At 34.0% G+C, this 144,179-nt stretch overlaps 1 protein-coding gene across 1 annotated transcript; it reads right to left on the minus strand.

Moving 5' to 3' along the window:
- Nucleotides 1-8,561: 8,561 nt before the first annotated feature.
- On the minus strand, nt 8,562-46,019 carry LOC133332262 (uncharacterized). Its single transcript, XM_061540646.1, has 12 exons — nt 45,753-46,019; nt 39,541-40,695; nt 33,769-33,854; nt 32,435-32,609; nt 31,524-31,678; nt 31,137-31,234; nt 30,084-30,226; nt 29,510-29,619; nt 27,437-27,568; nt 10,306-10,400; nt 9,942-10,193; nt 8,562-9,303 (listed from the first exon to the last, which is right to left on the minus strand). Exons 1-12 carry the CDS (start codon nt 45,847-45,849, stop codon nt 8,643-8,645), a joined length of 3,159 nt encoding a protein of 1,052 aa, XP_061396630.1. The 5' UTR covers nt 45,850-46,019; the 3' UTR covers nt 8,562-8,642.
- Nucleotides 46,020-144,179: the final 98,160 nt, after the last annotated feature.

Raw genomic sequence — 144,179 nt, forward strand, 5'->3', positions numbered from 1 at the left:
TGCCACCAACAATCGGCATTAATAATTTGTAATGCAAACACGTAGAGACAGAATTTAAATTGTGATATCTCCAAATTTAACCTCCAGCAAAAAAATAATTAAACTATATGTGGAAAACCCCTGAACCACAATAATTAGCAGGAAAAGTGTGTGCGGGGTCATGTGAGCTATTACTGTTGTTGTTGTTATTGAGCTTCACAATTTATTGATGTTTATCGAACAATGCACAATCCTCTGCGAGTTTAATTGGGGATTAGCCCTATTCTAATGCCAAATTGTTCTAGACTAAAAATGCCACATTCAATGTCCTGAAAGCCAAAAACGTTGCAAAACAAAGTCAATGTTTGACCCTCGCGTCATTGCGGGGGTGTGTGTAAGTTCGTGTATGTGTACGTGTGTGCGTGGATGTTGAAATTAAACAAATGTAACAACGACAACCGAATGCAAAACATCGGCCCGCAATAATGTCGGAATGGACATTGTCGAAGCAAACATGCCTGTGTTTTTGTGGTTAAACAAAAGTTGGGGTTACGGGGATCCACTGTAACCGCAAATCGAACATGGATATTCCCGCATACCTGCTACGTTGTAATAAACTTTTGAGAATGCATGTGGGCATTGATTCGAAAAATGAACAGGACTCTGATGTAAAAAGTATTATAGCACAGTAGTCTAAATGAAAATAACAAGATAAAGTTATCTGATTTCCGAATAAAATATGAGTAATATACCGACCCAATGCAATAAATGCGGTGTCTGGCTCAGCTATTACAGTCGTGTTTTAGGTTAAAAATTCTCTAATAAACAACTATGCCTGAGCAGGTTCGTAATCATTTTCTTCTTTGTCGATTTTCTAATATGTTTTCAATAAACCTCATATATGAAAACATTGACAAGCGTTTCTTAATAAACAGTCGTATTTCCCATACTGATATTTTGTCCACATTTGTTGTTTTTTTACACGTTGAATGTGCTTTGACATACTCTCCACCATTTTTTATGATTTAGTCTGGAATTTTTTTGTTGGGTTTCTTTAATAAACTGCTAGTTTTCTCTTCATTAAGATTTTTTGCGCTTAAAACAACCAATTTCTAACAATTTTCGAGGTGAGCTTAGGAACTCCATCTTGTTGAAATTGTTGAAACTCCTACTCGGGATATGTATTTTCTCCACATTTTGTGGCTAAATGATTTGACGAATATTGCGATTATCATCCTTCTTCATTATACCTTCTATATTAGGAAGGGGCCCAACCTTTCATCAAGAAAAACACCAACGATTAAACATCTCCCGCTATGTTTTACAGTTTCCTTAATACTAGATAGCCGAAGGCAGTCATTTTGACCGTTTTTAAATTTCAAGTACAAAAACAATTGTGTATATTATGACCCAACTTTTTAAAATTTGGTGACTTTTTCTACCACATAGAACTATGTTTATTAATCATATTAGCTGCTTCCTCCCCTCTTTCATTCCCCGTATTCATATGTGCTATACCTATATTGCTTAAAAGCGGTCATTTTGACTTTTTGTGAAATATTAAATAATCAAACTACTATTATTATTGTATAAAGTAAATTTCTTATATGACAAGATCACTACAACAACATCGAAAACCGTTTGATACTCTAGAAACACAAACGAACACACAAATCGGGAAAAATAAATTTTATATTTCCAGTCGATTTCACTCTTAGAGTAAAGACTTCCTCGTTTTTTAACATTTTGTCAGCGTTCTTACTTTTCATAAAGGGAAACTCGAGAGCCCTCCCCCATAAAACAAATAATAACAACGTTTTGTATGATTGTAAATAATGTAAAAAATATTAATAAATAAGTTTAAAAAATTTTCTTTACAAAATAAAAATTCTTTCAGAATGAAGTCATTTTGACCGATTTTAGGCAATATAGATATATACAAAATTCCCGTCTTTCTAGTGTTAACTTGATGTCGCTGCTTATTTTCATGTGATCTGATTGGAAACGGCTAATTCTAGTTTTCTCAGACCAATATCGCATGTTTCGAATTTTTCGTATTTGAACAAGACGATTTTGTTTTATAGCGCTGTTTTATTTTTCTTACCTACTTCATCTTTAGTTCCATGTTTTGATAAAGCCCCCATATTACCGTTCCTCTCGATTTAAGGTATTTGTTAACTATTATCCACATTTTACAATCAAATTGGCACATAGAGTTCTCATTGTGTACAAAATATCCATGAAAGAAAATGTTCGGCGTATGTCCACGTTTTCTGGTAGCCCCCATATAAAGGTACCCCCATTTTGAATATATACCCACATATTTGGTATAAACTATTTAACCGCCGAAATTTGGCTCAAATGACTTTTATATCAAAACGACTTCTGTAATGGAAATTTGAGTCTCTGTGAACATGTTTTGATGAAGCCCTCCATATAACTAACTGTAAGCGTACTGTCACACATTTAAGAACAGTTGTAGCACTAATTCCAGAAGATATGTGTGATTTAAATATAAAGTATTTATACCACCATCGACATTTATTCTCTGTTAGCGAAACGATACAACATTTGCGTAAATATTCCCACGATGATGCAACATTTAAAAGTTATGGAATTTTAAATCACTGTTCTGCTCTGCTCTGTTCTATTCTGGAATTGCTGGAATAACCGAAAATGCAAATTCAAATCTAAAAATTGTTTATTGCGGAGATGTTCGTAGCTTTGAAAGCGAGCGCATTCTGCGGATTACCACCACTAAACGCAATGAAATTGTTTTGGCATTCCAAATGATGCAGAGTTTGGTTTTCAGTGGCGTTTGTTTTTCTTTTCCGAAATTCGCTCGGTTATGGATTCAATTGTTTTGCATTTCAGCCATGATTGCTCGAATTGTTGGATGTATTCGGCATTTATGAGTGGCGCTTCATTGTGGCGCCGTCGTATCATGTGCCGCCAATAATGCCACCAACCAACACTACAGCAAACATCCATTCCCAGTATCCAGCATTGGAATTTGTCCTGCGGTCATGTTTTGTTGGTCTTGTACAATGTTGAATAAATTTAACATTTGTTTTGTTGGATGTGTTTTTGTTGCTGTTGTTGGTTTGTTTATTTTTCAATGATTTCTTGCAATTTCACTTTGTGGCAGTTTGTATATAGTGATAAATGTAGTTAGTCTGGACAGGCATCATAGCAGCAGAAACAACAACTGCACCCGAAATACAACTGTTATTAGAGGACATTTAGCCACAAACACGTGCTGGAGAGGAAGAGCCAACTAGTCAAGCTGTGAGAGAGGCCAGCAGCGATGATTTAATGAGAGATTAAAAGGGATACCAGACAGGACATAAATTTAAGCCGACTGGCCTAGGCCAGTGAATTTAGTTGATAAATGAAACACAGTTCTTGTTGTTGGTGGTTTAAATTTTCTATTTTAGTTTTTATTTAAAAAATATACACATCCAGCACTGACAGTGTGGACTCTGACGACCTTGTAACAAATTATGGAACACAATAATAAATGGCTACAAATTAATGAAAAACCAAGAAGAAGAAGAACAAAAAATCAAAATAATTTTCTTACAATCTATAAACAATTTAACATAACAGTTTTCATTTTTGTTTTATTTAAAGGCAAACAATACTTTTTTTCTGAAAAACGTGATTATCATTTCTTACATAAGAAACAAAAAATTACAGATACATATATGTATATAGATGGTTTTTACTAAAACGTTTACTTATAACAAGTTTTATATAATTAAATTTATTTTAGTTTCATGATTTGCATTTTATACTAAAAATTTTATTAAATATTTGATTGGTTTGTTGGCCTCAATTAACTACATTACTAGAATTTACTTTTTACAATCTTATTCGATACAATACATTTACAATGCAATATTTACTTGTACAGTCGACTGTCGATAATTGCAATTCGTAAAATTCACCTTCAATGTAATGATCATTGAATTGATATTTTGTGTCGAAGGTGTCCTAAATAACTTAACTTGTTTGTCGATTTTAGTTTCGCAGAAAACTTATTGAAGTTTAGGGGACGTGACACTGAGTGAGAACTGTAGACACTGATTTTCCCTTAAAATGAACACCCACACTAACTCATAGACGTTTCAACAATATTTGAATGTTTTGTATATTTTTAAAATTTTTAAAAATTATGTAATGCCGTTTGAATTCAAACAGTTAAATGATAAGGTGGAAACCAATCATGCCAAATTTTCAACAAAATGTATTTTTTGTTATTGGCAAACTTGTTCTCCTAATAAAACAGAAACACATTTTTTAATGTCTGCGTGGAAACATCTATTGTGATAAGATTTCGTCAATATATACACATATGAATCGGTACAGCCGTATACTTTACATGCATATACCTCTCATCCGTAAGGTTGGCATAGATCTCAAAGAAATATACTCCCAGTTCAATATACTCGGAGATATTAACCCTTAGCCACATTTCCAAGCTCATTCTGAAATAATTTCCTTCATGTAATTGTGGAAAAAGTGTACCAGAATGGCTTAAATTCTTTAATTTTTTTCTTTAAAGCAAATCACATTTTCAATGAACTCACATTTGGTTCATACATACCATTACAGTAAGTTTCCCTTACCGCTCTCAGAATTGTTATATTTGTTAACAATATGTGTGCTGTACAAATATTTTGTTTTTTTTTTTGTTTTAAGGTAAATATTGATCTAATTGAGGGGGCGATTAGCAATATGCTGTGATTACAAGTTATTTACATAAACCGATTACAATTTGCTCATCGATTCGGAAAAATAATCTTTCTTTTATTGACAACATACATACATGTTGGATGACCAGTGTAACGTGCAACGCATGTATATCTTGTAAAAACATTTCATTTTGTCATTTGAAAAGACAAATAAATCGAGTTCTTTGCCGAAAAACAAACTAATTGTTAACAAGGCAACGCCAGAATTCACTGATTGGTAAGTAAGCGGGTTGTCACTTGCAATTTTACGTACAGTAGAAAGTTCCAGTTGATTTGCAATTTACATGACCTAAATGACCAGCCCAGTCAGTTCAAAGGTTCGTTCGTGTATAAATTGCTGTCGAATGGCGTGTCATTTGTCAATTGTTGTTGATTTTTATATGGCGATGACAGGCAATGGGGCAAATATTTGATTTAAATGACGCCCTATGTCATATTTCGCATTCGCAGTGTTTGTAGGTATGTATGCGAGTGCGTGTGTGTGTCTGTTATTACCAATAGTCTATGATTTGTTGAAGGGACTGGTTTTTTTCGTATAAGTTTTAGTTTAGTTTTATGAAATGAAATTTATTCATTTGTGAATAATGTTGTTTGGAATCACAAACCTGTTCGGAATTCATTAATTCATATTATATATACATAAGAATGCATATTATTAAATAAATATAATAAATTGTTTATTTACCACGTAGCGACAAAATTACTTCTATCTTTGCATACTTTTAGGCTGACAAAAGTATTTGTTCGAAGTGAACAACGATTTGCATGAAACTATTTGGGAATTTCACTTGGTTATTTTACCTTTGAAACGGCAGGGCGAATTTCATTAACCTATATGTGATAATATCATTGTTATAATTAAATGCTCGTGCTGCTGCATCTCGTGCATGTATGTCACAGCAGAATATATTTAATTAACACCAAATATGCCTTCAAGTACATTATTTGAGTAAATATGCATGTATATGTTTCATTTTCTTTTAATTCTCTCGCAGAAGGAATGACTGTATATATTACACACACACCAACATGTGTATTGTATTTCATTTTAATGTCAATATATAATTATTGTGGAAATGATGTCTTCTTATTTGTAATTGTTGAAGTTAAGTGGATTTCAGAGACCATATCAGAGTCCATATGAACTACATTTGATTCGGTGTAACGTTTTCTCTTAATAACACTGTTCTACAAAAGGTGATCACAAAAATATGACACGAGTTTACATCGTCGTATATAGACGACAAATATAGAATTACCGGAACGTTGAGGTTGTTAGTTTAAAAATATTAATTGCTAGCGGGCCCGGCAAACGTTGTCTTGCATAGCAATATTGTTGATGTATAATTCACATTACGATAGCCCAATATAAAGTTACCTTTTTCCCTCCACGATTTGAGATAGTGTTCTGAAATTGGCACATAATGTCTTCTGATTTTCCATCCTTGCATTACTCCCAAATGTACATGGATTCTATGGAAAACGTGCACATACCATGATCGTGTCTACATTCAATTATTGTTTGTATTGTCCCAAGAAGCCGGTCTCGAGATTTAGTGAGATTAACGAACAGCAATTAATTTGATTACAAAAAAAATTTAATTTTAATTCAATATTTTCGTTTCTTGCATGTTTGTTTTATCAAAAAAAGGTATTTTTCAAAACCAATATTTTGCAAATTATTTTACTGCTAAACCTTTCGGTTGACAATGCGAATACAACACAAAAGGAATTATTAAAATCCGATGAACCGTTCTCTAGTTTTTAGCAGACAACGCACATCATTTCATTTTTATATATATAAGAGATTTATATATAATTCGGTATTTTGAACAAGATTAATCACCCAGAGCATTTCGTAGTCTATGTATTATTTAGAGAAATAAAGTATATTGCAATCTTATTGGAATAGATAGCTATTGTGAGCTTCAATCTATCAGACATGCTGACGTTATTTCGTTAATGGATAATTGTGTTCATCTTTGGTCAGAAAAACATTGTTCCCTAGCTTCTTCCATTTTCTGCAGTACTGTGTAATTCACGCTGCAATCGATTCCACTTTTTGTATATCGTATCCTTTATTTGGCTTTAAAGAAATTCCGTTCATTTTAATCCTTTTATGTAAAGTACTCAAAAGAATTTTCCAGCGATCAAAAATCTTCAATCTGTTCAGTAAACTTGCATATTTGTTCACGTTAAAGAATGACAATGTTTGGCTTTACTTTGGCGAGATATGGAAATGAATTTTTTTGCGCTTATTTGTCCATTTTTAACTGGATTGATGGTGAGTGTGTATGTGTGTATTCCTGCGTGCGTCTGTACATGCTACAAAAGGAAACATCTGCTGCTGTGTCTGTTATTGCACATCATTTTCATATAAATACACACACGCATACGTAAATAAACACATACATATAAAACATGGCTGAACGTACAAGGATGTCAGAAACGACAATGACATTGTCGCCATCGTTTCCTCTCCGGTTGTGTTGCGTCAATGTGTTCAGACTAACTGCGCTGGGCATTTGACTACAAAGGAATACTGTTGGCCACGTTGTCGTTTTTGTCATTGTAGTTGTGTTTATTTGCTTTTGTTTTTTCGAGCAAATGATGGAACACGCACAAACGGCCAAACATGATGTTGTAGTAACAATCAATGATTCCTTGTCCGGACCATTAGTTTAGCGGGTCATTTATAATGTAAACACACCCAAACGCATTCCGACAGTGTCCGTTCGAAATGTTGTGGCTGTTGTTGTCTAGATTGGAATACAATTTAACAAGTTTCACATACAAGTGGAATTATTGCACCATATCTCGGTAGCACTTCAAAATAGAATTGGAAGTCATTTTGATTTTCTCTCAAGTTCACATTGGCTCTTTAATATTCCCTTCCATAATATGTGGCCAACAAGACTGTATGACAAGATTGTCTCCCTACTGGCACATTTATAATGAATGACACTGTTTTCATCAACATGCACCAATGGTGGAAATTGATGAATGCTCTCGTCACTTGGCAAACACACACGCACACATCGACATTCACACATCGTAGGCTTCCATACAAACATTTCTTCTAAAACAAGGACATGCTTTCGTAGCCACATGGACAAATATATGAATGCACATTGGCATGGTCGTCAAGGATATGTTGTCGGGTGAAAGAGAAAGTAGCGTATGTATCTGTGTCCTATAGTGGCATCCAAATATGACATATGATGACGATCGAGGCGGTTTTGCTGTTGATGTTGTAAATCAGCACCACTGCCATCACCGTGCCGTCGTTGTCCGGCTATATATCATACGGTGAGGCATATTGTGTTTGTTGCATGTTTCGCTTTGGGTTTGGAATAACACAAAAAATCGAACCACGCACAAGGGGCGGACACTAAACAAGGGACCGGAAGAGTAACATGACCAAACAAACATGTTACAGTCGAACGGACGGTGTACACAACATGGATGCTGTTCACAGGTCATGTTACGTATAATTGCTGTGTAAATGTAGACCAGGCTGGCGGGAGGCATGACGAAATGGGTTAACGATAGCCTAAAATCTACTCCAAATGAGTTTGGTGTGGATATTCGTTAGTCAGTGTCGTTGCGTCACTCTTCTAACTCCTTTGGAACACTTCCCAATTCTGTCAATGATATTTTCGAAATTGTATTAACAAATAAATCGACGACTACGATTTACTAAATAAAGTTGCACGTCAAAAGGGCGATAAACGCACGCAACAGATCCGTTCTATGACTGACAAGTCTAGACTGTGCCAACTCATTTATCGTTCGATGCAGAAGAGTCGTTAAAGAATGAATGAGACTGGTCGGAGGTATAATGCAATATTCTGTACAAAGTTGCTGGGTATAGCGGGGGTTGTTGGGCTGGAATTTCCTTAATTGTCAATGGGATGTCATAATTATGACGTCCGGTGCTGAGTTTCTAATGTCGATGAAGAGCTTTGATTCATCGAGTTTGGTCTGTTTGTTCTTGGCACTGGCAGCTGGGCCGACAGCGGCGGATGGGTCTCGGCCTCGGGCAGCACTGGATCCTGTTGATATGGCTGTTACAATCGTTGTGCCAGATGCTGGCACATTGGTTATGTGCGGTCCCGTTGATGAAGGGGGATGGTGATGCTGGTGTTGGTCCTGTAAATGTTGATGCTGATGACGTGGCAATGTTTGCTTCTGTAGTTGTTGTTGATGTTGCTGTTGTTGCTGCTGATGTTGATGATGATGGTGACAAATTTCTTGCGATGGCCGATGATGTAAGTGACGATGTTGCTGCGGTTGCTGTTGCATTTGTGGCTGCATCATAGTCATATGCTCCTGATTTGGTGGATGGTCCGCTTCCATGGATCCCTGTGGCAGGTGAATATTGCGTCTGGATAGGGTGGAAGTAGTACCAAGCGCCGGCTGCTGGGTGGTTATTTGGGCGGCATCATAGCCAAACGTTGAGAATCGAGGTGGTGGTGGTACACCTTCTACGCTTCGATGACCACCGACAAGGGAGGGTGTCTTTGATTTTGAACGCAGCAATGAGGCGGTACCAAATAATGACTCTCTGCAAAAAAGGAAACGTTAAAACACATCATTTAGTTTAAGATTTATTTGAACAGTTAATGGAGGTGCTATTTTACACCAAAACATACTAAAAGTAATGACAATGACATTGTGCTATGGATCAGTAGGTTGTCGATATACCGAATTTTTTTATTTTATGGGAACAATCAAATATCGATAGGGACATGAAACTCTGCAAAATCCAAAAAAACGTTGCTTGGGTGAAACATTACAGCTGTGCACTTACATAAGTCACATTCCACAGCAAGGCAGCCTTAGTGGTTTGGTTATTGGTCTGAATTGCTCTACATTGGATATCACTATGTGGATATCACTTCGAAATGTAAGTCGGGGACTCTATAAATCACGTAAATGGTACATACGATGGCATAACATTATTACTACTAGTTGGGGTAACCCACCTGGTTGGGCATTCGAAGGGACTTGTACCTATATTCGTAATATTATTTAAATTTCCTTACATCATCTAAATATGTCCTTTATTATGATGGCCTACTGTACGCACAATGATGCAATTGTAAAATGAATACATCGATGCCAATTTATTCATTGAAACATGGCAAAACTCTTTTTCGGCTGGCCGTAAAATTTGATCTTGGCAGTGCACAGGGTACTTACCTCGTTTGACAACCCATGTCACATGCATTGGGTTGCTGGCCTGCTGCTGGTCCTGGTTGCTGTTCTGTCGCCGTCGTTGTGGAGGAATCATCGGTGCTGCATAGACTCGTTTGAACAATCATATCGTGGCGTCGTATTAGGTTGGGGGGCTCCTTCTCTTTGAAATTGCCCTTGGTCTGCAGTTCAATTTCCCGATAATAGCGATTGGAAACATCATCAAGTATCTGTAGCGAAGTTTGCGAATGTTTTTGTCTAAAAAGAAGAGAAAAACAGAACAACATTGAATGCATCATCAACATTAACCATTACAATGGAATGAAGATAAAAATGAAAAGGGGGCCAAGTGGTTGGCACAACTTCTTACCTGGGCGATACAATGGATATGTTGTCACGAGACCGGGCCTTTGAATTGCGTCCCATTTCATCGAGCTTGCTTTCCTTTGATTGCCGTATGTGTTCCTGGAAAATAACGAATACATTTCGTAATGAATCATCCGATATGGTTTGTGGGTCCAACAAATATGTAGGAAATATTGAATTCTTGGAATTTTGAAATGTATTGCCTGATCGTCTGATTGTTCCATTCCCTACATACTTGTTTGTGTGTATGCCACGGCATTACATTTCACATCATTCAAGATGACAACATATCTGAGAAAAGTCAAGTGGATATCTGTCCTTCTCGGTAGGCATGACAATTTTGTACTCAAAAATGTTCTTGATTTGATTGTTTTTCGCCAAAAGATGAGTGTTAAATCCGATTAAACATCCGATTAAAATGACATGAATGGTGTCTGCGGATGGTGGTAAAGCCGATGTCAAAAGGAAGCAGAACGCCATTAAAAGAGATAATTAAATTTTATTTTGTTTTTTTTTCTTTTCTTTTATTTCCGTTTTTCACTTTCTCTCTCTGTACGCACCAAACCCATGACACTGACTTGTAACAAAAGTGGAAAAGCGAATATCTAGCAACAGGGCTACGTGTGTGTGGTCAAACAAAAAAGAAAGATCCACTATGTAATGAGCAAAGGATGCCAATCGAAACTAGGGGGGTTGGCAATTTAAACAAATCGAGGAAACCAAAGAAGCCGAACGAAACCAATTTGCCAGCAAATCAACGTTCAAAGGAATCTACATAAAATGAGACTCACTTCGATTACAAGTATTTACACTCACAACGCAAATAAATCGAAAAAATGAAGAACAAAGGCAAATTTTCAAACGAACGGAAACCGGAAATGATGATGCCAATAACTAAAAACCGATGCCGCATAACCAAGGATAACATAAAAGACAACAAAAAAGATGCCTCTGCAAATGTAAACATAATTCTGTGTAGCTGGATGAGCAGAAATGAGACTGTGATTGTTCGGTTTTGTGCATCTGTCTCCGTCCATTGAGATTGAACCTTAAAGCCGCCGGCGTCTGGTACAGCATCTCGGGTGGATCATCGGCATCCGTAGTTCCTTGTCGTTAATAAATGCAGCATTTGTTTAAAATATAACAACAATCACAGTGATCGATTTGTTCGATGCTAAGCATCGTGTGCGAACGACAAACAATAGATTGTACCGAAATAAACATGTTTCCTACCACAAAAAACAAAAAAAAAAAAAAAAAAAAAAAAAAATGTAGCTCTTTTATAGTGTTTTTGCGACTTTAGTCGCACAATGGCCTCTGTCATAAGATACGTCCACGAATAAATTAATTAATATAAAATGGTCATGTTTGGACACTCAAGCCTCACTATTGCAACGAAGCAAAATCAAGTTTGCATTTCGGGTTTCTCAGAAGATAATAGGCCTTCTCGCTGAATGCTTTCGATATAGGGCCAACCAAAGGAACCTAAGACTATTTGAAGAATTTTGAAGTTTCTCACACTTTTTACAATACAAACCCCATTATAGATAATTTGAAGGACGTAATCGTGTTTTACAACTGAAGTCAGTGTAAGTTATGATTGGTTGTTGAAAATGTTCAATATTCTTCAATATTTTTATTAAAAGACAAAAAATGATTTTTAATCAACAGCATGAAATTCTTTGTACAAACTTTTCAAATATTATAGTAATCCGAATGAATGCATGATTTCAGATTTTTTGTGGAAGACCCTAAATCGTAACACTCATTTTTTCCAATTTACTGGATTTACTTATATTTTTTAGAAGGAATATTCATTACCTCCAGAATATATGTGATATTTCAAGGTGATCATTTTGTATACAGAACACCCACGGGGAGTCTCAACTTCCGAACGTCTGATAATTTTTACTCTGTTCTTTAATTATTATATGGCTCTCCTACTAATATATTAAAAATATAACATTTTTTATGATATGTCTTCTTGTTATTGTAAATATGAAACCTTAACATAGAATACTATTTTTGGCTTGACTTTCTTGCTTATTTCGGTACGACCTTATGTCTGCGTTATGGGTTATTTAGTATTTGTTTTTTATTCATTTGTATTTTCTTGTTCTTCTTGCGAATTGCATTATCATCTCTCTGAGCTATGCCTTCGCTTCGCTGTGCCCAACTTAAATGATACAGTTGTTTGTTGTTGCTTGTACGAAAGGACAATATGATGATAATATGAATTTAGTTTTTTTTTTTGCATTCTGCGGAACAATGAGGACACCACCGCCATCATCGGGCACATTTCTGTGTAAAACTTTGATTAGATACACGAGCGAACTGAGTCAGGGTAGATGGCCAGAGACAAGGCTGTAGCAGTTGGCCGATAGTTCATTTCATCCGATGTATGGTCCTGCGGTGACGGCGAACTGTTGTTGGTGCTGCCCCCAGGCGAAGGCGAAGATATTATCGTGTGGCCAGAATGTAGGTTGCAATGCGACGTAATTAGTTTCTGTGGCACTTGGGGCACAATGATAAATTCGTCGTTGTCGAAGTGGATAACGCCGTCATGACTACCGGTATGGGGGCCAGTTAAGGTGTCGTCACCCGGATAAGCAGTACAGCAATTAATTGAATTTGCATCCACTTGCGATGTCTCGGAATATGAATGACCTTCTAAGGCGCTCGAGATGGAACTGAGGTCATCATTCATCATATCAATGGCCATTATATTTTCAAGACCGCTGTGACGGTCAGGGCTGTATCTGAGATTGTAATCATCCTGCAAACCCACAAATATGGCGGATTTCGGAGCATCCAAGACAAACGAGTCAATATGATAAATGCCATCGCTTAGCACCGGAACATCCTGCGGATAGAATACATAAAGACAACAAGAAAAAGAAACAGGAACAACAAAGAACCGAAAAAGACAAACACAAATCAAACGGAAGATGAAACGAAAGGACAGCGGTACAACGTACCACACTTTCCGTCCTACGAACTAAACAGAAATTACACGCACACATACACAAAAAAGGCGATGGTATAAAAGAAAGTAACACTGAGTTCGTCCTATTTGCTAGGGTAGTGGGGTGAGGGGGCAAGTGGTTCGAGTGAAGGATATGTGTGTGAAGGTGCTGATGAGTTTCTGGTTCGAAAGCGTGCCTTATTACGCACCAACAACAAAATGCTTATGAATGTGAAACGATTAAAATTCTAGCAGAAATTACATTTTTTTTAAATAATTTTTTATGTTCAATGGAAATTTTTTACTATTCTACTGGCATACATGGATGTTTCTGAAGGATTGAATTTTTTGCAATTACTTATGTGATGTACAATTAAAAGATACAGTTCGATTTTTTAGTTGACTAAATAACTACACACCTAACTAGACACCTGTTAAATTATTTTGCTTAAAATGAAGTTTCGTTGTGTGATGAAATATTTGCATATAATTTTTTAGGCTATAATAGTAACTTAATAGTAACGTAATCAAATTCAGATACCCTCAGAATTTTTTAAAATATATATGTGACTTCTCTTTACAATTCGAATATTTTTAAGATTCAAATTTATGTAGACGCCGCAATTATTATAGACAATCTTTTGTTGTGGGAATAGAATATTATATAGTAAAATCACGCTGTACGAATGTACAGTAAAATCACGCTAATTCGTAAAACGGTCCGTCCCTTGACATTACGAATTATTACGATTTTACTGTAATAATGCTTTACATCTTTATTCTTCACACTATATCCTATGGGATCCTTATATGCAGATTGGTTATCTAAATCACTCAGTGGGATGGAATGAGTGTCGACAGTAGTAATCTGATGATATTTCGCGTACCGTTCGTATTTTGGTGAAGGATATCCCAAACACGTAAAGAAAATGCGATCAATCGTAAGTGAGAATACATGGCGTATAAACATTATTGTCATAAACTAGCTAGCACGTATACGTCCATAAGTTCCCACCAAAATATTTCTTTATAATCAAAATTGAATTGTTGAATGCAATAATAATCGATATGATGAAGTGTACTGAAAGTTCTTCTTTTGTCGGTATACAAACGAACATTGCTTGTTATTGTTGTTCAGTCTCTTGAATGAACTACAATTGCAAAGTTTTCTTGGGGCTACAAATTGCACACCCAGCCACAGAGACACCCATGGTCATGCTCAATGAACACCATTACAAGGAGTTGACTTGTTTACCAACATCAGGAAACAAAACACACACACATTCATTTATTGAAATCAGTCAGTGCCCATCAGATAAGCAGTGGAAATAATAATCGTAGCTCTGTGTCATTGTCTGGCCATCTGGGTTTATATTCGGTGTCTGGATGAGGAGATTGCCAACGTTGCGTAGATGCTCTGTGATAAGTTGAGCCCCACAGCTGTGTTGCAATCCAAATTAATGGTAATAGTGGCTGAGGTCTTTCTGGCTTCAATGTGTTGTCTTGACGTTTGAGTTGTTTCCAGCGGAAAGCATGTGGCAAAACTATAGCGGACCACACGAGTTGACAATGTTCGATGAACATAAAATCCATTTATTGATAAATAAATGTAATTTTGGATATTGATGGGATTTTGTTGCTTCGATTCGAGTCAGCTATTGTGTGTGTATGTACGCATATACGACAAACAATAACAATTCGCATGAATTGATTATCCGCTTTTTCAAAACTTTTACAATGCTTCGATATGGAGCACTGCGATAGCCCGTGGCGTCGGTCGTTAGTATTTCAAAATTTTCAAAATTATACTTTATAAACACGATTATCCAATCAATGTATTTGGATTTGTCAAATAACAATATGCGACAGGGCCGTTAAATATTAATGTCTTTAAAAAATAACAACTATATGAAATAATAACAATAGAGTTACTCAACTCAATACGATTCTCATGAATTTAATGTTTTTTTTTTTAACCATTGGCATTGTAACATCAGAGAGAATTGTTAATATTTGAAAATAATGACTTCAAGGCATGTTACATTAAATAATTTAAAGAGAGGCCAGAGTTGGCGCTGAGGAAAATGTTTAAGATCTAAATTCCGATTTAAAGATATTGTCATCATAAATTCGTAGATATTTTTTCAAGTAAACAAGAATGGTGTATACTAAATATGATTTTGGTTAAAGTCTATATCATGTCGTTTAACCCGAGCTGTGCTAGCGTGGCCATATGGTCCAACTCATAAGACGATCAATAAATCATCTAAAAAACCTGTACCCGAGCAGTGCTACTGTGAACATTTGATCACAGCCCAAAAATTGATCCTGTCGATTATCCTGATAAGAAAAAAGGATACAAATCAAATGTTTGAATTCAATGACCACCATTCTGGAGAAGCTGAAAGTTTCGTCCCAAAATTCGAAAAAAATAATTACAGCACTATTCGGGTTAAATGTGCACAATATTTGTGGGGTATCTCCGATTAAGTTTTTGGGATTGTAAAATTCTTTGCCGAATTTCCCAACCAAATTACATTATTTATAATGAAGAGAGAAGGAGAGTGTCACTCTGGGTCGCGGAAAATATGAATCTGAAAAATCTTAGAAATTAAAAATAAAATATCATTAATATTTATGATAAAAACCAAAATATAACATAAAATACAAACATTTAATAATTGAAACATGTGTCTAAATTTACAATTGATATCCACAATTGTCATAATGTCATACGAGTTTGTCAATGCTAAGCAATAGTATTGTACAATTTCAATGTTTTCATTTATTGAAAGTTGTATGTTTGATATGGGCCTGAAACTTTCAATTTATACTTATTTCCTGGAAAATTACAAATTTTAAACACAGTAAATTAGGTAGTTCCGATATATTGCTTCTAGATGTTATGACAAATTGTCTTACTCATTAATGATCCATTAATGATCCGTAGGAAAATTCTAAGTCTTCCTTTAAAATTGTGTTGGTCGATGTCTGTTATATATTATATATACAATATATATTTTACAGGACCATCTTTGAATATTATATTTAATATTTAATGTGGATATAAACAAAATAAAATTGTTTAATTAATCTCAAATTAATGGTAATGCAAATCAAAAACAAATTATATAAATACATCATAACGTGACATCAAACATATTTCATTTCGGAATTGAATACCCTCGTAATATCCTTCAAACAATTTATGACCTACTTAAATTCTCTTCAATCGTTAGATGACAAAATTCCAATTGTTTAGTGCGAAAGTTGCAGTTTTTTCTGTTTCGTTTCATTCGTTTTTCCATTAAACTTTTTAGAACTCAACTAAACTGTAGAGCACAAAAAAACAATATAGTAACAAAATTATTGATATAGTTTCAAATATTTTCCCATTCCTAGCATGTCCTTGACCATAACGGCAAGTATGCACTCAGAGTTATTCACCCACTACTTCAATTGTATTTCAACACAAAAAACTCTCCCTTCCAATGAAATGAACTTTCTGCTCCCGCTGTAGTTGCTGTTACAGAAAGTTATTTGATTGCACTACCCCCGGGTGATGGGAATATGATGTGCCTCCAGCGCACAATGAGTAATACCGAAACTAAAGCGCCAAGCATTCTCGCAACCAAAAATCATTCAGTAGCAATTAACAATGGGAAGGATAAATGTTTCATAATGTTGGGGAAGGCGCACAACGAAACCCAATAGATATTCAAACCAGAGAATGAAAAAATAGTGTACGGTCGTGTCGTACAATGGCCATGACCAAATGACGGCGATGACAATTCAACTGGTTACTGGACAGTCCTGCCAAACACATGCATACATACCATATGAATACCCTATAGTTTTTGTTGGTTACATACTCGTATTCTATAAATAACCGAGGTTCTCATATTTCATAATTCATTTTTATTATTTTCCTTATTTTTCGATAAAATTATGAAAATTTATTATTATTTCCATGGCACGAAAAAGACATAGAGTATGCCTTTGACGCCTACAGCGCCGCAGAATAACTCTTTCTGTTTGGCCGTTTTAATTTTCATTCAATTTTGTGTCGAGCTACTTTAGAGAATACCGAATGAATCTAAACAGGGCTATGGCGTTATGCTTAACACCCTCTGCAACAGCAGATTCCACAAAATAGTCAATAGTTTTGTTCCGAGTTTTTTTTTTTCATTTGTTGGGGCGATAAACTTTTAAGCGAATAATTTATGGGTATTTTTAAAAGCTTTGGTCACAACAGATGTAGTCAAGCGCTTAATGCATGGCATGTGAAAAAGTCGACACACATAATACAACAAGATGAACATTTCAATTCGCTGGCGTTTGAAGTGGTGGACAATAGTTCATGTCCTATGGTTCGGTATTTGTTTTATAATGCATTGTATAACTCCTTCAAATCCAATTCAAAGCATTTCAAAAATACGATAATGTGCTAATAGGCTTACTGAAACAAATTAACATTTGCTGATTGTTGGGAAGTGTCATTTTCTAACACACACAACGAATATATTTGTTATTTTTAAAATAAAATTAAAAAAATTATATATAAAACTAGCCGAACCCGTGGCGCTTCGCAGCCCCTGCTAAAGTGATTGAAATAGGATAGTTCACGTAGTAAACTTTGTTATTTAGTTTAAAATCTACTATTTCATGGTATTTGACCCTTCTTCCAAACTTACTGCAACATGGGTTTGAAAAGGTAGGTATTATAGTAGACCCATCTGTATCTGTATTCTCAGCTGTTTCCCATATGGTTGGCATGCCTCTCTCTGAATAATATAGCATAGATCCCTGCTGTTAATCCTAGTTAAGTTTGAATTTTGTATCTTTGTCTTATGGCTTTTAAAGAAATGGCTTTTAAAAGAATGCATTACCGAACCTAAATGGATTATTGGTCTTAGCTGTAGATGTATTAGTATTTTTAAGAAACCTAGATCAAAAAATTAGTCGTTTCATCTATACATCCTCGAAATAATAGTTTTAACCATATCCCTTTGGTCAGCTAAACTTAATTTCTAGAAATGGACACATTTTGTTTTCATGTCAAATTTAAATCCACAATCCGCATTTCGATTTTAGATTTATCTCGTATATAGCTGATGCATACTTTTATTGAATTCATAGTCATTTTCTCCAATAATGGTAGAATTATTTAAATTCAAAAAAGTTTCAAAATTTAAATGTTTTTTTTTCACAAAATGACAAAATGTAAAAATTATAATGTCAATTATTTTTTCATTTTACACAATTTTTGTTCCAATATGTGATGATAATGGAAAGATGAAAAACAGCATACGTTAGTGGAATTATTAAACTGATGGTTATTATCATTACTGATAATGTCATAATAGGACCAAAAATTATGAGTCGAAAGTTCTTGATTTGAACCAATTTTTTACTTCCTGGTCGTTTAAGCTTGGATCTGTAATTAACTGAGTATAAAACACATTTTTATGAGCCGATTTTTTCAAGATATTCATATATGCATAGAAAATGAGGTATGGAAACTGTTGATGCTATCGAAATCCCGGAATTTTGGATGTTTATCTTGCCTATGTTACTTCAATGCGATGGCATGACTGACTGCGAAATTTTCTGTGCAGTCTATTCAAGGTATGTATGTAGATAGTTTTTTTAAGGCAAAGACAATCCAATTAATTGTAGAAAATTAACATATTTTGAGAATTGTCCACAATTACATAAAGATATACGCTGCCCATTTTCGCCAAAATATGTCCAAAAAGAACTACGAACCATAAAGGTTCGATATAAAATGTGTGGAAATGATAATGTCTTTCAAAATATATTTTGCAACATTTTCGCGAATTTTTCTCAAAATTTTCTTTCAAAACCTTTCCACTTCAATTACAGACTACTAATAGAAACTTTAAGTCAAATCGGTCCAGCCGTTTCTTTAAAATAATTTTTGCAAGATTTTCGCGGAATTTTCTCAAAATTTTCTTTCATAAAAAACTTCCCACTGTAATTACCGACAACTGAAAGAAATTTTGAGTCAAATCGGTCCAGCCGTTCTCAATTGATGCGTTAGTATACATTTTGTTGCTCCATTTTTATATATATAGATAAAAACCATTCGAAGAATTAAAACACAGAAACTACAAATATGGGCATGTAAAAAATTAGTGTAACTTCGGGTACTGTGGACTATGCGTCTAATGTGGACCTCCCAATATTTAATTTTTTTAGATATTACTTAAACAATCTGAAAATTAGTTTGAAATATTCTGTTCCCAATATCGATTCAACAACAATTCTCGTACTATAAACGGGCGAACCTCGACCTCAGCTATATATATATATATATATATTTTTTTTTTTTGAAAGGGTGGAGAAAGATCACAAAAAAAAAATAATACAAGTTGTATTATTTTTAAGCTTAAGGGGACCCCCCATTCTCGGGGTCAAAATTTTTGTTGATATAATTCGAATCTACACTGATTAAAGAATGTCTCTACAAAATTTCAAGTGAAAATCTCAAGAACTCTTGAAGATATAGCCGATTTATTGTATCAGCATCAAGTGACGGCTGAAGGGCTTCTCAAACTTTAAACGCGTTTTTCTCTAAACATTTTTTTGCGAATGGCGGGCACGATAACTCAAAAACTAATAACCCAATCGGTTCCAAATTTTGCAACGTTTCTCTGGGAGTGTATAGCTCTCGTATGAATTAGGATAAAGCAAATCGGTGAAGATCTTCCTTATTTTTTAACTTGGTTTTTGGTAAAAAATCGGCGATTTTTCAAAAATATTTTTTCAAAGGTCCACCATTTTGTTAATTTTAGAGCGAAGTCAATAATCCTAGTTCATACGAGAGCCAGACATGTACTCTTTCTAACACCGTTGGAATTTTCGGATTCCGATGTTCCAGTGAGGAGTTATCATGCCCGCCATCAAAAATAAGGACTTTTCTTTAATTACAAAAAACAATAACAAATTTTTTTGTAAATATATCGAGAATGGGGGGGGGGGTTCCCTTAAAGTAATAATTCAATATATATCAGAAAATTGTGTACCAAAAAAGTCACAACTTAATTATTAGTCAAAATACAAAATTAATCTTTGAATATAATTACATTTTTATTACGCAAATCAAATTGTGTGTTGTAAGCGAATATGTGTGTGTGTGTTTTTTTTTTAATTTTCGTTCGCTCATAAATCTGTTTATAGACATGACTACATTTCGATTTTGTTTAAAATTTGTGAGTAATTATAGTTCCAAGCACAAAAATAAAAAAATTCAATGATATTCTCAAAAAAGTAGTGTTTGGCGGGTTATTTGTGATACCATTTGTATTTTGTTTTTGCAAAATAGTCAGGCTTAATCCCAGTTTGTTGTTTTTATAAAAACAACTATTTATTAGTGGGGAATGTCTGGCATTGTCCGCCGAGGGGTAAGGCAGGGAAGACTATAGTTTCGGATCTCGCCACTGATCCTCGTCAGTTCCCTTAGTTTTTTGTTGGGATATTCTCGCAATGCCAACAACAACGTTATGTGCATTCGTCACAAAGTAACGGCACATAGCAGTGGGAAATGTATTGTAGTTGTCTGTAAATGCCTTGTTGACCACGAAGTCAGGCGCCAACGAAACGAACTTCTCATTGGGGTCGTATCGCTGGTAACGTATGAACTTCGAATTGTCACAAGAGACATTTGGGTTTGAAAGGTTTTTTGTAAAGAAGCTATTAATAGATTCTGGGGAGAATATCCCAACAAAAAACTAAGGGAACTGATGAGGATCAGTGGCGAGATCCGAAACTATAGTCTTCCCTGCCTTACCCCTCGGAGGACAATGTCATACATTCCCCACTAATAAATAGTTGTTTTTTATAAAAACAACAAACTGGGATTAAGCCGGACTATTTTGCAAAAACAAAATATTCTCAAAAAATATAAAATATCAACATGTTGTATGGGGATATTATATTATATACAATATATAAAATAAAAAAATATATATAATAATATCCTATGAATATAAAATACCACAAAAAATATATGTAGTAAAAAAAAAAAGTTTTAAAACCCACTGTTTCCACCAAAAATATCTATGACGTTATTCAGATAACAACTATTCACAAGAATAATAACTATTTGACCGCAATGTATCTTTACTTATGAATACACACACATACATTTGAATTACAACGACGATACATACCACAATATCTCGTTATCTCTGTATTTCTTGTTGAATGCGACAACCCACCATACTTCACCCCAAGGATGTTTACAACAATTACAAATACACAAACACACACACACAATTACTAGCAATTCCATCAAGCAAGTGGTATTCTCAATGTAAACACACGAGCCCGAAGAGGGAGGAGAATTCTCTTGTCGATGTGACAGAATACGACAAGACAGCTATAAACTCAATTTCTATTTTGCAATTGAATGCGTTCAAATGTCATGCTCTATATCAGTTCTTATGATGATTAATTGAATTTGCATAACGCACTTCCCGCTCACAGTTGCCTAAGATTGTCACACTGCTAACTTGCCTCAATGTTTGCTTTCATCCGGATGTATGTGCATACATACGTACGACACTGCGTGTGTCTTTCCCGATGAATGACTTGACTTTATCGAATGTTGTGAAGATAAATTTCAGTCAGCCTTCAAATATTCCCATATGCTGTCTGATACGGTTTGCAAAAAAAAAAAAAAAAAACTGAAGTACTGATGATATTTTGTAAACTGATTACAGTCAAGCCTGCAAAAACGTGAAATTATTTATTTAGGCAAAATGACGCTTCCTTTTTTAAAACATCCCTGTGGAAATGAATAAATGAATATGCAAGATCCCAGAACCACAACGTATTGATAAGATTAGTGATCGTGAGTCATATTATCAGGCCAAAATAGTTATTATACTATATGGATACTTTCCCATTTTAGGAACTCAGTTCTTACTGTCTGCTAATTACATGAAAATACGTACACATTTCAACAACATTTATTCTGTATAGCATTATATGTTAATCATATAAATTATCGAGTAATGATAAGGGTTTTGTAGTTGAGGGTCATTCGTATTTTCGTAACGAGAAGAAAACATATCATTTGCGAAAGCAAAAAAAAAAACAAAAAGACCAAAAAGACCAAAATATCACAATGTACTGTGGCAAATGTCGAATTCCGAATGCAAAGAAAGCACAATGCAGATACCAAAAATAATAATAAAAAATAATAATACACAGACGATGTAACCATGTATTTTGCGTAAAGAACATGCCCACACATACATACGTACATGTGTTTGTCTGTAGATATGCCGTCAGGCAGAAATAGCTGACATACGGACGGATGAGTAGTAAGGACATGTTTGGCCCAGTTGTTAGTGTGACACATTCACATTCGTATGTCGTGTGTGGCGAGGACCTACAGACACACATTTACTACGACGAATATGTAATTCATACTTGTCGCGAGGGAGCTGTTGCAGGAATTTAATAGATGATGTTCATAAATGACATTTGAAAGGATGCGCCGTGACAGCGACTTCTTAAATTGCATATGACAGTCAGTGAAATTTAAGACGGAACTAACTAACGACCGGTTACATGAGGCAAAAATATTCGTTGATGTGATCATAAAAAGTACATAGTCATGCGAATGTTTTTTTTTTTTTTTTTTTTTGAAGGATGCACTCAACGAAATTTTAATAGGTTAATATCAAATTGCGGAAAAAGATATAGTTCACAAATTTTATAAATTCAAATTTTGCGCTTCAAATTTAAAATATACACTAGAATACATATAACTAGGAAAGTTTAAAAAGTCCACCTTTACAGTATGCAACATCTACTTTGTTTAAAATGGTTCCAAGTTTATTAACCCTTTGTACATTTTTAAAGTGTATAAAGTATGTAATTCAATCCTTACATACATATCCTGAAATGCATTAAAATTCCACCATTGTTTAGTGAGTATGCATGCAAGTGTTGTCGGCCACTCTTGAACAGTGTACGGTTGGTTTCTACATGCCCTACCCTCACCCTTAATGGATTACTTTAATTACGCCCCCATTCGTCGGATCAAGTTGCGGTTGTCTGAATTTGGGACGGGCGGTTTAAACCTACTAACGTTTATTGAGCGTTAAAACTTAATTTCAGAGATTTCCAGCTTTACTGAAAAATCCCCCTCAGTTATTTACTTGTTAACATTAATCAAACTTGTTGCTTTGCCAATTTGCCTGGGTTGTCTTCGTCGTCATGCTCGTTAGTGTTTCTGTGTGTTGTGGTATTTCGGTATTTGGGTAATCCCAAAATAAAATTGATTATTTGATGTTCGTTACAATGTAACAGTCATTGTGTGTTTGGAAACATCAAAAAGCCCTTCAATTTCAATTTAATTCCACACATGCATATCTACACAACAATAATAAACAAAATACCGGATGTAAGCATAGCTAACAGTTTGCACACATACTAACGCACACACACACTCACACACATATTCTTCCACACATTTTAACTGAATTGTAAACACTGCTATTTGTAATGAAATAAACACAACAAGTCAGTTAGTAGCTAGAAGATCCTTTTTTTCCGTTTGATGAATAATTTCATTTGACAACCTTTTTGAAACCACACAACACAAACATACATACACACACACACATTCAAACGCACAATACTGCGAAATACGAGAATTTTGACAATGAAATGTAATTTTGTAACAGTTATTGAAAACAAATCGAACCCGTACACAGAATTAAGAGCTTCTAAATTTTAAAATTAGTAGTGAATCACAGTAATGTGATGAAGAGGATGAGAATTTACAGAATAGAGTTAACCTTATCAAAATTGCTTCCACTGAGACATAAACATTTCATTTATTTGTTCACTTATATCGATATTATATCGATTAATAAATATGCAATAATTTAATAATTCTATACCAACAAAAGGATTTGTTACAAATAGATTTCTTGCATATATAAAATAAATCTGCAATACTAAATAAGGGATAGACAAGCAATATGCCATCAGCATCTCCATGAGGATCTTCACCAATTTTACAAATTTTTAGAGACTGAAACCCCAATTTTGTGACTTAGTTTAATTATATACAAAACCGATTCAGTTTTATCAATTAAATTTTTCAACACTAGAAAAATTCACTCGTTTATTAGTCATCTCTTCTAACTTGATGGTCTAACGTTTGCAACATTTCATTTTCAGTTTAAAGTTACAATTTGTACAGCTTTAACCACAAAACAAGTCCGACAACTATATTGACTTCAATTAAAAAGTTCGAAAGGAATATTTTGTGAAACTCACTCACCCCATCAACGTCCGCATCAACAACATGTTGTCTGGTTTTGGTATTTTGTTGACGTTAGCTTTAGCGTTTTCTTTGTGCCTTTTGGCCGAGTTTGTTTTAATTTTGAACAAATATACCCGGGGCATCATCAAAGCAAACTGGCGATGAGGAAACAAATTAAATCGATAGACCAATGGAGACAAGAATCCGCGGGATAGTAGGGGCAGTAAATTTAATTCGGTCATGGTTCTTTTGAAAAGCTCAAATTTACCCGTCGGTATTTGCAGAATACAAAAGTAATGATTGGTTTCATTTTAAATATGTTTCACAATATTTTAAAGTGAAATTGTTATTTTCACTGGAATTTAAATTTGTAGTTTTAATTAAATGCTAAAAGGGGATGTAGTGGGGAAATATTTTATAATTAGTTATTTATCTTTTGTATGTCGTCTGTATTGTAGGTCTTGAATGTTTGTCCTATACACATTTATAAAGAATTATTTTTTAAACTTTGACCAATCATAAATATATGAAAACTAATTAGAAGGTGTCAGTATTGCCGACAGATACCTATCCTCTGTTATACAATATGTCAAATGATCAAAAATTTACGTAATCGAAATATCAGTTTTAAATTCAAAATGCATTTCCATCTGTCTTCCTTGCTGATAACCTGCGAATGGAGTAACTGATTTTGAAGATTGAAAGCCAAGATTCTTCCCAAAAACTCCATCCAAAAATGTTCAACATTTTGAAGAATAGCAAATGAAGATTCCTATTTGATACACACATCGCTCTACGTAATATTTGTATTTAAGGGGTGTAAGGGGTCACAAGTTCGAATGTTTATACAATTGTTGAACTTTACACTATTTTTATAAAAAAAAAAATTAAGATGAGGCCAATCGATACACCGGTACGCACACATCAAGGTGTACATACTCGAATGAAGGCTTTGGCAAACAATATATAAAATTCGAGGCTTTTTCTATATATTCGCTTATGTTTAAAATAGAAAATTAATATTTTGTAATAAAATACAAATTAAATACTAAATTAATAACTAAAACTGGGATATTCAAAACAAATTAGCCAACATCGATGTTCTTAATAGTCGAAATTCGAATATATAGTTTGTATGTCCAAAGAAAAATGAAATGATTGTGTGAAGAAAATGCGATTTCCTTATGTTGTTTTTAATAATTTTTTGTTTTATTTTTTTATTATTTGATGTTAGCATTGTGTGGCTAATATATCATATTTAAGTTTATGAATATATTTGGATTGATTTTAAATTAAATCGTGTTCTCTCCAAAGTCATTGATGCAATAATATAATATCAATTCAATATTTTGCAATTTATTTGCAATTTGAATATGTATAATATTGAATTTGTATAATATCTAATACAATGCAATAAAAATAAAATGGAAAGCACACACACTCTGATGTGTGTGTGTGATGTTATGCATTTTCAAATATATCATTATCAAATTATGGCATACTAAGTAAAAACTGGAATATTTGTCGATAAATTAAAAATTAAACTTTCATAATTATGTGTATTGGCATAATTTTCTGTATGTTTATATATTTGACCAATATTATAAACATAAAATTTGACAATTAATTATATAGTTTGTTCTTTTGTGACTAATATTACAAGACGATATTTGTAAGCCTTAATTTATTAATAATATTAAAATTATTCGAGTGCGTTTATTTAGTTTTGAAAAGTGTCTTCATCATAAACGCCCAATTATCTTTTGATAAGAAAATTAAAATAAATATTAACTTTATTTACGGCAAATGTGAGCACAGTGGAGTGAAATTTAACGAAAGTTGATTTCAAAGTAAATGGTTAATTCGAGGACTACACACTACTGATCGACTATCTATGTCTATGTGTGGTGCAAAGGTTTTACCATTCTACATAGGAAGACAGTGCTTTTATTTCTAAACGTCGAATAATTTAAATACACATTTAGTATTGGGTGGTCTCGCATGAGAAACAAAAATAATGGATTGCATAGTTAAAAGAATTCGTTTAATATAAGCGATATTGTGGTAAAATATAGGTTTACAAACATAAACTTGTATATATATTCATTATTTTCAATTTGGGCACTTCCAACTATATTGAATTAATTATTATATTCAAATTTGTATAAATGTGAAAATAATGTGTTAATACCTTGGGGAGTATTTATCATTATTTGCACCATAATGGGCAAATACAAAAGAAAGTGGTTATGTGTGGACTAATAAATACACAGACATTGTCTGTAATATACAAAAATATCCCGAATCAAACATTTTAATATTAAAAATTGGAATTTTAGTCCAAAGAACTTAAGAGTTTTATTCAAGAAATCATAATATAAAAAGAATATTTGAACAATGTCGATTCGTCCAAGGACCATTGTTGGAGATGTGGTCAATTGTGTAGCCACATATGACCATATACACAATATTTTAATGACCATTAACTCCAACTATTTTATTTTATTATTTCTCTAGAATTCTATCTGGAAATGTGTAAAATGTAATAGTTTTGAAGACATCACTACAAAAGCACAATGATACATAAACATAATAATATGTTCAAATGATTTTATTCAATGCCAAGACAAGGCAAGGCAGGCCAATCCATATTCATATCTCATTGTGTTTATATATATATATATATTGATGTTAATATACGTGCGTCTGTTTGCTGTGATACCCTAATAGGTTGACAAATACAGATACAAATGCCGGATAACATACATCTACAAATATTGTAGGGGAAGTTCGTACAGACGACAGTCAGACAGACATACACACGGGGATATCTACAGACGATATGAAATGATAACTTACCCGTATAATCTTCTGGTCATGCATAATTTTGCGCACACAATTTACGAGGAATGTTATGACCATTCCGCCCAGGATCAAACCAAATACTGTGATGATAATAGTCATATGTTCCGATTGTCCTTTGGATTCGGGCTGGAAGCGAGAGGAAAGGGGAAGAAATAAAATGAAATCGTTTAGAAAAAGGATGTAACACGTAGTAGATATACAATTGAAATAAATTGTTGTCACTGGAATACGAATACGAATCCGAATACGAAAAGGAATTGAAATTGTATTTCGAAACGAAAGAAATAAAAGAGAACACAGCAGAACGAACGGCAATACATTTATAAATGTGGGTGACCGCATTTTATCACATTCTCACCCTATTCATTTGCGGCAAAGCAATTTCACATTGCTGACTTTTGTTTGTTTGTTTTTCCTGGGGTACGTGTTTTCCTTTGCCAGCATTCCATGTGGACGTGCCGGCATCCTTGTCTGATGTTGGAACAACTTGACGGCCTGTCAGCTTCTAAACGAACAGTTAGCATGAACTCGCCAAAATGATACAGTCTCATTTAGACGAATTCACCCAAACAGTTGTCAGGCTTATGTAATTTACACGAAGTTAATTCCGACAGGTGGTTACAAAAGTGCTGTAGCGTTAACACATTAGTTCGCGTTCTCGACTGGCAGCGAGAATGTAAGTATGACAAATGTGAAAAATAATTAGTCTTCGCAAATGAGTGAATGTTTGTTGTATTGGATGTATACCGAAATTACATTTTAAAATACCCATTACATATTTCTGGTTCTCGAAACAGACACTTTCAATATAGGTCTTTTTGCACATTAAAGGATATACCAAATGTCAATTGGACAGATATTAATTAACCTTTGTTAAGAAAACATTGTGTAGCTTATGTTGACTTACAAAGGCGCATTAGATTGGCATAACGTGAAAACCGAAAATCTAGGAAATTTATAATATTTTGTGATAATATACATATATACTATAGAGGTGCAAATTAATAAATCATAAAATGCCGATTATTAAGGTGGCTATATTTTGATAATCATCAGATTATATAGCCCAACTAATATGTAGATGAAAGATATGATGTTGCTGTTAAATTTACATTGTCTGTTGGACAACTTCAATGAATAAGAATTAAACAGAATTACATTTTGGGAATTTCGTTTGAAAATATATTAGTTTGGGATAGTTTATGGCGTTCGAATAGTGTTTAAACACTTTTTATAATTCTATGTAAAGAAATTCAAAGATTTCCTTTAATGTTCTGTTCATTTACTTTTATGTGGCTAAAATTGTATTTTTGTTTATTTCGATTTTAATTGCAGTTGTTCTGTAAATAAATTTGTTTGAATATTAATTTCATGGGCTATACAAATAAACAACTTTTACTGTTTACATCATTTGTGTTTTGTGTTTCTTAGAAGTCATAAATATATTACCTTGAAACTTTGTCGGCGTTCATCCTGAGGCAAGAAATTGTCTTTTAACAGGTGTTGCTAATATTAATCTAATAGCTTGTGCCACGTTTAGCGGTTGTAGGCGAAATAAGAAAAACACATTTAAAATTCGTACTAAATTGTGAGGCCGTTGGGAATAAAATGGCTATGAGTTTCAAGGTTTTACGAATTTAAAAACAAAATACAATATATTATTATCAAATTAAACTTGCAGTCCTGTCAATAGCTTTTAGCCATACTAGTTATGGAAATCTATTTTCGTTTAAATGTAAACATTATTGATTTATTGGAATGCTGCACACGTTAATTAAGTACGTTAACGGATTTGATCAATATTGTATTTATCAACACACATACACATACAAACCAGTGAAATTTGTTTAACTTTAGCCGTTTATTTCCTCATGTTATAGCCATTTTCAACAACAATTGTATGGCATTCATTGTATGATGATTAAAAGCTTTCAATTTGAGTACATTATTTCAATTTCAAAACCAATTCCAATTCGTATTTCGCAAAAGAGTTATTATTATCATGATGCTTAATATCGATAGAAATGAATTGTTGTAACATAAATGTGTAGCTACCTACATACATACCTCACAGCCTTCCTCGTCCCAGCGGAATTTGCAATTGTCTCGCTGATTGCACTTTAAATCGGCAGCAATACAGGTGGCATCTTCACAGTCGTATTCATTTTCTGCACACGCTGTAAACCAGAACGAAAATATGAATTGATATTATGCGGCACCACTTCAAAAACTTCGTATTATTTTTGCAGGCATTGTTTTAAAAAATGTTGTTCAATAAGCACAAATTAAATTCAAATTCGAAATTAAATTCAGTCTTGATTAATTGTAATGCGATATTCTTCAAAGAGCATGTTTGTGCAGATTAACTTTGTCCTCTTCAACGTATTTGCCACTTAAATGAGCAGCAGATGCAACGCAGTGTTTCAAAGTCGTCACTGAACCATATCAAAAAGTTCTCTTTAGCTATTCACTTCATTCATACGCACACACACACACACACACATATTAACGTTTTACAACACAATGGCAAATTGTGTCTTCTCCATTGATTTTTCCCCATAGTGATACAAACAGATATTCACTTGCACACACTCTTAAATAACGCCAACACAATGAGTACCCGAGGGGAAAGTACACTTACCTCCACTGCCTCGATCTCGGAAGGCGGTATACAAAATGGAAAATGTCGAGTTTACGGCCTGTTGCTCGGCATAAAACCGCATATGCAAAATATTGGACTCCGATGTAATACCCTCACCGGCAGAGCCACAAAAGTTTTTCACTCTGAAAGAAAAAACAACAAAACAAAAATATCAGAAAAAGGAAACAAACAAAACAAAGATGAAATAAATAGAACATTTTTCATAGTCAGTGAGTGAGAGAGTGGATTATTTCCAATCAGTTCAACATACAAATTCTTGTAGTTGAATGCAATCGTTTGTTAGTTAGTTAGTTCATGGTCTCCAGGGACAAAAGGTCAAATACATCCACAAGAGCCGACGACGACGGCGATGCCCTTTTGTGGAGCGACGGTTAACAGCATCGATTAAATGAAATTCAGATTCGCCTGTAAATACAATTACATTGGAAGCCAATTGCAGCAGTCGGAGCAACAGTTCGACGGCAAGGCTTGCTGTTTATTTGCTTACACATCAATCACAGCAACGATAAAGCTTCAATGCCTTTGGGCGCCAGAGTAAAAGTTGTCAGCGCTGTTTCAGCAATAGTTCCGAAATGAAGTGGCACTTGGCTGGCATGAATCCAAACGGTTTTTAGGTTTGAAGTGTAACTGTGCATTGAATTTGATTGAATGTTGATGTGAGTGCCTAATATATTACATTAGGCTGCATCGGGTAAACGAATTTGTTTTTAATATTTATTATTTTTATTGATAAAAAATCAGTTTTCTGGAAATCCAGAAAGATCATACTTGTGTTTAATATATCTCCGATGTTTTCATTTTTAGTACGATTTTTCTTAACATTGTTTCATATTTCTGGAGACATATTATAGGGTGCAGAGTTTGCGGATTCTATTTAATGATATCAATGCATGAAGCCATCGCATTTTATAAAATGCGAAATTTGACAAATCAAATACATTCAGTTTCACTTTTCATTTTTCGGCCTGGAGGGCCAGACAAGCGAACGCCTCTAAATTGGGTAAATATTATTTTTGTTGCTTCAATACTCACCTGAGGGGCATCACTGTCTGTTCTGGGAAAATGTCCAGGAAATTCACGTCACAGTCATTGGGTTTGGATAATTTGAAATCTATAAATTTCACTTGGATCTGTTGGAGACAACATCAGTCAAAAGAAGAAAAAGAGAGGAGAAAAAAGTAGTAAAAAATTAGCATACAAATCAATAAGGATTTTTGGGAATTTGTAGTTTCGCCAGCAAACGTGTGTATGTGGGTGTGTGTGTGTGCGAATATGCGAATGAGAGTGTAAATTGTCTATGCATGGTGTATGTGTGTATATGTGTGTGTGTGTGAATGGAAATATAAAATATGAAAAATAATAATTGAAATTTTATTCGTTTCAATTTGTTGATGATTGCTTCCAACTCTGAGGACTTACCTTCCACTTCTCTTGCACCTGAATACGCCACATACAATCTAAGGCAATTTTATTGGCAGCAACGGTATCTCTGATCTCCTGTGGTATATCGGTACTGTTAACAAAACCCTCGTCGCCGCCCTTTTCAATTGTGCAATTTAAATCCGTACTGGGAGCTACAACAACAATGTTAGCAAAGACAACAACAACAAACCAAATCATATGCGTTAAAATTTTAAAAAACATATATAAATATATATCTATGTATGTATGTGTGTGTAATATAAATTCAAAAAATGAAATGCAAATTTTTACGAATTCCTTTGCATTTGTCTATCTATCACTGAATGAATGGCATTTCCAATGAATTGAGGGAATTACTTTTGATCGTTTTGTTGATTTGCCATTATTTGTCAAGATTCTGTGAATGTAGACGATTGTTCTGGTCCCAAACATTCATAACAGAGAATCAAACATACACAATTGTGTGTGTGTGTGAAATATACACATACACTGATGCTGAGGAGTGTGAGTGTTGATATGTTGCTCGGAGAATTGAGTTGATAAAGTACCCAATAAAATATGTTCCACTCAGTGCTTATGGTTTTTTAAGTGACTGCCATTTGTAAATTGTCAACTGATATGGATATTTATATGGACCTGTATTTACTCTTTGAAAATTACACACACACACAAATCAAGTCGTATGAAGTTTAAAGATAATCTACACTACACAAAAGGCCTAAGTAAATCGAAGTAAATTAAAATAAGTGCTAGTTTAAATAAACGTATTGTAATCCTTAAGGACTATTCAAATTTTTGAATGAGCACAATAAAATGAACAGCTCGTCATAAACTTGTTACCAAGATTGATCATTTTGGAAATACAAATTTACAATAACCGACGAAAATGTTTACCCACGAAAACTTACCGTCTCTGGTTCTGTCAATAAATTCGTAAACAGCCGTAAAGCCAGAATATTCTATACTTTCATCTGAATGAAAATGCAGCCAAAGATATCGTTCTTTTGATGTAATCTCCGGTGGGAAATCTGTTCCACAAAATTTCCCTATTAGATTTGAGAAACCATATTGTCCATCACGAATCTGAAAGAAGAAATATCAAATGAAAATATTCTTTAGAAATAGTTGTTGACTTAAGTTTTTGAATGTTTCATATTCGATAAAAGCCGTGACAAACACAAAATACCTGACGTTTTGGCTGTTGAATATTAAGTTATACAGCCGAATTAATAGTAGAAAGCGGGCGTGTATCACATTATCCCTTAACAAATTACATGCATTTAAATATAGTAAAATATATTCCTGGTTGAAATATGTTTGAATGTAAAGAATCAACTAATTAAAACGATACAATGGTCTTTACGATAAAGTGATTCTCTTAGGCAAAGTTTAAATAGTGCGAATAACTGATTATAACTTGGATCCCATCGCAATTGGTAGTTTCCATAATCAAACTTTGCAAAGTAAGTTGAGCAAGAACTACGTTGTGATAGCAGCAATTTTATTCTCTTGTCCCAATTGTGTTGCACAGTGAGACACATTGAAGGGAGCTCCTTTAATCCTTTAACGCAAAATGCCATTACCGACAAACGAGACATGCAACTTTGCTTCAGTTCCTTAAGACTTTCTAACAACAAGAATAATCCTTTGAAAGGTTGAGTCAAACGAAAATATTATGCCGCTTTACTTCAAGGATTTCTTGACCCACTCAACGATTGTAAAGATGACAACTTTGTGAGCAGACTTTTTAGCTGCTTCATTTGAACCGGTAATCATATCTTCCACAACCACACAACTTGCCTAGTTATCTGTAAAAGGAAACTGAATGAAGCCGAAACTTGCAAATGGTTAGGACAAAAAAAGAAATCTTAAGTTCAACACAGAAACTTGGCTAACAAATATCGCAATAAAACGTTTGAGACGTTAGCATTTTTCACAAATAAACATGCCCAAAAGAAAGCTACGTTGTAGCGTAAAAACTACTCTACAATAATTTTATAACTCTCAGATTTTATGGAAATACAGACACTGGCCACTGTAATAGTCTATTGTTAGTGTTTTTATAAAAACAAATTTCTGTATTGAATGTTGCAACATGTGTTGTGATGGGGGGATTATATCACAAACCTTCAGCTTTAATATGGAATGATTCAAATAAACATTTGCCCTCTAGCAATATGCCTTAAAATGCACATGGTGCTATTTACCAACTATTACGTTCACATCATGTTTAACAACTTACCTCTAAAAAGTCGAATTTGCAGTCCTCCTTCTCTTCTATGTGAAATGAATTGCGAAAATCCAGGCGAATTATTTGTCCCTTTTGTGCTGCAAAAATATAAAAAAGATGGCCGTAAAATAGGTTGGGTGGGTTTTCAAATTATAGACTTCTGTTGGATACATCATTTAGTAATATTGAGAAGTGGAGGTAATTTTAAAACTACACACATGGCATAACTATGTAAGGTAGTCTCATTTGAGAAATTGATAATGGCGACCCTCCTTAATATGGAATTCATATAAGTCATATGTCGAATAAAATTAAAAATAAATGCCATAAAACTAAATTTATGAAAAAATTGGAAACATATGACTGCATGAGACTACCTTGTGTTATTATGCCATGAACTACACAATACGAAATAGTAGAACATTTAAATTATCGCCGAACAATAGTATAATGCGCTTTGGATTTCACTAATAAGATTTTCCTAACTTTTGGGGTTCTGAAAACGCAAAAACAAATACTAACTATACACACAGTTCATATTTGTGCCGTTTTTCAAAAAAGTCCACATTTCAATAACTTACAGTTTATTATTTTCATTGTCTATATACATTTTCTGTGCAATGTATATTTCATCGTGTGGAAACTATATTTTTACAATTTAGAGTGTCATCCTGTGTCATATACAGTTTGTTGAATTTTTCAATAATTCGGGGTTCTCAATTTATGTGCTTCTTAAATCGGTGTCCGTACTTTGTTTTGTGTGAGAGTTTTATGTAATGTATACTCTACAATATTCTAAGACAATTCTCTTAATATGTCATAATTTATACTGCCAATATCAGAGTTGTGACTCAACACAAACATTAATGGTATTGGGACATAGGGCTTCTAATACGTTGCGTGCATTTTCGATAGGACCAAACCTCTTCCTTGGCACCAGACCATCAATAAGTGTTCAATTAATTACGTGCGAAACGAGAAATAAGTTTTAATTGCTAAGATAAACTTAATTACAAATTTACGCAAGTTTATCCAACGCCTACATTAAATGTGCGTAAGGTGCCAAATACCTGTTCAATTTCCATGTATTTTGTACTAAATACTTAGTATGGTTTTTCCCTTTCTTTTCCACTTCAAATTTGAAAGTTTTCTTCGACTCACTTCTGAACTTTGACTTGTTATTTGTGGCACAAAAGAGGTGTTATCGACTGCTATTAACGAAGTAAATAGTCATATTTCAAGGATCACTTCACACACACACACTTATGTATTCGCACTACAATTACTACTGAGTCTGAATATGTTTGAAACTTTTTGAATATTTGAAAATTGCTTAACATAACACATCATGTCTGCGGAACATTTTCTTGAGTAATATGAACGTTCGTAATCTTGAATGTAGTTTTCCTTGCCTCTATTTTAACCAGATGTAAGGCTCATATAAACATATGTACTTGTGTGTATGTTATAAGATTTTTTTCTCGAAGTACTACAAAGCTTTGGTTCGGAAAATGTAGACATCTTAGTTTTATGATGTGTGGAAAAGCCGTTAACGAGATGCAGGGGTTTTGGCAACAACGGTTGTTATTGCAATGTCTTTAAAATACGAGACCGGCACCACATGTAACTACCATTAACCGAGACGAAATATTTCATGCTAGTCGTTGAATATGGTCTTAATGCTAAATGCTAAATATATAACTTAATAATAAAGTAAATAACTATCGGTCGGGTGAAATATTAAAATATCGAAAGTTGAAAACATGCGAATAAGGAAATTGACATATGCTTTTTTTGGCTATATAGGCTCTTTAGATTTCGATATTTTGCTTTAAATTTATTTACATAATTTTGTCCCATTGCAATGCATTGTAAGAAGCAACTCTATATCTGACCAAAATTTAGTATAGGTTGCAGAATGACATGTTTTATTTTATGTTAATGGTCCTTCAAAAATGCTACGTCTGTTAGGATTCCATCTGTTGAATATGCGCAAAGTGGTGAAGGGTATCTTATAGTCGGCCCCATCCGACTTTACAGCTTTCCTTACTGGTTTTTTTACTGTTAACATCTAATTTATTATTTATTCACCTTGTTTTTTTGTTATGGCAATGAAATAAAAATTCAACGTAAGTCTAAGTTTCGACCCAATATTGTAACTATAACCAGTGAGCGGAGCAGTATAGTCGGACGGGGCCGACCATACGATACCCTACACAACTATCACGGAAATCTAACTTTCTGCGGATTTTTATTCCGAGCCTGACAAAATTTCGTTATAGTTGCACCCTCTTGTCCGATTAGAGGTCAATAGCACCTCTTCATTATACGGACATATTTTCAGAATATTACTAATATTCAGCACAGACCTTCTAATTACTTGTCCAGATTCCTTTGACCGTGGGTTGTGTTGTGATGTTCGGCTTATAATTGTGGCCTATAGATCGACTCGAAAAAAAGTTTTCGGTCCACTCCATCCCAAAATTATTATCTGATCATCACCGAAAATTATATTAGTTGTCCTTGACCACTACTGGAACCTCAAGGAACATTTCATAGCGATCAGCTCTATATTTCCGCCCTCCAGTGTGTAATAGGTTACTAAATAATATATCAGTACGTAAGCACCTGTATTTGTTGTCCTTGACCACTACTGGAACCTCAAGGAACATTTCATAGCGATCAGCTCTATATTTCCGCCCTCCAGTGTGTAATAGGTTACTAAATAATATATCAGTACGTAAGCACCTGTAAACATTTAAGTGTAACTCCCACATCTGAGTACATACGACCATATAATTGGTATCAATTTAAAGGTCCTTGACCACTACTGGAACTTCAAGGAAATATATCAGCCCTACAGTGTGTAATAGGTTACTAAATAATATATCAGTACGTAAGCACCTGTAAACATTTAAGTGTAACTCCCACATCTGAGTACATACGACCATATAATTGGTATCAATTTAAAGGTCAACCACTCGTCTTGGATGCGCTATCAACTTCTCGGGTCTTTGTTCTTCATGGGTAAATATATACGCTATAGAATACAAATTTTGTCATTTTTCACACAAAAGTCAGGGTTCATTTGACCCGCTAAATATTGACCAATCTTTATCAAAACAGGCACGCTTATTCTTTGACCCGATCCCCTTCTCCATGCAAAAAATCGCGGCGTTTGAGCCATAATTGCGGCCTCTGCAGCGGCCAGAAAACACGACAAAAATAAAGTTTTTGGTCCATTTCATCCCCTAAAAATTAACCGATATTTTCCAAAAACAATAGGGGTCTTCATTGGCCAGAACCCATCCTACATGCAAAATTTCGAGAAGATTGGTCCATAACTGTGGCCTGTATCGTGTTTACAAATTATAATGGACAGATGGACGGACGGACGGACGGACGGACACACATGTCTAGATCGACTCAGACAATGTTATTTATTGTGACATTTGTACAATATTCTGTAGCATGTCTATGATATGCATATCGATGATGGATAAAATCGGATACTATTTATATGAGTTTTGCTAGTTTTTACTTTTTCTGGAGGAGTTGCCAGAAAGAGTGATCCGGTATTCTCCATTTTCGACGATTGATCTACAACATTATAAGAGTAATCGTGAGAACCGGGCAGATGCATGTCTTCACTCAAATTGCCTAAAACGAATTTGCTACACAGACAGTTACTTTGATCAGGAAAAGTGTATAAATCCCCTGTAACCCAAAAGCTTAGGATATAATTGGCCATGTTTAGATAAATTTGTATTCGTTGGCATTTGCATAATGTTTGTCGTCAAAGACAATATATTAATATTAGAATATTTTTAAAGTCCATGGTCCTTATTTTGTGTACAGAAATATTTAGTAGAATGTGTTCAGCTAAACCTAAGTAACAATGTACGTTTTACATTTTGTATGATTTTCGCAAAGATGTGAATGTACATGTGTATTTATTCGTAATTCACATGCTACATATGAACGTATTTTTGCGAATGGCAATACCAATTGTGTAACATGTGTAGATAACTGCTCAACTAGCAACTCAAAGTTCTACGTTCGTGGGCATGTTCCACAGAATATTTCCAATTCTGTCTGCAGGTCCCGAGGAAGGTTGGATTTTCACAGATTTCAGCATGAATAGGCTTAAGCACGGCATCTACACATCAACTCGAAACGAAACGCCAAATTCAAAATTTATTATATTTTTACCCCACCTTCGCACACACACGCACACATGTTTGTGTGGAGAATTGTGTCATTTCATAGTCAACAATGAATTTCAATAAATACTGCCAATGTATCAGGGGACACATGACGAATGCGTTAGCTATCCTATTCAAGATATTGATTTATGGCCTTTTCATTTTTCACCGCTCTGCGATGACAAGGATGCCGCCAACTTGGCTAAGCTACTTTTCAAAATACAATTCCAACATGTTACTCGAAACTTTTTTTAATAAAACATAAAAATGTGGCAATAATTCTTCATTTGTTATATCAACTGAGCTGCGTCCACGAAGCTTTTATACTTATTAGTCTTTGAATAATTTGTATGGACCGGTCTTTATCTCTCTTTAGATGAGATGAGCCATTGTCATGTCAATGTCCCAATTGCTAACGTTACAATCGTTATAGCCGACATAAATTCCGCCATCAGAATTTTAAGTGATTTATTTGTAAATTGAACGTTAATTGTCATATCAAAATCTAATGAGATTTTATGACAGCTCAGTGTCGATTTGAACATTTGATTGATTTTTCACTAATGAGGACACGTCATGCAATTGTGCAAATTGAAATTACATCGCAAAGCTGACGTTAACATTTCAGCTGTGCCAATTCGATGATTTGAGAAAAGGTGTAAACGCTCACGTAAAACGGGTCATTGATCCTTAATTTCATTATGTCGGTACTGCATCGATACGGGAGTGGTAAATATTAAATTAGAAATTTATTAAAATCGAATTGCAACAATTTAACCTGATAACATTAATTGTGAAAGAGGTTAACGGAAGCGATGGCAGATGGTATAAACACGTTATACTCCAGAAGGGCAGTATCTCAAAAATACGATAATAAACAGAACTTCGACGATAAATTCTATACGACAGAAGTTTGGGAAATACATGAATTTTGTAATGAGCAGTATTAACTGTTTCATTTATTTAGGATTATTATTCTTTTGCTCAAATATGTCATACATAACCCAGATGCTATGCTTGTCATGGATATTTTAAAATATTTTTTTTCTAAGTTACACTAAATAAAGCAGACCTGTATATACTGGTGTATTTTATAAAACACATGGCTTTACCTCTAATTGTGGTCTCTTGGACAAATCGTAGATATAGAAAGAATAAAAAATGACTTATAGAAATGAATTTCAAAAAAATATTTTAATATTATTTGTGAAGTTTTAATCCCTGTATAAAATATTATGGCGCTCTATAATTTCACATCAACTGGCCAATTATCACTGCCTTTTTCGCCAAGCAAAAGCCTTTCAACTGATATTTAAGGATATAACTCTGCATTACAATTTATTTACTGCAAACCGTCTAAGGGCGTTTCTACCATTTACGGCGTTTATCGAAATGAAAATAATCTCATTTTGATTGTCTTCAAGTTGCCAGCATGAGATTTGATTGTTAATTTCCATCGTTCATTTGGCAATATTGTTCAAACAGATTCTATGTCCGACCGGATTCGTTCATAACACCCATACATCCAGTTCACATATGCAATCTTATGTCAATGCATTCGGAAAATACAGGTACTTACCTGTAATCACACGCGTGCAATTAATGTTCTTCGGATAGACATTCGGATAGTCAGGGCTATACAGCTCCATCTTTTCGGGATCACCCACTTCAAACAAACGACATTTGTCGATTGGCTCATCGTCCGCTTGCCTCGTCCGACGCTGCAGTGTCTGACTAGATGCGGCCAGAAATGCTGGTCTCTTTAATTGATTGTGTTGCAAGTACTGCAGGTCTGAGTGAGTCGTTTGCCATTGTGATGACACCGACATATCTTTGGCGTTTGTGTCACTGCCACTGCCAGTGCTGTTGTTGTTGCTAATGCCGGTGATTGTTATTTGGTCCTTAGTGCTGGGCTGGGCGATGTATTGTTTAGTTAACTTTGAACTAGAGGAGACAGTGGCTGTGATTCTTTGCCCAGTGATGGTCTTTTGTACTTCTTCGTTGTTGCTACTGCTGTTGTGCCTGTGATTCGTTGCAAACCCAACATGATTGCCCTCAGGACGTTGTATGTGTTGTGCGACAATTGTTGTTTCTGCTGATGTTGTTCCATAGTGTTGGCCTGAACTCGATTCTGTTCTGGGATACTTGAGGTTTTTGTTGTCACCATGAAACGGAGCGATTTGTACTGTCGTTGTTCCTTTCTCACCCATTGTCTCTGTGGATTTGTGCATTGAATCTGGTGTATCTGTTGTTCGGATAACAACGTCGTAATTATCACCGATGAGAGCAGGTGTACTGGGGTTGTCCGTTGACGACCTGTAAACTGAGTTCTTCATTTCTTCTCCTTCTTCTGTATGCTCAGTTTTGAGTGTTGTTGTTGTTGTTGCTGTTTTTGTTTCGTGTGAACTTTGCCTGGTCATTGCAATTTGTCCAAGCTGAGATGATGTTTTAGTTGTAGTAATTATTGTTGTTGTTGCTGCTGCTGATTCCGAGATTGTGAAGGGTGTTTGCAGTGTGACCAATGTGGCTGCCATATCGTTTTGCAGTGCAGGATATATGTCTGTGATGGTGCTCTGCTGAGCATCCACAGAGGGTTTAGCCGATGATGTTTCCACTTCGTTCGGTTGACTAGGTAATTTGGTATTGAACTTTGCAAATTTAGTCATGGCTTTGTAGTAATTATTTAAATTTGTGTCTGTTTTTGTTGATATTGTTGTCATCATCTCCGGTGACACTGTAACGAGAGAGAAAAAAACAAAAGTTAGACCCATAAGATTGTTAGACGATGCCGTATAATATCACTTTCTTTTTAATTAAATTTTGAATTAAAAACTGGAAAGAGTTAGTGCAGCCATTTAAAAAAAGAATCTCACATCATAAGAGGGAGATAATGAAAATGTCGTTATTCGTTATCATAAGAACTCAACGTTTGGGGTAATTGTTATTAGGGCGACAATCAGTAATTATAACAAATCACTAATTATTATAAATTATTATTCTATAATGCATAATAATATAAAATAAGGTATTGTGTTACTACTGCAATATTTAAATTATACAAAATGATCTGAGGTAATTCATAAAGGCCAAGGAATATATGAAATAACTACGATTTTATTCATAGCCAAATTCTCTGCTCTCAATACTGTGCACTTTCAGTCCACAAATACAAGTAACTTTCTGTCTAACATAAGAATTATATTCTTAGACATAGTGTACAGGATTGCAATAGGAATTTCGTTTTCTCTAGTTACTTCGAAATCCTAGTACTTAGATATCATGACCCAAAACAATACCACCAAACCTCAACATACATTGAAATTTAAAAATAATTGCCGCCTGGAGTCAAATAATCGAAGGAACCTTATTTATCATGAGGTATAGGTATGTGTGTCGTTATGTTATCTTGCCAATATATATATAACTAAAAATTATTTCCATTTTTGAAACATTTATCTGTTAATCTAAAATCGGAGTAAATTGTATATAAGCTATATCCAAAATATTAATTGCAGTAAAGTTCGCCTTTTTGACCTGTAAAATATTCCTATAAGTGCCAAATTATTTAAAAAACTTCCAATTAAAATATGACTTGAACTGCTAGAGTATCAGTAACTTATATACACTCCATTGTATACGATGTTGCAAATACAAAACACTTTTCGGCACACACAAATATTATTTTGAAACACACAAATGTTATTGCACAGCACAAGTAATTTCTCATCGACAAAGATACGTACATTCGCAAACATTTACAACGAAAACGTCTTATCGAAAATATATACACAACGAATTCAAAGGGAATTCAAAAGGTCTTCCCAAGGGTCAGTGTAATCTGACTTGAATGATTTCTGAAAAAAGAACCGAAATAAAAACACAAATGAATGCTCAATACATTTCGCATTCGACTACTGCGAATCGAAACCAGCTACGGAACGAAGATCTTTCAGATGTGAGAAAGCAAAAATGGAAATAAAATGCTCAACTAGTACTTTTCTTTTTGTTTGTTTGTGGGTATCGATGTGCAGGTGTGGGTGCGGGTGTGTAACATAGATATCCTCTCACATCATTACATAAGTATTGTGTTTATTTCGATGTGTTGAACACTGAATACATTCTAATTTTCCTTTAATCCCGAATCATTTCGAATAATTCACTTTCCCCTGCATGGTAGTCATGGGACGGAGTCAGACTCTGTATGGGATACCTTCGTTCATTCTCTTTGTTTGTTGTTTCGCAGTTCTATTGTGGTCCATTGTTATTCATGTCGCATCACACTAAAAGCACAAAGAATCCCACATAACTATACCGCAAATGTCGGTAGCATATGTGAACCTAAGAATGGAGTGAATTGACATAAAATCTGAAAGTGAAATAACGCATTGTTAGAAATGTCTGAATTAACATAAGCGTGTTTTTGTAGTACCAATTCATTCGTTTTTTCTGCGGATTTAATTCTGTTAAAAAAATTAAATTTAAATTTGTTTTGATCTGATTACGAGAAGATAATTCACATATATGTATCCGGGTAGTGTCTATATATCTATATATGTATATATATAGATTAGCCTTTAGCATCTATGAATTCTGTTTTGTGTGTGAAGACCTTCAGTGGTTTCCATTCACAGCCCACTAAGTCGGTTATTTCGTTAAAAGTGTCATGTCCTAAGAAAAGGGTTCATTGGAAGATTAAAATGTTCTAACATATATATATATATATATTTAGTCTGTCGTTGGAAATCACAACTCTTGACTGTTGCTGCAGTTGTCTTATGATGTCGTAGGAGATCTATATATTATGTTTTTTTTTTTGGTCAACTATTCTGCATGACATTCGCCCCACAGAACTATGAATACTGATGGACAACAATTTAATAAATAAAGACGCTGTCCTTGAAGAATAAGATGGAGATTATTGAACAGATTTCGACAGCTTGTCTCAAGCTCCCAAGCACGTGCATTCGTTTGAGCTGGCAGAAACGAACCAAAGAACACATTACGCTGAAATGTTCCTGTGAAACCAAACTGAATCATTTTAGTGTTGTTAGTTCGCAAACATAGTCCAGATTGCTAAAATGTGACTGAACGACAAAAGGTTGTTCACGAAACGTGATTGTTGCAATGAATAAAATAAAAACCACTCTGTTATAATTTTATTTTGCGATTTCTGAAAAATAAAATACATCCGCCTGAAACCCCTTTAAGATTAAATTTGAACTCAAGGTAAATTTCCTCAACCTATTTCCAACAGATTACAAAATCCATATCCTCGTGGCTGTCAGTCACTTACCGTATCCAAGAAGAAAATCCATTATTAAATCCATTTGCTTTCGCTGCAATGGCCTTAATTGAATTATTCAATTTGTACATCACTTTTACCCAGCCATCTTCCGAGGATGCGTGTAAAAATCCATTTAAACCAAAGTGCCGTTTGTTATGCTTGAGTCGAATATTCTATGTAATATGTAGTAGAGCGGAGTTCATCTTTGACTGAGTTGTAGGGTTACCATCGGTTTCCTTTGTTGGCACCAATTTAGTTGTATTCCTCCATCGTTTAATAGCGAGTTTTATGAGGAAAAATATATGAAACTGCTGCAAACGTTGTGGATATTTAAAAAAAGTATACATATTAAATTCGGCCGATCCGAACTTTTTATACCTCAAGCAATGAGAGACCAAATTTTTAATTTACAAAAAATATTGGATAAAAAAGTGCCTAAATTACTTAAACATCGAATATTAGCGGGTACCGCTATATGAGAGCCATGCCAAACACGTGGGCGTATAATTCTCACTTATATCCCCAGAATATATTTTCAGTATTGCAAGCTCTATTGTGATGTCAACAGACAGACGGACATGTCAAAATCGATTAGCAATATATGTATATATACTTTACGGGATATCAGAGGTGTTGCAAATATATATAAACCGAACATTATTATGTATTTTACCAAATTTTGATGCAATTTTCCATATTCTGTTGGGGTGACTTTTAAAGATCGGCCATTTTTATCAGCATAAATTGCAGCAATTAACATTGTCTGCTTTGGATACAAAATGTTTAACCGGCTTCGATATTGGTTTCGACAATTATCCATAAACGTCAACTCTATACATGGCTTAAATATAATTTCTGTTCTGTTGCGGATTCTAATTACCATATAATTTAATTGCGACCACTAAACAACTAATCAATAGCGTTGAAGTTGAGCGGATGTCAGGTGAAAGTTTCTAGCACGAAATGTTTATGTAACTTTTCAAATATTTCTACAAAGTGTTGAATACCCCCCTTAAAGCATCATTTATGTCATGTGGCGATAGAAAATGGGGGGCAGATTAAATATGTTAACAATGACATAAAAGGGCTTCCAAATCGAATTTCCCCCCTTCACTCCTGACACTTCCAAAATCCACCTTCCCCTAGTTGTATCAGAAAACTGTTGCTTTTACAAGTTTTATTTTATTTTCCTTCTCGTTAACGTTTTCAAAAAGAAAATAAAATAAGAACAAATAATAATGAATACAAATACGGCCAACAGCTCAAGGACGATATCACTTGGCATAAAATGAAAACGTTCATTGAAAATTGTTTAACGTATTGTGCAGGGTGGATGAAAAACTCAGTGGGATAGGTATACCACATCTTGAAAGGAAATTGAAAATGTTACAAATTTGATTAGGATATTACACATAAAACGTGTACAATGACGCACTCCGCCCATACACCGAAGCTGTTAGATATGCAAATAAATTCACGTCCAAATTTACAAACAATCCTAAAGACATTGTCAAAAATTTATTTAATTTTAACAGTATCAGAGCTAGTAGCTATGTTGCAAAGTGGTCCAAGCAGTTTCTTCTCAGCATGGGCTCATTTTAGCATTTAGGAGGAATGAAATGCCAAATCATAAAAGTAATGTCCACAAAAGTATTTGTAAACTCTTAAAAACAAACTTTCACCCCAACGCACAAAAGTTTCCATTTCATAACTTCCGGATATAATTTATTTAAAGCAGACGAAAAGCAAGTTAGCAAAACGATGCTGCAGACTACTTCAAACTGAGACTTGAAACAAATTGTTTTTCAATAATTTGGCTGGTTTTAATTGTTGTTTCATTCACAATAGGTAATCCCAAGATTAAGAATGTAAAACTTGGATTAAAGTTCTAAATGGTATTTTGCCATAGTGTTGCAATAACAAAAACAAGGTTAATTCATATTTTTGTAAAAAATAATTTCTTTGCCACCATTATTATCATTTTTAATTCAATACAGGTATTACGATGGCTTCACGAAATTTGGCCTCAACCTGAATGTTGGACAATGTGTAGTCGTTGTGTTAAATGACAAATCCTTACGACCATTGTAGTTGATAATGCTATAATCGGAAGTTCGGAGTTCAATATTGTATATTAATTATTTTTTCGTATGCGAGGAGAATTACAACTGATATCATTGCATAGCATTTTGAGCGGTACCCTATGCAATGGGTAAATCACGGACTTGTTAATGAACTTTCCTATAAATAAATGAACTGGCGGAGAACCACATATAGTTTCTACAATTGTCTAAATTAGAAGTCAGAGAAAAAAATCAGTTCTGGTTTCGATTTCATCACATGTGTATAATATCCTGCATAAACACGTTGATAAATACCCAACACATATCTGCATACGTGCCATACACCAAACGACAAACCAGAGTATACAAATTATCATCGAGTGCCCCATAAAACACACGAATGTCAAAAGAAACAATGGAACTAAAAACAAAAACTTCACTTACCGTGAATAACACTGGAGACCATTAACAGCACCATTAGCCAACTGCGACAGTAGCAACAGAAACAGCAACCACACGACACGCTACTGCTGGGCTTCATTATTTGTGCGACTGGTCCAGCGGACGTGTGCTGTCTCCCCCGCCACTTCGAATTCCAGGTCTAACCGAACAGAGACGCGCTGACAGGAGCCAGCCACAGCCACATAAACCGGAGTACTATGAGCACTTAATGGCAACTGCACACCACCACAAGACTGATCTATGGAAATCGCAATGAGTCAGTCTGCAGTCATACACATGGGCGCACTTGCCGATTTCCTGTGCCTTCTCCAAAAATACCGCTGTTCTATGAAAGCAATCAGTGTCTGAACTCCACTATTCCACTTGCTTGGTTAGTTGATGGGCTGAATGGTCAATGTATTTAAACAATTGCAATTCCCTGATAATGGCAGCGTAGATGACTGGCAGGCTGGCTGGCTTGGTGACTAGATGGTTGGCACTAAAAAAGGCTTGAGGGCTCTTAAGACATCAGATAGTCCGTGGTCCATTCATGCGCTTGTTGTTGAACCACCTCGGATCCTTTTGCAATTTATGGTGTGCGTTAAGAACAGACAACGCGAACTTGTTGATGGCATCAGTGACGAAATACACGTACACACTGACTCACTAAATCGGAGGCGTTAATAGATGCGTGTGCAAAATCCCTGCGATTAATGACAATCTTGATTGTCATTGACGGCAGTGGTCTCAGCCGCTTCCACCAAAGCCTTACTCTCTTCCTCACTAATCGTCGACTGTCAATTACAGCTGTTGGCCACCGTTGAACATGGAAATGACAGCCAATAATATGTCCGTCCGCCTATTAAGATTTCCTTAATTTTATGGCTATTCCCTCGACGAATTTCTAACAATGATTAAGTGGTGGCTGCTTGGGCTGATGACGATGATGGAAATTTGCACGTAATTCCCAGAAGCTCCTTAGGCAATGGCGATTTCTTTGCGTATAACTTAATTGCTGCTGCCGCACAATGATTTCGCACTTCCTGCAACTGGTTGCATGAATGAATAATTATCACTTTATGTTCAGTTTGCGTGCATGTAGTGGTTGGTTGTTTGGTTGGCAGTGATGCCGCTTAGTTATCCCTCGAAGTTTTTCTACTGGATTTCCACTTGCTGGCGAGCTTCTCGTCACGTCTATTTCTTGTCCTTTGGTTCATAATTAATTTCTCCACGATGTTCTATTGCCGATGTCTGCTGCTTGTTCTGCAAAACAGTCATAAAAAAAGTGAGAAGTTATTGTAAAGGATGTAAAATGTATGAAACTCGATGTTGTCGGCTTAAGTCGACTACATTAACTGATATACAAGTTTAAGTAATGTTACATATTCTATCGTTTCTAAAACCTAATTTTTTACATATTTTTCGGTATTTTGTGGTTCTTGAGCGCGTTTTCAACCGAATTCGCTGTAATTTGGTATTTTGTAGTCGTATATGGTAACAAATCTCTCTACCAAAAATTATTAATATTCGCCCCTTTTAGAGGTAGTCCCAATATAAAATTCTTTTTATGTTGAAATAGTTATCTGATTTATTCCCATATAGGCGTATTCTACCATAGTATGGGCGATATTCGTTACTCGAAATTGTCACATTTTACCCTACAAAGTATGGAATTCTAAAACGATGTAGAAATCTGCTGTAGTCATTCTGCCTTCAAAGGATATCGTCTTAAAAAATTCGAACCTGACGATATATAATAATACTTACTGAGGGAAAGTATTGTGATACAAAATAAAAATATTGGGTTCGAAATTGAGCTATATCGAACATTACAAATGCATAGCCCCTCATATAATGATAACCCGAAATATTAGCTAATTTCTAGCTATGTAATCAATATTGGCATAACCTCATATAACTTTGTACTCTAAATTGCAGTAGTTTGAGGATTTTATATACATGTTCTACTCTATGTTGAGGGTATCTAAAGTCCGGCCTGGTCGAACTAAACGCCTTTTTCAATTGTTAATATTGAAAATAATTTTCTGTATCAATAAATTTAGATTTGCAAAGTACCTCTGAATTTTTTTTCTATGTAACTGCAATTTTTGCCACTCTTTTCTTTCGATTTTGATAGCATGAGGGTTTGAAAATGACCTTGCAATAGTTATCATCCGGATTGAGTTCCAATAGGTATAATTTCTCTTGTGGAAACTCTATAACTTGTAATAATCAATAGTATGGTAAGAACTGAATTCCTAGAAGAATTTTCCATATTCAATTATTAGGATGTATACATTTCATACGAAGTCTCTCCACTTAAGATATAGTGAGCAAACAGCTTAACGTGGTTAACCCATTTCACACTTACACAAGTGGAGTCTAAGATAAAATCATGCATGACATTTAAGGGTTATGATTTTGACTATATTTTTCATGGATATGGCTGAAGTCTTTTGTGTGATATGAAGTTTCCGGAGTATGCACATACTTAGAAATATGTTGCTTGTTATCGGATATCAGATATATATCTATTCTTGTTAATGTACTGAATATGGGCACTGGAGCAAACCATCCTTCTCCTTGTTTTTTGTCTTGTCATTCATTTGCGAATCAATAAAATAAAAATTGTATCATTACTTTGATGGTGGCTGGTAGGGTGTCATTCTACAATTCCCATTAAAAGTACAACGGTAAATTGTTTTAAGTGTCTTGCAAAATCATCATAAATCATATGGAGGTGAATGAAGAAATTAAATCTATACAGTTCTCCTTTGCGAGAATACAACAATCTACGTAAAACATGCTCGCCCTCCGGACGTGAATAATATTTTACTAGACATTATCTTGCAAATGTTGATCATTAAATGAAGTTTTCTCCGTTCGCTTTCTTTGAAATTTCAATGAATGACACGTCTTAAATTTAAATCTATCCATTAAACTCCATTTACGTTTATAAGTCACTACGAAAAAAAATATATATACACGGGAATGTTTCCCCTCCCTAGAGAAATTACGAATCACAAAAAGGTAGACATTAACCACCGCTAACAGCAGGAAGTCGTCACAACGAAAATAAACATGTTCGTCTGAGCAGTTAGCATAGCTTTAAATAGTTTTATAATATGAATATTTAAAAATGTAATACTTGACATTGTTGTTGTACCATTAGTCACTTTGATCATAAATAATGTGTTCTTGTTGATGTGTTGATGTGCATTACCAAACAACACTCTTCCTATATTTCCATTTCAGCATATAACTATTTTTAAGAAATGCTTCATAGATGTCCAAAAACTTAGCTTCATGCCTACATACATACATAGTTACATATTTGTTTGTATAAAAAATATTATAATAAAAAAAACGAGTGCCACCTATTATACCCAGTCCTCGTTGAATGCTGTCAACCAACAGCCGCAAATGCTTTCTGTGGCAACAACGTTTGATGTGTGTCTAGCTGTTTCTGTGCAGTGATGTGTGTATGTGTGTGTCTCAGTGCAATCGATGTATGTGTGTTGTTTGCATGATGCATATCCTTAGCACATAGTGGGGATTTCCCTGTCTGTCTGGGTTATTGTTCTGTTGTCGTTGACAATGTGAATTCTTGAATGTGACAGCAGTTGTCTTTTTGGCTGCTGAAATTCATTTTGATGTGGCTTTATGAAAAATACAGACATATTGGAATCAATTTTCCAAGTATTTTTGTGGAGTTTACATTTTGTCGCAATATTCAACTGGAACACAATCAACTGGAATTTAATGAAATTTGTATCGAATTGAGATCAATTTTTTGTGACACAAATACTGCAAACTATTTATTAAATTGCATAACATAGCCAGCCCATGGCAAATGCAATATCTTGGGGATTATAATATTGAACTTTGGTTATGAAGACTATATGTATCAAACTCATAGCAAACTGAATATTTCTGAGAAAAATATAATATTTTCTTTTATCGTTCACAATGTCCTATACAAATGTAGTATATTGAAAATCGACATATATTCTACATGATGCGATATTGGACAATGACAAAATGATCAATTTGTTTGGTTATGTATTCGAATTAATATATATGATTTTCATTGGAAATTGATAGCGGTCAACTTTATTACATAAAATTGAAATTTAACACTACTTGGTCCAAAAAAATATTTTCTGATCTATTCGTCGCAAATCTTAGTTTCCACAGCATGTGTATGCTCAATTCGAAAGAAACTAACTCGACTGAATCACTACCAAAAGTGTAAAAAGCGAATACGCCTAAAGGCGATTGAAAGTGTATAGAGACCACAGACCTGCATAGTGACCACAAGTCGTTATAGAAATCACAGGTGTGTACAAAAATCAGCATGTCTGCATTTTGAACACAAGTGTTAGTAGAGTCGAGTTGGTCCGTATATAGATCTCCGGCCTTTATAAATACAAATAAGTCTGTACAGAGACCGATTGAATGTGTATAGATACCATAGGTCCGCTAAGAGACAAAAGGTTTGTATAAACTCCAATTAGTCTCTATAGAGAAAGCAGGATCCTTTCTTTAAGAGAGGTGACAACTCTTGGTTGAATTTGGGCAATTTTTGTGGGGTTAAAGCGATTTAAAACGGAAATTTTAATATGTTAACATGTGGATGGTATAAATCATTCTAGAGAGTTCTGGAACAAACAGAATCATTTATTGGAAGGCATCGGCTTGTTGTATATTGAAAAAAATAAGATTTAATCCCTTTGGGAATTTATAGGTTCTCTCAAAGAAATGAAAAGTGAAATAAATATATTATTCGTAATTTATTTCATTTCAGATGACAGTAGCCTAAAATCAATATTGTACATTGTACGCAAACAAAAATAATGTTATTGGTGTCATTACTGTGGCAATTATGTTTCGTTGGCATTTTCGCTTAAATTTTAGAAATCCCGCAACTTCTTTTGTTTTTTTTTCCAAATGCCTGTTTTAGGTTTAGTATGGTTTCCAAGAATACGCCATAAAGCCTGTCAGTGTTCAATTTGCTAATCGATACGCAGCTACCATGATGTGTCATTACAACGAACGGGAAATGGAGGACCTGTCTGCCTAAATAAAAGCTATTTCTGAAAAGTGAATTTCACGGAAAAGTACAATTGTCTCGGCCAGACAATGTTCATTGCTGAAAACTTCTCAGAATTATTGCATGTAATATCAACAGCTGTTATAACGGAATATTCTTGGTTAGTCAGCATTCCAAGAAGACAAGTACCCTCATTGCTTTTCCTGTTCAGAGTCCAAATTCGGGCAATGTTAATAAAAATGGCATTACCAGCTCAATATTGTGCGACAGACAGATTGATGTGAATCCTAGTCATACTCTGTTGACCAAGGCCGAAAATTTACTGCTGATGAAATGGAAAAAGAACATCCATTCACAACTACAGAGAAAGTGGTGGACCACACAAAGTATGTCCAAGCATCTTGTATGCAACCCTAGTGCGGCTTAAAACCGACGACAGTTAGATGTATTGTGTGTCGTGACGAGTCAATGTATGTCATTTCGTTATTTCGATCTCCGTCCCCAACTACTACACTCGTCAGTGAATGGTTTTGTTTGCCATGAATGAATTTTTCATGTTTCATGTTTCATAAATACAATTTTCATTTGGCAATGAATTTTATGGACAGCGTCTCTTATTCGAACACATATTTCGAACAAGTAAATATTATTGTGTTCCCCACCCACTCGTCCCAACTTTGCCTGAAATATTGAATTTATGGACTCGAGAAGAGAACAAGGAAAAGAGAAAGTGCCAAGAAAGTGGAAGCATTAGTAGTTTTCTTTCGTTTTTCTGTTGTTGTTTGTTTGTTTTTCCTGCTATTCTCTCATTGGTGCACAAAAAATGGAAACAACTTTTTTGAGAAGTGTTTTGTATATTTTATATCTTAAAAAGTTAATCATTCGGTCCTTAAACTGTTAAAGCGAGAAATTTTCCAAATAAGGAAAGAAATAAAACACTTCACTTAGCAGAAACGAAAAGTTAGTCGTGTGTGCCCAAGAGGAAGTTGTAAATAATGAAGACTAAAATGCGTATCTGGGGAATGAAAATTTACTGGATAAAATAAAGGGGGGTGTAAAAGGATTTTAAATGAACATTATCATATTTTAACACGGGTTGTGGAGAAGTGTGTCAACATCTATTTTGAGGTTTCTTCGGTTCGTGCTCTTGTATATTCTTTGGAATTTGATACGACGATTTTCCAACGAATGAAATGCATTTATTAACATAAATAATATTCCAGAAATATCACAAAAATATAAGAAAACTAACGTTAAACTAAACAAAATATTTTTTGACGTTTCTCATCCATTGATCAATAGTTTTGCTCACATCATTGAATATATTTGCGATGAAATGGATACATCAATTTAAGATCGAAAATACTATTCAAAGCAGTCAATATGTTGTGCGACATTTCAAAACATTGACTCTATACTAGGAAAGCTATTTAAAAAATAAAACATCTGAGAAGTTTTTTTTTTAATAACAAATGATTGAATATTCACCAATATTAATCGTCATTTGTACAACCAATGTGCACTGTATTGCATAATGCAAGGCATTTAACCTTTTTATTCATCTTCGACTTCTGCAGTAACAAATAATTGCATATTCGCCAATATAAATACATTTTTTAAATCGGTCTTGGTACAACCAACGACAGATGTAGTGCACAATGCAATCAATAACCTTTATATCAATCATCGAAATTGATGTTTGTTGGGCCACAATTTTGATACGAATGGACCAAACAAATATCACATTCGAGAAGCAGCTTCACAAAAATATGAAAATTTTAAATTTTATTAAATCAATTCCAATTCTTCTATTAATAAATAACAATGGAATGTCTATTAAATATATGATATTGAAAGCATAAATCTGACCATTTAAATAGATATATTGGCTACAATCGAAATCTAATATGTTTGCAAGTTTCGTTATACCATTTACATGGTTTGCAAAACAATCCATCTCAAGCGTGTTACTTTCTGACCCGTATAAGCTTCTTAGAAGAACAAAAATCTTAAAACTGGGAATTTGTGGTGTGGGTGTGTAAGTGTGTGGTATCCTTACTATTATTAGGTCCTGACTGTTGCTTCAATCGATACCATAAATCCATATATGACAATGGAATGGGTTGTTGTTGCCAAGGGACGAAATAAAGACAAAACATGCTAGAATATTATAAAACAAAAACAACAACAATGACGATACCATTTCCATATTTGGCATACGTTCAACATATTAAGATGCTTTTCGGAAACCCCATAAATGGGATTACATTTACGCAAATGTGAACCTTCTCCAATAGGGAGATAAATGTATCGCATTGAACTCATTGGATATTCGAATACAGGTTGAAGCCCTTCACAAATGAAGTGACAACAAAATCAACAAAATATGCTTTGCAATAAGTGTACCCAAATGTGTACGTGCGTATGTATGTTGGAGGAGAATGTTTGACCTTTGGTTAAGATTTATGTAACCGATTTAAGATGTGCTCCTATGACGACCATTTACGTTTTCGCATGACCAAACATGTTAATCAAGTACCATATTTCCAATTTGTATTTACACATGCCAATTTTTCAAAATAAGAATGTTTGCAGAGCATTTAAATTGTCCATTGAATAGAAACATTCATATCAACAATATTTGTAAAAAGTGTATTGTTTGCATTCATCGAGTCCATATTTATGTAATTTCTTATTCACTTCAATAGAAGTGCAACCGAACGTCGATGGCCACATATTTGAACATATTAAACCTATTTGTATTCGTAATATAGAATATTTCAGTGACATTTTGGCACATTTGTTATTTTTACTAAAAGTGTTATTGTCCATTGACAGAACCACGACAGTATTATATTAGTTTTTATTATGAATACTGGGATTGAAATGAATTGGTAGAAATGATGTTTACATGAAAAATAAGCTAGCTGCTAAAACAATTCAATAGACTTGATATGCCAATTTTACACAAATATTTTCTTAAATGGAAATTAAATAGACGACAGGACACCATGATGACAATAGAAATCAAATCGCATCCTATGCTGTGAAATTTTATATTAGGTGTATACTTTATTCGTGCCATTCACATTCCGTTTGTTTATCGTGCGCATAGCTATGCTAATGTACATACATTAGAGTGTCACAGGGTAATCAATTATGTTATATAGTTTGCTTTATATTACAACTCTCAACATTGCTTTAAAAACAGATTGGCACCCTAATATATGTTTGAAATATTATTTGCGCAGTTTCACAATCTGTTGGCTTCACTGTGACAGGGATTGGTAGGAATTTCCATTTGGGTTCATTTCTAATAACAAATGATATGTGGAAATATGCTGGAAATGTGCAGAGATTGTTGAAATTCTCTCAAAGTAGGTGGGAGGGTGGAAGACTTACCACCCAAGTGGCAAGGGCAGATGGAAGTGTCCTACGGTTGCTAAAGCACAACCTTATATTTAGTTAATTGTTAACAGACATTCCTCGTTGTTCTTTAAGATTTAACCAATGGGGCAATATGTCTAGACATGGTAATGAATGAGTTGTGTGTCGCCAGCTGCAGACAACATGTCTTGTTGGATGTGTCTCATCGTTAGATAGAAGCCGACACAATTGTACTTCTCTATTGGTGTCTTTAGTAGTAAAAAACTAATTAAATACAACACTAACTATATATTGATCAATGCACTATGTTTTTTACGTTTTTTTTTGGCATAAACTCTAATTTTAAAGCTATTGAATTGAAATTTGGTTTGTATACATTTGTATACTCCCAAGATGACCTACCAATTTTCATATGATTTGGGGCACTATTTCATATAGCTGCCATATAGCCGATCTGGCCGATTTGTCCCGACTTTTTTGTTTATAAAGCTATTGAAGTGAACTTTGGTTTGTATACAATTTTTATGCTCCCAAGATGACCTACCTATTTTGATATGATTTGGGGCACTATTTCATACAGCTGCCATATAGCCGATCTGCCCCAACTTTCTTGTTTATGAAGCTATTGAAGTGAAATTTAGTTTGTATAATTTTTTATGCTCCCAAGATGACCTACCAATTTTCATATGATTTGGGGCACTATTTCATATAACTTCATATAACAAAATGTTTGTTCCTTACTTCGGCTATATTTCCATTACTGGCTGCTTTATTCAAAACAAAGGTCATGTCTCTGTCGTTGAATATTTCGGCTGAAACCGTAGCAGCAATGATATAGCGTATTTTTTGAAGCAACTTCGGAGGCTAATTTCCTTTTTAGCCTAGGTCCAGCATGTTCATAACTTAATTTTGGGCGACCTATTTTGTTTGGGGAAACATACTGCTCATCCATTACTATTATTATACTTTTGCTATGCCATCGCTCTAATTTACGGTTGAACTTTGGCAAATGCTTTTTTATATAATTAACAAAATCTTTAACTTGTTTCGATATCAAACGAATTTGGTCTTCATTTAAACTTATATTATTGATATTCTGTAACACATATTTCATAAGTACATCTTCTGAGCGATTTTTGCTGCTCCAAATTTCAATAAGCGCTGCATGGGCAAACACATGTTTATCAGTAAAAAACACGAGTTGGCACAAAATAGCACAAAAAAGGCTAGTTACTCATTAATTAACACACTTTTGTTAATAACTTTGCATTTACACCTTTTTGCAATGCTTTGCCATTCACAAGTTACACTCCACGGAACAAAACTACAATTTATAGATTTTATATAAAGTTATACATAAACAAAACATTTCACAGTATTACAACAACAACAACAGACAAATCTGACAAAAAGGGTATTTCGTCTTAATTTTACACACCTGCACTAACGTTTTCCATAATTACACATTTTAATTTTTTTCAATTTTGACACATTACAAGCACTCGAACTTAGCTGATTTTTACCGCCAGTTGTACCAAAACAATGTGACTTTCAAACTGCTGACTTTTAAAGCTCGCCAGCAAAAAAAAGGGTTGCCACCCGCATTGATATTGAATGTTTTTTTTCTAATATGGGTGTCTACATTTAGGAAATCAGATAAATTTCAAAGTATGCAAACAAAAAAAAAATGACTTTATGCCAAAAAATCATACTTTTTACCCATAGTGCAATGGCATGAATATCGAGGGTCAGAATGAAAGTATCTACTGGTATTAAAATTATTATTTAAACTTTTGCCACAATTTACAAATACTGTTAAAGATTCGTCTGCGAAATCAAATTAACATTTATCAATGTTTAGCGTTTGTCTTCACTCCAGAATAAGTCGTTATCAATGAAGATTTTTGTTGCAGTGATGGACAATTTATCCACATATATACAATTCCTCACATGTTCCTTATTATTCTAGAATTCTAAAACGTGTTATTTTGCCCCAGCTGCGTTCTGTAATAAAGGACAATTTAAATCATGAATCAATATTTGTACGTTTTGGAATTTTTGTACATTTCATTATCATTGTGTTAAAAATTATTGATCTGTCAAACAGTAAATGTTATGTCAATTAGTTGATACCACAGATCTCGAAATTATTATTATAACTTGTTAGAGAGTTTTAGTTGGTGTCATTGTATTTATATGACCGTTAATTTAACCTGACCTTTGTATAAAAGGATATAGAATTCGAAGCCTATTTATCAATTAATGTAGGATGACTTGACATACCAACATATTTGCTACCATCTGTAGGAAATGTTTGATTGTTATCTGTACATGTATGGTATAATTGGACATATGCACATAAATTATAAAATTTTAATTTATTATCGAACATTTACATTCGGATAATAATAAATAGTGTACTTATTTTAAGTGAACATCGATTCATCACCTCTGATTCTCAAACTTATTTTTGTTTTCAAAATGTGGTTTCTTCAATTATTTCGATCAGATAAACTTAAACATAAATATTGTGGTTTTTTACATTTACGAGTATTTGTTGAGTAACAAACAGTATGTGGGCCGACAACTTGAAGGGGCCATCAGTTTCCCACCACACACACAAACGTACAACGAACATATGTCAATAATAAAAATGCCAGACGTTCTGAGTGAAAAGATTTCATATTTTTATTGATGCGTATGATTATATATTTGCCATAATTTATTGTTTTTACTAAAAGCAAATAAACTCATACATACACATAGGTTGATGTTTGTATGTGTGCCAACCCATTTCACGTTTGCGGGATTTTCTTCATTGAATTTTATTTCTTTAGTTCATTTAAATAAAAAAGTCAAATGAAGAAATGCCATAAACATGCAAGAAGTGTCTGTGGGTGTGTGTGTGTTTGTGCCTACCTTTGGCGTCGTCAGCTAAGGAATGGGAGTGACATACATACATACATAAATGTTCAGACTATCAAAGACACATACACATGCACACATGTGTACGCAATTTCGCAAAGACCTTGAGCAATTACACTGTAGTATTTTTCAATTTTGTGCGTACACATCTACCATCAGCAACAACGACAACAAGGAATACAGCAAATTTACACCCAAACAGTACGACACGAAAAATAAATATGAAAACAAACAAAAATAAAGAAATCTCGAAATGAAATACTCATGCGATGCAGCACAACAACAACAACGCGCATACGAAGACATTTTCAGACTTCATACATTAATTGTCGCAATTTTACATTAGAACAAGAATGCGGAGGGGTGGGTCTGCCCATACAGATGTTTATACACGTACATGTATGTGTATTGTTACATGCAAGTAATTACAGGTCGCACAAAACTAAGACCTCTTTTGTTTTAATGTCGACAATAAATTGCCCTGCAATTTTGCCATTGCAGATGGTACGAAAAGTAATTTACTCCAAAGGACCTTGCCTACCGGAATATAGTAGTTTTTATATCCTTTTTTGTAAACACAAATATGAATTATGTAATGGGAAATCTTCTTTGAAGACATAAATCTTACGTTCGTGTACTTTTCTTAATTTTGGTTTAAACATATTTCACTTTTTTTAAATGAATGTGTATTTATAAGTAGGGGAGACTGGGGCACCTTCGGCATCGGGGCACCTTCGGCAATCGCGTTTTCGATATGAAGCTCTCACCGTACATCACTAGTTTCGATACATAGGTATCGAATATCGAAATAAATAACTGACACAAAGTTTGAAGTTTCTAGCTTATAAGCTTATTTAGATACGTGGGGTTATGTATTTTTATAGGTGTTTCTGTAATATTTCAATTCCATTTCGTAAGTATTTCGTATATAAAACTTTTAAAATTTTTAAGACAATATTATTAAGAAGTGGTTAACTACGATGTGTATTATTATAGAAATATTTAAAAATATAATGTTTTTACAAAACTGATCGAAGAAAATTAAAAAAACTATAAAAGTCCATTCGGGGTACATTCGGCATTTTAAAGTGGGGCACATTCGGCCATATACAGATTGTGCAATATTATTTCCTTAAAATGTTTTTGAGTTTGTCTTTAAAACTAATCCTTTCATATAGTTCGAAATTGCATATATAAGATCGAACGTGCTTCTTTTTACCAAAATGCGATAGAAAACCCCTATTTCTGATGGTGTGTGCGACCTTGTGATGTAAACGTCCGCCGCTAGAACTTAAAGCCCTATAATTCAAACATTGTGTGGCGTATTAAAACCAAATAGAGCCTTTAGAGGATCACAATGTCAACCAGAATGTCAAGATAGCGATGGCAATTACCCGGCTATGGCTATGGTGCCGAATGTGCCCCATCAAATGCCGAAGCTACCCCGGGTTGGGGCACATTCGGCGAATTTGACTTTTTTTACAAAACTGTAAAATTTTTTAAGTAATACAATGTTTTTATATCTTTTTGGTACTATTTTTTATAATTAAGTGTCAGAGGACAATAATCAGCCATAAAGTTGTTATATATGTTGAATAAGTACTGAGATATAGAGCTCTAAAAAAAAGTGCCGAAGGTGCCCCAGTCTCCCCTATATATAAATATGACCTGCGATATGAGATATCCTATTTTTATTCTAATCAAACTAGAATCGTCGGTTTTGTTTAGAGTTTGTATTGTATTTTGTTACTGAGACACACTTTATGAATATTCTAGATATCTGCTTGCTTAACCCTTTGAGCCCCAATTGTTTTCGTGACTATAGTTCTATTTCCTCTGCACAGATGTAATACAACTATCATAAATAGGATATAAACAAAATTTGACGTCACTACATCCTTGCATTCGGGAGATATAGTTCCTTTCTTCTGATGAAATCGATGTTACTTATTATTCAGATTTTTTTACAAGAATCGAAAATAATTTAGAGGATACAATTCATAAGTTTTGAATAAGAAGCGATTTAAATAATTTGGACCGTATACACAAATGGGTACTGTAACTTTATATTGAAAAACGCATAACTTGATCAAAAATTGGATTTTTTAGATTTTTCTTTTGGTGTGTCGTTTATAATCAAGTCTTAATATATATAAAATGCCTGTGGGCAACATTGGGCCACAAAGGGTCCACCACCAATCCATAGATCACCAATCGACTACCTATTGTGTTCCAAGGAAAGCGAAAAAAAATGAACCTCAATTAAAAATCCTAACCACTCAACATATTATCAAATATCACCAATTTGTTTATCTAAATATGTTTACAATATTTTGAACATGACTTCCTTGTTTATATCGATTCAGGTAAGCGTAAACTTTTGCATTACATCTCTATTAGAAAATGTTTGAAAAATGCATAAACAAGAAAGGTTACTTCTTTGTGCGCATTTCCAGTTTTGCTCATTAATATGTTTCACGTGTGATCTCCTTTGTGTTGCAATATTTCATCCTCTTCGTTTCGTTTATGGCTTTTATTTTTCATTCTGGCATTCATTATTCATAGTTTTTTTATGTCTTGTTAACAAACTCATACAAGATGAAATGTAAGACATCAAATACACAAGACTAATTAATCTCCAGAAAAATGTTTGATATGAAATATGAACAACTTTTGTAATTCAGAAGACATGAAGCAAAGCTTTTGTTAATTCCCATAGAGCTTCTCCTCTGACCTGTCTATTATGCTTTGATTGCGCATTAAAATATTTACAGGTTAACAATAAATCATAATAATAGAAAACACAAATGCAAACTTCAAAACATGCAAACATGGGAGGCTAATGAGAATATTCAGGTGGAGAAAATATATTGATAAATGCAAATAAGACTGATAAAGAATTGTTTAGTGTTAAAAATTTATAGATTCCGAGTTTAGATGAAAGCAGCAAATTGTACATATTCGTTACAAAAAAGTCCTAAGACATTAAGACGCATCTAATTCGATCAATAACATATATACACACTTTATAATTTAATTTTTGGCAACGCAAATATATGTAAGTAATACTGGCAAGACATAAAAAACTTTGTGATAATTCGTATGCCTTTATATTAACGTATAGTAACTCCAGCCTTAAAACTTTTGAAAATCAAATATTACTATACATACAACCAGCAACATACACAGGATTTCATTCAGGGGGGGGGGGGGACAGGGCCCCCCGGGCCGCTCCCCTGCTTACGTCCCTGCATACAACATTACATTAGATAATACAAAGCAACTTTTAACAAATTATATTTGCAGTAAAACTGGCAAAACTAATATAGCTTTTGAATTTCGCAAATGAAATCTTTGAAATTAGAAATCAATGTATATGTTCTGATACTTCCAGTACGAATGTATTTGTATTTTATTCATATTTAGTTAACCGCAGAAATACGCATATTGTTCATATTCTGTCTCGAAATTCAATTACAATTGTTTGATGGCGCCGTTACAACCATCCCCAACACTCATACATGTTGTTCGACAAAAGTCAGTATTTGTTTATTAAAGGTACTCCTCCCGTTCATTATTAATACAAAACAATACTCAACGTCAGTTGATAAACAATTTTTATCCTGTTCGAAGAATTAAATTAAGATTCGATATTGAATAGACCAGTCAACGTCGCCGCTCTTCTTTATTTCAGTTCTCAATGACATTCCGCATGAACGAATTATTACAAATAAAACGGATATGACGACGTTAATCATGGATTTTACTTTGAGTTTCATATTCCATTGTCAGTGAGAAGGTGAAATTTAATTAAAAACTAATACACAGGAAAATAGATAAATAGAAGAATTGTTTTGCGTCAATTATGGAAATTTACAATTTATTAGAACAGGTAATTTAAAAGCTTCGTAGTAGATGTAAATACCAATAGGACTTTAAAATTGCAAAGTTCGGAAAAATATTCAAAAAAATACTCATTTACATTTTTCTTTATAAAAACAAAAATTAAAATATCTGAAATAAGATTCTGAAGAAAATAACAACACAATTAATTGGGAGAAAAAAAAATAGTTTTCTTGTATTGCACAACAATGTCAAGATTTGTTTTTTTTATCACTAAAAAATATCCCTGCTGACAATATCAATGGCTGAAAACGACTGAATTTGTAAATCACAATTGAAGGACAATAAACCAAGCATTATTGCTCTCTCTCTCTCTCTTCTTAGGCCAATGTCTTCTCCAATGTCTTCTTAGGCGATTCCATCGACGTCCTTCTCAATAACAACAACAGTACAGCCATCCCACAGAAAGCAGGCGACAACAATGGAGTTTAGAACAGGTACTGGGGAGGATGCGAAATATAGACTTAATTTGATTAAAGAAAACACATGAGCCGTTTCACCACTACAACGACAACATTTATTTTCGAACAGTCCTTCACACAGCCGTCCTTCAGTCTAACTTTACAAATAATGAGATTGTGTCTTATCACGAATGTTGTTGTAATGTCGATGAGGAGATGTGATGAGGAAAGAAGTTGTAAAAGTACACAGCAAAAATAAATCTTTGCGACATCCTTGTACATTTTCTTGGTAAGTTTTACCTTAAATTTACTTAATAATCCATCATATGAACAAGAAAATTCGCATTTATGACCGCAATACCCTTATCGATTAGAATATAAGTACTTATTGCATTAAAAAAGGATAGAATTAAAAGTTTTTTTTACGTTTAATGTAAATCTAACATTTTTCTAAGTGTTTAATGAACTTGATATCGTAGAGACGGTAGTCTTACAATTTTTCACTATCTGAATGTACAATAAGGTCCGCATTTGTAGCTGGTTTTTACTTGCTTGTCATCTCTTTAGATTTTTTTTCAATTCCATTAAGCTGACAGAAAAATGCACACCAGTATATACGTATATATATCCCGTTGAGTGAGTGAAAGCTGAGCAGAAGCAGAATTCGAAAAAAAAAATCTCAAACAACAATCATCAACAAACTACCATCTATTATTAATCAGTAAACAAAATATACATGAACTGTACAGAAGGAAAATATTCTCATTCCTCTGGCATTGCAGTGGCAATGATTTTCTTTCCCGCCGAGTTTCACTTCACTCTGTTGAAATGTTTCAAGGATTCGCACTTTCGAATCTAACGAAAACAAGAATTCAACTTTTAATAATTGATGGATTTGAAGAACAAATCTACTTGTTGTTGTTGTTGTTGTTACTTCTAAGTATTCTATGGGAAAATTCCTGGAATGAGAAACAAATGCATATCTGATCAAGACTTTATTAATTTAAATGGAAGTAGTACAAAGGTATTAATATTCTTCAACAAGAAAGCCAATTTGTTTGCATCTTTCGGGATTCTGACCAAATTTGACAATTAATTCTATTTAATGATGACTGCGATTAATAACAACTTACTCAACTCCCTTACAAATGTTCACCAATAAAGCTGTCAAGTTTGTAGAAACCCTAATAATAAATCCAATTCCACGCGTAGATCATCCCTTAATAATGTTTCTGATGGAATAAACTTTTACCGCTTATTACGATGGATGCGAATAAGAAATACACACACACACACTTCAGAAATGTTCTCCATCACTTTGCTATGGTAGCAGATTTCATTAAAAAGTTTATTTTTTCAACTGTCTGGCGCACCATATTTCCAGATATTTCAAGATGTTCGCATGAAAAATACACGGCGAACAATGAAATAGATTCAAAAGCCACAACCAGAAATTGTATGTATCCTTCTATTTCGGGACGAATCAGTTGGGAGAAGAATCAGTCAAATGTTATCCCACGTATCAGTCTACTTTCTAATGTTGTTTTTTGTTTTGAGTTACTTTTCTTTTGTGTGTGTGTTTTTTTATTCACTTAACAGTGAAAACAAAATGTTCAAATTTGAGCAATTTGAAATGGAGGCGGGTGAAAGAGGAGTATCGTTGTCGGACAACGAACGTTTTCCAATTGAACCAGAAGAAACCACAAACAACGAACACAAGGCAACCTTAGACAACAATGAAGTTGATAGACAACAAATATTGGCCAACAAATACAAAAAAGTATCAAAATATTTGGTTTGAAGCCACCACGTTCGTCACTGCCACGAATCGAATTTATTTCTTACGGGAAAAGAAGAACAAAGGCAACGATTTTAAATCAATAGAATGTTTAAACAAATATTTTCCTTTGGGAATTCTATGGTACTGCAAATATCTTGACAAGTAGTGTTTGTGATGTGGGTGATTCCTTATATGTCTCAGTTAAAAATTTAAAGAGCTGCACACACAGCCATACTAATCTATAGTAGATAAATTCAAGAATCCAGAAGATCTGCTAATTGTGAATCGCCTTTTGCAGTTCAATAGTTTTTCCCAAATCAAAATTATACTACGTTTACATTGTACTGGATTTCGTAAACCCAGCGGGTTAAAATTGTCAATTTTTAACACGGTAAAAAGTTCTAATCTATATATCCATCCAATGGTGATGACGTTGGAGCTTTGTTTAAATGTTTATTCCTTAAATATGTATAATGTAATTTGTCCTATTTTTAGTGCAATGCTTTTACTGAATATGGCTTTTATCCAATCATTGGTAAAAATGTACAAACTAGGATTTAGGAGTATTTGGTTGGTCATAGACTAAGGTCTGATAAAAAACACATTTTGCGCCGTTTCGTGATTTACGAATGTAAACATGCCAGTTTTATATGACATAGTAAAATGTTTATTCGTGTTTGGGTGTGATCTATTTGTTACTTTTCGATAAAAAAAAATTCTCAAAACTGTCTCATACGTCGTATTCACCGGATAAGTAATATACTCATATATATTAATCATACGATCCCTATGTTGCCACTACTAAGTTGAAATGAACACATTTTTATACCCTTCACCACGCTGTGGTACAGGGTATTATGTCTTTGTGCATATGTTTGTAACAGGCAAAAATAATTGAGATAGACCCATGGTTCCTTTTGAGAATATGCATAGAATCACTTTCTAAGTCGATTTATGCATGTCCGTCCGTCCGTCTGTCTGTCTGTCCATGTTAAATTGTAAACAAAGTACAGGTCGCATTTATGATCCGAATTGGATGAAATTTGGCATAGGTCACTTATTCGGCCCAAGGACGAACCCTATTGAAATTGGGAAAAATCGGTTCAGATTTAGATATAGCTCCCATATATATATTTAACCGATTTAATGTAAACGGTCCCTATATATCTTTCGATTTACACGAAATTTGGTACAGGCTAATCATTTAGGCCTATAATGATGTCTGTCAATTTTCGTGAAAATCGGTCCAGATTTAGATATAGCTCCCATATATAGTTTCGTCCGATTTCATGTAAATGGTGCCCCAAAGTCCCTATATATCTTTTTATTTGCACGAAATTTGGCATAACGTACTGAATTAAGCCTAGAGTGTTGTCTGCCAAGTTTCGTGAAAATCGGTCCAGATTTAGATATAGCTCCCATATATAGTTTCGTCCGATTTCATATAAATGGTGCCCCAAAGTCGCTATATATCTTTTGATTTGCACGAAATTTGGCATAACGTACTGAATTAAGCCTAGAGTGATGTCTGTTAATTTTCGTGAAAATCGGTCCAGATTTAGATATAGCTCCCATATATAGTTTCGTCCGATTTCATGTAAATGGTGCCCTAATGTTCTTATATATCTTTCGATTTGCACGAAATTTGGTATAACGTACTGAATTGAGCCTAGTATGACGTCTGCCAAGTTTCGTGAAAATCGGTCCAGATTTAGATATAGCTCCCATATATAGCTTCGTCCGATTACATGTAAATGGTGCACCAAAGCCCCTATATATCCTTCGATTTGCACGAAATTTGGCATAATGTACTTAATTGAGCCCAGAATGATGTCTGCCAAGTTTCGAGAAAATCGGTCCAGATTTAGATATAGCTCCCATATATAGTTTCGTCTGATTTCATGTAAATGGTGCCCTAATGTTCTTATATATCTTTCGATTTGCACGAAATTTGGTATAACGTACTGAACTGAGGCTAGAATGATGTCTGCCAAGTTTCGACAAAATCGGTCCAGATTTAGATATAGCTCCCATATATAGCTTCGTCCGATTACATGTAAATGGTGCACCAAAGTCCCTATATATCCTTCGATTTGCACGAAATTTGGCATAACGTACTTAATTGAGCCCAGAATGATGTCTGCCAAGTTTCGAGAAAATCGGTCCAGATTTAGATATAGCTCCCATATATAGTTACGTCCGATTACATGTAAATGGTGCACCAAAGTCCCTATATATCCTTCGAGTTGCACGAAATGTGGCATAACGTACTTAATTGAGCCCAGAATGATGTCTGCCAAGTTTCATGAAAATCGGTCCTGATTTAGATATATCTTCCATATATAGTTTCGTCCGATTTCATGTAAATGGTGCCCCAAAGTCCCTATATATCCTTTGATTTGCACGAAATTTGGTACAGCCTAATCATTTAGGCCTAGAATGATGTCTGCCAAGTTTCGTGAAAATAGGTCAAGATTTACATATAGCTCCCATATATAGTTTCGTCCGATTTCATGTAAATGGTGCACCAAAGTCCCTATATATCCTTCGATTTGCACGAAATTTGGCATAACGTACTGAATTGAGTCTAGAATGATGTCTGCCAAGTTTCGAGAAAATCAGTCCAGATTTCTATATAGCTCCCACATATAGTTTCGTCCGATTTCATGTAAATGTTGCACCAAAGTCCCTATATATCTTTCGTTTTGCACAAAATTTGGCATAACGTACTGAATTGAGCCTAGAGTGATGTCTGCGTTGTTTCGTGAAAATCGGTCCAGATTTATATACTCCCTTTTATTATAGATTGATTTTAAGTAATTGACGCACCAAGAACCAATAGGAACAAAACGTTCTGAAATTAGTATAACCTATCCTGTCACTAGTTTGTTTGAAATCGCTTAATATTTGGATAGAGCTTCCATATATATTTTCGCCCGATTTCAAGTAAATTGGGCATCAAACTCCTCATGTTAGTCAGTTTGACATCAAATTTTGCACAACGTACAAAATTGAGCATAGAATTATGTAGTTGCGTTTTCTAGAAGTACAGACATAGCCCAACGGATGACCCATTTATATTTGTTTGAAGTCGATTTACATACTCTATAGATTAACATTTAGATAAATATCACATATTTTATTTCATCCAATTTCATGCTAATAGTCCTGTTTAATATACCCATAGTGGTGAAGGGTATCATATAGTCGGCCCCGTCCGACTTTACTACTTTCCTTACTGGTTAATTATGGTATGTACTGATTGAAGGTAACAGTATTGCACCGTTAGTATTTGTGGATTCTACTCTATTTGCTTTATATTGGAAATTATTTCATGAAAAAAATTATTAGCGGGCGCAATATGTTAAAGTCTGTCACGAAAACATTCGACAGACTTTAATAAAAACAAATAATCATCAAGAGCACCATTAAAAAACTCTTACTATCTCCAACAAATGTAGACAATAGGTTTGCATTCGCCAATATGAACTAGTCACACCCAAATTAATATTGGGACGAGGTCATATTTTGCGACGAAACCAAAAATATGTTATATTATAAAGATGGGTCAAGCATAGTATGGAGCAAGCCAAAGAAATACAGAACTTCATCCCAACAATCAAATTTGGGAAAATATCAAAAATGATTTGGGGGTGCACATTTCGAACTTTGGGTTCGTCAGGGACAAACAAATCACTTTTTAAATTTTACTAGGATGATTCTATGCATAATTCTCATATAGTGCGGATGTGGCATCATTAAAACTGTTACTTCTTTGTTGGGGTTGCCAAACTATACACAAATATTTTAGATTGTTAATAACTTTCGAAAGCCGAGTGATATTTTCGAAATTCAAAGACGTGTATAGCTCATAATATTATTTTTTGAATAAATTGTAATCGGAAGTAATATGTCATGTGATGGCTTAAATTGCAAACATTTCTAAGAATTTTCTAAAAACTTATTTTTTTTTTTGTTTTTGTTTTTTATATTTATATGGATTGTAAGAAAGGTGATTTTCCACATTAAATGACACCAATATCATATACAGTTATTTAATAGTTGTCGGCGGTCTTCTCCTTCTGGTACATTTTACTAAGCTGTAAATTTAATTGGAAGTGAATTGAATAACCGATTTAATTCATTGTTGGTACATTGTAATATTTTACCAAATCTACTTTAAATCCGAATATTTGATTGATAGGGGGGCAAACCTCTTCTATTACCTCTTTATATATCTCATATAAAGCGAAATGAAACCAGGGTATAATTCCGTACACCTTCGCAAACCATAGGCTGGGGGTATATATCTGGCGGAAACAACGATTGACACTTTTCTACTCGTTTTGTTTTAATTTATTATGCTCTTTCTTACTACAGACATATATAAGTAGTTGTGGTGGTGTGTCGAATGTTTGTATATGGACATTAGTTTGATTGGAGTAAAGGCAAGCGTGAAGCAATTCAATGGCGGTTTTTGCGTAAGTAAAACTGTTCTTCCCAGCTAAGGACGTGTCTGCGAGTGTGGACTGTTGTTGTTATGTTTCCTTTCGAAAAGGATGAAAAGTGCTTGCCTACATATTATATGAGATTAATTCCTGATGTCACACTGTTGCCGCCCGGTGTGGCCGTGTGAGTTAACTCACTCTGTCGACCGTACACCAAATGTCTGTTTAATATAAAACAGACCAAGTGCCTTGTAACCGTAAATGAAGTCTTTGCATGTCCGTGTGTTTTTGTGTGACTGCTTTGTATGCTGTGTGTCATGTGGTCTACTCATGGTGACACTCCCACCGATGGAAACAAGACGTTGGCAGACTCCCATCCCTTTAAATGGAACTCCTACCAAAAAGTAAACATGTCGCAGATCTGCTCTCTCTCCATCCACTTACAATGGAACAGCAAGTCCTTAGCAATGCAAACTCGGAATGCCGAGTTTGTTGTCGCTTAAATGTATATTATGGTAAAATAAACATGCTTGCTGCCGGCTTATTTCATACATACATATAGGTATGTATGTACGTATATTTAAGTAGGTACAATAATCGCAGACACACGCACTCACATACACCTATTTCGTTGTGGTCCAACACATTTATCCTCGCACTTCCTTGGTTGAATGGGAAAAAGAGGATAATGAATGTTTCATTGTACTTTAAGTGACAGTAATACACGTCGCTTTTTTACTGCTTTGTTTAATCGGATTGTTTACCACCTACCCAACAATAAATCCTTTCACTTGACTATGTACATGGGCGTAGGTGTGTGCATGTGCATACATGTGTGTTTCAGCATGTTTGCGGGAATGTATGACTTTATACTCCATCATTTCTAGAATCATCAGCGGTGTGATCATCTTCCACAATTACCGACGTTATTCGTTTGTTTTCTTTTTTAACCGGGTTTGTTATCGCTACACAGCGGGAAAGATCATACAGCATTCGCTTAGCCGTGTCCGCATCGAAGGCAGTACGTTTATGCTGTATGTGTGGGTATGTGTGCATGTGTTTATATTACAATGCGTCTCCCAGCAACGCTTAAGAGCTCTTAAGCAATTTATTTTAAATTTATTGCGTGCTGAAACGTACACCTGCAAAATCCGCCGTTACCCCATTGCCAGTCAGCTTGCAATCCATGAGTATATGTACACACACACTCGCTGATATGTGAGTGCGAGTGTGTTGTGGGCTAAGATCAACGTGTTTGCACAGCCACACACGTGAATGTAATTTTATGGAGAAAAAAATAATATTACTCCACACGGATAAGTGTGCGTGTGTCTGTGGGCGATATAGTCAGCGAGAGAGAGAGAGTGAGCTTGTTGGTACAACTCACAAGGATTCCGTTTGTATTTATTTTAAAATTCAACATTTCATTTAAATATTTAACAAGCCATAGTCAAACATGCGAAACATTGCACTCGTGTCGTATCATCAGCCTTGGTTTAATTATAAAATTAAAACTAAGAAATGCGGACTGTGAAAACTTTTTGACGAAATGTACGAAAACAAATACAAGGAAATTGTGTTTTTGTGGTAGCTTCATAAGAGACACTGATTTTCAATGTGAAATTAAATTCGGTAGTGATGGTGGTGGTGGAACAGTTCATTAGACCAGTACATACATAATTATAAATTTAAAACCTGTAAGAACGGTTTGTTTACTTTGTGTGCAAAATTTCGTATCAACCGACAGATGTATGATTTGTGGTGTATGACTTTAATGAAAGCGGACGGAATTGTATATCTTAGTCTGAAGTGACCTCAGCCAACAGAAGAACACACAATTCTATACATTTATGTACATATATCTACATTTCTATCTATCTATTTGTATAATAATTGTCAATTGTTTGCAAAAATACACGGACAGAATAATTGTGGGTGTGTCGTGATTATGCTCTGACCAATACAGGGTTTTTTATTATTTCATAATTGGGTTTCTATAAAAGTAATACCTTCAGTGGGTCGTTGCAATATTAAACTTTTAACAAATCTCCAATTCATTAAATATTATATCGGCAAAATAAATATTATAACGAAGTACAGAATAACATTATCGTTAACGTAAACACATTCCGACATTGTCGATTGTCGGATCGTTATATGTTACTGAATCGATCTGTTGGTTTTTATTCAAAGCATAATTAAACAATAATAATATTATACCCAGAAATATGAAATATTAGAATATTAACCGCCATACAAAAATTTCGTTTTTCCAAAAATTTACAGAAAGTAATCGGGGAAACTTCAGGCAATAACAAAAATTTGTTTTTTTTAACAAGATACACACAATTAAATTTCCCTTCAGAGTATGTGCAAATTCCTCAAAAATTAATAGGAAAATCGATAGAATTCGGAAAAACTGATAATGAGCCCTCGGCAAAAATTGTTTTCTGGGATATTTCCCGAAAAGGAATTTTAAAATATTTAACAATTTTTATCAAAATCTACTGTAGAATTAAAATTTTGTTAGAGCATTGTTAAAATTTGATAGTGAATCGACAAGGAATCGTAAATTTTACGAATTTGGTAAAATACACATTCTTAATAATTAATATGGAATAATGTACCTGGTGCAATGTAACATTTAGAAAAACGGCAATGATAGTAAAAATCTGGCTTGAGACCTCGAAATTGACATATTTTTGTGAAATCTATCTATATATGGGCAATATTGCCAATTTTTTAACATAGCTGAAGCGGAGGTTCACCCCTTTATAACTCGGGAACTACTTAAGTGTATGAAAAAAAAGTGAATAGTTTTGGGTTAATTGATCTGTCGTTGCAAACTGTCCATGATATTGACCTCCAAACTTTATTTTGTTGGAAGCTGTGTCTACTTTAATGTAAAAAAATGTGTAAAAACAGGTTGAGGCGAACCAGTTTTTTATGTTCTCTATCGATTTGTGACTAAGCCACTCATTGCACGGTCTTCGTGTCAAAATAAAACTAGAAGCCAACAAAATGGGGACTACGGACCTTATGTATAATTTTTTCAAAATTTTAACTGCATCTACCTTTAAATGAAGCTGACATTTTGAAGCTCGATTTTAAGTGTTTTTTTTTTAAATTTTACTTCTAGCTTTAATACGCAAACAGGAATTTATAAAAATCGATTATAAGATTATTGTAGTCGCGAATCTGCATAATTTGATATGTATTTTGTGTATGTAGCATTCACAGCTTCAGAGTAATACTCATCCGAAAGTGCGAATTTTGTGCGATCAAATTTCTAAAAAAAAACCTATTTTTCGGGCCAAATTTTTAGATCTGTCAACTGAATGATATGGCGACCAATAAGGTTTTTTACGTTTCGGATGATATAAACTCTCCTTCGTGAAAATCCATCTACTAGAACGGCGGGCCTTCCAAAAACACGAAATTTGGCAAAAAATGTTTTTGAAAATATCGCGGATTTACTTGCGTTTTCTGTGTATCATTTCCGCTTCAATAAATGACCTCATACGGCTTTTGATCTTTTTCGAAAAGAGAACTTTAAAAACTTCAGCCCAAAGAGAGATGTACGCAATTTATCTCAAGTTTTAAGATTTTTTGGGTACTTCAATGTAACGTGTGCCACATCTTAGCCGTCAAATGAAATTTCGCAAAATATATGTGGATTGGAAGATACTTCCTGGAAACCGCATGCGCATCAAATGATTTTGAGAATTACGCGATTTACACGCAATTTAAAATGTATGTTTCATAATATTATTTTATTTTAAGATTTATTCCTATTTCTAGAATTCTAAGGTTTATCGGAAGGGTCTTGATATAATCCGCAAGGCGTATACTTATACACAAAAAGTGATTATTATATATGCCAATTTTTCGGCGAAATTCGGGTAAAATAGCAGAATAACCCCAACATTATTTTTTCAAACCAAAAACAAATATTTTTCCTCAATATCTTGTTTTGTTGTCGCTTTGATTTAGAAACCGCTACCCGGACTTGTGTGATTTTGATATCATTTGATTCATCATGGTGTTTAGATTATGTGGATATTTTTAAATTATGTTTTAGGTGTGTGTGTATGTCATTAATATAATGAAAATATTGATGTAATCTGCTATATTTTTTATTTTTCTCATATTTCGCGAATATGTGCAACTTTATCGTGATTATTATAATATATTCATATTCTTATTTTATGGAGGAAGATATATATCGACGTTTTTGGTCAATATAATAAACGGCGTAATTTTAAGATTTTTTTCTTATGCCCAAAATCAAAACCTCGATAACTTTTGCGCGCATCAACCAAAAATTTGATCGCGAACGGTTGCGGAGTCAGAACATTTTTCTCTATATGTGTACCAAAAATCATTAATGTGCCACAAAAACAAAAAAGCTAATTTTTTGAAAATGGAATATTAAAAAATTGGCAATATTGCTCATATATAAAAATGAATTGCTGTTAGTTAGTCTCGCTAAAACTCGAAAACGGCTGAAGGGATTTTTCTTAATTTAGTTAATTTAATTTAGTTAGTTAAAAAATCAGGTGGTTATATGCCTTATCGTTTTTCAATATCTTTGAACTTATAAACAGAACACGTCGCATATATCCCATACCAAAAATGTGTATTAATGATAGATCTTTGCAAAAATCTATCATTAAGTTCAGCTGTAAAGAGAACAACCGACAAAAAAACCAGCAATATTAGAAAAATACCATAATATCTAATTTGATGGCTGTACCAAAACCTCCGTCCGATGTTACCTATTCGTATTGAACATGCCAACTACCGATAACACTCAGGTTGGAAAACGGGAGTAAGAACCTTTAGATATAGTGCATAACTTCTGGGATGATGTTCTGCGATCCGTTATGCCAAATTATAGCCAACTCTATGAGAAGATTAGGTAAAAATTAAGTTTTCGGTCCACTTCATTCCAAAATTATTATCTGATCATCACCGAAAACTATAGGCGTTTTCATTGACCATAACTGGAACCTCATGGAATTTAAAGCGAATTAAAAGCGATCAGCGCTATAGTTCCGCTCTTAGGTGTAACTCCCTACATGCAAAATTTCGTGAAGATTGGTCCATAACTGCGGCCTGTATCGTGTTTACAAATTATAATGGACAGACGGACGGACGGACACACATGTCTAGATCGACTCAGCTAGTCGATATATGATCGGTGTACTTAAAGGTGGATCTAGGACCAATATTTCGCGGCGTTACAAACTTTTGGGGCTGCACAAAGCTATAATACCCTGACAACATAGTTGTGTAGGGTATAATTGCAGCCAAACGCCGAAAATTAAGGGATTACCTGGATACTTGCCAATATGATAATTTTAAGTACAGATATTCTGTTGTATACCGTGCCCAAGACCTTCAAAATATGGAATGTTTATTGCTACCGTTATATGGGCGGTACCCCGAAATATGTGTCAATATTGATAACATTTGATACGGATATTTTCTGCTCAATTACTCAATTACAACCCATTCTGTTGAAAAATCGTCAAAACTTCTCACATTGCAAGGTACGGTTGTATGGCTACCCTAAATAGTGAACCTAGCGGAAGTAGCAATGTATGTGCAAATTTCAGAGCTCTATTTCAAATCGTGGAGGGTAGAAAAAGCTAACTTACTATTGGGCTATCGTTATGTGAATTATACATCAACAATATTGCTATGCAAGACAACGTTTGCCGGGCCCGCTAGTAAAAATATAAATATTTTGCGAAAAAAAATTGTTCGTTGAAAACTAATTTCAACAGTAATAGTAAACTTAGAGTTCTTTTTTAATCGACTGAAAAATTAAAAATGCACAACACATTCGTGATATACAGGATTGTCACAGAAATAAATTCGAAAGTGAAATATTCCGTATTTAGCTTCTTCCGGAATGATACCAATTTTTATTTTGTAAGTGGTATTTTTTCCAGAACATTTCATTTAAAAACTATCTGAAATTAAAAACTATCATTAAATTAATGAATTAATAATTTTAAAGAATTTTACAAGCACTTCAAAAGCAGGTTTTATAAAACAGTTAACTTTTTTAATAAAATGAATTTGTTCACAATTTATTATTAAATCCAAAATATTTTCCGATTCTCTTTTATGTTGTTCTCAATTATATGATCGAAATGGAATTAATCGTTGCTATAGATTGAGACATTTTCCGTCATAATTAGCCAAAATAGTTTCAAACCCTCTAAAGTTGTTCAGTCACTAGTACAAATGCCTTTTGCCAGATCCATCGAACACTGCAAACGTAGGCATTTGTCGACTTACATAAATTATCCATCGCGGTTTTTTTTTAGAATCAACTAACATACGAATATCTTCACATCAACTGAACTGAAATTGATTGTAATAACATTTCCTACAAATATTATCATTAGGAAAATGAACTTACAACAAATCCAATGAAACAGAACAAAAAATAATTCTCATCTCCAAACCCGATTACGATTTTGGTTAAATGTATTTTCAACAGACAAAATGTCTTCTTATACATCGGCAATCCTATAATGTTGCTTCATTCCCAACAATAATACTCAAGGTAAAGTGTTTTGTCTACATCCCGTTTTTTTTTCTCGAAATCTACTGCTGCTTCTTTGACGTTGCCATACACTTAGTTAAGTTTGCCGGGTTTCCATCGTACAAGCCAAAACCTGAAATAAAAATATTTTCAGATGTAAGCTGTCTACTCTGTGCCGTTTTTTGCACAACGCCCGCTGTCCTCGTTGAAAGAAAGTGGGAAGAGTGTTCTTCAACGAAACACAGAAAAACGTCACATCATAAATTTGTGTAACAGCATTCTTGAGAAAGCATGAAAAAACAACAGCAACACTAAACAAACCTTTTTCTTCTCACCTATCACTTCTATCCGCCTGCAATCTTAATAGAAATAATTGTGTCATCAGAATGTTCACATATGTTTTATGAGGTAAGAATAAGTAGGAATACTGCATGTGAATGGAAAAGGAGAAACATGCCATACTTGTTCTACAAAGCAATCTAGGGGTTTTTTGGTTGTAGAACATTCAAACAGTTGTTGGTGTAAGGCATTATTTGTGCTCACATACGATGAAGGATGCATTGTAGAAATTATTCGAAAAGTACCTAAAACGAAAAGTTGGATTCATAACTCTTGCTTGCAATCCCTTCATTTTAAAGACACACAAGCGTAACATAAATAAAAACACTTTATATGTTATATGACCAATTTGACCAATATAACGAACTAATTTGCGCAAAATGCCAGACATTGGTTTTAAAATTAAATAATTATTATAACCTCAGCTTTATAATCACAATGAACTCTCCCGCATTCCCTGCAGGGAGTGTTTTTTTTGTTTACAGAATAAAAATGTTGAAATATATATTTTTAATATTGTTATTGCATATATTGTATTGCATTTCATATTATTATTATTTCTTCTTTCCGGATCCTTTATGTTTTTTTTTTTACTTTCTACCTTGGAACATCTGCTGTAAACAACTCGTTCTCGTTGCCTGATACACTATGCTTCGGTTTCCTGTTGTTGAGCTTCTCTGTTGTCTGCCAGTCAAAGTTTACGTTTAGTAAACTCATCCATTATGCTGTCAGCACTGCATGAGAAAAACTATTGAGCATGGCTGCTGAATGCCGCTGTAATGCCATTTGTATCCCTTGTACGTCTACACACAACGCACACATGCACACGCATACCTCTACGTGTACATATGTGTGTGTGTGCGAGCAACATCAGAGATCGACCTAGTTGGGTTAGTGGAACTGCGACAAATGATACGGAATGCCGTTGCGGTGCTGTCAGACATCTACAATTATAAATTGAAAAAATGGAAAATGTACCCATCACAACATCCGTTTGGATGTGAAAAGAAGTTTGGGGACATAATTTATTCATTAACTTCGCCGTCACTCTACCGACCATATTTGTTTTGCAATTGGCCCCCCACCTACGCATTTCTGTCTGTGTTTGTCTCTGTTGAATTCCTGGTAATTGTTACACAAAATTCATTTCCGCGGTAACGTAACAAGACAACTTTTTGAATTATTTGACGGAAAAGGATATGATTTTATAATAAACACATACCCACACACTCACCCATCCAAGCCCAATGACTGTGCACGATTACACAAACGAAATTGTCATGTGTGAAGTAATTCTAAGAATGACAACTCATTTTGGCGATGATAAACCGCTACTCTAACTTATAAAATTTAAATGATTAACCCAATTGGGTCGTTGCCGTTATTGTCTCACCTCTTCTTGCAAAGGATTAACTGTGTTCGTGACAGCAACTTCGTTCGACGTGACATTAGTCAACTTCACGCACACACACACGCACCAATCTCATGAGAAATGTACATATTTTATCATTGTTTCACAGCAATCTACAAGAAAATGTATATTTTGTCCCATACTCCGGCTAATTTGTTCCCAAAACCATTCCACTTTAAGGCTGCCGCGGAAGTTATCTCATTTAGCACAAAAAGGATGTCATTTTTCCTCATTCAAAAAAACTGAGACATTTTGTCATTTTTGAGGATATACAGCCAGCCTAACGATGATGCCATCCATTGTTGCTTTGTCACACAAAAAGTCCATCCACTGCTGATAGTCTCCTCCTTGGCCCCGATGGACAAACAAGCGAAACCAAAAATGTTGTAGCGCAAGGCTTTTCCATGTTTTGTGAATCATAATTAAAAGAGAAACAACAAGAACAACAGAAACGAAGCAAATTACATTAAAACTGCTTAAAAAATTCATTTATTACCGACGCTCGTTGGCCCAGGGCAGGGAACAAATTCACATTTCCTTCAAACGTCCATTCGAAAGGCTATACCATTTTCTGTTTCTTTGAGCGGCCAAACTTCGAAAAAAAAATGTTTGAAAATGTTCTAAACTTAAGAAAAAAATTATAACATTTATATTTGGGGTTACGTTCCATCAGAAAAGCATTTAAGTGTGTTTTGTGCCATACTTAAGACCGATTCTTTGCCAGTACACGATTGCTAGCTACCCTCTTACTGCCTCCATTCCATCGAATAGCTTCATTTAATCCATTTATAGAGATTGTTGAAAAAGAATGTCAAGCAAAATGTTTCATTTCCAAAAAACAACCCAAAAATTGTTCCTAAGGCATATTTTTGGTAACACATAAAGTGATTAGGCTATTTAGAAATCCTTTGCCTGTGGGGTGGTGATGGTCAATCATCTTAGAATTGTACCCAAAGTATACCATTTTAAAAACAAATGAAATTTTATTTTAATTAATATATAAATACTAAAAATTAACATTTTATTTTAATTAATATATATAAATATGAGAAGGTTTTTTCCCGAGAGATTGCAACAAAAGAAAATATTATCAATTATATCTCGACGAACGTTTGCCCATTGTGAATTGCAATCAAACTACTGACTACAATCGGAGTAATCTCCTACATAAGATTGTGTCTGATTGGGTCCTAATACCAATGTATGCAAATATTACTCCTTATAATAGTGTTAGCAGTTTTATAGGAGTGTCTTTCAAATTTCTTTCAAACTTAGATAGAGTTCAGTGATTAAAAATATTCCTATTTCTCTCTTCCCAACAAAGTGTGACAATTTTGAAAAATTGAGATTGATTTGAACTAAACATTGCTCGTCAAGTCCGAAGACGGTGTTCATATCTTACTTTTATATTTGGGATATTCCCCTTCTTTTGCAAATTATTACGCCACAATACGATTCATATTCACACAATGGCTATTACACGTTATTAAGCGCCACTAACACAGAACATTTACCTTTAATGACAAATATAAACAAAGTTATGCCAACTTCTGTATCTAATTTAATGCCACTCAAATAGACCAATTAATGTTTGGCTGACATAATTCGATGCTTAGGTATTACAAAATAATTGCTAATTATTTTCATGGTGGTCATTAGAATGGAAAAGAAAACTATAACAACAACAAAAGCAACTAGTCAATCCTCACAGAAAAAAACAACACATAGACATTGTGTCACAGTGTGGCTTTCTTATTATTTATTTTGTCTATTCTCGTTTTTTTTTGCAGTTTCTTGTTGCCTTAGTAGCTGATGTCACTGCCACTCTTTGTCACATCTGGCAATTTACGTTTATGGGCCTTGTTATTTTCCGTAATGAATTGCAGCGTTTAGAATATCAGTACCACGACATGCGGCTACGAGCGGGGCATATGGCGGGATTGATGACAACTTTCACTTTTACACGCAGAGTCCTTTTGTTCTAGTCTTTAGAAAACTACAATACAAAAATACACGAGCAGAAGAGCGGGTCGTTTATCTTTTAAATTTTCTTTTGTTTTTCATTCTGCTCTTCGTTTTCGTTTCACCATTCATTTCAACACTAATAACAGTCAAACAAGTGAGGAATGCCGCAAGGTATTAAGTGTTTAAAACAAAAGTTATTCTATTGAAGAAGCTTAGCGGGAACGAAGGCCAAGGCGCTTGTCATTCTGACACATCGACAGGGTGGCATCACTTAGGCTTAAGCTAATGCCAACGGCAACCAACGACAATCTTCCGCCAACACCATGAAGCACGCCGTAAAGAGGTCCTCATGTCTACGACTTTTATGATTTCGCATCCAAGTTTTTCGAAAGCACAAAAATTCACTCGACAAGCAAAGAGGTTGGCAACTACGCTGTTAAGACCTTAAACACGTTTTCGTCAAATTCACTTAACTGCTGGCAGAAGTTTAAGTAGTGACAAAAACTTTCAATTCAAAATATAACACTGTATACCCAAATGAGCAATACCAACGGAGACCAGTCACTAGGTGCACAGCCCATTTTAGCCTCAGGAGTACATTTGTTGTGTGCCCCAGGAACCTACATCTGATTAAAAGCATAATCTGGACTACAGAGTCAGAGTTAACGCAGTCCGGGCAAGTACTCTATTTGTGTGGTTTCTTTGTTGATCTAACGAAATGTTGTGTTGTAGTGACTTTGTGGGGGATTGGGGCGATGGCATGCTGCGGAAATAAAATAGCCTCCAACTTCTACTTTAATGAAAATTTTAATACTATCAAACACTTTATGACTTTTTTCTCACAGTCAAATATATGGATGGCCAAATGTATCCATGTAGTTTACCCTACAATATTTGTTCAACACGTCTGAGTGAAAGCGAGACGATGGGAGGAGTGGGGAATATGTCATAAAAAGAGCAAGCAAGCAAAAAAACCAACAGCATCAACATTAAAAAAACAATAACAAGTGGTTTCATTTGTGGCTAATTCCATGAGTAATTGTATCAAAGAGAAATGTTAGTTAAATACGTGTATGTGATTCGTGTAGTTGCGACCACACGAACCGGGACAAACAGAGTGTTTGCTAGTAGTAGTTGTTGTAAACAAAACATGTATGCCATACTACCACACATGGAGATATTTGTTTTTGTATTTGTACTTTTTTAATTTTTTTTTTTTTTTTTTTTTTTTAAATAAAGTCATGTTTAAATTTTGCAAATAGGAAACTTAAAAATATTACATTGAAACAAAAATTTGGATATTATTACCATGAAATCAATAACATGTATTTTAGACATCTTGGGATTACAATTAACAAAACAAACCCCACACACCTTTTCACAAGTGTCTTCAAAAAGTTCGCTGGGTAGTTACTATCGTAACAGTTATGAAACAGAGGCTCATGCAATTTTCCTAAAATGAACATTCGAGTTTGAGATGGTAGTTGTAGCTCAATAACGTTTGTTATTTAACACAAATAATTAAAAATGCGATCGCCACATAAAGCGATGAACTTTTAAAAGTAAAATTTATTTTTTAATAAAGTAAAGTGTAGTGTAGTTCGCAATATTTAACTTAGAGTTTTTAAATTGAGGACATAAGCTAATACTTCTCCTAGATTGTATGCTATTGAAAATCGGATAAATCGAACCATATTTTAGAGTAGCCTCCATAAAACAGTAAAACGGTCATAGGGAAATATACCCGAAAGTTGCGCAAAACTCAAAAAATTAAAATCGGGTTTTATTTAATTTTTTTAGGTAACCAGTAACTTGACTCTTTCGGTGGAACCATCGCAAACTATCTGGGTTTAACAAATTCCACACACAAGACAATTGAACTCAGCTATACTGAATGTAAAAAATACATATTTTGGAACTATGAATTTGAATTTATTTAATTTCATAGGCTTGGAATATATGCCAAATGTATAAACTGCAGTACATCTCCGTTTGATGAATATTTTTTCCATAATTTTAAATTGGTAAAAGGTTTGTGTTGCCAACGTTTGTCAATAGTATATACCATTGTTGTTTTATGCGCCAAACTCTGGAGCATCAGATTCAACAAAAAAATGTTCATATTTGCCCAGGACTAGAACATCAATTTTTTCGAGACATTCAAAAATACGCAACGATATACACCTCCTCGATATATTGAGGATTTTGTGCACGTTCTTTGCAATTCCATGCAAATTTATTTTTTTTTTCTGAAAAATAAATAAAATTTGATATTTGGAAACTGTAGGTCTGAAAAGAGGTCGCAAGCAATTTTTTATAGCATTGTGTAGATCGGACTGGTAAATGTCTCCCACAACCCTATCATAAACATCGCTATATCTCGAAAGCCTTTGATTATATTCGTTAAAAACTGGTTACCCGAAATTATATTAAGAAATGTGGGGTGGCCCGATATTTGTTTATTTTATTTGGATGAAATAATAATTCAATATTTTAAATGTGGCCGGATCCCCACCGTCAATAGAACTGGAGTTGAATTCACATCGGCAATCCAATAAACTTAACCCTTTATTGTCCAATGGCCCACAGGCAACAAAATGTTTTAGAGCTTATATTTAATTTCATATTTTATCAATTATACTTTTTTTCAGACATTGATTGAAAACTTCGTTTAAGAGCCACGAGTTTCGCTTATCCGAAGTCCGTTTATTTGAAAATTCTGCATAAGAGAAAAAAAATTACTGATATTATTTGAGAATTACAGAGGTACAGTCTGACCGCACTTTATAACGTTTTTATTCTTTTGCATACCTCATGTTTAAAATTGTTGCTCGTATTTACTTTAATTTTGGTTTGAACTAATAATTACGATTTCTTCTGTCACAAATTGTCCAAAACTTTATATACCAGTATAAAAAGTAAAGGATATGAAAAATACATTTGTTTATATAATATTGAGTACCGTTACCACGGTACACATTTTTAAAAAGTTCTCAATTGTGCCTACATCTCCAACACACACATTTTTATGCCGACAGATGTAAAATTCAACGACATCGCAGAAAAATAGGTATATCAAAAATAAACCCTATAAAGACATTGATAGTCACATAAGTTTGGTGGAGAGCGTATCATCAATAATTGTTATTTTGCTTTAAATACACCGCACCACCCAAGTCATGCACTTCATCCATTGTCTTCTTTTTTTTAGTAAATAGTCAAAGTTCATGTTCGGTGTGCTCATGAAATGTTCTTTCCTTGTCCTTATGACTGACAGGTAAAGCCCCCGTTTAAGTATTTACAAAGTTAATTGGACAAGAAAAAAAAACTGACAGAATTCAAAAGAGTGAGTAGTAAAGGAAACCAACTATATATAAAAGACTTTCATAAAGCCCACAAACAGCCAAATTAATTCAAACGAACACACTTTGTTGTTGTTTATTTTCTTTTACTTATTCTTCTTCTTTTGTTGTTGTTGTTATTCTTTAGAATTATGTGGAGGTCATTCATTCACAAGAAAGTGAGAGCCACATAAACATCGAATATAGACTAGAGTCTATAGCTATGCGAAGTAGCAATGGCAATAGCATTAACGACCGAGAGGAAAAGTGGGCACAATGTATTTTGTATTTATATTTATTTCTTCACACTTTTTACGAAATTTTTCACTACTTTTTATGTGACGGCATTTATTCTTTGCTTTCTTGACATGGACTTTTTTCTTCACTGTATTATTTTGTTGGCACTTGAACTAGATTCTTAAAAATGATGCCAATAAGACTGGCGGTGGCACTAACACTATCACAGCCCAACGCATTGGTACCCACATGGGCAGAAAACAGTCGAGCAGGCAGGCTGGCAGGGAATCAGGGCCTGCACAGACAGACTGCCGTTAATGATGTATCGTCGTCGACAACAACAACATGAACGAGGGGACGACAACGACGTCGACGATGGCGTCGACTAGAGTATGTGATATAAATATTTATGTAGTTTTTAGTATTTATTTATTTATTATGTACGCTTGAGCTCCTGTATGCTGGATAGCTAGCTGGTGGCTGGCTGTATGGCTCGATGGTTGTTTTGGGATACACTTGTGAATATGAACTAGAAATGCTCATTTGGATTTTGGAATTATGACAGCATTTAGTTATGCTTTTGTGTTGTTGAAATTAAACAAATTGCTCTACTTGAGTATGTTGAGTTATTATTGTTTGTCGTTTTGTTGTTATTGTTGGCTACACACATTTATGCAGAATTTGGTCAGGTTTAGAATTTGAAAATTTCATTCACTTAATTATGCAAAGATTTATTTAATATACAGCTTTCTAAATATAACAGTATTCCTGCAAATATTTCTCTGTTGTTATTTATAGCAACAAAATACAAAACTATTTGTGCAGAACATTAATATTATTTGTGTTGTTATCCTTAACGTTGTTCCGTTTATTTATTTTATTTTTTTTTATTTTATGTTGGATTAATACAATTTCAATTTTATTTCTAAACTAAAAACCAAATGTCGTCAAAGTGTCGCGGCGCGTTGAGAATCACCATCTACTAAAAATACGACAACGATTATGAAGGCATGGCACTGGCACACTCACGATAAACGGCCCAAATCCGAAAAGAAGAATAAAATAGAAATGTTTCTCTTTTAGCAAAATATTACCACGCGACGTAATTTCGAAAGAATTTCTTAGAGCTGCCGGCCAAAAAGTTGTTTTATTTTGCTGTGTTCGCCTTTAAATGCGTTCGCCATACAAACACACACACACTCAGACGCACTCTCATACAAACCAATATGTATTACAGCAATAAACACAAAAAAAAACGTTGACTACCACAATATTAAGAGTTTACACATCACATCGAACGACAAGACAAATTCGTTGTTTGTTTTGGTCTTACACTTGTAATTTTCAATCTAGAACCCAACTAACTAACTAAGCCGACCTTGAGGATGCCACATATTTCATGGACATTATCTTGAAGGGGCTTCAATGTATTTCCAATTCACTTCTTCTCACGTTCTTTGCTACCTCACGACCAAAGATATGGCAGTGTAGTCGTACGGCAGCTTCTTTGCCTCAAGGAATGCAACTGTTTCGCAAATAAGCACACAAACACTCAGCGACAACCTAAACACACACGCACATCCTTACTCGCAATCTATATATCTTTTATACGTATTCACGCTTACACCGAACACCCGAACAAACAAAAGATTCGTGATTGTGTTAGATGTCATTGAATTCCAGAGCTGCGACGAAAAGAGTCACGTCTCCTTGGTTGGGGAATGAACCGTGCGACTACAACGTAACGCTTTAAGCATCCAACACGAACTGATTTCGGCGATGAGGCCGTAATTGTGAAAAACTGAAAAGATATGCAGCAGACACAGATGCTGAAGAAATTTCCCACTATTTTTGTATTATCCCATAGAAAGGAAAATACCAACAAAAACGTTAAGAGATGTTGGGCACATTCTCTTAAATTGCTGGTTTCTCACTGCCATGACAATCACATTTTCTTTGACAGTAGGTGTGTGTGTGTGCGTGTTCGTTGATGCCACTGTGCTTATATGTTTGGGGCACACTACAAATGTTGTTATCCCATTCAATATTTCATTGTGACATGAATGCAGCACTGAAATAGCAAGGAATTACTGAATCCATGTACTCGTAGAAAGAAAGCTGATAATTTATATCTTTAATGCCAGCCATACGAACTACAGCAACACTTTCAAGATCATCAGCGTACACAATTTACTCGAAGGTAAACTTCCCATTTCCTCTGAGGTTGCCAAGGTTGTTGTTGAGCGTTCATTGTTGCCTTATAAAGACTGTAATCGTTTACTCGACGCACATTAACCCCCACAAATAATAAGGGTATTTGCGCCAAGTAGTCTGTCTCTAAGACAAATATGAATACAATTTGAACTTATGGGGTTTTGCTAGACAATACAAACATTTGAAATTCTTTCTTAAATGAGAAGTACCGCTTTGGTGTTGGTAAAAGAGCAAAGTTCATTTAGCAGACTACGCAAACTATAAAAAAAAACTAACAAATAAAAGGCATGTATTTTATAAAAAAAATATGTAGGGGAGACTGAGGCACCTTCGGCACTTTTTGTTTAGAGCTCTATATCTCATTACTTATTCAACATATATAAAAACTTTATGGCAGGTTATTGTGCTTAACTATAAACTATAAAAACTAATACCAAAAAGATTTAAAAACTTAGTATTAGTTAAAAATATTTACTGTTTTGTAAAAAAAGTCAAATTCGCCGAATGTGCCCCAACCCGGGATAGCTTCGGCATTTGATGGGGCACATTCGGCACCATAGTCATAGCCTGGTAATTATCATCTCCATCAGTCTGGTTGAAATTCACATCCTCTAAAGGCTCCATTTGGTTTTAATACGCGACACATTGTTTGAATTTTAGGGCTATATTTTCTAGCGGCGGACGTTGAAATCTCAAGGACGCACACATCATCAGAAATAGGTTTCTTCTATCGCATTTTCGTCTATAACCAAGCACGTTTAGTCTTATATATGTAATTTCGAACCATATTAAAGGATTATTTTTAAAGACAAACTCAAAAACATTTTAAGGAAATAATATTGCACTATCTGTATATGGCCGAATGTGCTCCACTTTAAAAAGCCGAATCTACCCCGAATGTACTTTTTATCTGTAAAAATACAAAAACCCGAGCATCTAAATAAGTTTATTAGCTAGAACTTTCAAGCTTTGTGATAGTTATTTATTTCGATATTCGATACTTATGTATCGAAACTACAGATGTACGATGAGAGCTTCATATCGAAAACGCGATTGCCGAAGGTGCCCCGATGCCAAAGGTGCCCCAGTCTCCCCTACTATTAAGACATGTATTAGCGTGTTCTGATATGGCCCAAGGTCTCTAGATTACTGTCAAATTGTAATAGAATTATTGAAACATATGATACATATATACGTCATTTCAAAGGAATGTTGTCACACAAAATAAAATGGAACTAAATGTTTATGTCTAGAAACACTCCAATACCAGTTTGAGGGTTAATTATGGCCACAACGTAAGAAACGCCTAACTACATTCGTTCCATCTAAAGAATTTAATGCGTGCAGGAAAACTATCATTCAAAACCGGAAGATTGTCGCATAAATTTTTGTGTAATTTATGTTACGTTAATTAGAATTCGCAAGTTTGAGTTATAAACATAATCATGAATAATTGCTTTAGTTGGTATTCACTTTAAGCGTCTAACATAATGAGGATATAATTACGAGTTTATAATTAATTTAGAAGATGCCATGTTATCTTGTAACAATACTGTGTGTTTCCCTTTCTTCTTAGACTGTGAAATCTTCACAAGGGTATATTGGGTAGTTCTACTTGGAGGAATAACAATATCAGTACTCACACGCCGCTTGATGGGGATAGTAACCATTGTCACAAAGAACACCTCCATCTGATCATAGATAAAATGCTAATTTTCTCCTTAAAATCACAAGGATTCCCATTGGTCTAAGAAATGTTTAAAAATCTCTTTTAAGGCGACCCCCCCCCCTTCCCGGGGTCAAAAATATTGTTGATATAATTCAAATCTACACTACACCGTTGTAAAGATCATGCCCGCGAAAATTTAAAATGAAAATCATGCCCGCCATAAAAAAAGGACTTTTCTTTAATTACAAAAACAACAACAAACATTTTTTGTAAATAATTTTTCTTCTACTTTAAATCTTCAATTATATATGTGTAAAGTTACAAACCTTAACAAGCATTGGTATTTTTACCAGTTTCCCATTGAAAATCTTGAAAAATTAAATCCAAAAAGGGGGGGGGGGTAAAGATCTCCCTTAAAGTATACAAAAACTTAACATTTCTAAAAAATCGTTAATCTAATGAACTTTACTAAGAGATAAAGTAGGAAAGTTTATAGATTCGAGCTCGCCACAGATTCTCATATGTTTTCCTACCCTGTAGGACTTTCATCAACTAGTTTACAATATGTTTAGTTATAAAGAAATTATTATTCAAATGATTATAAATTACATTGAAACCAACAATATGTTCGTGTCGTCAAAAACATAACACATGCAGAACAAGAAATCGGTTTCAAAGAATGCAACGACGTGAAAAAATCATTATGTTTGAGACATCAAAGAGTAAAGAAGTGTAAATTGAATTTTAATTTCTTGTGCCTTTATATATATATATATATATATATGTTGGAATTTAAAATTACTGCTGCATCGACAGACGATGCTGATGACCACCAAATAAATGAAACTCGGACGATACGGAGTTGTTGGCAGACTTTATTACTTATACGATAACTTTACAACACTTATTAGCACTGGCGAACACTTAGAAAGAAATTATTTACAAATGGCAAATCTATCTAATTACAACTCCTTTTATACATTCTTATCTCATTCTAGAACCTTCTAATTCTAGATTATTCTAATTCTAGTTTATTCTTAACGACTACTTTTTAGTACACTCTTTATTTCAAGTAACCATGATTATTGTAACTTATCATAAAAAAAAAATCATTATGTTTACATTAAATATATGTGTTGTAAATTAAATTTCAATCACAATATTCAACAATATATATATATATATATTATATATATATATATATAATCATTTCAAAATTTATACATATAAATTAATCTCTTTTAGACCGATGAATATCTGAACTTTTCTATCTAACTATAAATCGGTCAAAAAAATAATAAATAACTAATTATTAACTAGTAACTGACTACTGTCCCGCTCATCCCCATGTAAAAATAGTCAGTTTGTCCAAAGAAAAATAATCGATAAATGGACTAGTAGTTACTATTTTAAAATTAGTTTAAAGTTAGTTTATAATTGGTTCATTTCCCTACAGGATAGTTATGGTTAAACATGTCTTTCGCAAAATGTCAACTATAACAATTCTATGTATTTCGGTATCAGTGGATTCTCTATCATTCATCCGGATTCTAATAACATATATTTCATTCTGAAACATAAAAAAAATTTAATACCTTAAACTGAGTATGAACATATATGTTCAAAAATACTACCTTTCTTATGTTATAGTTCACGAATTTAATTTCAGAGCCAGAGTTTACCAGGAAATCAGCTAGGTTTCGTAGCAAGTTTACCACCTTGAATTAAATCATTTGTTATTTATTTACAGGGGTGTCGCATCAATCTCTAAAAATTATCTAAACCAGGTGGTACTCTTCTATTCGTGTAATATTGTTCATCAAACGCAATACCTTTGATATTGCCCATGGCTTGGAATACGTCACTTTCTGAGAGATTTAATACGCAACAACATAATAAGCATTATTCATACCTGTGGTATATCAAACTCCCAACGGATTGGACTATAGTCAATTTATCCAAATATTACGAAAATACCCGATATACATCGATGTCCATTGCAATATTCTTATCACTGCCTTCGGGGTCATGTGCATACATAGTACGGAAAAGTGTGGTAACCATTTATCAGTATAACAATTACTTCACATATACCGATATTCACGATTCTGATGAAATGAATGTACTATGCGTCAACCGCCAATTAAACCAGCTGCACTTTTATACAATCACATTCATATCCACAGTCCTACATACGCACGCACATACACATATTTAAACACATACCCATCGACACGCAAATTCACTCAATTGCGGTTTGCGAATGGGAAAGCAACAAATGGCTGCGTTCCGAGTTACACTTTCTTCTGCACTACACAACAAGCGACGAATAAAGTGAGCCAATAGAGGGGTCTCCCACAGACTTTAATAGCTTGAAACAAAGGTGTAAAAACCATACTGAATTCACATGAAACCGAATAAAATTTAACCAAATTTTAAGTTGAAAACCACCACGGCTACAAACAACTCGATTTTCCACTTAACGCCCCACGGGAAAAAAAAACCTCCAACACATTGGCACAATAATTCGCAACCGCACACCAACGAACCGGAAATGTACGCCAACATCGTGGCTTGAGGTTAACCCGCAATAGGGATTTCACAGTCACATAGAAATATTTACATCCACACAATTATACATGGTCTAGAGAAGACCAGGAGGAGATGGTATGGAAATTATAATAACTTCTGGTGTTCATATCAATATTTGAAGTTATTATTAAATTGGAATTAAGGTATTCGGATAAACAACTGTACATGTCATTGCATGGAACATTTCCAATTGAGCGTAACATTTCGGAAAGAACTTCGGAAAGAAGATATATGATAAGTTGCAAAATACCTCTGCATCATAACTCCATCCATCATTATTGTGATTTATCGAATCACATTATTTATTTAAATACCTACATAGGTATTATATAATTTAAAACGATGCAAATTTGATTAAGCGATGATGTCGACTATAACCCATAAAATTGCATGAAGCCCATTTTCACTGCGTATTAAAATGATCAATCAAATATGCAATGTGTTTGGCATTTGGAAATTAAATAATTACATTTAAATACAAACCAACATTCGCGTCTCACCACAAATGACAATCGAAGTTTGCAATCAGTACGATTCGCAATTGAATGGAGTGGCAGGGCACGTGAGCAACGAATGCAAAACATAAACTTTGTTGATTGCTTTTTAAACAGTCATAATTTTTCAAATAAAGCAATTGCCAGAGACGAAATCAGAATACACTACTTGTCCTGCAAAGTCCCCTCCCGCACCAACCAAAAAACACCATGCACACGCTGGCAATTCAATTAAAAATAAATGCACGTGCTTCTCGCCGTTGTTGCAGTGGGGCTCCCCAAAGGCACTTCCAATTTAACTCACGATTTCGACTGAAGTAAGTACTGGATGACTGCAGTATCGGTGGGGTTATGGGTAATGCCATGCCACAGAGCAGCCGAATTTTGGAGCAACAACTATTGCTGCAGTAAACAAACATGTAATTTATTACAAAAATTTATAAATTTTATTGAAAACGATTGCCAGCAAACAAACAAACAAACAAACAAAGTACGATTGCCATTCATAAAATGTGAAACTAATGGACCAATGTCCCAGTATAGAGACGTTCCTTGCACAAACACACTCGCACCCATATTCTGGAACACACACGCAGACAATCCATTGAGGATATGCCTGGTTACAGAGTGACAAACAGCCGAGTAGTGCAGGCGACTGCACTGGCGGCTTCGAACGACAAAGTCGTCGGCAAGCAATCTGAAGCAAAACTAATGAGTTTTAATTAAAAATTTTGCAATAAATGCGAAACAAGCGAACGCATTCGATAATCCATTCTGGTTGAAACGATGAAAGCGACAATCCATAGCAGCCACCACCAGCAACTCTGAGGCCGAGACGATGTCACAGCTACAATTGGTTCGTTCCGAGGAAAGTTGTAGTAATAAATGTGAATCGCCCCAGCCATACAATAGTTGCACACAACAACTGGAGATGTTTCCCTTTCAGATGAGCACCCAATGTCAACTCATACAGCGACAAGGAATGTTTATATTTGTCCAATGTCATGACAACTAAACCCAACACAACTTTGTGTGTGTGTGTGTGTGTGTATGTAATTCGAGAGCTAACATGCGATTCTCCTCTCTGTTCGAATAGCAAAACTTTATTAAGAAACTCGGAAGAAAGTCTACTTCCAAGCTCTCATCAAACTAATTATAAGTTGTGAATAGATATCCCAGACGAGGAAGGAAGGAAACTGACTTCACAACCCACTCACCCGAAAAAGCCATTAAATCATAAAATTAAATCAAGGACATGACAATTCTTTACAAACAACAAAATCTGGCCGACAAAGCAACAAATAGCAAAATGGTCGAATATAGACGCGTACATACACAAGCACACCTATACAGCGCACGATGTTCGAGTATTGGGGGTGAGGGCACACATTCAGAGGAAACGGAAATTGACTCCATCCATCGTGCATTGAACAGCACTGTCAATGTCGCTGTTGCTCTACCAACGACATGTTGGAAAATTGAAAACTCTGCCTTGATTACACTTCAGGCAATAACGGCGAAAATCCTAGTCAAACTTTTGCTCTCCAATCCCCCTTTTCGATTTATCACTTGTATTGTTGGCGCCTTCACAGTCATGAAAGTGGAACTGTGTACGGGAACAATGAAAACATTTCGTTGTTTTCGATCCAAAAACCGTGTCGTGCCACAAAGATGTCTTTTGGGATGATGGATGTCAATATAGTGTCACTTGCTCTATCGTCCCTAGTTATAAAATGAAAACGGAAATAAGACGTGAAGTGGCGATTATTTGATTCCCTCGTAAGTTATAAGGTTAAGTAGAGAAAATCGCCTGGCAAATAGCTAGGAATAGAATATTTGGTAGAATGAGAATAACTGAAAATTAAATTTGTAATATCACAACAGAAAAAAATTAATGCCTTACTAAATGTAAAAATGTTTGAACTCTTGGAGTTATTGATATGCTATTAATTTATAGCGAATTTGTTTTTGTGACCAATACAGTGAATTTTTTAAAACAGTTTTTTATTTTTATACCCTTCACCACACTGTGGTACAGTGTATTATGTCTTTGTGCATTTAAGACAAACTACGTTATTTGGTTTTGTTGAAATTGGTTCAGATGCAACCATAACATCCACATGTATTTCGAACGGTTGTCTGATTGAAATTAAATTTTTAACAGTGCGGCGTACCGAATATCGTGTATCAATTTTGCTATAAATAGTTTTCCATAAATTTGTTCCATGGTACGCAGACGACTCTAAATCGGCCTGAATGAAAGTAAATTTTATGTTTCTTCGAGGGAACATTGGCATACAATTGTAATATACCCAAAGTGGTAAAGGGTATTATATAGTCGGCCTAGTCCGACTTTACTACTTTCCTTACTGGTTTTCTTTTAAATAAGTAAATTTAGCTAGTAATCGACATTATTTTTGAATGCGGCAGCACAACTACGATCGTTGATATATTTCGGTGTATGTTTGAGGCTATAGTCAAGATGAAACAACCTAACAAACGATATATTTTCTTCAGCAGAGAGAACCAAAGCGTTGCTACACATTTGTATAAACAATTCAATGCATTTCTTCACAAATCTCGTAAAAAGTTCGAATTCCATAAAAATAAAAATAGTCCAATACCATTGACCCGCCTCCATGCTTTCCAGTACCTTGCAATACTGAAGCTTGAGCCTTTCATTTTTCGGACCTTCTTACTGGATTTTTGTCGTGTCTGTGCTTTTTTCCAATGTTAATGAGATTTGCGAAAGCCATTCTGTCTTTCTGATTTTTCAGAAATAAAAGGACTTTCTTAAAAGTGTCCGGGCATGTATACGTGTTACCATAGATTGTCCATGCTCTATTCTTAAGGTTTTACCAAACGATAACCCTCTCACCAATTCCGTTGAACTTTTTATTGTCTATGTTGTACTACTATTACAATTTATTGATCATTACGAACTGATGTTTTTCGCGGTATCCCTCCAGGATGAACTGTCACTTCTTAGCCTATCAATGAAAGAGAATAGTAAGTTGTTCAAAAATATTTTTATTTTTCAATATAATCTCCTGAAACTTCAATACACTTAGTCCAACGGTCTTCTAGCAATTTTATGCCTTAATTCAAATAGTTTTCCTCGAGGTCTTTAAAATAGTGGTTTACAACTGTAATTGCATCTTCATTTGAGGTGAAACGCTTTCCAATAAGGATTTTTTGATTTGGGAACAAGTAAAAGTAACTGGGAGCTAAATCAGGAGAATAATGTGAGCGGTCAAGCAGCTCGTAGTTTAGTCCGTTAATTTTAGCCATTGTTATGTTTGTGTTGTAAGCCAGGATGTTTTTCTCGAATACCTTTGAAGTCCCAAAAACCCGTTGCCATAACCTTAACAGCCAATTGAATTGTTCTTGCCTTCATTAAGGCACTTCCTCCTCATTTGGATTGTTACCAGTCCATTGTTTGGATTATTCTTTTGTCTCTGGAGTATAGTGTTGGATCCATGTCTCATCAACAGTTATAAAACCATCCAAACAAGCTTAAGAAATTTTCATTCTTGCGGCACCCATTCTGCTGGCAGCTTTTTAATTTGTTGTTCTTCATGAAAATTTAAATGGACTCGATAATTTGAGAAGCCCATGACATTAGCAATTTCACGCACTTTTATTCGTCGATCATTTAATACCATATCATGCACTTTAACTACAATTTCTGCTATTGTTGTTTTTGGACGTCCACTACGTGGTTCACCTTCAATGCTTGTACGATCACGTTTAAATTCAGCAACCCAATTTGTTACTGTTGCATATGAAGGAGCACTTTCACCTAACACATTCACCATATCATTATAAATATCTTGTCCCATTTGTTAGTAACAGGGATGGAAGTTTCCGAAACACTTTACTTTTTCTGTTTATACCGAGCTTTTTGTGCTAAGCTAAGAAGTTTCCGAACTGTCCCTCGATAGTTGAATAAAACTAACTTATAATTCAAGAAATCACGGATATAGTTATGGAATATTTCCCCAAATATATCTTTTTAACCAAAAATGGAAACAGAAACATGTTATTGTAATAAAATACTTTTAAAAATTATCCATAAGAACCGAAATAGGTGTAGAAACCAACACATAATAATTATAACGCTAAAAATAACTAAAATTTTAGAGCTCATATGCTTGTACTGAATTGTTGCTTTAGTTTTGTCCAAGCAAAAATTGACAAATTTTCATATAACAATCTATGTCTATAACGAACTAAATCAAGGTCGGACAGTAAGGACAGCTGTGTATTAAGTTAGCTGTCAAATCATATTTTGATGAACTATACGTACAGTGGTGGTCACAGAATTAAAACATTTACTGTGCTAAACATTTTTTGATCAGCCCTCCATTCGTTTGAAGTATTTTTGAAAATTTTTTAATTCAGAACACTTCGATATACTGCACTTAAGAGATTTAGTGTGAAAATGGAAAATTATTGCATGCAATTTTTCCATAAATAACGGTTTTTATGAAAATACATCGACTTTGAAGTGGCCATATAATTAAAACATTGTGTAATATTTTACTTTACTGCATTTTTTGAAAATATTTTTTAAAAAAGCTCTTTAACATAGTTAAATTATGTAAACTAAGCACCGATAAAATCATTTACTGATAAAAATTTTTGAAAAAATCTGTAAAATCTATCAAAATTGCCAAAAATTTGTACAGTACACCTTACATTCAGAAAATAACCCTTATTATAGAAAATAAAGTTCCGAATGCACCAGAAATTGCTAGAATTAGTAGAAAACAATAAATAATTCTCTAAATAAATAAATATTTGAAATAAAAACTCCAAAAATTGGAATTAACCTAACGGAACGATTCAATTTCGATAGCCTTTATTAAAGAAGGCCGGAATATTTTTGCAGTATGTGAGGAAATATACCAGTCACAACAGAAAGAACAGAGATCAACGCCTATGTTGACGAGTATTTTTGATGCTCAACACAAGACTTTAAATATTTGTCAAATTGTAAAATGTTTCTTTCTTTTAGGCTAAAATAGATTAAATGGGCATTATTCTGTATAAAAAATATTATTTTGGAAAAATATTGTCATGTTCAATAGATTTTAAGGGTCAAGAGTGAACCATCAAACATGCTGCTGTGTACCAGAGACTTTTACTCGTCAACATAGGCGTTGATCTCTGTCCTTTCTGTTGTGACTGGTATATTTTTTGATAAAATATATTCTGTACTCGAACAATCGATTTGATATAATAAATGCCAATATCAATCGATATTTCCTCACATACTGCAAAAATATTCCGGCCTTCTTCAGTAAAGGCTATTTAAATTTAATCGTTCCGTTAGGTTAATTCCAATTTTTGGAGTTTTTATTTCAAATATTTATTTATTTAGAGAATTATTTATTGTTTTCTACTAATTCTAGCAATTTCTGGTGCATTCGGAACTTTATTTTCTATAATAAGGGTTATTTTCTGAATGTAAGGTGTACTGTACAAATTTTTGGCAATTTTGATAGATTTTACAGATTTTTTCAAAAATTTTTATCAGTAAATGATTTTATCGGTGCTTAGTTTACATAATTTAACTAAGTTAAAGAGCTTTTTTTAAAAATATTTTCAAAAAATGCAGTAAAGTAAAAAATTACACAATGTTTTAATTATATGGCCACTTCAAAGTCGATGTATTTTCATAAAAACCGTTATTTATGGAAAAATTTGCAATAATTTTCCATTTTCACACTAAATCTCTTAAGTGCAGTATATGAAGTGTTCTGAATTAAAAAAATTTCAAAAATACTTCAAACGAATCGAGGGCTGATCAAAAAATGTTTACCACAGTAAATGTTTTAATTCTGTGACCACCACTGTACATACAAAACTATGTTACACGTCACAACGAAAATTTGTCAACATTAAATTCAATTTTAATATATATCGTTTGGGCTATTTCAACACTTTAAAGACCATTTAAATTATCTTACATAATTATAAATTGTGTTGCGTTTTCTATTTAAAATATAAAAAGCCGAAACAATTAGCTTTTGCCTCGCCAAAAATTGACGTTAAACTTAATAGAAGCAGCTGTTTTCGCATACTGGCCGACCTTATATAGGCGTTGAACTAAATGGTCCGGTCCCATTGTGTTCGTTATAACCGTATTCGACTTTAACATAAATAGGTTGTCTCGAATGGCACTTTTACTAAATTTCCACTTCCTTTAACTATCAACAGCTTTTTATGACCGTGATTGTCAGGTATGAAACACAACGTATGAGTAATTTGTCAATATTAATGCACACACGTTACTCATACGTACACTTCAATTTATATGTACAATGCAAACTGTGCATATGTGCGCATATCAATTTAATTACCACAATAGTTTCCCATTGTATGGCAATCATCAACTGGAAATTACTTTCCGAAGAAAAGGGTTTGTCAACTGACTTCATCGGTCTTAACAATGGAAAATATTTGTTGATTTTCACCTTTGAAGCCTTTGGAAACAATCTTTTACAAACTGTCGAATTCCCAATGAATTCTTTTGTCATCATCAAAGAATTTCCATAATTAGTTGTTGCTCATTGTTGTCGTCTATGAAGCAGCCTGCAGTCTGATGTCGGTGTTGATGGCAAAGATATTACTGATTATTATCTGTCTGTCACATGCGATGCGAGTCGGCATACCAACAATAGGCGCAGCAGTGTCTCCCACTCAACGTAACGACACATTAGACCTTGACATGTGCACTCAAGTGTATCGTAACATTCTGATATGTCAGGTGTGTGTGTGAACTTTAGAAAGCATTTTGTCATCTAATCGTTCTTTTCATTGTTGCTTTCGTTGAATTATTGACATTTCAAATACATATGTATAAATATCAATAACTTTATGTACCCCAAAAAGGAACACAAAATAGACTGTTGGATTTTTTTGTCAACTGAAAAAGTTGTTTACACACATCATACCAATTCAGTAGTTACTGGTAATGCAAAGGGTAATTAATCGACTATCGAAATGACTGTATACTGGTAACGCAGGCAGGGGACAAAATACATACACATGTTAAATTCACCAGTCTAGGGCATGAAGTGGTAACTAGTGGTACTTACAGGTAATTAGTAAAATATCTAGTTCATCACCAGTTACTCGAACTACTGGGAAGGGGCCTGATAATATGAACTTGTATATGCGCTCAAATAATTTTAATTTCGATACATTTTAATATTAACGATCCAAAATAGTTTAGAGTATGTATTGTAAACCCTGTAATTTCAATACAATATTTTTCACAGGATGTTTTCCCTACCATTTCATGTGGAATAATTTGCAATGCCATTAGAACTAATACACATTTCTTTTCCAGAGACTTCGCTTAATTATGTTGATCAGATCCATATTATAAAAACCATCAACATTTTATATACGAATGGAATTTGTGTGGGTTTGTGTGCTGTTTCAAAGAATGTTTACATAAATTAAGACGAAAACCAACACTTATTTTAAAACTTTTGATGTATAAATTATGAATGTGGTCGGCAACAAAATGAAAAGCTTCTAAAGTCGTAAAACAATTTGTGGTATCTGGAGCAGTAATATTAACAATAACAACAACATCAGCAGAGCGAACATCAAAACCAACAACATGACATTTTCTTTTTGGCTTAACACCACACAATGCTGTGTGGTTATGGAGAAACTGGCAAGGAGACAGGTGGCATGTAAGTAAGTAAATCGAGTAATGATGAGACCTCTTGTAAGATGAACGGACAGTGACAAAAATATTTTGTTGCTGTCATTTTGTTTGCCTTTGTTTTTGTAGCTCTCCGGTTAATGAATACAAAATGCCATAACATTTATCCTTTTTAACTCGTTTCATTAATTAGTCTTAGCCATCACTTAAAGGTTCACAATGGACTGGTGAGATAGACTGTCGCCGAGGCAGAAGGCTTCTTCTAACATGACAGATGTTTAGTCATCTGTAATCAGGTAATTACTGTTAACCAACACTGGCTTAATGATATCCCATTAACACGAGCGTAGCTAAATTTCCATTACGGGTTGTTTAATGGGGGCCAAATATTTCGTCTTTGAAGTCATAATCTTGAGCAGAGGTATCCGTTTTAAGGACATACGGTACTGTTCACATACATTCTCAAATAGAAACACACAAACGCACAGCTCACATACATTGAACACGAACATATAGCTGTCAGAGTTGCCATTGTTTTCTTGCTGTACCACCTTTTGCCTTATTTAACCGGTGGAGCCTCGAATTTGTTCCCTTGACCATGGAACTATTTTTTTAATGCAACTTTATGAACAAAATTTGACGCCGCTACATTCCTGCATTCGGGCGATACAGTACTTTATTTTTGAAAAATAAAAGTTCGATATTGAGTAACCCAAATGCAATATCGACAAAAAATAATTTCAAATTATGCACAATTTGCGTTTTTACTAAAATCAAAAATAATTCTAAAGGTACAATCCGATTAAATAATTTGGGCTGTAAACACAAATGTGTACCGTACACATTTTTGCCCTCTTCTCTATATTGAAAAGCGCTTAAATTGTCCAAAAAGTTTATGATTTTTTTTAAATTGTTTTTGCAAAATAGTTAGCCTGAATCCCAATTTGTTGTTTTTATAAAAAAAAACAACTATTTATTAGTGGGGAATTTCTGACATTTTTGTTGTGTTTAGATTTTACTTATGATATGTGTCGTCGTAATAAAAAAATATATATTATATAGAAACATTGGCTTGTGTAAATTTTACGGGAAATTGAAATTTCTTACTGTGAAGGTCAATTTTTAGACACAATAATACTTTTATGTAATGAAAGCGAACAACGTTTCTTAGATCCATTATTGGGATAGTAAAAATATCGAAGAGCAAACCAAAACACGACTAAACTTTTGTTCTATCAAAATTAAATTGGCAATCCAAAATGGATGACATTAACAGAAAATCGTACTTATGTAAATTATGAAATTTGAAAATACATTATTTTATTTTTTGATCATACCTCATTCGTGATTATAATTCCAATTAATTCATCAATTCTCTGGTACTCTTCCTTACAACCTGTGTGATTTCGCTAAACAAAGAATTGATATTCTTTTTTTTTTTTTTTTGGTCGGTTTTGAACGAGCATATTTGGTATGAAAAAAAAGGGTAGTGCCCGTTGTTTCGTAGACATTGGCAGGAATGTTGTTCACACATTCGTTGCTTTCATTCATCCATCCACCCCTTCATTCACCCATCCACCCCTTCTGCCTGCTGTTTCCCTACCAGTTTATTGGCTTTGTTTCCTTCATATAAAATATCACCATAAAATTGCGTTCAAAGTATTAAATGGGAAATCTCAGTTATAATTAATTTACTGCAATAATAATGAAATGAAACACAATGAAAATAGCAACACCGTCCGGACGAGTCTTGGCAACATCGACAATAACGGTCATAATAATAGTAATGACCATAACCGACTATTAAAACATCCGGCAAAGTAACTCAAATAATAAACCGTAATAAATGCTAATGAAGACAATCTGAAGCTCACGTAACAATGGTCGTTTGTTATATGTATTCCTCCCGCCCCCTTTCCACCACATCCCCATCCACATCGACAAACATTTAATTATAGTTTTGTCCAGACGATAAACGGTGATAGCGATCCCTTTCATTGGTGTGGAATAATCGTCCATGATATTCGATTCAATTAGCACCATTCCACAATTCGAAATATAACACTCCCGGTTGTTTGTATTCAAAGCAGGAATGTTGTAATACGAAAACACATTTGCCCACCACACCCACATTGAATTATTCTTCGCATTACTGCATAAAAATGTCGAATTAAATTTAATAATAGATTCGATTGTGTCTACACTGATGTTGATATCGTTATATTTATTATCGCCAATTAATAATTCTTTCATTATTCTTATATGTATATTTGAAAGCACAATGTACCACATTTAGAAATGTGGAAAGTAATATATATATATATATATTGAATCAAAATACCTTTAATGATTTGCTTGAAATCGTAGATAAGTTTTTTCAATAAGGCTGGCTGAATATTGTTCACTATGGGAATTGATTTGGGATATATACTAAAGTTTGTGAACATGGTTTGTGAACATATCAAAATTATCGCACAAGGGATTTAGATCCGTTTAAAGCCCGAACATACCGCTCTTCTTACTGCTTAAATACATGTATGGTTTTATATAGCTCCTTTTATGTATTAAGGATATATTGAAAGCAATTTTATCAGTGCATATTTGACGGACAGGATTAAACTCACTTTATTTCTACCAATACTTTTACACATATAATCCTATCCGGCTCTAGTTATGTACACCTCAATATATAAAGATTGTAATTTCAACACCAAATGTAATTTACCAAGGTATTGGTTTCAGAAAGTTATATTCTTTATTATATATTCTTTTAAATATAAATATATTATATTATTTTAAAAGTCATTGTTTTTAAATCATATATATATATAAATCATATATAAATATATCATAGTCAATATATTTTTTGTCGGTTCAGACACCGACTGGGCTTTTAAATATAAATGGGGAAAAGTCATTGTTTATTAATACAAACCCGGAGTCAAGATATTTTTTGTCGGTTCAGACACCGACTAGGCTGCCCTGTTGTGACGGCTGATAGTTTCCTTATGTTGGAACTTAGTGAAAGTAAGAACTGTAATATATATTTTTAGTTTGTTCGATTGAATGGTTTGATTTGATCTACTGAGTTGTTGCAACCTTTTTATGCGTTTATTGATCGGAACCACATTTCTGGAAAAAAGTATCAGAAAAACAGCAAAACAATGCATTAAAATGTCACTGACCAAAATGCTGATTTTTGATGCAAATATTTCAAGAAACCTGAATTGCGTATCGTAGATATATAGCAAAAGGTCATTGACCATACTCAGAGGTTGATGCATTTCCTTCTTCGCCCATACGCAATTGTAATTTCAAATTTACCGTAAATCTTGCTAAGACATGAATCACAGTTTACGACGATAAATTACCACAGCAATTGACACTATCAATGCTGCCTGCCGAACGACCTGTTGCCAAGTAGTTCTTCGTCGTGCGGATAAAATTCTTTTTTAATATTTATAGCTCATCTCATTCGAGAAGATAAACACAATTCGGATTGTGAGTCTGTGACAAATATTTCTTGACTAACTTGGCATACGGTAGAAAGGTACGAAGAAGGAGCAAAGGAGCAAGAAATGCACTTTAATTGAAATGTGGCAGCAAACTTTCGTCAACATACATACCTACACATATAAACCGACAGTTTACTATGGATATTTACTGCCCTAGTAAAACTGTAGCAAGTATGGAAACCTTGACAATCATTTAAAAATTAATTGAATTGCCGAAAGAAGAAGAAGAATTTGATGAAATTCAAATCTATTTAATTTTTTCATAAAGGTCTAAATTCATTCATTTCCGTAAGATGTCAGAAAATCTCAAGCATGCAAGAAATGAAAAGATTTGATTGATAGCGATTACCCCTGTACCTAACAATTTCTATTTTTCTTTTGTGTGTGTGTGTGTGTTTTCTTTTCTTTAGGCAAAACACGGTCAAAAGAGATTAATTTATTTTCAATTCAGCATTTGGATAGTATTTTAAAGATTCTGATCTGTGAACATATGTAAGAGCATTAAAACTAAATTGTATAGTGAAATTCGGACTAGGCGTGATTAATTACAGAATTTCATATGAACATACACATGTTTGTGATAAAACATTTTTCTCACGTTTTATAAGTGAGCTCAAGTAATTATTGATTTATCAAATGATTCTCTTGGTCTGTTCCCGTACTTCAAGAATCTACTAGATTTTACTATTTTCTTCGATATCACAAAGGAAAATTCGTTATCGTAGTAAAAAGGAGTAGATCCTTGCAGTACGGGAAGATACTATATATGTAATCGTAGTGACGAGTAGCGTTTAACTTTTATTTTTGTAGGATAGATGAACAGAACTTCATATGAATCATCACAAACCTGCTGTCAGACTATATGCTCAAAATAAAGAATAAACAGAGTCACGGCAAATATTCTGCAATATGCACATGTCGACAACTTCATTAAAATAAGTCAGACACTTTTGTCAAGTCAAATGCACCAAGACGATGAGTCGTGTGTTGTCATGACAAACGATGAAGACTGATTACACGATAATTGTACACACATACAAATGATTGTGTAAGGAGTTATATATATATACAGTGACTATTCGCATATACAATGTTGAAACATTTAAAGAAATTGGCCCACATACCTGATACATTTAATTGTGGTCGGGGATCCATCAGGGCAACGTCGGATATCCCCATAGATAACATTCGATTGTGGCAGACTCAGCAGTTTCATTGAATACGCATTCTCATTTATTTCTCGAACAGTGTCATTTTACATGCCAACGGTGCCGTGTACATTTGAGAAAAGTTAACATTGCGATTCACCAACATTACAGACATCAATGTGATCAGGGCACACAGACAAATCGAAGAACATATATAGGTACAGTGTGTCAAGAATCAGTTTACACATTGAATAAATTACAAATTTGTTTCAACGTTGTTAGCAATAAACATAAATGTTTCTTTGTTTAAGTTATTTTTGGGCCTATGTAAAGAGATAAACTGCAAACAAAATAGCAATTTCAGTTTTAAAATATTATTATTATTATTAGAAAAATTATGTAAAACACCCAAATTTCCACAAGCACGCTCGAATATAGTCATACAGGCAGTAGACAAACTTTATTAAAAAAAAAAAACAGATACGCATCAAGAGCAGCACGCAAAAGCCTTTACTATCTGCTGTTTTCATTCGCCTATATGAACCTTTCACACCTGATTGAATATTGGGATGAACTCAGAGTATGGCGCGAGACATAACGCCTACAAAAATGCGCGTTCAATAACATTATTATACAATGAACTTAACATTTACATTAATATTTTTGATAGTATCCATGTATAAACTGATTCATGACATACTGTACATGTCGCACAAACGGTTGTGTTTGAATTCGTCCTGCTTTGTCTATGTCATCATAGAAAAGCAAAATGTTACATTTGTATTGACACTCCAATATTCGAGTATTCAAACAAAGCTGAATGTGTTCCAAGTAAACGTTCCTTGAATGTTTAATATGTATTTGTGAAGATGTTAAACATCCCAACACCCATGTGCCACATTTGACGCCCGTTCTGACACTTAAAGGACTAACCAGGGACTTTAGGAGCTTAACCCCTGAACTTCCGGCTTTTCGCATTTTTTCACACACTTTATGTTTTAATAAATAATGTAATCCCTTTAACAAGTTTAACAATTAGCACAACTACAAAAACAACAGCAGCAACAACGATTTGTTGACAATAACACCAACAAAAACAACGACGACAATATGCACACCAAGGACAATTATTTATTCATTTTTATTTGGCACCACATTTGCAATGCTTTGTTGTCGTTGGAAGTCTTCACATACAGCCTTACACACATACTCACACATTTACGCATGCTATACAAACAAATAAAATCATGTGCCCATGTACACTCACACATGCACCTGAAGTGCTCTGTTTTGACAATGCCGCGGCTTATCATTTACACATTCACACCTTGAACGCAACGCGGAAGCCTAAAAGTGTCGTTATCTGTCGTCTGGTACCTTCGGGCTGTAATCACACGAAAAGACAACCAGCAAACCAACAGCCAAAAAGTGATTTTAATTGCTTGCCAAACGTACGAAACAATTGGCTATGAATCCCGAATCACTTGGAATTTAACTTGTAGCCGTGGCCCCACACACGTGTAATCCTTTATAATGTGCCCCTGGGAATTAATTAAAACGGTGCAAAGACTTTATTACGCAATGTCCTCCCAAAGACCAATTGGCTTAATCACAATGTAATTAAAATTAAAGCAAATATCGTGTTAACTGATCTAATAAACTTTTGAATTTAAGTCGATGATGGAAAACAGGTTACTGCATACAATTCTTCCATTCAACACGTCTCTGCAATGCAGAGTCGAATGTGTACAGTTCTATGATAAAACCAGAGGCAACAGATATCAATAATAATAACATGAACAACATTTGATATAACCTTCCCTTGTCAATTTTCGGAATCAAAAGAACACATTTTCATACTATTTTTAAAATCGTTTGCAATAATGCAATGCAGTATCACAAATGACTGAAAGAACATTTTCCTGCACTATGAAAATATTTGTGAGAAAGTGCACGAAAATCAAATAGTCATTGAAATACAGTATTTCCAAGTCATTCTCGGAGCCGTTGTGGCAAAGGATGAATTTACATTAGTCAAAAATGACTTTCAGATGAAATGCAAATAAATGAAATAAATATTTCCATTTAACCAAACCGACACGCAATGGAATGTTTGAAATTGCTTTTGAAATTTTCTGATTTTGTAAAGAATATTTATTTTGAAACGAAGCCAAAATTTACATTTCCCAATAATGAGAAATTTCACACAAAATGTCGCTCAGAATATTTCTTATAAAATATCATTAAAACCAAACCAAACAAAATATTTGTATAATTTATTATCACTGACACAGCTCTGGATAGACATACGTATTTCAAGAACTTCCACATAAACTGTCGAAGGACCATAATAACCATATGGATTCGAATAAACTTTTAAAGACATATAGAATTCTGAATAGAATTCTTCTAAATGCCATCCCTTCCGACACAACATGATGAATGCGTAACCTAAAATGTATCCTGCTAATAGTTATTATTGAAATCATTAAAGTAATGGTTGTGTGGTCATTGTGATTGAGTGTAAACATCAAATCTCAACATTTGCCAATGCATCAAATGAATTGAACAGTGCAACACCTTAAAATTCATCAGGTTTCTACCCCTCCACACCAAATGTCAAATAACAATTGACTGATAGGAGTTTTAGCAAGGCAGGATAATCATACGCTACGCCATGCAAAACTGTAACTGAACGGGGACGATGATGATGACCATAAAATTGAGAATAGGAACTAACGGAATCATTGTTTTTTCTCTGCTCCTTCAACAACCAATGGACAAAGTTCACCGTTGGCCACCGTTGTTATTTACGACACTTTCAACGTGTCGAACATTTAATGGATTTTATTTCCGCTTTTTCTTGTGATTTTTCAATTCGCCAGTCTTCTTTGAATTTCGTTACTTCGTTTTGTAGTAGCCGACGTATGCATTTCCTTCCCAAACGATAAGTGCACCCTCAGCATTTGCGCCACGGCGTTCGACTACAAGACCAAATGCAGATGCATAAACTCACTTCTTGGCCATTGGCTTTGGCGGAGACGTTTGAAGCATTTCCCCCACTGACGGAAATAAAGGAAGATTAATGATTATGAGTCTAATGGCACACGGAATGAAAAATTCGTATGCAGCAAAAGACGTGGCAGAACAATAGCCTAGTCGAACTAAATTCTATGAGAAGGTTGTTAAGGTGCGGTTATTTTTACTGCTACAAGAGAAAATGTATTTTTATTTGCGACTCATCTACGAGTTATATGTTCCGGTAAGGTAACGCATGTAAGCAGCAATGCCTAAATTGTAAATACCCGTTTTTATGGAGGAGGAGTATGGGATTGTTTATGTCATTTCTGTTTTATTCTCATTGACTAACATCGTGTACGTGTGTATGTGTGTGCGCGCGTTTCCAATCCTTTGTTGTGCGCATTGTGTTTTTCCATTTTTATATTCTCACGATTGCAACACTGCCATCATAAAGAATACAACAAACCGAACATGAACGCCACATTGTGGCATTGCTCTCGGCTATCCCCCCTGTTCAATGACTGGACTGATAACTTGAACAACACTGCCAATGTGTATTGAGATCAGATTATCCGACCAAAATCCAGTCTCTTCTCGTGGCTTCTGGTTAGCAGGCACATATTTGCAGGACCCTCAACTTGGCTTTGGGACTTCATTTATGGGATTGTTGTTCATCTCTAGCCATATTTTGCCATATTTTATTTCACTGAGTTACGAGCCTTTTTACTGCATGTTCGTATTACTCATCCGCCCGTGCGGCTAGCGAACATGGCAACTGATGCAAACTGTGCCAATTCCGCTGCTCGTTCATTACCCCATTCTTGTCAGAAATTTTTTGTTTGCCATGTGTGGCCTCATAAAAATGTGCAATTTTCGGCAGCACACAATGGTGGGAACACAGATTCCAGTTACTGCAGGACCAACATGCTAAAAAAAGCGTATGACATGGCATTCAGTCAAGAGGAATTTCATAATATTTGATTTTACACTTGCTGATGATACTTTGTTTTGTAACAATGCGAATAACACTTAACCGAAGAGAATGTGAGTGTGTTTACGCGAAATTTGAATTTATAGGTAGATTTATTTTATTTTTTTCTTGACCGGTAATGTCCATATGACATAAAGTTTGTTACCATGATTTTGGATACACAGACTAAAAGTAGTTTATTCGACAAAGGACAAAAGCGAAAGTTGTTACCTCATTGGAAAAAATCATCTAAAATCAAAAAGTGAATTATTACCTTAAAGAATATTTTTAATATCCGTCAGTAGACATTTGAACAATTAATATTTGTTTGTAGTCTGAAATAACATTTTCGGAAAAGCTGTAAGTACTTTGTTTTAAAGAACACAACACCAACTATAAAGAGCAAAAAGTTCGATTATGGAACACTTTGTACTGAAAGCACGTGCGAAGGCAGAGTATGTCGTGGATTTATTCCATTTTCGCAGCACTCTTACTGAGGATACTGAAAAAAGTATATTTTCAGAACACCTTGGACACTTTCTAGTATGAACGTTAAGAAAAGAATTTATATATTTAAATTTGGAACCGATTGGATTATTAGTTTCTGAGTTATCGTGCCCGCCATTCGCAAAAAAACAAATTTGAGACGCACTCATGCCGTCACTTGATGCTAACACAATAAATCGCCTATATCTTCAAGAATCGTTGAGATTTTCACTTGAAATGTTATAGGGATATTCTTGAATTAGTGTAGGTTCAATTTTTTGAAACAGAGAATGCGAAGCTCCCCCTAATAGAGGAAATTTCCAATCAGAACCTCAAGCTAACACATTAGTGCACCTAAGCAAGGATAAACCATAGAAAAGTATTATGGAAACAGCTTTAAAATCTTTGTAAGTAATTGTATTTTAAAATAGATTTTGTGTATTGTGACCCTTGAAATAGAACGCCATTTTAATAGATCGAAACAATGGAGATTAGTACTTACTGCCCACCGTCATACATTGTTAATCATCATACCACATATTTTTATTTGTTATCAAAGGTATTGCCTAATTGGCCTCAACTCGCTTTTTCACATCGCCTTATGACATCGTCAAATATTCTTGATTATTTGCGCTAATGATTATTGCCATTGTTATAAGTTTGTGATAACTGTTCACACAATGAACGGCGAAAACTTTTGCTCGGCCATTACAGAAGATTACACAGTTTTAATTACGAGCTACTTTTGCGGCAAAAGGAAATGCAATTACTAGCCCCGCCAGTGTCACTACCATTACCACTGCCACTGTCGCTGTCAGTTGCCTTGTTCTTTTCTCTCTTTTTGTTCGAATTGTTCGACATAAACTACGAAAATACAATAACAAAAAACTCTTTGAAATTAGATGGAGCATGCCGAAATGCGAAATGTAGCAAATTAGCGTGGGCGTTTGTTACTTAAAGCATCCTGTGACAAAAGGTCCCGACAATGGATTTGAATGGAAACTGACAAACAAACGCGACTACATTGAAATTCATTACATCTCTGAATAAAAGTTATGCTGTAATTAAATACTCACAGACGCACTCTCATGCGGACGCACACATTCCAAGACACATTTATCCAGAAAAATACAGAAAACCAAAAAACACACACACGCAAGTGGAAACGCGTGAGACTATAGTGTGAAACTGTGAATGCGATACACCTGCTGACAGCCTAACTGGGACAATAACATTAAAGCTGCTAAAAATTCGTCTGTAAACTGTCCATTGCAGCCATTAACAATTGTTGTAAATTTTGTGAAAACAGCGTTCTAAATTAAATTAAAAAAATTTTAATTTTATTACGTTACATAATTTAAAGCAATGTTGATTAAAAGATAGATATGTGTATTCCCGAAAACAAACAAAAAAAGAAAGGTCTTCAGAACTGACAACATCGAATGGAATATTAACAGCAAACAACAATTTCGTATCAATAATGTATAAAATGTACTACACATTTCTTATTCGAATTATGATTTATAGTAATCCTTACATTTAAACATATGATGTTTTTGGCAATAAAAGATTTAATTTACAAAACTCGAAAATAATCCTAAATATTATATATTAAAAGGATTAAAATCGATTTTATTCCAAGTTTTTTACGAGAAGAGAAGTCTGACTTAATATATATATATATATATATATAACCACCTAAAAATTAATTTAAAAACCGCATAAAAATTAAATAAAAAATATCTACATAAAATTTCAGCGATAACGAAACAAGATATTGAGGAAAACTAGTTGTTTTTGGTTCGAAGAAATAATGTCATCATTGCTTTTTAATTTTATACAGGAAATTTCAGAAAAACTGTTGGGGTTATTCTTCAATATTATCAGAATTTCACCAAAAAATTTACATATATAAAAATAATGACTTCTCGTGCATAAGTATACACCTTGCGGATTATAGCAAGACCCTTCCGATAAATCTTGGGGTTCTATAAATAGGAATAAATCTTAAAAAAAAACTATAAAAGATCAAAGTCCGTATATGGTCATTCATTGAAACGGAAATGATCACCATAAAATGCAATTAAATCCGCGATATTTTCAAAAACATTTTTAGCCAAATTTCGTGTTTTTGGAAGGCCAGTTCCCGCCATTCTAGTGGATGGATTTTCACGAAGAAGATTTTATTTCATCCGGAACGTAAAAAACCTTACTGATCGCGGGTACCCATATCATTCAATTGACAGATCTAAATTTTTTGCCCGAAAAATAGGTTTTTCAGAATCGCACACAGGGATGGTCCGTGCGACGAGTTTTTAGGTTTTCGACTGTCAAAAAGGTGTAAATGTCGAAAACGTAATATAATTTTTCACCTTTGGATGAGTATTACTTCACTTCTCACTTCTTTTCATATACTTAGGTAATTCCCGAGTTATAAAGAGGTGAACCATGGCTTGAGCTATGTTAAAAAATGACAATATTGCTCATAGACATGATATGTGGACATCACTTTGTGACAGACAATTTTAAATATTTTAGCAATTTTTGAAATAGAAATGATCCTGTACTTTTTTGAATAAAGCGTATGAAAGTAGCATTAAACTTCATTTTTAAGTAGGAAATAGTGTAGAGGAACTTCGGGTAATGTGGACTACCATAGTAGATTTGTTGTCTTAATATATTCCAGTCAAGCATTATATATATTTGTTAAAAAAAAAAAAACTAAAAAAACTAACTTGGCGGGCAATGTGTGCGGGGACCAATATGTGCGGGTAATGTGGACCAGTACAATAAAAGGCAGGATGTGGATTGGTTGTGATAAATTTTAATTTATTTCAATCTTTGGTAACAATGACTGCAAAAATATATGTGTTCATGTTTTGAAATTGCCATTTAAGGGTACCGCCAATTTGCGCTATAGAAATTTTGTTTAATATGGAACTATGCTTCGTACTATATGGAACTATGCTTCGTACTATTCCCCATGAAATTGTCCCGTTTTTATAGTCTACATTACTAGGCTTTGATTTTTTATTTAAAATAATTTTTCGGCTTAAAAAATAATAAACATTAAAACGCACCGAATTTAAGTATAGTTCTATATAACTTTTTTATTTGTGAAAAACAAATTGTTTGTGATAAAAAAAAACTTCAAATCACAGATTTCCATAAGAGCTTAATTAAATTTTCATTTTTTTTTTCATTTTCATTTTCATTTCAGGAGCATTTCGTCAAAGACAAAATTATTTTGCATCAATGTTCACTACTTTTAGCCCCTGTTTAATTTTTTCCTTTTTTTAATTTCCCTGTAATTATTGTTTGTGTTGCCCAGTGTTATAAAAATGCGAAAAATTAAAATCTTTGGAAATTATTGTTCATGTTGTATTGATTTGATGTTGCGCTCAAGTCTACATATTGATGCTTAAGTTCGCAATTCCAAATATATGTGTAAAAGTGCATCCTTTGATATATCATTAATTATCAGGTTTGCGTTTTTTTTCTACCATTGTTTTTCAGCAACAGTTCATTAAAAAGTTGATGTAAACTCGACACCAATTACGGATTTAAATTGAGCATCGTTTATATGTATGTCATGAAAATAAGTCTGTGTGACATTTACCCTTATTGAGGCACTTAAGTGGCGCAAAATTTATGTTAGTAGCAATTATTACAATTGCCCTTGGCTTTCATTGTCATCCTTGTAAAGATTGAATTGTGAGCGAGAACAATGGAGCTGCAGCCGCTGTCGGTACAACAGCTAGGACAGAGACAGCAGTCCCATTGACACTACGACCATCCATGATAAAATTAACATTTTAATGGACATTAAAGATGTTAAATTAATTTTAATTAATTTTGTTAGTAAAAGTTTCGAAAATTCACTACAAATCCACATCCATCCAAGCTATGGCGCAGGCAGGGCTGTAATGCGATAACCAAGATTAATACGACATTTTATGGTATATCCTGACTTTTGCCTGCGATTGTTCATTTATTGGTGGGTCATTATGGAACAGAAACAGCTGAATTTAACGAATTGGAAGAATTTAAAGAACCTGCCAAGCAGGACAATGGCAATGCAAACATAGGTCCAAATGTATAATGGAACTTCAGAGTTGATGAAGGTACAACGCACCACCACAACGACAACTGACCGATTAAATAACTGTGTAAATGGACTCTCTCTTACCCACACACACACCCACATACATACGGAAAATATATTAGTTATGTTTTGCCTTATTTAATTTAAATAAGTTAATAAACTTAGCGACACAAACACACGTATACCTACATTAGATAGCCTCGTCCACAATACGGTTATGTACGTCCATGAGCAGCAGCAAAAAATACATCAGGACAACAACGTACCAAGCTCAAGAACGGACATAGGCCCCAAACCATGGCATGTCATTAAAATTATGAAAAAGTGACTTTCTGCAGATTCATTATACCAACCTTAGCATCAATTATAAGTGTGCCGGCATATGCAAATGGCCTGGCCAGACAGAGTAAAAAACAACAACGATGGATGGACAGCCATAGTCACAAATGTCGTTCGTGGAACTCTGAGTGGTTAATGTATTGGCGCAAAAAAAATATCCATTAAAAATTGTCCGCCATATCCCTATTTTTATTTCTCTGACCCTGATTATGTGAACATTTACTTGCATATTCCATTATGAAAAATTTATAGCCACTCTAAAATTTATGTGGTAGTCTCCCGGAAGCAATGGGATGAAAATAAGTCCAACACATACACCCAGAAAATTATCGTAACAAATTCATTAATATGTAAATGCCATTTAATCAGCTCAGGGAAAATGTGCTTTGCTGTTAACAGCGACTGAAATTATATTGGAATTTTCGAAGAATATTTGATGAAATCATTAAACAGCTCTTGATATGGCCGCAAAGCAGATGTTCGCATTACCAGAAATAAAGAGTTAAACCATTGATAGATTATTCCCAAACGAAGTGTGAAAAAAATCGTAACTTCAGTAAAAAATACAGTCTGGCATTAGGAATGATGGCAATAATATAGAAATGTGTTAATATTCTGCCCACTCTGCCGAGCTATGTCATGAGTGCGTGTGTTGTTTTGTGGTAGAATTCCACAAAATTATTTAATTATTATGGTTGAACTAACCGCTTCATACAACAATTAATTATTACCACCGATACCACCAATAGATGACAGAATATTTCAATAATTGCATTGTTGCACGGAACTGTTTCGATGTTGCCTGCCAATCAATTTGAACAATTTTCAAAGCCAGATTGTTCCATTAATGAGATTCACATAATTAGATTTGTTTATTCATTTTGTTCAGCAAATTAATTAAGATTTTTTCAATAGCAATAAATGGTATTCGTATGACCCGTTTGCTGTAGATTTGAAAAATAATAGTATTATTTTTACACATTGTGTTGTTGTTTTTAATTGTATTCTAACTATTATGGGGGGAAAAACAAACGTTTTTTTTCAGATATAAATTTGGAGACTGTCAGTGACCTGTAACATTAATTAATATATACGTGTCGATAAAATTGCTTATGCACTATTTATGGTCCGCCCACGACACATTGAGATTGAGGGAATGTCAAAATAAAGTGAAGTTATTAAATTATGGTCATTTGAGATCCAAAAATTTGAGTAGGGGACCATTCTGCTCTTTTTGTAGAGCTCTATATGTCAGTACTTATTCAACAGATATAAAAACTTGATTATTGGTTATTGTCCTCTGATACTTAATTATAACAACAAGTGCCAAAAAATATATAATAAATTAGTATTAGTTAATTTGGTTTACAGTTTTGTAAAAAAAAGTCGCCGGGGCGGCTTCGTCATATCGCTCATTTGCTGAATGACAGGCATAACTAAAAAAAACATTTTGCAGAAAATGCGTTTTATGTTTTCAATTTACACAGACAGTACAGTACATAGTACAGAGGAAATTCTATAGTATCACAATTAGAGTGTGTATGAGTCATAGCGTGGTAATTATCACCGTTATCACTCTGGTTGAAATTCAGATCCCCAGAAGGTACTATTGTTTTAATATGCTACTCAATGTTTGACTTTTAAGGCTATATCACCAAAAGTTTTTTTTTCTATCGCATTTTCGTCAATACAAGAACTTTTGGTCTTATATATGAAATTTCGAACCCTGTTAAAGGCTTATTTTTAAAGACAAACTCAAAAATATATGGCGAATGTGCTCCACATTAAAATGCCGAATCTACCCCGAAGGTACTTTCTATAGTTTTTTCATTTTTTTCTATCAATCTTCCAAAACCATTATATTAGATTGGGGAAAAACTCCATTATTTTTTCGACAGATGGCTGTACTGATAGAGTTCTCGTAAAGTATTGATCAAATGTCTCCCTGCTCGTTGGAAGGGTGACATTTCGCAGTAAACAAATTGTTTTGCTGTTTTTGTTTGGTGCATTCAGTTGTGAGTTACAGGGTGTTAAAAAGAGAAGTGAACAACGAGAAGTCAAGCGGCTAAACTTGTAAATGATGTTTGTGGTTCCGATACTGTAACAGTCAATTATGTGCAATTGGAAGGTGCCCCGATGTGAACTTACACAATTTCAATTTATACCGAATTATCCTCCCAATAATTGTGATAAAACTTATTTCCTTATCATGCTGCCATCATTTTGCTTATTCTATGCAAACTTTACTGCATGGCTTCGTCCTCCAACACCGAAAATGTGACTATTTAAATTGTTCTTTTTTCGATTGCTGCCATTTCCAACTACCCTCCTTTAATTATAAATCGAAAATGACACCCGTGTGGCCAACAAAATTTCTGTACATGTGTATGTCTGGCTCAACACACAAATTAATGTATTGAATAAATATGCCAAATATCATTTCTGTGTGCTATGTTAGGCTGACTACAATCAGCCATGAACAAACTCAATTTTAGTCGAATAATTTACAAAAACAACCAAACACAATTTATATAAAATGAACAATTCATTTAATAGATAATTTCACCAACATAAATTACTATTATTATTTAATGAATTGCATTTGGGATTTCCATTGATAAATTTCACGTTTACAGAAGCATATGGAAAGTGTTAAGGATTTGTTGATAAAATAGAAAGTGCATTTGGCGTCGGAGCGAGACATTGTTTGATGATAATATCGCGAATGTTTTGAATTTCGCAATGCTAAATATGGAATTAATAACAAATATAAACACATAAGAACACATATTTTCGAATCTCTTGATAACATTTCATGTTTCCTATGTATTTCATTACTCCTGTCACATATTCTTAAACATAAAAATGTTTTACCGATGCAAGCAATTTCATTAAATTGCCGAAACATAACATCATCCATTAAAATCACAAAATTCACTTGAAGTCTTGTTGACCTAATTTTGTCTGTCGTTTGTTGTTGATGTTGTATTTCGTTCATGTGTTTTTCCCCAGCAATATTTTTTACTTTTACTAATGCTTCCAAAGTGTCACCTTGCTGCTGTGCTGCACCAGTCAATGCCACTATCAATCACCTTCCAAATATCATTGAATGTCAATTATTGTGGCTGCAAACTTAATTAGAAAATATTTCAAACTGGGGAATTGAACAGCATCACTGAGTGGATGTTCTTTTTTTCGTGGTTAGTCATTACTTGGAATTATGTTGCGTCCCAATACTGATGTAGCCAAGGAAGTAACGAATCATAGTTGGTTTTCTCTGGATAGTAATTTACTTGATTGTAAGTCCCATCCTGGATATGCGATACTAAAACTTTGTCTAGGAATGCGATTCTGTTACCGGTTTATGGTAGATAACTGTACAGAAACTACAAACAATACAATCTGACATTAATGTCCGTAGTTGGAAAAGTTAGGAAGGAGAAGTGTTTTTTTTTTTTTTTTTGTCACATGGGCACACTGGAGGATAAAAGTTGACGTACTGGAATTGTTTGCAATTCGCCAAACATTTTGGACATTTATTCTTCTAAAGTTGAAATATTGGAATGAAAAGTAAGTAATAAACCGAATCAAAAACGTACGAAAATATTGAATATAGGTAATTGTTTGTGCAGCTAGATAAATGAGCATAAGAAAGTGTCCATACAATTGAGTAAGAAGGTCGAACAAATGCTTTGCAAACTTTTAACATTATCATACGCACCTACGATATAGTCTATCTAGAATAATGATCGATGAACCAATATATTTTCCCAATTTTATTATCAATTTATATCATTAAAAAATATATAATGTATAATTGTATTAAAAAAAAACATATAAACACATTGTTATATTTGAGACCAGTCGAATAACATATGCAAAACCCATTCCGAAAAATTAACAATGTTTTGTTTGCAACTATACAATCCCACACAATTCTGCCTACGCTGCAAACTTAAGCAATCGTGTTTGGACTGCTACGCCAGCATTCGTTCGATGATGACCTGACTTGGCCGACAAAAAAGTACAAAGACGATTCGTAGAAAGTAATCAAATGCTGCAAATATGAAGTAACAAAAGAAATTCTTGTTTCAAAGAAATCACAGACACCAGTCCCTGGACACTGACAGCAATGCAAATTTCTATAACTTTTTGTGCAACTTTGAATTATGTCCCGACAATGCTGTTACATTTCGCTGTCATGTTCAATTACACAGCCTCGAACGAACTGTAAGTTGTTGTAATTTAAATACTACAACTTATAAGACTTGCGTACAGTAAGTTTATGTGGTGTAAATCTTCCACACCTCACATTTTTAAATAAAAGAAGCAGTCATTTGTCCAGAAACTGTCATCAATGCAAATTTAGCAAATGTAACGTGGCATTCAACAGTGTAACAGGGTTAAAAGATTTCTCCTCATCACATTAAGTGAAACCAAACTCCATATCGATGATTTTATTTTGGTAGCATTGGCAATCGTATTGTCTTTTTTCATATTAGGCATGATGATTCAAACCCGCTTTTCATTGTCAATTGCACCCGCAACTTGGAACTTCATTAACGACCAAATTAACTTCAAGGCTAACAACAATATGCATTAAACCGCCATTTAAGTGATCGTATAAACGGATGGTGACATAAAAGGTCTCATTTAGATTATAAAAGACAAATTGTTTGCTAAATGGCTAACACAAATCATTAGCCAGCAACTGCCTTTCTCATAAGCGCAAAACTGTTAAGTGTCCACATAAAAATGCATTGACAACGGCCAATAGCCCACACCACCACCTTGTTTGTATTACCAGGACATAGAGCCAAGTGCTTACTCTTTGTCTTGTATTGGGACATTAACTATTCGTAAATTACTTTCCTGCTAAATTGATGGCCATAACATTCCACAAGATAATTATTTAAGCTAACGGAGTGAGCATACAAAATACTCAGTTGGCCAAGGAGAGGGTGCAAAAGGTACCAAACGACCTTTTGCACCCTCTACTCCACTCTACTCGCCTGCAACCATGGGATGGCGAACTGTAAGCACTTGAGGTGGCAGAGGCCTTCTTCCGCGGATTCATAGACTTCGTGCAAACGTTCTTTCTATTCACTAGGTCACATCCAGCGAAGACGTGATGAACTCTTTGGTCACGAACCAACTACTGTAGTACACCCTGTTCCATAACAACAGAACAATGCACAAACGCCCACATGGGCCTCAAAGATAAATGGATTCGCCGTTGCTGAGCTGGGAGCATTGTGTGCAACGGAAAGAGCTTTAAATAGCCATTAGTAGAGTGACGTTTGCATAAGATTGCACAGTTTCTTAAATGCTGCACCGAGCAACCATTCATAAACTTATGTTTCACGTGGAGTTGTATTTGGAGTCATTCCCCAAGGAGTCATTCCCTAAGGTAGGTTTCTTAATGGCGTATTTTTTTCTGTGCGATTCAGGTTATAACAACATTGTAAATTTATTGTAAATACATGAAAATAAAAAGATGGGAATTAGTTATTGTAAAGACTCAAACGAAACGAGGAACGAGCGACCATGAAATACTGCACAGATATTTCAAAATATAAATATCTCATAAAATATTTTAGATACCAAAACAATGTCATAAATTTTATGTACTTAATGCCTCAATTACAAAGACATAGAAACCGCAAAGACTCGACAAAATGCATTTTGATAACATAGTTTATAAACAAAATATTCAGGGGAAATCAGGTGTAACAGAGGCATGTTAACAATAAAAACGCCAATACGCGATAATGTGTTTATAAAATGTGAATAAAATCAGAGATCTGCACTCAAAATATATTTTTTTATTTAAGGGAACCCCACCCATTCTCGATTTTAATTTTTCAAGATTTTCAATGGGCTGGTAAATCAATACCAATGCTTGTTAAGGTTTGTAACGTTGCACATATATATTTGAAGATTTAAAAGAGAAGAAAAATAATTTACAAAAAAATTTTGTTATTGTTTTGTTGTTGTTTTTTGTAATTAAAGAAAAGTCATTTTTTTGATGGCGGGCATGATAACTCCTCACTGGAACATCGAAATCCGAAAATTCCAAATGGCGGTCCTTCGAAAAAATATTTTTTGAAAAATCGCCGATTTTTGACTAAAAACCAAGTTAAAAAAAAGGAAGATCTTCACCGATTGGCTTTATCCTAGTTCATACGATAGCTATACACTCACAGAGAAACGTGTAAAAATTTGGAATCGATTGGGTTATTAGTTTTTGAGTTATCGTGCACGCCATTCGCAAAAGAGAAAAATGTGTTTTAAGTTTGAGAAGCCCTTTAGCCGTCACATGATGCTGACACAATAAATCGGCTATATTTTCAAGAGTTCTTGAGATTTTCACTTCACTTGAAGGGACATGCTTGAATTAGTGTAGAATCGAATTAAATCAGAAAAAATTGACCCCGAGAATGGGGGGTCCCCTTAATAAGCTTAAGATATAGCATTAAAAACGTTTAATATTGTTCTCTCTGTTGTTATGATACGTAACCACAGAGGAAAAGCCATCTGTTGGAAATTGTTTACGTATCAATTGTCCTATCTTTATACTTTTATGTCTTTGTCAATTATTACCTAAGTGTGCTGATTGCATTTCTTGGAAATTGTTAAAGAACCGCCAAACTGAAACTCTAATTAAATGTCTAAAGTTTATAACACAAACCTATGAAAATCAACAACACCATTATTTCTTACACTTTGATCTGATTATCGCCTATTATCCTAATATATATAAGATAATCTTAATCAATACTTCCAATAATCTTGCTATTTTATTTTTCAATTTTAAATGATATCAGGCAATATTAATCAAACGACCGAAAAAATAGCTGCTCGAAAAATGGGTTGACTGCTCGAAGAAAAAATGCAAGGCCAGACAAATTCATACATATTGCGGCACTTTTCCAAAAGGACAGAAATCTCAACAGAAAACAAACATAAAAATAGTATTCGGAACTAATAACAGCAACACTACGACCACAAACGTTGTTAGATAGAGAAAGATGAATGATTAGAAAACACAAAAGACAACAAGAATTATAACAGCAACACCAACAAAACATTTCAAATGGCCTTTAAAATGCTCAACATGGCAAAAAAAAAACGACAACAAAAAACTGCCAAACAAACACCCTCACTCTCAAGTCCTCGCTAACTTTGCGGAAAATGGACATTTACATGTCCATGCGAGTGTCTGTGTGTGGATATGCACACACCAATGCTATTCATATGGAACATGCAGAGAAAAAAACAAAACAACGAATACAAACAAAAGCAAATGCAAACATTTACATACACCCATCCTTAAGTCGATTCCAGACGAACATACTTCTGTGAATTCTTTTAAACGAACTTTTGGTATTTAAAACGAACCAAATATAGTAAATAAACTGTGTATTAAGGTGGTTCTATTGAGAAGTTAGTAAACAAAAAGAAAAGAAACCAAAAACCGATATTCAATGGCATACAACTTTTAACAAATGACAAAGAATGAAATTTCCAACCGTAATATGGACCAAAATTAAACCAGAAATGTGAAAGGCTAAAAACACAATTTAAAGGCTAAACAATTTAAAGTTTAATAAAAAATAATCAGAAATACTGTAAAATCTCGCTACCACGTTAGATACTCATTTTGTATTCTATAATCTCTTTTTATAGTTTTAATGTTTGTTTTTATTAAATCCGTTGCGAATTTTATTGGAGATTATGCCTTTTATATTTAATGCTCACACATTTGCACATTTTACATTCGATGCGTATATAATTCATTTGTCAAAAACTAAAAATCATTCCAACGGAAAATCTCCGATAATCCGAGTATGTGTATAAAATCCGATATTCGGAGTATGTATTTGATCTTTGGATAATAATATTTTAAATGATTGGATTGCTAATCTTCCTATTAAAAATGATCAATTTCGGTAAGTAGACGGTGAAAAACATTTATGCAGGATTGGGTATTTAATTTTTATGTATGATATAAAACGTTCGACCCCATATTCCCTATCATTTTATCTCGGACCATTGAGGACTTTTTTATTATTATATTAATTCTATCTTGTTATAATTATATTACATTGAAATATATTCTCGAATAGCATTCCATTTTATAGCATGCCTTCACACATTTTACTTACTGCTCTCATTCAGTCAATGTTGAAAAATATTCAGCATATAAAATCAAGAATCTAATGGAAAACAATTTTCATCGACCACATCCATTTATTTTTTCCTCTCTAATATACAGACTTAATCTCTCGTACATACCCAACATTGTGGACATTAGCAACGTTCTGATGCGATGCTATAAGGAATGTCGCTGTTGTTGTTTTTGTTGGCCACGTTAGCGAATATTTTGTTTTTCTTATTTATGACCGTCTACATTTAATTTGTGCCGGTATATAATATTAAACAAACACCAACAACAACAACAGTAGCACAGAAAACAGCAAACATTCGCATGAATACATCCATTTATTGGTCCAATTCCATTTTCTGTTTTGAAATCTTGAAAAAATGTATTTCCATTTTAACCAGACGGCAGACAAAAACATCTGATTTGAAAAATGACCTGCATATGGACAAGGTCCAGAAATGTATAACAACGATGTTAATAAATATGGTAAGGGACAAACACAGGCATACATTTTACATTTGCTGGTTACATAGTCTAGTGCAGAGTGTTACTCGTTGCCTCCATCTCTCTTGTCTACTTAATAATCATAGGCACTTCAAATATGTATTAATATTCCCTCTTATTCTCGTTGGCGTCTCTGTTCAGATTTCAGATCACCATATAGATCTGGTCAAAATCTGTGTAGCATTGTGTTATTAAGCACCATGGATTTCATTTTATAATAGCGAAAACGCATTAAACATAGCAAATGAAAACGCTACATCGTCATTTGTTTCCTAAAAGAGACTTTATTAATGTTCCAGCCAGCAGAAAAGAACGATAAACAATATATATACAATGTATGTACATGCATGTACATATGTATCTTTGGTTGTGTACTAGATGTTCTATAGAAAAGTAAAATATCTTTTTAATTCGTTCCTGTGGTTTCCAGTTTAAATTAGTCATAGCATCAGACCTCAATGTTCATTTCTATTAACCGATCCATCAAAAGTCAACATTTCAGGTGGAAATGAAAAAAATACCATATGTATGTCGCATCGTGTCGCAATGTAACCGAGCAATAAGATAAACACATCGACATCTTCACAATATATTTCAGAGCATTTTTCCCGTTCGTGTAAACAAATTTCAGACTAATCACGAAAAAGACCCACACGTTTTACTTTGTAATTTCCGCATTTACACAAATCCAATAACAACTGAATGAACCAGCCAGCCAGCCAGCCAGCCCGTCAGCTAGACAACTTAAACTGTTCAACTGCAATGCTCGACTTTTATTCTCTGTGTCAGTGGAACAGAGAAAAATCGAATATCGAACATTGACAATCAGAATTTATTAATATCCGCGGTTTATCTGATTGCGAAAAGAACAGTCAAAGAGTTTAGTCGGTGTTCTGGTGAGTGCCAATGTGAATTTCATTTTTCCTCTCTCTTTTCAGTTGAGTCATGCGAATCTCTTATATACCAGCGAAGAGAACTCACTTGAAGAGAGACATGCGCAAAGAAAAGTCCCAGTATTTATTGTAGGGGAAATTTCATGAGAAATGCACGTGTCCATTTATGTTGGCTTTACAAAGGCAAATGCATACCACCCGCAAAGGGAAAGGGACCGCAATTAACTTTGTCAATAAGCCCTGTGACAGTGAAAGTGGGATAAATGCACACATGTATTAACATAATATGCATGCACATTATCCTTCAAATAAATTGAAATATTCGACATAACAGGATTCCTCAGGAAGAGGCCTCATTATAATTCACTTTTAAAATGAAATTACCAATGTCTCCACACACAACAAAAAAGAAAAGAAAAGACAAAATGTAGCTATCACAAAATAAAAACCAACTACTTCAGTCAACCAGCCAGCCACTTGTCATCCGCAGGTGTTTGAAATTAAGTGAATTAAAAATAAATGTATGCACCAATAAAAATTCATTTGCCAGGATGAAACAACGAAATTGTGTCTCTTCTCTAACTTGCCAAGGGAATGCAGTAACTTTACAAGGTTATTTTAATTGTGTGCATAAATTTGTCTCCCTGCTGCCGTTTCTAGTAGATTCCCTGTTTGGTTCCTTGTGGCACCGCATGCAGTAGCCGAGCAACGACAACATATATGCCATAAATTTACAAGTCACAGTGTTGTAAATGACAACATCGATTCGGAAAAAGTGTCTTCTTCGCAAAAGCAGCAGTTGTTGATTTCTATTTGGGAAAGAGGAGATTTTATTAACTGAAATGTTTCATTACTTATAAATCTATTATTTCTAAACAGTATAGTCGTATAAAACGGTACAGTGTAAACGTATATATTCCCTTCAGTATTTTTATTAGTATGTCTTGATTTAGATTAGGCGAGTTTACTTGCGGCAAGTCTTTGTTTGTAGGAGAGAGGGGCAAAGGGAATATAAATGGAAAAAAAATTGCTCATACCGACAATTTTCTGGCAATTCGTTTTGTGTATTTCGTATTTTTTGACATTTTATATTTATTTAAATGTGAAAAAACTATTTGAAAATTTGAAACAAATAAAAAAATTTTTTTTTTTTTGAAACCGAATTGCCTTTTATAGACGCATGAAGCAAGTTCAAAAGAGAACGATAAGAATTGCCGCAAGTAAACTCGCCTAATCTAAATCAAGACTATTTACTTTTTTTTTGGAATATGTTATTTTTAAAATCAATGTAATAATGCCAGATCAGTAATCCCGCCAATCGTTCACAATAAAAACATACCGTTTCAAATTTCATTTTATAGTTACAATAAAAAATTTTAAATGGATGTTTTAAATGAAATTTTAAGGTTGTTACTTATGAAAATGCGTAAAACAAAAGGTATAGTTTTTGAAAATTCCAATTTTCCTTATATAGTTACTAGCGAAGTACCCGCTACTTCATATGCGGAAAGGGAATCCAAAACGAATAAGTATTAAAATATTTTATATGGAAGTTTTAAACACTTTATAATACTTTCAGATTCCCATCCTTCACACAAATTCAACTCGTACAACACTTGGTGCATTTTCGTACCCGAAGTCGAGTTTTTCGTACCCATCCGAATCAAATTGTACATCCGAAATCAAATTGTACATCATTTAGTACCGTTTAGTACTTTTCGTGCCCTACACTCTAACAGTCATTTTAATTCCCAATTTCAAGACTCCAGCTCTGTATGTTCACCTAAATCCAATTTTTACCAAATTTAATTTAAAGTTGTTCCTTATAAGGTCTTTCAGTAAATTTGCATTTTCATTTCTTAATGTCAAACATTTTTTGGACAAAACATCCCTGTTATAGGCATCAACGAGGTCGTAAAATATGATGGTATCTTAATTTATTGGACTACACCTAGACCTGGTCAAATATATAAAACATTTATTAAAGGGATATCGTGTTAGTGCTTGACACAAAACTGCTTATCCAAAACTGCATTCGCAAGGAATTATTGTATTTTTTAAGATTCCAGAGAAATGCATTTTCCAATCTTCATCATCAAATCAAACACAATTCATAATGAAACTGAACACTATGCAAGCGAGAGCTTTATTTGCTCTGTCGTTCAGTGCGTTTATGATCTTGGCATGTTTGCGTTCGTAAAAATACTATGTGTGCACGTATGTGTGTAATGGAACAGGTTCCGATGCATGAATGTCTGATGTTAAATTTGCCATGTGAATTTGTTTTTCAACTCAGTCTTTTTTAGATGTATATGTTCTTGATGAAATTCACACAAACATACACACACACACACACCAACACATAGTATATTGACAGCCATCCATAAAAAGCACATCGTAAACCCCTTCTGAAATCATTTACATAGTTCATCATGGAGGTAGTGAGTGAGTGCAGCATCAGCAGCAGCATTTGCATGTATTTTCTAAATCGGAAATCATATTAAATACCGGATCCATTCATGTTACGACGATGTTAAAGGGGCATCGTCGTAACAAATGTAAAACAGAAAATCTAGAGCATCCTCCTCGGCATGCGAAGAACCACACATTGATAAATGTGTGTGGCTGTGTGCACATGTGCAAAAACACGTTCATGTTGCCTTGAAAGCAGTAATCTAATTTTATGACATTGAATTGAATGAAATTTGCAAATTTAGGCCACTTTCTCGTATTTGCGGCCCACGAACACACCCACACACTCGCATATAAATTTTAAAGCACATTTGTACACAGAAATCGTGGCTTTAAAACAGTTTCCATCATCCCATTAGACTCATTAAGAGATCACGTCATTATACACTGCAGCAGAGTGAATAAATAAATAACCGAGTTTGCAACCTAAAGACCTGATAAACAAATTGTCCGCTTTATCGCTTTAGGCAGATACCATTTTCCAACGGAAAATATAGGGGAATAAAGAACAACGAAGCATTCAGGAAAGCTCCAACAAGCATTCAAATGTCATCGACGTGGCAAAACGTGTGGCAAAGCGTAATGTGTGTGTGTGTGTGTGTGAGTTTATTATTATCACACACATGTGGATGTATGAATGAGTGAGTGATTGTGTTTCGCTTATTTTTCATCTTATTTGAATACATTTTAAAGCATACATTTAGGCATTGAATGCAAAATGAGCCGTTCAAACATGGTCGTTACGCGATTGCTAAACTCTGAATCAAATAAAAAACTGTATTTTTAATACATTAAATATCTTTGTTTCTTATGGCTATATGACCGATTTTATATGGTGAAATTAATTGCACAAAGACTACCAAATTAAACAAAAGTAATATTTGGATTTGTATTAAACGCCAAAAAGAACACCAAACTAATTCGATTGTATTAAAATGAACTTATGAAAAACGTTAAAAAATATGTTGGAGCCATTCTTCTATTTGAGATTAGTTCAGTGAGTTGAGATCAGTGCACAAGGATTTTCATATAAATTGAGAAAATCTTAAAAATTGTATACCTAAAAAAAACATCGACCTATATACATGCACCCAAAATCCGTATCCGCTTATTTATAGAAGTGGAAATGATCCACAGCAAAATGCAATTAAATCAGCCATGTTTCAAAAACATTTTCCGAAACCTAAAAAACGAAGTTGAAGTTTAATAGTAGGTCCTTAACAAAAAAAATGTGTAGGGACTGATTGATGCTGCCCCAAGCGTATATTCACGATTGACCACAAATTGTCACCGTGGTTTGGAATTGAGTTTCTTGGGTATTTTGATTGATAACGAAGTATATTTTTGTGTAAAACTATTTATTTTCATTTTTATATCATTAGTTATATCATTTTATATTTTATAGACCATAAAAAGTTTAATATAAGGCTACCAGATTTTCAAAAGGTATATTTTTAATAAAAATAATAGAATGTGTATGGAACGAACGTTAACGTACATTTACTTATAAATATATAAAATGAGTTAAAAAGTCATTAAGTCCGACCGGGACAAATTTTTGGTCCAAATGTTAATAATCTTGAGATCTTTATATAGACCACAAGGCCTATATAAAGATCTTTATACACAGCCACTTTTGTAATCACATTTTCGTAAAATTAAAAAAATGAAAAGGTGCGTTTCTTTATATTGGGGACAACTAGAAAAATTACATAAACCCTGAAAATATCAAAATTTAGTAATTAATATTTTTAGGGAAATTTGTTACCCAATTATAACTCAAGATATAAAATAACAGATAATTCGGTTGGAAAATGTGTGTAAAAATCCTGAAAATACTGAAAATAATTTTCAAATTGTATGGATACCTAAAACAGAAGAAACACCAGTGCATATTATATCGAAGGACATGTAAGTATGTATGAATGATATTTTAACTACCCAATTTTCAATGATATCATTTAATTGGAAACAAATTATTGGTTATTTGAAAAACATGGTGTTCCTATAAGGAAATACTCTCCCTTCTATCTCCCATTTTATTTATTTATTTTTTGTATAATTCCATACACTGATACATTAATAATAACTTCTATCGCTTTTTATTCTCTTTCCTTCAGTATCACACTTAGGCAAATCCACAATCAAAACAAAAACAGATAAACTGGTTACCAACGAAAGCAAAAGTAAAGAATAAAGAAAACAAGTTTGCTGACACCAAGAAAACAGGCAGATGTGCTGGGGCTAGGCATTCGATGTAAAAACGAAATAGAAAAGAATCGAAAGCCAAGTCTAAAAAGAAACAACAAAAACTACTACAAATGCCAAATACTTGCGAACATTGCCAACATGCTTAACTGGTAACGCAGTAGACAAGACAGGTAAGGTAGGTAGGTTGGTTGGTTTGCTTCTAGTTGTGGCTTCTTTCGTTGAGCTTCTTGCCGTTTTAAAGCTCGTGGCAGTATTCTGCTTTCAGTTTCCATTCCTCATGGCTCACAGCTCCTCACTTCTGGCGGTTATGTCATATGGAATTTATGGTGTGTCAAATGGGAATGCCAGCTACATAGTCATCGTCGTCTGATTGCGTTCATATGCTCGGATGCTCTTTAAGTTTTGCGATTACTGTTGTTTTCAGATTATTTCGATTTAGTTGTTAATCAGTCGACGATGATGAATCAGAAAAGTGCGATTGATATGCCCTGCGATTGATATTACTGATATAAAACGGGGTAAATTAAAAGTGACGAAATAAATATGTATTTGTCGTAAAAGTAAAAGGTATCGCATATTCCGTTTTTGTATATTGGATTTATAATGGAAAAAAAGTATGTGTAAGATTTGGAGCAAATAGGATATGGGTAGCATTTAAACACTGATTTCACTTAACTGCTATTCATCAAGTATTCCTATCATAGTAATTCGAAATCGCTTATAACGATCGGCGAATTTGGTCGCTATAAGCGATAGTCGTTATGAACGATATTAATAAAATATGGGTGATATTTTATATAAAGTAATATCTAGAGATATGTTTTGTTGTTTTGATACCTAAATAACAAAATGAATTGCCAATTTTTTAATATTCAATTTTCAAAAAAAAATCGGCTTTTTTGTTTTCGTACTATATCAATACTTAATCTGAAAATTACGCCGTTTATTATATTGACCAAAAACGTTGATATATATCTTCCTCCATAAAAAAGAATATGAATATATTATAATAATCACGATAAAGTTGCACATATTCGCGAAGTATGAGAAAAATAAAAAAATAGCAGATTACATCAATATTTTTATTATATTAATGACATACACACACCTAAAAAATAATTTAAAAATATCTACATAATCTAAACACTATGGTGAATCAAATGATATCAAAATCACACATGTCCGTGTAGCGGTTTGTAAATCACAGTGACAACAAAACAAGATATTGAGGAAAAATATTTGTTTTTGGTTCGACAAAATAATGTCATCATATTTATTTTTTTAATTGTATACAAGAAATTTCAGAAAAAAATGTTGGGGCTATTCTGCTAGTTTACCCGAATTTCGCCGAAAAATTGACATATATAATAATAATCACTTTTTGTGTATAAGTATACGCCTTGCGGATTATATCAAGACCCTTCCGATAAATCTTAGAATTTTATAAATAGGAATAAATCTTAAAATAAAATAATATTATGAAATATACATTTTAAATTGCGTGTAAATCGCGTAATTCTCAAATTCATTTGAAGCGCATGCGGTTTCCAGGAAGTACTGAAGTTTATCTTCCAATCCATGTATATTTTGCGAAATTTCATTTGACTGCTAAGATGTGCCACACGTTGCATTGAAGTACCCAAAAAATCGTAAAACGCGAATAATTTCCGAAAACTCCATATGCCTTTAACGCGCATCCCATTTCGGTGTGCACCCTAAAAAAATACATCGATCTATACCGATTTCAATGTGGTCCATTAAGAACCATGGATGTGCCAGCTCATACTATTTTTGAGATAAATTGGGTACATCTCTCTTTCGGCTGAAGTTTTTAAAGTTGTCTTTTCGAAAAAGATCAAAATCCGTATGAAGTTATTTATTGAAGCGCAAATGATCCACAGAAAACGCAAATAAATCCGCGATATTTTCAAAAACATTTTTTGTTAAATTTCGTGTTTTTGGAAGGCCAGTTCCCGCCGTTCTAGTAGATGGATTTTCACGAAGAAGATTTTATATCATCCGAAACGTAAAAAACCTTATTGATCGCGGGTACCCATATCATTCAGTTGACAGATCTAAAAATTTGGCCCGAAATTTGATCGCACAAAATTCGCACCTTCGGATGAGTATTACTCTTAAGCTGTGCATACTACATACACAAAATATATATCAAATTACGCAGATTCGCGACTACAATAATCTTATAATCGATTTTTATAAATTCCTGTTTGCGTATTAAAGGTAGAAGTAAAATTAAAAAAAAACACTCAAAATCGAGCTTCAAAATGTCAGCATCATTTAAAGGTAGATGCAGTTAAAATTTTGAAAAATGATACATAAGGGGCGTAGTCCCCATTTTGTTGGCTTCTAGTTTTATTTTGACACGAAGTCCGTGCTATGAGTGGCTTAGTCACAAATCGATAGAGAACATAAAAAACTGGTTCGCCTCAACCTGTTTTTACACATTTTTTTTTACATTAAAGTAGACACAGCTTCCACCAAAATAAAGTTTGGAGGTCAATATCATGAACAGTTTGCAACGACAGATCAATTAACCCAAATCTATTCACTCTTTTTCATATACTTAAGTAGTTCCCGAGTTATAAAGGGGTGAACCTCCGCTTCAGCTATGTTAAAAAATTGGCAATATTGCCCATATATATATATATGGGAAATTACAAAATTCTTTTAAAATTCCATTAAAAAAAATTTGAAAAAATTTTTTGCGAGCACATCTATGATTTTTGGTACATAGGTTAAGAAAAATATGCTGATTCGAAATCTGTTCGCGTTCACAAATTCGGATGCTGCGCACAAAAGTTATAGCGGTTTTAAATCTTGTATTACAAATATAAAGTAAATGGATTCCTATTCATTGTAATTCGCGAATTTCTTCACAAATGCTTAAACACCATTGTTTTCTTTGCATACTAGTCAAATCACATTGAATTACGGTTAAATTGTCGCGAAAAACAAATAGAAACATGAAGATATCGGAAAATAAAATAAATTAATTTTTGAATTATGAATATTTTTATGAATTTTCGATTTTTTTAGCATGGTTAAGAGGATACGGTTTTGCCTTAATCTTCTAAAATATACGAAGCTTTCTTCTGCAAATTCTTTTAGATGATTGTTAAATATCGGTAGATTCATCTGATAAGAGTTTCGACGTCATTAATGGCTAAATATATTGCACTTACAATACATAAAAATGATCAATATTGAAAAGCTTGCAATTCGCGAATTAGTTGAAATCAGTTGATGCGCATGCGATTTTCGTATAAACCGAATCAATGTCTTTCAATAATTATGAATTTTTCCATGTTTAATATAGCGGTCAAAGTGTGCCACTCGATGCACTTTACTATGCAAAAACCCTAAAAATGGCTAAAAATCACGCAACGTGCATACGATTTTTATGCGCATCCGATTTCAGTAATCTCCTATGAAAATACACAAAAGGACACCTATTTTAAAAGGATCGGTTAAGAACCGCGGATGTGCCTCCACAATCAATTTTGGATAAAATACGCATATTATTCGCGTATCGATGTATTTTTGACCTATTTCCACACAGATTCGCGAATTTGACAATACAAGCATAAATGCATGTAAAATTAATTCGAAGAAAACCGCGATTATTTACGCGAATTTGTCAAAATAAGTTTTTGCAGTTTTTCCCACATTCAAGGTACCTATATCCGCCGTTTTATTGGACGGAATTGAACATGGATGGGCTCATTAGATCCGGCACGTAAAAAAACTAAAATCACGCGGGGTTCCACGGAATTTGATAGGACTTTCTTAATTTTAGACTCAAAAAATATGTTTTTTATAAAAATTTACGCACCAAATTTTCGTCTTTGGAACCCAATTGCAAAGAAGCTACAGTGAGCACATTCATGAGATATACACTAAACGAAGCAGAATCACGAGTTCTACAATCCTATAATTAGTTTATTCTATTATCTGGATGCGCATCCTAATTATAAGAAAAAATCAAAAAAAAACACGGAAAATCCGGCTTCAAAATGTCAGCATCCATTTTGGGTGGATACAGTGATTATAACGAAAAATCATACATTAGAACCATATTGTCCATGGGGTATTCTGCAACTTTGTCACTGATCACATGTGCGTGCGTTGTGTAGTTTAGCCACAAATCGGGAACGAACACAAAAAAACTCGTTGGCTTCAACACATTTTCACCCATTTTTTTACATTACCACCATCACAGCTTCCACGCAACTTATTATTTATTACCAATATTTTAAGATTTTGACAAGAACACTTCATTTTATAGAATTGAATTTAAATTATATGCAATATGTTCATATTTCGCGAGTTATAACCTTGCAAACCTCAGCTTCAAGGAATTTAAAAGATTTTTGTAATTTCCCATATATATATTTAAAATTTGATCACACAGCATACCCACTTCCGGATGAGTATTACTCTAAAGCCATACATACTACATACACAAAATATATACCAAATTACTCAGATTCGCGAGTACAACAATCCTATAATTGATGTTGAAATTCCTGATTGCGCATTGAAACTAGAAGAAAAAGCAATTAAAATCGAGCTTCAAAACGTCGGCATCATTTAAAGATAGAAGCAGATAAATTTTCAAAAAACGGTACATATGGGATTCAATCCTCATTTTGAAGGCTTTTACTTTTACTTTGGCCGTGAAACTAATGGCTAAGCCACACATTGAGAAAAAAAACATAAAAAACCTGAGTTGCCTCACTCTGTTTTAACCCATTTTTTACCTTAAAGTACACAGCTACCACACAAATAAACTTTGAAAGTCAATATCATGAAACGTTTTCAACGACAGATCAATAAATCCAATACTATTTAATTTTTCTCATATACTTTAAAAAATCCCGAGTTATAAAGGGGTGAACCTCGGCTTCAGCTATATTAAAAAATTGGAAATATTGCCCATATAAATTGTTATTGTAAAATAGTCGGACTTAATGTCAATTTCTTGTTTTTATAGATACAAATATTTATTAGTGGGGAATGCAGAGAAGACTATGCTTTTGCATCTCGCCACTGATCCTCATTTCAGAAGTTCGTTGGTGGTATCCCTGGTAAGATATGTAGGGGAGACTGGGGCACCTTCGGCACATTTTGTTTAGAGTTCTATATCTCAGTACTTATTCAACAGATATACAAAGTTTACGGCTGATTATTGTCCTCTGGTACTTAATTATAAAAAATAGTACCAAAAATATTTAATAAATTATTATTAGTTAAAAATAGTTTTGTTAGTTTTACAGTTTGTTAAAAAAAGTCAAATTCGCGAATGTGCCCCTACCTGGGGTAGCTTCGGCATTTGATGGGTCACATTCGGCACCGTAGTCATAGCCTGGTAATTATCATTGCTATCAGTCTGGTTGCAAATCACATGTTTTGTTTTAATACAGGACTTTTGACTTTTAAGGCTATATTTTCTAGAGGCGGACATTGACGTCTCAAGGTCACGCACACATATACACGTACAGAAATAGCATTTGTCTATGACATTTTTGTCACTCCAAGCTCATTTGGTCTTATATATGTATGTAATTTCGAACTATATTAAAAGATTATTTTTAAAGACAAACTAAAAAAATTAAGGAAATATATGTATATGGTCGAATGTGCCCCACTTCAAAATGCCGAATCTACCCCGAAGGTACTTTTCATAGTTTTTTTCATTTTTTTCTGCCAATCATTAAATTTTTAATTATTTTTATAAGAATGCACATTGTAATTAACTACTTTTTAATAATACTGCATTAATTGAAAAGTTATATATACGAACTACTTACGAAATAGAATGGAAAAATTACAAAAACATCTGTAAAAATACAAAACACCGTGCATCTAAATAAGTTTATTAGCTAGAGATTTCAAATTTTGTGACAGTTATTTATTTAGATATTCGATACCTATGTAAACGAAAACGCGATTGCCGAAGGTGCCCCAGTCTCCCCTACTTCGATTTGTTACAAGAATCATTTGGGTATGAACACTTTTTTGTAAAGAAGCTATAAATCATTTCCGGGGAGAATGTCCTAACAAAAAACTAATGAAACAGATGAGGATCAGTGGCGTGATCCGAAACTATAGTCTTCCCTGCCTTACCTCAAGTCAACAATTGTGCCAAAAAGTGCCAAAAATGCATCGCATATTAACCTCTTAAATGGCTTTGTAATAATCTACAAAAAATATTTCAGACTACATTCTAGATTAAAAACTGTATTTTTTATGTAAACATTCATATTCATATATACATTATATACAATTCCCGGTCTCGAAGTTTTAAGACGTATTTTTCATACAAATGTTTACTCTTATAGCGAACTACTACTACTGGTTATAACAAACTTGTAATACTGACGATGACAATCCTCACAAAAGTTAATTTTTACTCTAATACTGGCAACCGTTACAAAAAATGTCAGATGTAATGTGAGATTCATTAAAGAAAAGGATAAGCATCTTAAGAATTGTTAATAAGGCCACCAAACCTACAATTTTCCAACTGAATATATATTTTTCCTGCTAAGGATATTTTTTGCCTTACCTTGGATATAACGAACTTCTTCTATAACGAACTAATTTGCTTGGTCCCTACGAGTTCGCTATAACCGTACTCGACTGTAGTAACTTCATGAATTCATGTATGGAGGGCATTGGAAAATCGGCTCGGCAAAACAAATATTTTAATATTTGTTTTGTGGTTTTTCCCCACAGTGAATAACTAGTTCCCAAACGGATTCAACATAAAAATATTTCTGACTTTAAACTCTCTGAATTTCGGATTCAACATAAACGGATTCAACATAAAAATATTTCTGACTTTAAACTCTCTGAATTTCGACAAATCTGCTTTGTTTTTCAGTGCAAATTGTGCTAAGTCTTATTTATGCGTTCGGTGGCAAAACTTCTGTCACTGCGGAGGCGATCGAGGCAAGACAGATATGTAGCAATTCTATTATGAATTTCATTGATCAGCTTACTAGGAAGTCGTTTGTTTTAATTTCATTTTTATTATGGCCAATAAAGTCATGTCCAAACAGAGCTAAATGTCAATTGTTTCCAATTGATACCATTTTGATGCCTTCGTATGGCAAACTTGCCAAAACACCGATCGATATTTGAATATCAAATAAGCCACCAAAGCCGTTTAATGGTTTAATTATGAAAACCATGTGATCCTCTAGACAATGATGATTCATGATCTAAATTATGCATAAAGTATTGACGTCGTATTTCTGCAAAATTGGTTTATCTAAAAATTAAAATGAAATCGAATTCTACGTTTCTTGAAGCGTTAAATAACCAAGGTTGATTATTATCTACAAAATCGTTGAAAACGGGTTGGTTAATTTAAACATAATCGAATTGCAAATTAAGAATCTCAAATTGTTTAGTTATATCAAAAACAAATTCTTACAATACGAATTCGGAAAAGAATGGCATTTTATATTAACGCCATACCAGCTAATAGTTATAGAAACGTATTCGATCCACCATTATAGAATTACTACAAACCCCTTGAAAATTCTATAACAAAAAATTTCCTAAACTACCAGAATTTTTCAAAGAGCTTTCGAGTTTTTTTTTATATCCCAGAATTCTTAAATATAACATTTCGGTTAAAATATTAATGTTATCATTTAATATTGGCATATCTTTACATGCCAAGCAGCAAGGGATTCAAATAAATTAAATTGTTTTCTTACAATGTGAACGCATTCTTATTTGAATGAACTACGTACAGCTTAGTTATCAACAATTAATATAGAAAAGGGCTAATGGCTATCAACATTGCCCTGAAAATAAAAACTAATTAATTCAGTGATGACGAGCGAACCTATAAAATCACTGACGTTTTGACTATTTGAATTTGAGAATTATAAAATCACTGACGTTTTGCTCATTTGAATTTGTGCATTATTTTATCACAAAATACACCAAAAACCAAATCGTTAATTAATATACATATTTTAGTGTTTGACCTTGAAAAGTGACACGCTATTGGTAAATAAACTGATACAAATAGATGTTGTTGTAGGTGTTGAACCATAAATTGAATCAATGATCGCAGTCGTATGGTTGTTGTCTAAACAGGCCTAATTTTTTGTTTTCAATACGGGACCGGTTTGAGTGCTAATGAAATGCTAAGTGGCCAGACTAAAAAAGTATTTTCCATTTAAAATCAACGAAATATCATTTTGAACAACCTTATTTGGAATATTTTAGTTTAGACAACATGTTGTTGTTGTATGTTATACACCTCACTACTGATTATAACGATTTTATTATTACTTCCATACAAGAAAATATTAGGGCTACTACAGCAACTGCACTCAATGTCAATTCACTTTGATACATTCATTTCCAATAAAATGGTTATATATATTACAAGGAGGATTCTATAGTCCTTTCATCTTATTTTCTGTTTTGTATCCGTTGAGTTCATAAATGTCCTTTTCGCATTTGTGTATAATTATTGGCAATTGACGAAAAATATATTTTCCATTAAAGATATTCCTAATAGCGAGAAAATTCCGTTATTACTTGTTTGTAAAATTCCCATGGTTTTTTATGCATTTTTCATCGATAATTCATTACATGCATATTTGAAATCCAACCTAACTGTTTTCATGCAAGTAACGGGGCGCATGCCCAGCGTACGGACACTGCTGCAGATACAGGTGCATTACATAAACACAACACAGCACAACAAGTCATTTGTATTCACACCACCGGTATAACCAGAATAACAGTTTTTTTCTTTAATTCTCCGTTGAGTGTTTGTTTGTGCACCGGTATACTTGTAGTGGTGACCGTTCGATTAAGTTCGAAGAATTCTTTGCATTACAAGAAAATAATTTATGTAATATTTTCTAACTACATATAGGCATTTTTTGTATGATCAAATGCGAGTAAGAAATGAAACGAGCAAGGGAAAAATATTAGGAATTAAAATCAATCGGAATGGTGTATTCATGCAACATAAACATTTGTTTTTATTAAACTCGATTTTTCTAATGGATCGCATTTTTATACAGTGCCTGACAATCCACTTATTTAAAAAAGCAATATTTGTTGTCTATCATTTTTATTACTGATCAAATTAATTTGTCGATTGTTCCAATTTTTCCTTTCCCTTTGTTTTTGTTCATGAATTTATACATTTTTAAGGGATACTGGTAGTCTTTAAATATTTTAGATGAGGTTATTCATCAGAAGGCGTTTAGAAGTGATAACTATGTTATATCAATGCAAATTGATTTCCCTGATGTTCACTTAACAAAACACTTAACAATATCCCCTAACCACACTTTGATTTACTACACATCTTAAATTCGATACTATTTATGACTTTTTTAACGTTTGCTAAGTTCAGCCTTTTATTTATTTATTTATTTTTAGTTCCTTCATGCATAAAGATTTCCATTGAAAACAATCATAATGACAATTTTCAAGTGTGTTCAATATTAGCACGTATAAAACTAAAAACTGTTTTCATACAGCATTCCGCTTTTGAGAGCCAATAAATCGTACACTTGAAAAAAATTACATTTACAGTTTACAACCAAAATAAGATTTGCCTATTGTTTATCTATCTATATCTTATCTTATATCTTCTTATATATATATATCTATCTATATATATAAAAATGAATTGCTGTTCGTTAGTCTCGCTAAAACTCGAGAACGGCTGAACGGATTTTTCTTATCGTAGTCTTGAAATGTTCGTGGAGCTCCAGGGAAGGTAAAAGGTGAGAAAAAGTCAAAAACCGCGAAAAATTTGCAAAAAGTATTTTGCAACATATTTGCATTTTCACGAATTTAGAATCGAGCTATTTGGATTGCACCACGTCGTAGTTGTTATTTGAGATATTTTTGGCGAAAATTGATAGCCTACATTTGTCAATTATTGAAAATTTTCAAAATATTTAATTTTTTTTCAATTGGATTATAGTATTGAAAAATTTTTTGGGAGAATACAACAAATAATTGAGAAGTATATCACACGTTTTCCATAGAATGCACGTACATTTTAGGACAAATGCAAGGATGGAAAATCAGAAGACATTCTGAATCGAGTTCTTGTCCATTCAGGCTATGAAGGATTCTAAGATCCATGCCCTATATCAATCAGTTTGAAAATAATAATAATGTGAACATGTTGTTCCTTAAAGTACCTGAAATGTTACTATGACACGTGAAATATCAAGTCAGGTCGTTATAAGCCTAATCGTTTTTCAATACCTTTGAACTTATAAACATAACACCTCGCATATATCCGAAACCAAAAACGTGCAAATATCTATCATTGAGCTCAGCTGGAAAGAGAACAACTAACAAAAAATCAGCAATATTAGAACAAAATATTCAGAACATATTATATAATTTGAAGGTTTTACCAAAACCTCCTTCCTATGTTACCTATTCGTATTAAACATGTCAACTACCGATAACACTCAGGTTGGAAAACGGGAGTAAGAACTTCAACATACCGAAAATTGAACGGGAAATAATTATGGCGTATTTCTATAACGTTAATCTATAGTGCATAATTTCTGGGATGCTGTTTTTTTATTCACAGGAATACTTTATCCCTAATTATAGCCAACACTATGAGTAAATTCGGTCAATGTCTTTATAGAACCGAAAATGGGACGGGACCTGTATTTATATTCTATATCAAAACCACCAATACCCCGAAATGACATTTTTTATTATATTTAGACATACAATGGGAATGGGGATTAATTAATAGTTGGTATGAAGATTTCACACCACATGAGAAAATATGGGGGGTATCATTATATGGGTGCTACCCGGGAACTTGAACCAATATTGATGATTTTTTGTAAGTAGATTTTGTATTCACTGATCTTCTAAAATATAAAATTACAGCCAATATTGTTCTAACACGTGACAAAACCCCCCAAAGTACAGAAGAGTGAACTGATATTGACAATTTTAGTAGGATTCGTGCTACCAAATAAAACAACCAATTATAGGTGATTAGGTTGAAAAACGTTTCCAAATCCCCAAAGGATCGTATAATGTGGAGTCCCATTATATGGAGGCTTTTCGGAAGCCTTACCAAATTTTGTTAGGAACATTTTCTACTCGATGATCATCCAAAATATAAAATTACAGCCAAATACCAAATATACTTGGGCCAATATTGATCATTTTAAGTAGAGAGATTTTCTGCTCAAGAACTATCCCTTATATTAAATTAAAAGCAATGTTGTTGAAAACCGTGCCCAAGATCTTCAAAATACCGAATGTTTAGGGCTACCATTATATAGGCGGTGCCACGAAATATTGATATTTGGTACTGACACTTTCTGCTCAATAACAACCAATTCTGTTGAAAAAATCGCCACAATTTCTCATATTGCGAGGTACCGTTATATGGGGATGCCCTAAATAGTGAACTAATATTGAACATTTTCAATACCAAATATCGTAGGAGTAGTAGCAATGTATGTTCAAATTTCAGAGCACTATCTTAAATCGTGGAGTGTAGCTTAATATTGGGCTATCTTGAATTATATTTGTGAATTATACATCAACAATAATGCTATGCAAGACAACGTTTGCCGGGCCCGCTAGTTTTCAATAAAATTAGTTTTGAATACCAAACGTATCTCTTATATTTATTAACCTTTCCTAGGAAACTTCGTTCTTTTTCCCAGTGTACACTCTGCAATTAAATTGTCCACTGTGGACAGCAACTAACGCCGCTGAAATCTATGCATGGCTGTATTGACAAACAAACATATGGCTGGCCAACTAATTATTGGCAATGTCAGTGGCAGGCCGGCAACAACAGCAACAACAATAATGCCAGAAATGCATTCAGACCCGATTGAGCGATTGACCATTGTCAGTGCCGGGTGTCGTTGATATCTGGCCTCCGTAGTTTCTTCTATTTTGGAAATGGCGCTCTAATACAGTAACAAATACTGCCGCCGATTCCATTCGATTGAAACTAATCCAAACCACTAACAACAAATGATTTTGCCACAGCACATGACGCTCGCTGAACTGAGCTGGGCTGAGCTGAGCGAGCAACTATTAATCGAACTTCAACAATTGCAGCCAAACAATGCTGGATGTTGTTTTTAATGAAAGTTGTTTCGAACGAAAGCCGACACAATCTTTCGATTTAGATTTATGCCCAGTTGTGGCCATATATGAATATGTGTGTCTGTGTGTTAAAACAGAGGAACACACTCACACACATGCGAGTGTATCGCATATTTGTTTGCATGTGTTTCCCTATATCTAAAACAAAGCCCCTCAACAACTAAAATCGCAATAGACACGATCTTGCAAATTGTCTTTTGTGTTGGCACGCTTCGCAACTAATTTGGGGTTGTTAACTGAGACCCATCCTGAGACGTAGCTCATCATTGTGTGACCTTACAAAAGACCATTACCAAAGTTTACAGCCACATTTAAAATTTGAATTGCATACGACTTGGAAACTTATGGCCAAAAGTGGGGTCAAACCTGTTGACAGTGTCCAATCATAATGGCAATAATTGGAAACACCATTAACTAAAAAGAAATGCAATACCAGTTTTACATAACGCCTGCAGCTATGCGAAATTAAAGATAATAGGGTCATATTTGAATGATTGATGATGTGTGGTAAAATAATTTAAATTTAACTAGACGCACGGCATGCGTACCCACTTCGAATATAACAATATGTATCTCGATTGTATTTTATACTGTCACAATACCACAGTGTGATTGTTTCTTCACAAAGTTCTTTAAATGTCTTCATTAAAAATTAAGTAGTTCTGTTATTAGTATTTCCTTATACCGAAGCACATAAATTGCTTCTATTAATCATTATTCGCACACACTTCCGAAACACCCAAAGTAATATGATGCCAAAATGTGTTTTAAGCTATTAATCGCTTATATCAAAAATAAATCAAATGTTTCTTAGTAGCCAAACCATTTATTATTGATTCGGTTTGAGTTTGGGCTATGATCTGTCACCTAGATTGTTTCAACTGCTACCAGTTCGAATAACTTTGCCAGTGGCAACAATCGATTCCAGTTGTGTTTTGCAGATTGACACATGGGGTCATTGCAATCAGACCCACTCGAACGCTTGCTCTTCGTTAAAACTGCATGCATGTTGAAATAATAATTTTAGAACAAATGCCAAGGCTAATCGAGGCTAACTGCGAGTCGATAGAGTTCGAAATTAGGGTCGCAGCGTATTCGAATTTCGTATGCTATGATCCAATAACGCTTAACTCGCTGGCTTTTTGCTTTTGATTTAGCGCAAACAATTTGGTATAATAAATAAAAGCCTTTTCGGTTGAAAAGCGTGTCCAAACTCCCCAATATTCTGGAATTTTAATATTAATTGCCAATTAAAGTCATTCATATATGGTGAAAAGGTTGTACGACCAATAATACAGTCGAGTACGCTTATAAACTGGTCCCGAAGTTTTAAGGCATATTCTTCATAGAATCATTACTCTTATAGTGAACTACGGATATAACGAACATGTTTTATATCGAACTTTTTATTAGATCCCAACATTCAGTTTTCATATACATATTTTAATGTAGTTATAACGAACTTGCTACAAATATACGTAATGCCCACGATGAATATCCTCACAGAAGTTAATCTTATGTTAGGTTCACTAAAGAAGAAGAGAAGCTGTTTAAGAATTTTCAGAAAAGGGCACAACACCTACCAGTTTCTTAATGAATAAATACTTTTGTTTTGCATTATCTTGAATATAACGAACTTCTTCCATAACTAATTGGCTGGATTCCATGGAGTTCGCTATAACCCCACTCGACTGTATAATTAATAATTTAATAGAATTTGCAATTTCTTAAAATCTGCATACATAACTGTCAACAATCATGATCACTAAATATTGTTTTTTTTCTAACAAGATGTCAGGCACACAATATATCACATTTTAAATGGAACATAATGAGTAGTTAAAGATTATTAATTATAAACTCTATAATGGATTAGAAAATCGGTAAAGCAGATCTATTGAACACGAACTGATATTAGTTACCAACTCCTTAAACTTAAACACCTTCATTTTATTGTTGGCCAATTTTCTATCCTTTTGACATGACTTCATTATTCAAACACACCTTGTCCATACCAAATCTGACAACAAGTTTCGCTCTTTATTTCTTTTCTGTTTTGACATTTAATTATATACATACGTACGTATTATGCAATATATTTTTAATAGCGAACCAGTTTTAGTACCAACAAAAAAAAACGAAACCAAAAAAATGTACGAGGGGCGAATATTTTATTTCGATACAGACAGACGAACACCAACAACAAACATATGCGAAACAAACAAGACGTCAACACTGGCCGAAATAGGTTTGGCCTGTTTCTAAACGGAACAGTGGAGCAATCATTTCAGCCATACGAAATTAGGAAAGCCCGTTTGCCAAAGTCGAAACCAGCCACACAGACACCCGCCGTGGTGAGGGGCATCGTCACATCCATCTCGTGCTGTATCATCAAATCTTGCCAACGACCACTGAAGCAAAGCTCTGCGACGGGCCAGAGCATCGCAAACACTTGGTCTTCGAGATGAATGGTTTTAACGTTTTCAGATGAATGGCAGTCACACATAGTCAGCGGTGTGTGTGTGTGTGTATGAGTGTGTTTGCGCCCACAAACTAAAGTGGGTCAATATCACGGTCGTTCACATTCAACGCCAATCATTGATACATAATTGCATATAGTGGCTGTAGCTGATGTTGCTGTTACTACCGATGCCGATTCTGTTTTCATCTTTGTTTGATTGTAATCTTATCATTGCCTACGTCAAACATCGCCAATTTTAAGATGCTTGGCATTTTGGGCGCATTTCATGTCTATTTTAAATCTGAAAATGAAACGAAGAAAAAAATGCTCAGCCACACCATCGCAACGGACTGGTGTTAATAACAATGATAATTAACGCAAATACTGGCGGTGTCTGTTGTTATTTGCTTTCCTTCAATGCTGAACAATGTAACCATTACTCCATCAGCGATTCATGCATTAATCAATTCAATCATGCCATTATCATTCATCCATCAGTTGGCCAAAATCATCCATTAATGCGAAACACAAAAAAAAAGACAACACAAGCCAACATAAACAACAGCATCAACGCCAACAACTACAACAAGAACAAAACAGGCATCCATTCAGTCATTCATTCGTCCCAACGACCAAGCCACGAATCCACCTGAAGATATGCTGATGATGATGGTGGTACATACATACTATGTACGTACGTTAGTTTGTTTGTGTGGTTTGTGAGCGAGCAAGCGAACGAACGACCGAACGAACGAGCACAGCAGTGCCACAATCATAATTATGAGTATTTGCAAGACACCAGCCATCGCATCGACCTTTGGCTCAAAACAATGCTCAGGCTTAAACAATAACAATTTTAAGTATTACATATGAATGCATAATGTGCATACATATGCACACACACACACATCTGATTATTTATATATATGATTTATGTATAATGTATTGTTTGTATATGTAGATATGTATTTGTATTAGTGTTTGCGTTGCTTCGAGTTTGTGCATAAATTTACGTTTGTTTTACATTTAATTATCTAAAGATGACGATGGCGATGATGATGACGATGTTCTTCCATTTGCAATTTATTTAATGCACATTTTTATGTCCGTAGGAGTACAATTTATATAATATATTGTTTCATCTCAAGAATAAATAATTAAATAGAAATATGTTATTTTTGCATAAAGTTGAAATAAAAATGATTAAAATAAAGTGTTAGGTCGACAAAAAATATAAAAAAAAATTATCACACAAGAGCATTCGCTCTGATCAAGAATGTAGCATACGGGTATTTATGACGGTATTTCAAACTATTGTCCCAGTAGATCTAATCAAATACGGTGTTGACTTCGGAGAATGGCCAGGATATTTGTGCATTTCTTAACAACACTCAAAAGCAATGTATTGATGATTTAAATGTTCAAATTTATGAGATTTTTGAGGCAGATTAATCGTAAACATACATATCCTTCTATTCAATGAACGGAATACATGTATGTATGACTCAATTCGACTGATTGCTCAATTATACGAAATTTAGACGACGTTGGGCAATACATCAATTCCACCTAACCTATATCAGTTATCAGACAATTCTGATGCCAATCACTTAGACTACGACTAAATATCATATCACTTCACAAATAATCAATTATGTGAACCAAGAAATTTTGGAAATTTTACTTTTTGTATACCCTCAGCCTTATGGCTAATGAGGTCATATACACATTACTAAGTCAAAAATGTGTCTTATATAAATATTTAGATATTTAGATCCGAAGGTATTACGAATTACGTTACAGGAACGAGATAGACACATGGTTCCTTTTGAGAATATGCATAGAATCACTTTCTCAGTGGATTTATGCATGTCCGTCCGTCTGTGGATGTTAGGTCGCTTTATGATCCGAATTGGATGAAAGTTGCCATAGGTCACTTATTTGGCCCAAGGACCCTATGGGAATTGGGAAAATCGGTTCAGATTTGAATATAGCTCCCATATATAGTTTCGTCCGATTTTCAGTAAATAGGGCACCAAAGCTCAAAAATTTGGCCGATTGGCACAAAATTTTGCAGAAAGTTACGAAGTTAGTATAACCAACGATGTGGAACGTTCATTTTATATTTTATTTTATGATTTTTATATAAATCCATATATGTATATATATATAGATATATATAATATATATAGATATATATATATATATATATATATAATGAACCAAAGACCCACAATATGACCTGTAGGCATAACATTTTGGGCAACGTCCTGAATTTAGTTTAGCTCCCATATTTGGAATAAATAATAATGGATTTGGAGTAAATAATGCTCCAAGAACCCAAAATATGGCCGATATGTTCAAAACAGTATAACCTTGAACGTCGAAATCGGTTCGTATTTGGATATAGCTTTTTTATATAATTTTGTTCTCCAAATAATCAAGAGATGTTGGATTGAGATTCGCTTTAAATTGATTTATATAATTTGCCCCATTGTAAACAAACAACTCTATAATGACACGTTTATGAATTGATCTAAATCGGTTCACATTTAGATAAATATCAAATATTATAGTTCATCCAATTTCATGTTAATGGTCCTGTTGAATACACCCAAAGTGGTGAAGGGTATCATAAAGTCGGCCCCGCCCGACTTTACTACTTTCCTTGCTGGTTTTTAAATCAAATCTGTTCCAGACAATTTGGAGTAGATTTACCAGAGTCCGTGCGTATTTACAGATACTCCGAATATTGGTGACAAAGTTATATGAAAAATACCCTAAAAAGTGGACCTATATTAATAGTAGTTCCCCCAATCCAATAACAATAGTATGAAATGTGCACATCGTAACATTTCATTCAAACTTAAAAATTGGGACACAAAATAGCCAAACGGACAATCCGATTTGAACAACGATTTGCACAACCTATTTTGTAGTATCTGGGGGAGGTACTAGAAGAAGTGGACAAAAGCAAAAAACTTTGAAAAATTTTAAATCACATTAATAATAACCCTTTGCGGCCCAACGTTGCCCACAGACAAAAAACTAATGTAATGAATCTCCGGAACGCAAGGATGTAGCAAAGTCACATCACAATATTTTACCAAACCTACAATAAATCCAAGATGAGGTTTATAGGGCAAGCTCTTCTGGTACCCCTCCACAGATACAAATATATACCTCATAAAAAGCAAGTAATAAAATCTGTATTTAATACCGGAGGACTCTACAAACCATAGACCATAGGCTATATATCTGTCGGTAACACTGATTGACACCATTTGTACTTGTTCTCTTTAATTTTTCATCAAATTATGGAATTAAACATAAATATGCATGTTTACTTAAAGCTCATATATATCAGTAGATGTAAGCAGTCAAATTGGTGTACAATTCATTCTCATTCGGTCGTTGTAAGGACTTGAAAATAATAAATTCTCAATGCAAATAATACTCTTTTTTCTGGTACTTGGAGGCGAGAGTTCATCTGCAATGGAGATTTCCGGAGTTACTCTTTAAAAAATAGCAATGAGTGATCTCAGTGCTGATGAATTTTATCTTCAAAGTTAGCATTACCATACATATACAGCTTAGTTGAGAAGCTTAGTTTCTGGTAATTCCAAGTAAAAAATGCTGTTCACCTTTTAACGCCAACTCAAAACAAACTCACATACATACATCGTTCAAATACAAACAACACCGCAACCATTCCCGGCGTTCGAACAACAAAAGAGCAGCAAGAATACCAACAGCAAGAGGCTTCAACGGCCAACATGAGCACCAATGCTACCGTCAGCTAGCAATTCAAGTTGAAACAACGCTGAATGTTGCTAACCACGCCAGCCATAACCACACCACCACCTCCGCCACCTTCATTACCACACCTCTAGTATTATCTCAATCAGCAATCCATTCCACTCCAAACCATGCAATTCGAAATATGAAAATAGTTGTCGCATTAAAACAATGCAAATGCCAAACGGTGCGAGATTCTGTCGTTCGGCGTTTCATTCAGGCTTAGTCAACATCGTCATCACCCCCTCCAAACAGAGACCCACACAGAAACATTGTATGTATGTGTGTGTACGCGAGAAGTATGATTGACATGAATACTGCCTGAATGCTCTTGTGGAATAATAGCTCACAAATGAGCCGCTAACCAGTCGCCCAACCAACAAAACTTGACAATTGTCAATCGTTGAATAATTCAGCGGTGATAATGCCAAAGCTGGCGTAAAACTATTGTCGAAATGAATTGTTTCCTTTAGAAGAAATTGCGGAAGTTCCGCGATCAAACCGCTAGATTACAACCAAATCAAGAATATTTCTAACCGCCTTATGGCCGATTTTGTGTACCACATGTTGAGAGGCGTGTCAATAGCGACTTGTTTCGATTATATTCGGTGTATGCTTTTGTGTGTGTTTGCCAACAAGTTTGTTGTCAGTACAACTCAATGAACTCTCCTACATTCTGTGTCAGTTTGGATTTACGTTTTTTTTTTATTTCTGATTCTTAAACATATATACATATATATGAAAATACTAAGATTTTCTTAATACGGAAGTATTTTGTATTGAAATGCACATATTTGTATTTTCTAATGTATGTATTCACATATTTAGTGAAGCTCATTCAATTAGGGAGGTGATAGGTACTAACTCCAGAAAATACCATATTCGATCCAGATTCTTTCAGCCATGATTTGTACGCACCCTTGCACTCCTTGCAATGGCGTTCTGAAGAATTCGGCAGTAACTGTCGCCAACTACTGCACTCCGGAATAATTAATTCGAACTCTAATTTTATGTATTATCTATGGTGAACGTATTAATCTCAGTAAAGCTCCCTGCTTACTACGGTATGTTTCTGGCAGAAAATGATCACACATCAAACTCTTTGCGAAGAGGTCAAGTGGCTCTTCTAACATTAACATCAAACACAGAAATATCCATTTTTGTAAACTAATATAAAGAAATTCTCTTTAATTGACTCATGAAGGTCTCCTCCTGACCTTTCTAACATTATTACCTTATCCAGATGTTTGGTGTGAAATACTTAGGCCAATAACAAGTGATGTGTATTGGTAACAATAAATAATTTGCCAGTACCAAACATTGAATGATGCGTTCATGCATCGTTCATAAGTTTTCAAACAGTGTTCGCAATTTTAGGCAACAAAATGCAATTCCTCGTCATTTGAATATGAGATTAGCAAAATAAGTAGTGTGTGTGTAATTTTTGATACCTGCGTATGAATGAGTAATACGCGAAAAACGACTTACGTTTGTTTTGATCGAATCTGTTACCCTCTACACATTTAACAATCCGATGACATGGAAACAATTGGGAACACCACTATGGTCCACATTTAGCCAAATTTTTATGCAAAAACGACCGAATTAAATGTTCACTGCGGGAAGACCTTTTAATTTCTACCCATTGTAGTGATTTATTTTGCGGGTGGTGGTAGGTTTACTAACATTTTTACTGATTATTAATTAGTATATTCCTTACTTAGACTCGATATTTATCTGCTC

The sequence above is a fragment of the Musca vetustissima genome, unplaced genomic scaffold (genome assembly GCF_032173495.1).
Source record: "Musca vetustissima isolate MV318-11 ecotype Yass unplaced genomic scaffold, APGP_CSIRO_Mvet_v1 utg25509, whole genome shotgun sequence".
NCBI lineage: Eukaryota > Metazoa > Arthropoda > Insecta > Diptera > Muscidae > Musca > Musca vetustissima.

Bases quoted from the DNA above. Each gene is read 5' to 3' on its own strand.
- LOC133332262 (XM_061540646.1), bottom strand. From the start codon at position 45,849: ATGAAGCCCAGCAGTAGCGTGTCGTGTGGTTGCTGTTTCTGTTGCTAC. The intron at 29,620-30,083 runs GTAAGTGTACTT...TCTGGTTTACAG, and splicing joins CCGAGATCGAGGCAGTGGAG to CGTGTGCAGAAAATGAATAC. The intron at 10,194-10,305 runs GTAAGAAGTTGT...TCTTCTTTTTAG, and splicing joins ATATCCATTGTATCGCCCAG to ACAAAAACATTCGCAAACTT.